General features: G+C 38.4%; 4 protein-coding genes and 2 long non-coding RNA genes across 10 annotated transcripts; 2 read left to right on the top strand and 4 right to left on the bottom strand.

Moving 5' to 3' along the window:
- Window positions 1-2,684: 2,684 nt before the first annotated feature.
- On the top strand, window positions 2,685-16,803 carry SIRT5 (sirtuin 5). 5 transcript variants are annotated; one of them, XM_034429226.3, is made up of 10 exons: window positions 2,823-3,123; window positions 4,259-4,455; window positions 6,229-6,360; window positions 7,683-7,816; window positions 10,076-10,301; window positions 11,610-11,697; window positions 12,350-12,403; window positions 13,493-13,610; window positions 15,580-15,695; window positions 16,070-16,803. In XM_034429226.3, the coding sequence occupies exons 3-10, from the start codon at window positions 6,246-6,248 to the stop codon at window positions 16,143-16,145; spliced, it is 927 nt and encodes a 308-aa protein (XP_034285117.1). In that variant the 5' UTR covers window positions 2,823-3,123; window positions 4,259-4,455; window positions 6,229-6,245; the 3' UTR covers window positions 16,146-16,803. The 5 variants fall into 5 exon arrangements, with proteins under 5 accessions (XP_034285120.1, XP_034285119.1, XP_034285117.1 ...); XM_034429231.3 differs by having other exon boundaries at window positions 2,844-3,123; window positions 6,232-6,360; XM_034429229.3 differs by lacking the exon at window positions 4,259-4,455 and having other exon boundaries at window positions 2,685-3,123; window positions 6,232-6,360.
- A 4,631-nt stretch (window positions 16,804-21,434) lies between these two features.
- Window positions 21,435-28,566, top strand: NOL7 (nucleolar protein 7). Its single transcript, XM_034429224.3, has 8 exons — window positions 21,435-21,649; window positions 22,477-22,537; window positions 23,506-23,561; window positions 24,359-24,384; window positions 25,415-25,490; window positions 26,613-26,734; window positions 26,820-26,897; window positions 28,066-28,566. Exons 1-8 carry the CDS (start codon window positions 21,474-21,476, stop codon window positions 28,131-28,133), a joined length of 663 nt encoding a protein of 220 aa, XP_034285115.1. The 5' UTR covers window positions 21,435-21,473; the 3' UTR covers window positions 28,134-28,566.
- Window positions 24,006-28,892, bottom strand: LOC148114870 (uncharacterized). Its single transcript, XR_015733285.1, has 3 exons — window positions 28,783-28,892; window positions 24,168-24,217; window positions 24,006-24,063 (listed from the first exon to the last, which is right to left on the bottom strand). It is a non-coding gene; the product is annotated as an uncharacterized LOC148114870 (long non-coding RNA).
- A 1,955-nt stretch (window positions 28,893-30,847) lies between these two features.
- Window positions 30,848-72,579, bottom strand: RANBP9 (RAN binding protein 9). Its single transcript, XM_034429223.3, has 14 exons — window positions 71,520-72,579; window positions 65,781-65,892; window positions 49,588-49,640; window positions 46,222-46,389; window positions 42,865-42,887; window positions 41,645-41,829; window positions 39,814-39,926; window positions 38,955-39,063; window positions 37,978-38,168; window positions 37,051-37,198; window positions 36,268-36,389; window positions 34,317-34,468; window positions 32,553-32,664; window positions 30,848-31,812 (listed from the first exon to the last, which is right to left on the bottom strand). Exons 1-14 carry the CDS (start codon window positions 71,965-71,967, stop codon window positions 31,682-31,684), a joined length of 2,067 nt encoding a protein of 688 aa, XP_034285114.1. The 5' UTR covers window positions 71,968-72,579; the 3' UTR covers window positions 30,848-31,681.
- Window positions 72,580-73,635: 1,056 nt separating this feature from the next.
- LOC148114869 (uncharacterized) lies at window positions 73,636-85,118 on the bottom strand. Its single transcript, XR_015733284.1, has 2 exons — window positions 85,052-85,118; window positions 73,636-76,959 (listed from the first exon to the last, which is right to left on the bottom strand). It is a non-coding gene; the product is annotated as an uncharacterized LOC148114869 (long non-coding RNA).
- A 4,578-nt stretch (window positions 85,119-89,696) lies between these two features.
- Window positions 89,697-105,660, bottom strand: MCUR1 (mitochondrial calcium uniporter regulator 1). The gene is made up of 9 exons (XM_034429222.3): window positions 105,052-105,660; window positions 102,088-102,186; window positions 100,872-100,975; window positions 100,146-100,247; window positions 99,474-99,515; window positions 97,749-97,820; window positions 97,125-97,178; window positions 93,913-94,027; window positions 89,697-91,761 (listed from the first exon to the last, which is right to left on the bottom strand). The coding sequence occupies exons 1-9, from the start codon at window positions 105,377-105,379 to the stop codon at window positions 91,706-91,708; spliced, it is 972 nt and encodes a 323-aa protein (XP_034285113.2). The 5' UTR covers window positions 105,380-105,660; the 3' UTR covers window positions 89,697-91,705.
- Window positions 105,661-124,173: the final 18,513 nt, after the last annotated feature.

Here is a 124,173-nt window from a genome sequence, read left to right as displayed (position 1 = left end):
CCAGGGTAGTGGCCAAGGGTCGAGGGCAGGGACCCTGTGGCTCCAATGGCAGACCCAAAGACAGGAGGGACCGATGCGGTGGTGGCAGTGCTGAAAATTATCATGGAGTAGCCAGCACACACATGAGCAGTTTAGTGACTACTGCTCCAAAGGGCAGCATTCTTAAGGTGAACCTAGGGGTGCTGCTCCTCCTACCTGGAATAACCAGGGATTGGCGGCTCAATCACAACCGGCTTCCTCGCGCTGCTTCCTGACCCAGGAGAACCGGGGGCTGGCAGTAAATGCACTAACTAGCACCACTAAGGGCGAGTCCAAGCGCTTCTGATGGGTGTGCCGCAGCAGCGATGAACTTCGCAGCAGCTTAGCTGTCGGTTGCCGATAATGATAGGCAGCCATGATAGGCAGACTGCTGACCCGCTCCATGCCGTTACTAAGAGTAGGCCCGCTTGAATGGTGGTGGGGTCCTAAGATGGCAGAGTTGTCAGCGAGGCTGAACTAGCCAGCACACTCCACAGGCCATTGCGCAAGCAAAGTAAACGTAGGCGTAAATGTAGGCGTTAATGAAACCGAAGTGGAAAAACCTGTGAAAGGATAGTCCAGGAATGAAGTGTAGAGTACAGCCGTCTCCAAAAGAACGTCTCTTGGGCCAACTGAGTTGAAAACTGGGCCTGAGAGAGAGGCAGGAGGGTGTGGCTAAAGAATTATGACTCAATCTCTGGGCAGATCCGACTGTAGCAACCCATTCCTGGACTATCCCGCAGCTACACTGGAGAAACAAGGTTAGCTTTGAAGATTAAACTCTTTATCAGCCAGTTGCTTGAACAGAACCATTTTTGTGACATTTAAAAACAGCTTGTCTTTTCTTTCTATTATTATTTTACTACCTTTCTCCTTGCCTCACCCAGTTATGTACCTTCTCCATTTTCACTGCAGCTACTCCCACTCCTGAACGCATTAAAAGAGGGAGGGAAGTGTGTGTGTGTGTGTGTGTGTGTGTGTGTGTGTGTTTTGACAGAATGGTTGGTATATGCAGGTAGAAGTTTACTTAATTTTATAAATGGGATATATTCCTGTACAGGCAATTTTAATCAGTAGTTATGAATTCTGTTTTATTTAGATGTGGCTTCTACCTAATGCTATATAGCAATAGCACTTTAGACTTATATACTGCTTCACAGTGCTTTTACAGCCCTCTCTTATGTTTATATACATAAACAAACACCATACATACAGACACAAATGCAACACACCAACGCAGTTATTAAGGAGAGAAATCTTGTTTCAACTAGAGGTTTACAACAACTATAAAATGCGATTTAAAAACTATTTTAGTATTCTTAATCTGATACTGATAAACATAATTATGGGTGCCATATACTGTATGCATTTGTGGGAAGGGCATAAAATAAGCTGGAAACTGTTGCCATTTTATGAAGACATTTCTTTGTGGTCACCCATCTAGCCTACTCCATATCCAGAGGAGGACTCTGCCTGATCACTCAATCTACTATAGCAAAACTTATACAAGCTATGAAAACGATAACACTACCATACTGGAGGAACGTTGTCCATGGGTTCGTGATGAGTCAGACACGACTTCGTGACTAACAACAACAACAAACCATATGTCAAAAACATCTCAGAAACAACCAGCAGACTATTACAACCATACACCATCACCCATCACTGTAGGACACAAACCCACTAAAGCTCTCCAAAGCATCTTAATATGTAAACCAAAGATCCCCAACAGCCAAAAAAAGTTGTCTACAACATACAATGTAAGAATTGTTAATAGCTGCTATGTAGGATAGACAGGAAGAAGACTAGCAGAATGCATCCAGGAATTTCAAATAGCAGTCAGGGATGAATGAAAATCTTTAATTTTAGAACATATGGATAGACTCATAGTTTCAACTGGGAAACTCTGAGCATCCTAGACCAAGCTAAATCCAAAAACAGCCCAAGCTTGGCATTCAGACAAATCAGCCATCAATAGATACATAGAGATAAACCACATTTATATACCATTCAAAAAAAATTCCAAAAGCTAAGGAGGAAACAAAAAGACCAGAATATATCCTCTCCAAAGTCAACACTAAGATAACCAGATATTAACACTCCTCAAACAATCAAGCAGAAAACAATACCTCAAGATCTCAAATAAACTCAGTTATTTTATAATCATTCTTTTGGAAGAAAATTGAATTGTAAGACTTCTAGGTGTGGGAGTGATGGCCCAGCAGTTAAAGATACTGGATTTATGAGCTGGAAAACTGACAGCTGGGGTTCAAAACCTGAGCACCATTGGGCCGGGTAAACTCCTATTACTTGTCCCAGCTGCTGCCCACCTGGCAGTTTGAAAGCATGCAAAGTGAGTAGATAAATAGGTACCAAGAAGGTGGCAAGATACCAGCACATGACCACAGAAATGTCTTCGAAAAACACTGGTTCCTTCACAACTGGACAGGTTACCTTTACCTTTAAGTCTTCTAGGATTGGAACCTTTCTCGGGGTGCTTCTGAGCAAACCCTGTTGACTGATTTCTGCATATATTTGCTCCAAACATAGTTCAGCAGTTCCCTTCCACCACCTACATCAAAGGACTCCAAACTTGGCCACTTTAAGACTTGTGGACTTCATCTCCCAGGACTCCCTACCGTGGCTGAGGAATTCTGGGAGTTGAAGTCCACAATGTCTTAAAGTAGCCAAGCTTGGACCCCTCTGATCTAGACCAGTGCTTCTCATATTGGGCAACTTTAAGCTACGCGGACTTCAACTCCCAGAATTCCTAAAAAAAAAAAAAGATCCCATAAAAGCCTGGCGCTAAACCCCGCCTCGCTGGCGACGCCTGTCAGTTCGAAGCGAGAGCGACAGAGTCGTGGCCGCCTGCCCTCTGCCCCCCCTTCCCTCCCTCCCACCGCTGCCATAGCAACCCCAGAAGGGGTAGTTGAGGGACGACCGGCACGCGGGGGACGTGCCAGTTTTCACGCAGGGCTTCCTCGTGCGCGCTGCAGGGGGGAGAGGGAGGGCGCTCAGGCGGCCAGGCCTGCTTGCCACTTCCTGGCGGGCTACGGTCGCGCTGGCTGGACGGGCCCGGGGAAGCGTGAGGTGGGGCTCGGGGTAAGTAACGCGGCCGCTCGGTCGAAACTCGTAGTCTCGGGGAACCGGGAGCGCTGGGTTCCGTCCGTGGGTTTCACCAGTCGGCTCCGCTTTCTGAGGGGGAGGGGGGGGGACAGACCTGACAACCAGGTGCGGCCCGGGGCGGGGAGTTTTGTTGCTGGCTTTTCGGCTGCCTCATTACTGGAGGAGGAAGAACCAATTCCAGCCCCTCTTGGGCGAGTCCAGAAGCGCTGGCTGGCCTGTGTTGCGGGGGGTGGAGGTGGAGGCGGGCCCTGGTCTGCTTAGGCCTGCTTCTTGCCGTTTGTGACAGAAATAATAAAAACAACATATTGGTATTCCACCTTTGTAATGCAGGTAGTCCTCGATTTACGACCATTCATTTAGTGACCGTTCGAAGTTACAACGGCCCTGAAAAAAGTGACCTACGACCCTTTCTCACACTTACGACCATTGCAGCCTACCCCACGGTCACGTGATTGACATTTGGATGCTTGACAACAGACTCACATTTATGACGGTTACAAGGGCCCCGTGTGTGTGTGTGTGTGTGTGTGTGTGTGTGTGTGTGTGAGATGTGATGTGATCTGATCATCTTTTGGGACCTTTTGACAAGCAAAGTCAATGGGGAAGCCAGATTCACTTAACAACCACATTACTAGCTTCAGTGATTCACTTAACAACTGTGGCAAGGAAAGTGGTAAAATGGGGCAAACCCCACTTAACAAATTTTTCGCTTAGCAACCTAAATTCGGGGCTCAATTGTGGTCTTAAGTCGAGGACTACCTTTATGTATGTACGTACGTATTTTACATTGTCTCGAGGTAGCGAATGTGCGATTGTGCTAACTAAAGTTCTGGTGTTTTCCTTCTTTTCCCTCCATTAGTTATATGCAGTAGGCAGAACTGAAAAAGATAGGCCACGTAAATACAGATCTGTTGAATTTAAATAGTCATTTAATCTAGTTTTTTTTAAAAGGTGTCAAGTGTTTTTTCGGCTTCATTGGACATCTGCTGTCCCTACCTCCAGTCCTGTTTTATTGATTAGGAAGCTTTGGGTGGCTCAAATTGGTTTGATCAAAACATATCTCTCCGTATAGTTTTTTTTCTTCTTAAATTTTGTTATTTTTTGCCTTTAGAACTCCAGTTGGAACTGAATGGGATTGCAGTATTATGTTCCACTGGGCATTACCTCCCCCCCTCTCAAAACAACTCTTCCCTCTACTTATTTTGGCAATGGGCTTTCTACCTAATAACATCAGCATTCCTAGTGAATTTTCACAACTAAAAGTGAATGTATGAATGCTTTAATAACCAATACAGTGGGTGACATCTGGTAAGTCTTCTTGTAACGATCTCTGTAACTTGAACAATTTGAGTCACTTATGACAGCGAAGTCCCTTTGAGTCATTTATAATCACAGCAAAGTTGAGTCTCCCAAAGGTGCTTTTTCAAGGGGGAACTGGATTTTCTGGTTTTTTCTTTTAAGACGTTTCACTTCTCATCCAAGACGCTTCTTCAGCTCTGACTAGATGATGGAGAATGGAAGGATTTATACTCCTTGCAGACAGCTTCATAAACCACTTCATAAACACATGGCACAACACAGGAGAACAAGCCCATCAGGACTAGATTCAGCAGTCCATCTGCATTTAAAAGACAAATGCCACTGTTCTGAAGATAGCAAAGTCCACATTTTGGACAGAGAGGACTGCTGGTTTGAAAAAAGGGCCAAAGAGGCCATCTATGTCAAAATTGAACAGCCCTCTCTCAAAAGAGAGGGAGGGATACAAGACGATCTATCTTCAGTCTACAACACAGTCCTTTCAACAGTTCCGAGAAAGCTCCACACCCAGTTGCACCATTCAGGTCACCCTGACGACACAGATAAACTTCCAGGTGGCCTTAACAACTCGCTGTAATAATGCCATGCAAGGAGTATAAATCCTTCCATTCCCCACCATCCAGTCAGCTGAAAAAGTTTCTTGGATGAGAAGTGAAACGTCTTCAAAGAAAAATCAGAAAGTCCAGTTGCCTCTTGAAAAAGCACCCTTGGGACAACCATAACCTGGATGACTGAGAATCTTCATAGGCAAAGTTAAATCTAGCTTTTGATAACAATTTTGCTAAATCTGCTATTGATTTTTAAATCATTTCTACATCATGCTAAGAAAACTGCAAAGATGTGTTCATGTAAATCATCATGTAAGTCAATCCTGACTCAAATACTAGGCATTGGTTTAAGAAAATATGCAGTAGATTTATAGATTTATAGAAAGGTTTTCTAGAACACAGTATGGAGTAAGAAAAATCATGATAAGAAGAATTGTATACCAAAATAAGGGAATATGAGAAATATGGCTGCAAAGCAAAAAGAAGTGGGCCAATCTCTCTCAACCCAGTTCACTTCACGGAGTTGTTCTTGTGGGGGAAAAGGAGGAAGAAGGGGTATTAGATATGTTTGCCACCTTCAGTTATTTATGAAAATAAAGGAGGATTTTTTTTTTTAAATCACAGCTAGCACCATTATACTAATAAGGCAGGAAATGTGAATAATCTTATCTAAGTTGGTAGACAGTATATTGAGATAAATGTTACCATCAGATTTTAAACAACGGTTTTATAAAAACTTAAACTTAATTAGAAGGGTACAATTTAAAAATTAATGCTATAAATTGCATTGAACTGGTCTTTCAGTGAATAAAATTAGACTTTTTTCTCTTCTGTGAGAAAAGATACATTTTGATAAATAATTTCTCAAGCTTCCAGTTTCAGGTGTTCTCTTTACTTGTGTCAGTCTGGTGAATAAGCCTTAAAAAGCTTTAACAACTTGTATTAGCAGGAAGGCTATGGGCAAAATGAAGAAAGAAGGATGCAATCTTTGTGGAAAATTCTATCACAGAAGAGCTAATATAAGAAGCAATGTATTATACTACATTTATGTGCTCTGGACTAGAATGGACTGTAATTCATAATGTAGGCCAATTTATTAGGGTGGTATTTACTATACTATGAAATATATGCAGGATAAATGCAGGCAAATGCATTTTGCTTTTTTTATTTTGTCAAATGGCTACTTTTCCACTTTACTCTTTTCAATCTCACTTAGCAGAATACAGAATCCTAATGAAGCTTTTCAACCTTACCGTGAGGAACGTGGTTTCTCAAGTATATTGCGGGCTTAAATTTGCTCCAGCCAAGAAAGAAAGGGCATACTTTGAAATGGCACGACCCAGTTCAAGTAAGATGGGATTCTTTTATAAATTCAGAAGTTTAAAAATATCATTTCTTGTATAACAAAGGAATTGTGACATCAGACATGCACAGCATGTAGGCATTGAGAACAGTTGGTGATGGAGACTGTACAGATAATGGAATTTAATTTATTTTCTGTTATTAAAGGAATATTTTGGGTACATTTAAGGAACTTTTAAAAATAAAACTGGCAAATGCATTAGCTTGAATTAGCTTGAATTTAACTTTATTAGCTTGAATGAAGAGAGCAAATAAATTGTTTATGACCATCTTATTTAATATGGTCATGTGATTGCTTCTCCTGTGCCACTATATCTTCCTCATAATTTCTCTGTCCATGTCTATTTCCCCCAAAATATCCTTTGGTTTAAAAACAGCAATCTGGTGATTCATCTCCCCAAATTTGCCTGCTTCTTCCCTTCAAATCAAAAAATGAGATTTATTTATAATATAAAATCTGGAAGGGGAGAGGGACACAGATTTCATACTGTATTAAACTATCCATATGAAATCTCCTTGTTTCTTATTCCTTGGTCTATTTTTAAAGCTAATCAAACATTTTTATTGACTCAGGTTTGCAAGTTAACTATAGAAAGTTTCCAGAAACCATCTTTTTCCTTAGACCTTATATTATTGTGGGTGGGAAGCCCTTATATCCCTTGATATGTTAATTGAAATGTTTTTTTGCTTTTGGATGTGCTTAATTCTTTTCCTTATTGTATTGGTTCTATTTTTTAATATTGTATGCAACCTAATGATTTTACAGAGTTGGACCTCCTAAATTTGACAAACAAATAGCAATTAACATTAGCTTCAGAAAGAACATTTTTAAAATAAATTGATTAGATATGCTAGATAATCATAGAACTAAGCTGTTATTTCTTTGACATACTTAGGTAAAAACAAGGAAATATCAATACAAATTGTTGAAAAGTCTGTTTCTAATTTTTAGGACGTATATGCCAAGCTGCATAAGATTCCTTGGATTTTACCGTGTAAAATAGGTTTCATATGTATCTAATTTTGAGTATAAACGATCTATTTTCTTTTTTAAGCTTCAGTTTAAACACTCAAATGACTAATATGCAAGCATAATTTACCTTTGGAACATGTTCGCCTGTCCTCCTCCTTAGAAATGTTAAGATCCATATCTAACATTCAGGCAGAGCTTATTGGATTGAATTCATTTAGGACCACCCAGAAGAGGAACTTTTATAGTTGAAAAATAATTTTCCACACTCTAATCAAAATAACGTGTATTGAAAGCATGTTTGAAAAATGTAATTGTATTTTTCTTATATTTTTAAGATATTGCTGAATTTCGAGATATATTTGCTAAAGCAAAACATATAGCAATTATCACAGGGGCTGGAATCAGTGCAGAGAGTGGCGTTCCAACTTTCCGAGGTGCAGGAGGCTTTTGGAGGAAATGGCATGCACAAGTATGTAGTATTGGTATACTTTCAGGATGCTAAATATTATTTAAAAGCCTTAATACTTTTTAAGAACCTAGTATGACGTGTTAAGCAACAGTTTGCTTTGAGTATGGTTTGATACTGTGGCCTGGCTCACGCTGTGTTCTAAGTCAAAACCAAGTCCTTTGCTTAGAATGTCATCACTCTGTGGTAGATTTAAAATCTTGATATGTAGGCTAGTTAGCTAATCATTCAGTGTATTATTAGATGAAACACAACAGTGTCATATTTCAAAATTGTCTCAGTGTAGATTGGAATGCTTATGTGTAGTAAATGTGAATGTACCGTAATTAAATTCTGTTAGAATTATTAACTTTTGTTAACATAATATAAAATCTTATTTTAATGGATTAGTTGGGGGAGAAACAGGAGAAATTCCCTGACAGTTAGAACAATTAATCAGTGAAACAACTTGCCTCTAGAAGTTGTAAATGCTTCAACACTGGAAGTTCTAAGACGAAATTAGATAACCATTTGTCTGAAGTGGTGTAGGGTTTCCTGCCTAAGCAGGGGGGTGGACTAGAAGACCTCCAAGGTCCCTTCCAACTCTATTCTATTTTATTCTATTCTAAAAGGGTGTTCATTATTTATGAAAGACACTAACCTGGGGGTAATTTGTATAATATGCATAATAATTAAATTTATATGCTATGCAACTCTCAATGATGCCGTTCAATCAATGTTCCACATTATACAAATGATGCAAATGACAAAGTATTAAGGAATGATAATGACACAAATGGTGTTTTCATCAATATATTTGCAAACAACACATTCTAAGAATTAGTCCATTCTAAGTGAAGCTTGTTGTATAAGGTTTGGTACATTGAGATTTCACCGAATTGACAGTATGATTTGATAAGTTATAGTAATACATCCTTTTTTCTTTTTGAGTCACAAATGGACTCTTTTTCTTTTCCCCCCAAGATTTCTTTAAGACTTTCAATGTCATATAGGAAGGAGAGACAATTTTAGTGTAATTGAGATTGCCTTATTTGTGTACTTGTCTCTACAAATTAAATTTTTCTCAATGTATTTGTTTCTGATTTTAAGATTAGTTGATTAAGTTAATGGCTAAAAATAATACTGTTTAAGCTATTTCAAATTTCACCATAACTATAATTTCACCGTATTTATTGAATTTTATTATGTATTTATTGAATAATGAATATTATTTATTGAACCAAACTTATTTTCACACAGCTTCAACATAAGTTAGTGAAGATAGTCCTATCTTTGAACTATATGCCATCAAGTCAGTGTTGACCCTTAGTGATCACATGAATGGATCCTCTGTATACGTGTGATCCGTCCTCTTAAGGATCCCTTAAATTACTCCAATGATGCATCTATTGTGCTGTAATCTAGTCCATTCAACTTACTGCTGATTGTCCTCTTTTCCTTTCCTTCTACCTTTCCAAACATTATAAACTTCTGAAGAGAGCTCCTTTTAATTTGAGGACTACTTGTGTTTAGTCTCATTTTCACTCTGTTCCTTGATTTTCATTACTGGAATGTCATTATTTGCTTTTCCAACTTTCAGAGTAGTATCGTTAGTATAATGCAGTTTTTTCCTCTAGTTTAATACTATGCTCTCCTTCTTTCAATTCAATCTTCTTCAGCCTGTATTTTGCATAGAGGTTAAATGAATGAATCAATAAATAAATAATGAATATAATGGAAAAAGATTAGTACAACTGTGGCCTTTTTTTGTTTTGTTTTGTTTTGCTTTTTGGATCACCTAGTGTCAATCCATTGGTTATGACAGGAATTTACTGACTGGTTGTCACCTGAGCCTGAAATTGTCTTAATTGACTTTTCTAAGTGTAATTAGTAAGATAAGTGTCACAAAAATCTAGCCCTTGAATAGACTTTGAGAAGCTGAAATGGAAGTTACTGCAATGGAGATTTTTTGATGTAAATTCTGCATTTTGTAGCATCCATTATCAATAAGCTTTACAATTCTATATTTTAAGTGATACTATATAAACCTTATATTTATATAAAAACTTGCTTTGATATAATATGTGGTTTTAAACAAACAGGTCAAAGTTATACTAACCTTTCCCCATGATATTCATAAAGCATTTTGAACATAGGAATACACTGTATAAATGCAAGCTGATTTTATATCGTTACAACTTCATATAATGAAGTCAGTCTTCATAGTCAGCTATGAATATTTCTTTCTTTTAGCAAAATAAGAAACATTTTTTCCTCTCACAGGAACTGGCTACCCCGGAGGCTTTTGCAAGGAATCCCTCTCGAGTGTGGGAATTCTATCATTACCGTAGAGAATTAATGATGACCAAACAACCAAACCCTGCACACCTTGCCATAGCAGAGTGTGAGGCTAAGATAAGCAAGCAAGGCAGGAGTGTTGCGATCATCACACAAAACATTGATGAACTCCACAAAAGAGCAGGATCAAAGCATGTTTTAGAAATTCATGGTAAGAATTCACAGAAAGGGCTCATTTAACCATATTTTATATTAATAAATCATTATAAATAATTATTGGTCAGTATAGATTCCACACTAAGATCTTGCGCATGCTATGACTGGGTTCTTTCTTTGTCTTGATTCTCCCTCAGCAGAGTACCAAAATACCTTTTATGCTTATATTGTAAAGATTGAGAGGAAAACTTTTTCTTATATTTTAGCTTGTGAGCAAAAATAATAAAGAAAGGATTTTGATTAAGGAAATAATATGGAAGAATAGGATAATGCAGGTAGTCCTCAACTTACGACCACAGTTGAGCCCAAAATTTCTGATGCTAAGCAAGAAATTTGTTCAGTGAGTTTTGCCTAATTTTATGACTTTTATTGTCACATTTGTTAGATGAATTACTGCAATTGTTAAATTAGTAACAAAGTTGTTAGGAGAATCTGGCTTCCCCATTGACTTTGCTTGTCAGAAGACCACATGACCATGGGATAGTGTAACCGTCATAAATATGAACCAGTGCCAAGCATCTGAATTTTGATCACATGACCATGGAGATGCTGCAACTGTTGTAAGTGTGAAAAACAGTCATAAGTCACTTTTTCAGTGCCATTGTAACTTTGAATGGTCATTAAATGAACTTTTGTAAATGGAGGACTACCTGTATTACTCCTTTTCCCAACACCACTGCTCAAAGAAATAGGCAGTGTTTTGACTCTATTTAGTAAAAAAAGCATTGTTTTCTTTAATATATAAGATGAACTGAAAATGTGGATTATAAATTAACATCTGAAAATAGAGAGTAAGAATTACATATATAAACAAGTTAAGGTTTCAAGGCTTATGTGCACATTTTTATACAGAACAGTTGGGGATCCTTTTTTCTCTCTGAAGCCCATTATTCCTGTCCTACCTCCAGCAGATCTTGAAGGGAGTCATTTGTGCAAGAAAGGGAAATGGGCAATATTGTAGCTCTAGAAATATGCATGAACATTACGTATGGCCAAATTACAAGTATGTAGGAACTTAAAACATCTCTGTAAGGCAAGCATTTTTAATGTCTGGAAATGTAAACCAAAAAAATAATTGGCTGTTTACCATTCCTTTTGTAGTAGTAATTTTATAACTTGTACGTGTTGGCTCTTACATTCCAGTTTTCAAAATATTACAATTAACTTTGATTTTGTTGTATGTTGATGAAAGCTATATTGTTACTTCTCATTTTAATAGGATGTATCATGTTCCTGTAGTTTTACCAGAAATAAAAGTTTAAAAATTAATATTGTAATCTGATATTATTGCTTAATGTTACAGGTAGCTTATTCAAAACCCGATGCACCAGTTGTAGAAATGTGGTGGAGAATTACAACAGTCCAATCTGTCCTGCTTTAGCTGGAAAAGGGTAATTATCTGTTCTATGATAATCACAATTTTTATTAGTGAAGAATGATAGAAATACAGGATACCATTAAATAGGCAGGCAAGCTATATGAATCTAGAGTGGGCAAGCTGCTATCCTGTGTAGGCCCCTACGTCATATATGTAGAATTTTACTGTTGCTGCTATGTAGAATTGTTAGCGGTTTCATTTGTAATTTTGGGGCACTATTCCAAGAACAGTTGAGGGATATAAACTTCTGCTTAAGCATTTACACAGGTGAGCAATTATGAGGACTGTGCAAAGACTGATGTTTTGCTGAATTACTTCCTTAATGTTTAAAATTTCAAGAAAATTATATCTCAAAAAATAAGATATCTAAAGTAGGAAAAAGGAAAGAAAAAGAAAAGGTTTATTACATGGAAATGTGCAAAATACTGTATTCATTTCCCATTAGAGTAAAACTTTTCCTTGTTATTGCCAATTAAGCCTATTTCTTAAAATCATTATTGCTTTTTTCAAACTAGTTTTCAAGAGGAAAAAAATGTGCATGTTGTTGGTTATCTCACTAAAATAAGATCAAAACTAGAGATTTTCTAGTATCAGAAAGAATATGATACTTATGTGGTACTTTATTATAGTAAAATGTTTATTCTTATTATTGTTAACAATTCTAGTGCTCCAGATCCTGAAACGGAAGAAGCTACTATTCCTGTGGGAGATCTCCCTCGGTAAGTTTTGATCTCATGCAATTTTTGATCTCATGTCAGTTTTCTAAAAAAATAAATAAAATAAAAATACTATGTGTGTGTGTGTTTATCCATGATATTATGATTTGCCCTACAAAAAGATCTGTGTTGCAGTTGAATGACCACAAGTTTGCAGCTTTCATATTCATTATTTTAATGTTCAGAGGGGGAACAGAATTATACATGCTGCCTCTGTTATGTAAGAGCATTTGTTGGACAGCATAAAAGAATACACATTATGTACACTCTTGTTCAAACAATCAGAAAACATTTGCATTGACATTAAAACACTTTGTACATGAAAGTATTAGTAGCATCTATCTAGTGCCACGCCCGTGATAAAAATAATCCATCAGTGATAGGGATCTTTTTTTCCAGGATTTTTCCCTTTATTCCCCCTCCCTACTTCTACATTGGCTTGGGAATGGATGCCCAAGCTTCCAGGAGAAGTAGAATTGTCTCAAATCTCCCTCTCAGTTTTGCTGAGGACTGGTATCCATTTGTGGATACCTACTGGGCTACTGACATCTATATTATAAGTTGCATTTCTATGTATATTTATATTTAATTCAATTATCCTTAATTCAAAATGCAGTTTTAGGATTAAAATATAATTAAAATCACAGTGGATTTATGCTATCATAGACCAAGATGATGAGTTTCATATTAATATTATAAAAGTCCAGCCTTTTGTTGTATGACTTACCTAAGCTGGGTAATTTTTTTTGCTCCGATGATTTTTAGCAGCATTATATACATAATTTTCTCTATTTTAACATTCAAAAACTTAGATTTGTTTCATTGGCTGGAATATTTATTTGCATAACAACAATATCAAGATTGGTGAAATATTTTGAATAACTTATTTGGATTAAATATACTGTATAAAGTATGAAGATTTTCCTAATGGGTTTTTCTAGAATTTAAACAATATTCAATAATTTTGCACTGAAGTTGATACATGTGCAACATATTCTAAAGTAAAGTGATCACCTCTTTTATACTGCTTTACTAATCTTTCTGCTTTGCTTAAATTATATATATAATTTCTCCATATTTGGGGGGAGACAGATGTGAACTGTGCAATGGCCTCTTGCGACCTCATGTTGTATGGTTTGGAGAAACTTTGGATTCTAATATCCTTACAGAGGTTGAAAAAGAACTTGAGATATGTGATCTTTGTTTGGTGGTAAGTAGTTTTTAAAACTTATTTGCTTTTCTTATTTCATTAACTTTGTATTCCACTTTTAATTCAGGAGTTAAATATCTGTACATAGTACTCCCTCCTTCTGTTTTCCCTTCCACTAAACTATGAGATAGGCTGGGCCAAAAGAGAACTTAAGGAGTTGTCATGACTAAAAGACAACTAGAATCAGGGTTTCCTTGATCCTAGTCCAACATTTAAACTACTGCACCTGTTTCTTGTACTGCACCTGTGTTAGGACATTTAACTAAGCAAAAATGTATGGTTTTTAGGAGAGATATCTCTCAATAAATATCAAGTGTAGCATGCTTCATTGACAACAATATACATGTAGTCCTCGACTTACAACAGTTCATTGCAGCATCCCTTTAGTCATACGATTAAAATTTTGATGCTGGGCAACTGGTTCATATTTAGGACGGGTGCAGTGTCCTGGAGTCATGTGATCCCATTGTGTGACCTCCTTACAAGCAAAGTCAATGGGGAAGCCAGACTCACTTAACAACCGGATTACTAACTTAACAGCTGCAGTGATTCACTTAACAGCTGTGGGAAGAAAGGTTGTAAAATGGAGCAGAACTCACTTAACAAGTGTTTCACTTAGCAACAGAAATTTTGGGCTCTATTCTTGTCTTAGGTCGAGGGCTACCTGTAGATGATACACTGCTTTCTTCTGGGTTATTTTTCATTTTTCCAACCTAGTAACCAGCTGTGGGCTTTTCTGCTCCAGTCCAGCTTGATTATGTGCCATCAAGTCATTGTCAACTCTTGGCATCCATCCAGTGAGATTTTCTCTAAGGTGATCTGTCCCTATCCTGGGATTTCAGGTTTTCCAATGGTTCATCCATCACCACCTGCTTGCCGGTTTACTTCTCTTTCCTTTCATGTTTCTCAGGATCAGAGCTTTCTCCAGACATCTAGGTCATATATCCAAAGTAGGATATTTGGAACCTGGTCATTTGTTTGATAATCCATTGAATTGTTTTCTTGGCTGTCCACAATATTCTCATGAGCCTTTTCCAACATCAGTGTTCAAAAATGTCAATTTATGAGGTTTTTTCCAAATCAGCCATGGTTGCTTAAGAGCTGACTCAGGAGTGGGCAAAGGTGACATTAAGAGATTGGACAGCCATTTCTCCGTAATAGTATAGGATCTCCTGTCATGGATATGGGGTTGGATTAGAAGATCTCCAAGGTCCCTTCCAACCTATTGTTCTAAGTTCTAAGAAAAATTACTAAATTGAGGCATCCCCAAATTAGCACTGTATAGGTCAATATTGTCAAATTTTATTAATGATAATTAAATTAAAATTATAATTTCTTATTATAATTAATGAGAGCCAGTTTGATGCAGTGGTTTAAAGCATCAGAAGAAAATATTTTGAGTTCTAGTCCCATCTTAGGCACAAAGCCAGCTGGGGGGAAATCTTGGGCCAGTAACTCTTAGGAGAGGAAAGCGGTGGCAAACTACTTCCAAAATCTCACCAAAAAAGCTGTGTGGACTTATCCAGGGAGTTGCCAGAGTCAAAAATTACCTAGACACACATGCACATACATGTGCACGCATAAATTGGTGGGCAAAAATAATTGTATAAACTGATTTGATATTTGTGTTAATTGCTAAATTTTACTGTAATGGGCTGTGAGAGTAACTTTGAGAAACAGAAGGAAGAGCTGCAGCCAAGGCAATGGTCTGATAAGAAACATCTGAGTGCAAAGCAGGAATGGCATTTGAGAAATGGCTTGTAGATCTGTGGCTGAAGGCTAGTATTACCATTTGTTTAATCCTAATGCTGCATTCCTATGGTTGGGGTCAAACTTTCTAGTTAAAAGAAATTGAGAAAGCAAATATTTGCCTCAGGCAAAGTTAGAGGGCAAGCCAGGTGAATGCTTTATTAGTTCAGTCAACCTATTGCTGACTTTGATGCAGCCCTGTTTTGTTTCTCTTTCACAGATTGGAACTTCTTCTATAGTATATCCTGCTGCTATGTTTGCTCCTCAGGTATCTGCCAGGGGAGTGCCAGTTGCAGAATTCAACATGCAAAGCACTCCGGCAACGGATAAGTTCAGGTAACACCTTTTGTTGTTATGGTGAGATCCATTTTTGCAGTAATGTAAGTAGAATTGGAAGGATTTATCAATGCTTGTTAGAAAGACAAGGTCACCTTCTAGTTTACAGTAGTTTGTTATGTCTTCTTAACAACACTGTAGATAAGAAAAAGCTTAGCGGTCTCTCTTTTTATAAACTTCCTGTACTAACATGAGGCATCAGACACTTCTCCAAAGTTTGCCTAGTTTTTTGATTGAAGTTTTGATATAATAGCCAAAATGCATTTATAATAGGTACTGCTGTGGCAACTCCATAAATGGTTTAAATTAATAAAATATATACTGTATGTATAATTTATTGAAAAACAACTTAAATCCCAAATCTTCTTTTTCAGATTCCATTTCTCAGGTCCTTGTGGTACTACGTTGCCTCCAGCCCTTGCCTATGAAGAAACTAAGACCACCTCTTGAATATTTATGAGAAGTAAGAAAGAGAAAAACTATAATTGCCAATTTTAGTAATGGTGCAAATCTAAGAGGAACCGGTTCTCCTGTGGAAAACACCTTGCCTGAAACTGAACTATGGAATGTCAAGATGACGGTGGACAAATAAGTCACGATTCTCAGATGACAAGAATGAGCAGTGGTAAAGGATGATGGACAGAGACATGAAAAGTGGTTATCACTGTTGGGGGGTGCGAAATCATGTGAATTGAAAATATAAATATATAAACTGCTCAAATATGGTGAAAAAGAGATTTGTACTCTTAAGAGTTTCAGATTGTATCTTTGATAAATGTCAAGCAAAGAGAGAATGTTACCATTATTCATATTTCACAGAATTATTTTCTGAAAATGGGTAAAACTGAAAAATTTAAGAATAAGCTAGCTTTTAATAGAGCCTACACTCCAGTACTTTGCAGGAAATCAGTAAACAAAATTATTCTTTGTTGTGAAATGAAGTGCTCAAGATTGTAAGCAATATAAAAAATAGATTAATAGCTTCAATTTACATATGGTTGCCTACTTCTAGTTCACTTCCAGAGCTGAATGAATATATGTATGAACTTAATTACAGTTTTCTTTGCTGTTCTAAGGCACTAAAATAAATCAATGCCCTTTTAATTGATTAATATTGTTTTGTTGATCAAAAATGAAGCTATATTATGTTATCAAGTAGTATACAGTATACTGATTTTATTCTGCCCGTTATTAGAGTAACACTGATAAACACATTGAAGGGGAATGAGCTTGATATACAAACACTCTAAAGCAGATCTTTAGCTATCTTTTATCTGCATGACTTAATAGGCTCCATTTTATAATTTAATATTTAGGCGTAGGATTGATTAAACGGAAAGCAATGCTTATCAGAGGTCTGCTTGTGCTATAGGAAAGAGCGGGGAGAGAATGTTTTGCAGCCCCTGGTTCCTCGTGAAAAGCTTTTGTGGAATGTGGAAAACAAGCAGCAAGGTGGCTTCCTGTCTCTTCCTCCTCTTAGGATGTTCCTCTGGTATCTTCCACAGTGAGCCGTTCTGAATGCCCATAAAGTCATGCATTTTTATAGAGATGCCATTAGCCACGGTTGTTCCCCTCTCCTTTTTAGCAGTCATTTTGGCTGGGTGAACTGGAGAGAAAATATATTTCTCAAATCCTAAAGTTGCAAGGGGCCAATCTTGCTCATGCTTGAAGAATCCAAATTCAAGCATTCCATTTAAATTATCAAGCCTCGGATCACATCCACCATCTCTTTGGATTATTGTAATTTTATAATGCGTGGTCAGTGACCAGTCGTGTGACAAAAAGAAAGCATAAATAATGTTTCATAATTGCAGAATCCCAAACGCAAGACTGAATCCTGAAAGTAAGACAGCATTTTCCTATGGTGACTGTAATAATTGTGCTGGTCTGACAATATAAAGCAAACAAAACCATGCTCAGAACAAGTGCAACGTCTGCTAGCAAGTGCTATTACGAGGGGGGTACAACTTGCTCTAGAAAAAACCAACAAAGGAACAGAGTTTCAAGTTTCTCCAAATGACAAGGACAAAGTTCCCTGTGCAAAAGAGGTATCATTATACAAATATCATGGAAGACCAGATATTATTATTATTATTATTATTATTATTATTATTATTATTATTATTATTTATTTATTTATTTATTTATTTATTTATTTATTAAATTTATATACCACCGTACTCCCGAAGGACTCAGGGCGGACATCTTAAAGTGGGTCAAAGAGAGCACCACAGAGTTGGAACATGTAATATCAAATATGTAATCTTGCTGGTTTAAAGGCTTTTCCGTTTATGTCCTGTCACTCAGTGGTTACTTAGATTGCCCTGGTCCACCTGGATAGACTTATTGAAAACCTGCCAAATTGCAGTTCTAGCTCATAATAACTCGATGGCTAGCAGAGGTTGGTATGAGAAGGAACACTGGCATACCTAATTCTGGATTCTGGTTTTCTGGAAAGTGGAACAAATTGTCAAGAGTCATGGTTAGAGAATCATTGGAAAAATGAACAAGCCAGAAGTAGAGCCAACACATGCAGATTTTTGGCACCAGCAGCAGGATCACCTCAGTTTTAAGTAGATTGCTGCATTTGAAACCTAGCAAGGCACTTAAAATAGGGCTCTTAGTTATCTAGATTGGATGGTATTTTAAGGGCATATATACAGCAATAACTCATATAATGAAACCCAAGTAACATCTGGGAAATGGATCTGACTTTAAAAGGTCTTATGACAGTGAGTATGAACTTACTTTCTCCAGTATAAAAGAAACCTATTGCCTTGACAATATTAGTGACCCTCAATGGCAGGGGTGTCAAACTCACGTCATGGCGGCATCACATGATGTATCAGGATTTTTTCCTCCTTCGCTAAACTGGGCGTGGCCAGTGTGTGATGCATCCGGCCCGCGGGCCAGGAATTTTAACAACCCTGCTCAATGGGTTGTGAAACGTACTGTTAAGATTTTTTCTCCTCCCTAACATTAAAATTAAAATCTGCTTTTCTGTTACTTTATTATTCTGTGTCTTGCACTCTGGAATGAGAGAACAAGTATTTATCTTACATATGGCATCCTTTCAGGTATTTGAAAATTGATACCAGATCCCATTTCAGTCATTTTTCTCAAGGCTTAAACTTAGCTCCTTCCAGCTTGCTTTATTGGATTTACCATCCTTGTTGCTTGGTTGCTTATTAACCAATCATATTTAGAGACCACCGTCTCCCTCTTAGAATGACTCTATGGTCTGGTCTTTTCTAAGCCTGCTCCAATTTCTCTGAATCCTAGTATTTAGAACTGGCACAATACTTGAGATGGAACCTGGCCAATGCAAATTAGAATATGATTTGGAAATATTGCTTTCCCTGATGCATGTGGTTTTTCTCCAGTAAATTAGTTGGCAGTTTTTTCACAACTACACTCAGCAAGATATCTGCCTTATGTTTGTGCAGTTGATTTGTTTCCTAAGGATTTTGGATGCGTGAAATGTAACTTATTTTCAGCTGATTTCTCTAATATCACTTTGAAATTTATTTTTGTCCACAAACAATATCCATTCTAATGTCTCACCCACAAATTGCTAAGTATTCTTCACTTTTCATCCTAGACATTAATAAAAACATTGAAGAGTAGTCAGGCAGTGGGCTGAGCCTGCTGAGCGAAGAGCAAGGGAGACAATGGTGCAGCACAGTAGCTGCAAGGGGCCTTTTCTTTTCCTGACAACAATTTAATCAGTGCAACGACTTGCCTCCAGAAGTTGTGAGTGTTCCCAACACTGGAGGTTTTTAAGAAGAGATTGGACAACCATTTGTCCAAAATGGTATAGGGTTTCCTGCTTGAGCAGAGGGTTGGAATAGAAGACCTCCCAGGTCCCTTCCAACTGTTATTCTGTTATGGACAGGATCCCTGCTCCGTGGGGCTTGAGGATGGGCAATGGCAGTGAGCCCAATGAAGGAGAAGCAAAGAAGATAATGGTCAGTTTGGGAAAGAGAGCAGGCAGCAGCAGGTAGATAGTGGTGGCCCAATACAGTGATGTCTTCATCTTTGCCATTCTGTGCAGGACACCAACAGAACAGAGATGGAGAGGAGATAGGCAAGTGGGACAGTTGAAGCAGAAGCAGTTTGTGCAGGACAGGAAAAATGAGAAATCCTTGCCTTGCTCAATCCTTGTTTAACCACTGCAATACAACTGTTAAGCAGCCTAGGTGATGTTTTAACAATTGCTTTGCTTGGGAAAACAATCCTGGTCCATTAAATGAGGGTAATGGGACTTGCACCCTTTAATTCTTGTCTATGTCTCCTACAATAGAAGAGGAAACTGATCTGAAAGTGGGAGTTTCAGAGCAGTTGTGATTATCTACTACTGTGTTTATCAGGAAATATGAGATGGCAACACAGACCAAAATAAATTAATTTTTATGCAGTGTGTTGGGGTGTTAGTTGCCGCAGGAATACTGAGAGGATCAATTGCTTCCATAACATAGTAGTGAGAAGGGCTCAGAGCAAAGGCTTGGCCATAGATTGTGCAAGTGTTTTTTCCCCCCACACAACATTGAAGCCAGGATGCAGCGCTCAACCCTAGTGAATTGCCCTCTTGCGCCAATCTGCTAGTGGAAAAGCAGCCAGCAATTCTCCATTGTGTTTGGGGAAGGCTGTTATATTTGAACAACCAAAACTCTAGTGGTCATCCGACTTTTTGGTCCAATTACAATAGCCTGGGTTTTGGACTGCATTTCCTACCAACTCCAACTCCCACTACCTTAGTTTGCTGTTCACGATAAAGATAGCCAATTTTTTTAAAAAAAGACGTTCATCCAATGCATAGATACATGGAAGGGGCATGAACCGGACCCCTCTATTCATTTTGGAAAGAGTGGGAAACATAAAACGCTGCAATTGGTATAAGAAACATAATTGACAGAACCTACATTTTGGGTTCTTCTTTCCCGTGATTGTCCCAAAGGTGCTTTTTCAGGAGGCAATTGGACTTTGTTTTTTCTCTTTGAAGACGTTTCGCTTCTCATCTAAGAAGCATCTTCAGCTCTGACAGGATACTTTTTTCTTCAAAGGAAAAACAACAAAATCCAGTTGCCTCCTGAAAAAGCACCTTTGGAACAACCATGACGAATCTCTACAAACTTTTAGCTATACAATTTGGGACGAACACCCTTGGAATGGTGTGGGAGTAGGAATGGATTGCCAGAGGAAAAAAATCATTGACTACAGGAACCAGGAGCACTACTCAGGTGACCCTGAGGACACAGGTAAACCTCCAAGTGGCCTCAACGACTCTCTAAAACGATGCAAATGACCAGCTGTCTGCAAGGAATATAAATCCTTCCAGTCCCCACCATCCAGTCAGACCTGAAGAAGCTTCTTGGCTGAGGAGCGAAACGTCTTCAAAGAGAAAAAACAAGAAAGTCCAGTTGCCTCCTGAAAAAGCACCTTTGGGACAACCCTGACCTGGGTGACTGACAATCTCTACAGACTTTCCCGTGGTCCTTGTAAAAACCCTTTAACGCCCAGTTGTAGGTATTTTACACTGTAAATTGTTTCTGTTGTCTCCACAAACCACCAAAGATGTTTTGTTTTTTTTAAAAAAGTATCTAATAATGAAGGCGAAGATCTCCTTCCGGGTTATCTCAAAACTCTATTTGCCAGCTGCCTTTCCCGGCACACGAAGTACAGTAGGCGGAAACCCCCACCCCCGCCCTGCCTTTTTAGGTTCCGGCGGATTTCTTCCGGTGATAGAGTTCGAGGTTCACCGGAAGTTAGGTTAGCAAGATGGAGGCGCGCAGTGGTGGCGCTAAGGCAATGGAGCAAAGAGAAGCGGCGGTTATGGCCGCCGCTGCCTTTTCCGACGAGGAAGAAAGCGACGAGGCCCCAGAGGAAGTGACTTTCGAGAGGGCGCGGGAAGCCGCTGCGGAGGAGCGCCGGTTGGCGGGGGAGCGGGCCCGCAGGTAACACAAGCCCTACGCCACCCGACGCGGGAACCGGGGCAGCGGGTGAGGAGGGCCTCGGAGCGGCCTGAACCGCCCTGCCCTGCCGATTGCGCCCCCCCCCCCCCGGGAGTGCCGCTCCGGTACAGCAAAGCAGAGAAGCCAAAAGCCAACGGAGGCAGCGGGAGGTTGCATTTAAAGTCATTACAGCGGTAGTTTTCAGGAGTGGCTCTTTGTCCGATATTGTCAACGTTGTTTTTTCTGGCCAAGCTTTCAGTAGGAATTTCCCTTCCGTAATTCCATTCGCCGTTGTCCTTGGCCTCAGTATCCATGTAAGCAATTTGGAAAGCTGCCTCTCGTATCATCTGTAATGGGGGGTTCGGGGGTTCGGCCTATTCTCCAAAGCATCCAGGGCAGGATAGGAAGTAACGGATGGAAACTTATCAAAGAGATCCAACCTAAAACTAAGAAGTTTCCTACCAAAACAGTGAATCGGATGAACGGCTGGCCTCCAGAAGTTGTAGGTGCTCCATCATTTATTGTTTCTAAGAAGAAATTGGACAACTACTTACTTCTCTGAAATGGTATAGGTTCTCCTGCTTGAGAGAATAGGGGGTTGGACTAGAAGACCTCCAAGGTCCCTTCCAACTCTGTTACTGTTTCTGGGTGTTGATTATATGCATTGCAATAATACAGATTTTAACCAGTGACACATCCCATATTTTTAAAAACAGGAAAACCTTTAATTACATCACCTTGTATGGAGGCAGCATTTTGTGAACGCATTCAGCTTTGTGGACCAAATGCATATTTTTGTAATCCATTCATGTCTTATTTTGCTTTCTTAGAGAAAAGGCCACATTGAAAGAAAAGAGACGACATAGAGAAGAACTATTTAAGGAACAAAAGGTAATTTTGTATCTCATGTTTATAATGTTTTATAATGCTTTGTTAAACATAAAAAAGGTTCAGACATGTTTACACCCTATCTCGTGTAGGGTGTAATTATAATGAAAGTTTATTCCATTGTAATTTTTATCATGTTTCACTGTAAATTTAACTACATATACTGCTTCCTGATTTTCTGAGAATTTATAATAGCATGTCGAAATTATTGAACAAGGATTTGTCTTAATGAAAAGCTGCCAAAGTGTTGCTATTGTATTGTAAATGTTCCAGCTACCATTTTAAAGTTTCCTTAATGTGTCCTTTAAGTGAGCTGGACTTGATTGAGGATGATGTGAGTTTTGTTCGGCATATCCAAAGAGAATCAGATTGGACAGATTTAAGCAATGAAAATGACAAGGGAATATGTGCTGAATATAGAAAATAATAGAGAAATAAACTATTCTTAGGGATTTATTTCCCACCATGAAAACTATTTCTAGTTTCAGAACATGTGGCAGTTTGCAAAAGTAAACTCTTTAGTGCTCTTATTACCAACTAAAAATTCTGGGACAATAACAAGCATTATGCAGAGATTTTCTTCTAGCATCACAAGTGATCAGGGATTTTGGGAGTTGTAGGTGGAAAACATCTGGAGCATGTGTGTCAAACTCTAATCACATCATGTGACGTATCATGACATTTTTTCCCTTTGTGGAGCCAGGATGAGCATGGCCTGCGCATGACATATCTGGCCCATGCGTCACCAGTTTGACACCCCTGATCTGGAGGATACTACGTTTCCTACCCATTTCAACGTATGCTTGATTTAGGTATTACATTATTGTTATAATGTTATATTTTCATACTTAGATTTGCTGCCTTGAATTAACTAGATATAGTTTATAACTAATCAAAGTCTCCAAAAAATTATTAGAGGACTAAGTTAATGACTAGAAATAGTATTAATTGGAAAAATTTAATCTTCTCAGAAAAGAAAGCTGCTTCCTGAAAATGTCTTGGAGGAGTTAGCATCCACACAGAACAGGTAAGCAGATACGTTCTGGGCTACATGTAACTATTCCAAGTTATCTTTATCTGTAATCCTGAGAAACAGTCAATTCCATCATTTCTCTCAGGCTTGATTTTCCCTAAATGACAGTACTGTATGTTTATCAAATTGTATTACAGGTAGTACTTGATTTACAATAATCCATTTAGTTCAAAGTTACAACAGCACTGAGAAAATTGAGTTATGACCATTTTTCATATTTATAACAGTTGCAGCATCCCTATGGTCAAGTGTTAAAAATTCAGATGCTTGGCAACTGGTTCATATTTATGGTGGTTAGTGTCCTGGGGTCATGTGATTACCTTTTGCAAGAAGAGTCAGTGGGGAAGCCACTTAACAACTGTGTTATTAAATAACTGCAGTGATTCACTTAATAACCATGGCAAGAAGTTGTAAAATGGGGCAGAACTCACCTAACAACTTTCTCACTTAGCATCAGAAATTTGGGGCTCCATTATGGTTTTATGACAAGGACCACCTGTATGGGGTGTTTGTGAAACGAAAAGTAATTTGTGATGTAAGAAACAGGTTGAAATATTTTGCTGTTAATAAGTCAAGTACTTGACTATTTTTGAAACCTACCTCAAACAAGGCTAAATTATTTCCTCCAGTTCAAAAACTTCTGTCAATTTCTGAAAAGAAAGAATGTGAGGAATTTACATTAAATTCATGTATTTTAATTAGCTTAGTATTGATAGTTTGGCAGAATGTGATTAACTTTTTATTTATAGATTATGAAATCTCTAAATTCTTCTCAACTTTTCTTCCATTAGCACCAATTCGACATCTGAGGAACAAGGTATATATAAAAGTCTACTTTTTATGTTACCTCTACTGTGTGTTATTATATTGTGAATAGTATAAAAATGTGGTTTGAGATCCACATATAATCTAATATGGCTATGAATCTAAGAATCAAATAGAGGTGAATAGGACCATTTGAAAAAAAATATAAAGTAATATTTAATATTACTTTATATTATTTATAATATAAATATAATAAATATAATACTTAATATGAAATAGATGAATATATAAAATTCTCTGTCTCTGATGGTCATTCAGATATTTGTAAGTGGTCTAGAAGAATGATGTGAAAGTCTTAGTCAATAAGACAGTACCCTACATAGAAAAATATTACTATTCCTTAATATTGATCACTAAATACTTCTAGGTATTTTTTTTAAGTTGGCATTTTTGTAATCCCACTCTTTTCAGTTAAAAAACATTCCAATTTGATCGTTAACATGTTTGCCGTGGAAGGAATAGAACATAATGTAAACCTTAAATCTTGGTTAGCAGAGTTGTCTCCATCCATGAGCAAGTACAAGTGGGACTCTGGCTTCATCCTTGTAGAAGGACAAAGTTCTTAACAAAACTAAAATAATATTACTCTTTTGTTACTTCTGGGGGACTAAGCAAAGTTGTGCATCAGTAGGTCATGCTAAAATTAGGTAACCAAGTATAATAACCATATTTGCCAGCAAATACCAAGTAGAATGAATTATATTTTCTAAACAATATATTAATAAAAATGACACAGGGATTTTTCCTAAGCAGTTTATCTAATTTTCCTAATTGATTCCTATCAAAATTCAGGTTTATAGAGGATTTGCATCAGAGCTTCTGGAGATTAAGCAATGCAGCTCAATTCTTGCCTACCATGGTATTATTTATTTTTTCAAAATTCCCATTTAGGCTGGATCCCGAACTCTTTCTGATAATAAGAGTCATCAGTTTTTTTCACACATTTATAAGCAAGTGTTTCTAGAATCCCATTTAAAATTAGTTTAAGGCCTTTAATATTCAGCACATGTATTAATTTATAGATCAGAATGTTGAAGATGAAGTTGAAAATGAAGAAGATTCAGAAAAAGACAGTGAAGAAGAAATGTTGGCAACCAGGTATGGCTTATAGACCAACACTCTGAATTTCTTGGCCAGCATGAGGATAATTCTGGAGATAGAAATCCATACTTAAGAGGGCCCCAGGTTTAGCAAGCCCTGACTTGGTTGTTTTATTTGGTATGATGAACTAAATTATCACAGTAATTTCAAGAAAAGATAACATCTTTGCGAAAACTGATTTCCAATTTATTCTCAAATAAAAGCAACATTCTCATTTAGGCAGTTGTAGAAACACTTGTCTCCTGCAGGTTCAAATCACTGAGATATGCTGTACTTTTATAAGGCTCCAAATTAAATTACGTTTTTTTTCGGACTATAAGACACATCCCCCCCCAAAAAAAGTGGGTGGAAATGTCTGTGTGTCTTATATACCGAATATGGGCCTGTTTTTGGCCTCCCGAATCCTCCGCATGTCCCTTTTTCATCCTCCCCAGCCCCCAGAAGCACTCTGCAAAAACAGGACGCGCGAAGGGTTCAGGAGGCCAAAAATGGGCATTTTTGGCCTGCAAAGAGCTTCTGGGGGCCGGGGAGGGTGAAAACAGGACCCTTGTTTTCCTCCTCTAAATCTAGGTGTGTTTTATAGTCTGAAAAATATGGTACTTTAAGAAGAGAGGCCACAGTTAGGTAAAATGGAAGACACTCTTATAGTAACTTTTAGAAATACTTTGTTTTATCTTCAAAAGCCTGTAGTTATAGCTGTAGCTGTAGAATTGATGTTGGTGCATGGTGAAGAAGCCTATATATTATGGATGATGGGGCTTTGCAGTGATGTGGAGTAATTCTTAAATGTGGTTATAACAAGCACATGAGATTTGCTATTGCACATTCATTTTGTTTTGAGCAGATTTTTGCAATAATTTAAACCTGAGGTACCAGTTGCAGATGAAGGGCAAACTCTGTAAGTGGCACCACTTTATGTAAGCTAAATATTTGAAACAGTAAAACTGTTGATAAGCTTGAGTTCAGTCGTAGTTCACGCTGCAACTAAGAGTTATCTTGTTTGCATGTTATTGTTTTATTTAGTCAATGTGGCAAAAATACAGGGAATGTGGTTTTGCTTCTGTAAAATGAAGTCGAAAACCAAGGCAGTAAATATGTTCACTGTTTCTTTATCATTAGATGCCCTCCAAATTACATGGCTGTACGGTTAGAAGACCAGGAGCTAACCAATCGACAGCAACAGGATGCCAAAGACTTTATACAGAACCATCTTTATGGAGCAAGCGGCAATCGAACTACTGGTAAAGGAGCTTTGTATAATGAACTTAGAAAATACATTGATCATATGACAATTACAATTCAGTTAAATCTCTCTTGTTATTCCAGCAAATCAATATTTTTCTGTTGAAAACAAGAAAAATGCAGTTAAAAAAGCTGCAATCCAGTTTGTGAATAAATCTTGGGGTAAGATGATATTCCTTTGTCTTATAGCAACAATTTAAAAGAGCTTTTGTGGTGATTGTGCCTTTATTGACTTCATTGTTTTAAGTTTAGATTTCACGTTGTGTGCCCCTTTTTCTTTTAACTGAGGAACATGTACTAAAAGTGAAAAATCTGGTCCAAAGCAATTGCTGTAGTTATTTTGAAGGACCTTCCGTCAAAATGGTAATTTCCTACATGATCTCACATATGAAAAATATAAATAGGGTCAAATATAGCAAAAGCACAAGATGTTTGTAACATGAGAGACATTTATACCCTTGGGATATGATTATGAAGTGTGAGTGTGAAATTGGGTGTCCATGTAATTTAAGGTAAGAGTTGTTTACTACTAAGCATATTCAAGATGTCTTACCATTCAAAGCACCTGTGGTCTTGAACAGTCACACATGACAGCGCATGTAGTCAATTTTAGTTCATTTTTAGTTCATTTAAAAAAAGCAAACGGGGTCAGACCTGGTAACAGTCGGATGCAAAACCATCAGGAGATTCCAGGATTGTAGGTTACCACGTAAAGTGAAAGGGGGAAAAACGCAGAAGACCAGATGTCAAACTGCTTCAGTATTTTTGAGAATTGTAATTTTTATATAAGGCTATTTGTGTTTGTGTAGAAAACATGAATGAAAAACTTTTTAGTTTGCAAATCCTGTAAAGGCTTCCCAGGAACAATAGACATTTTTGCATTTATTCCTATAAAATTGGTGAGTGAGTTCTTATATTAGTGGATGTCTGATTCGTCACGTAAATATGAGCTTTGATACCAGGTGAGGAATACAAGAGGCAAGGTACTTTGTCTCACTGGGCCACCAAATTCACGACATTACAGAAAGGTACAGAAAATGATCTCAAATTCCAGAGATGGAAGACTTTTTTTCCTTTCTGTTTGATTACTATAAAATGAGCAGGCTCCATAATGGCAAACCTAACCAAATTGTTCACGAATACTGAATATGCCGTAGACTTATAGTTTTAGTGGTTTTTATATAGATTCTGTTGAGAGTGAATGGAAGATGTTTTCTTAAATGGGAATACTCAAGCAGTGGCAAATCTGAGCTTTTATGGAACCTACAGCAACAACTTTAGCATTCTTGACTTCTTTTTTCAACTAATTGTCTGTTTTCTTGTTCCCTAGGTAAAGTAAAAAAAGAAAAAGCTACTCGGTTTACAAAACATTGGGTATCTTCAAAATTAATTCCCTGAAATATTTTGCTGTTGTTTATGTACAATATCATTGCAAATATCTTGTATTTGAGTTGTATAATGTCCTTGCTATTGTTTTATAGAGTGTTAACATTTTTATGATTTATGTTTTCTTTTAAATCTTTACAGAGAATTAAAAAGTAATTCTCTGGAAAATAATTAGGGTCTTGCAATGGTATGTTCCAACTAAAAGTAATTTTATCTGGGTCTTTTGAATTCAGTTGAATTAAGTTTTGATTGAATGAGAAATCAGTTTCTTAAATATTTTGATACTCTTGTTGCTAAAATGCTGTCACACATCTGTAAATTGACTTATTCATTACATGTTTTTTGGAAGTACATTCCAGCTGTAAAAAGAAGATATATCTTGAAATAATTTATATATATAGGTTTGCAAATATGGGAAATATTAAATAAAACATAAAACACTGAATCTCGTTTGTCTGAAAATTATTCCCATGGAATTTTAGTAAACATTCCAACAAGTAGCTTGTTCCCCTACCTGTTGCCTAGCTGCCTATGGGAACCACAAGCAAGATGTGCATCAGCAGGAATACCTAATTCATTAACTGCCTATCCCTAGCTCACTTACTAGGATAAGAGGCATAGCCAAATGGTCCAGTGCAAGAAGCCAGCAGAGAATACTTACGGCAGACAACGGTATAGTTATAATCCACTGCTGAATTTCTTTAGGAGTCAGCACCAGTAGCAAAGCAGGTCCAAAGAAGAAATCAGGTTGTCTAGAAATTTCATGTTTGGCTCCTTTCCAATAAAAAAAGTTAAACTTGAAAGCTGATCTTCATCTAAATGAATTTTATACTGATCAGAACTAACTGTAAAAATGGAGCTATTCAGGAACAGGTATCCAGTATATCTAAGAAGACCTCTATTCCTAAGATGTTAAGTAGTTGGGCAAGCCTTTTTTTTTCTGTCCTTTGTCTCTTGATGGGGTAATCCCATAATTCTTGTAGTTCAGATCTATGTATCTCGATCAGAATCCTGGTTGGAATTAGATAATGGAAGGTGGCTCCCCTAAGATCTCAGCATTATTCCTTGACGTCACTGAATTATATTAATTTGGTTTTTTACTCAAATTCTGTTGTTCTCCCTATTCCTCCAAGGGAATTAAGAGACACGCTTGATTATATGTCGAATCGTTGCTGACTCTTAACAACCACATAAATTTTATCTGTCTCTAATCTGATCCTTCAGATCTCTTAGTAGTGGTGTATTCACTGCACTGTGTTTGGATCCATCCTTTTTCTTCCACCTTCCCCATATTAGAGTCTTCTCCAGAGAGCTATCTTATGCCCAAAATAGGATCACTGGAGCCTGGTCAATTGGCGCCTCAAGTGAGAAGTCTGAGTTGATTTGTTTGTTTGCTTGTTTTTTGGCTGTCCACAGTATTCTCAAGAGTTTTCTCCAAGAATCAAAGTTCAAAAGCATCAATACTCTTCCTATCCTACTTTTCAAAGACCAAAGATACATACTTGGGAAGCTAATATATTTTAACTCTAGTGGTTATTGTATTCAAGGGTCACCACATAATCCCTTTGAATTTGGAGACTTGGTAGATTGACTTTGCAGAAACTGAAAACATTGTAGCTTTACATCTGTAGCTATAACTAAGGGGTAGGCTGAGTAACAAAATGGGCTATTCAATACTGACAATGATGGCTGACTAAATCTTCACCTTGCAAATTCTGCCTATCGCAGCCTTGGGATTGTTCCACTCTGCTACTTATATTGCACTTTTCATTAGATTTTTTTTTTTAATTTGCTTGGAGACATACGAGACTTAACACTCCTTTTCATTCTATGAATAGACCTGAGATAGTATGTTGTTAAAATTACTGCTAGTGGTATGCCTTCTTTACAAAACAGAGCATAATATAGGTAACACAATCTTGCTCAAGTGGGGCCTTAAGCCATAATTTTCAGCAGGAGTTAATGTTGCCCATGAGCCATGCCAACAAACCTGTCAGGTCAGAAAAGCAAATGGTTAAGAGCATGGAACAGTGACACCAAAAGGCTTTATCAAACAAAAGCATCAACAGTTGTTTATAAAGTTGGACTGTTTTTGCCCAATATAAGTTATTTACTCAATAATTCAGGAATGTTTCCTTGCCACTGCATTAAGAGGCATAGGTAGATTATTGCAGGATCTATTCTGGTGAAAGCATCAAGCTTTCCTAGCTTAATACCTGGAGAAACTATTAACGCTGCTATTTTCATTCCCTTCAGACAAAAAAAATGAAGCAAATGCATGCATTTGGATTCTTTCCCATTACAGGATAAGATCAGATTTTGTATAACATCCAAACTTGCTACCTTTTAATGTCAAATGTGAAGCAAATGTTAGCTTTTATGTAGACCCCCTGCTGCATAAAGTATAGGATAAGTATTGGGCCTGACCTATGAAAATCATGTTTCGGGTATCCATTGTCTGCATTTGTTGACACTTGTTTTTATATCAGCTATATATGCTTATAAAAAGCAAAAGTTAACCATAATAATTCAGGGCAGTTAACTTAGTTGCATCAGCCTTAGATCATAACATGATTTTGGTCCAGGATATGTCGCTTGATGTAGCAATAATATTTTAAAGGTGAAAAATTTATATGATCTGAGGAGAAACCAGAGTATTTAAATATTTAAATTTAAATATTTAAATTTTATCTACTTGAATCCCAAATACAACACAAGCAGAAAAATAAGGTAGCAATCCTACCATATGTAAGTATTTAATGGCTGATTAATTATGGTATCACTACATTTTATTGCAATAGAGTACTCATTTAAGCACTTTTTAAAATGCAGGGTGTACAAAGATTAAATTAAGACTGAAATTGACTAAATATTTGGTTTTTATATAAATAGGCCATAACCACACTGTGTTGACATGTAATACTGTTATAATACAACAGTTAAACAGGTGAGTCTACAACATAAGTTGTTTGCAGTTAAACAGGAAACAGAGCTGAAACGACCATGTTAAAACAAAAACCACTAGGAAACAGGTTGAGATTGTAAGTAGCAACAAACATATTCACTCAGCTCCTGAGTATTTCAAGTTTTACAGTACACATTAAAAATATTTCTTCCCATCAATACTATACAGCCAAACTGTCAGGTACATACGCAGTTTGCAAATTACATTGATTGATCTATGTAATGAGGGTGAAAGTTGGCAAATTATCCTGCTTGAAGTTTACATCACCCACGTACTAACACATCCACAACATTATCTATTTTGCCCTGCCCTCCAAGAAGGAGGCAGAACTTTTTGGTTTGTTTGTAACAATTCAAAGGTTTTTCAATCTGATGTTACTGATGATATTTAACTCTGGTTAAAGATGGAAAATATCTCCTAACAGTAGTTTAGAAAATCATTTGCATCATGCTGTAAACTAGGAAGCAATGTAAAGCAACAGACCTGTCCTTAGTACATAATTAAAAAAAATCCAAACTCCCAATTGGCAGAGTTGGTCTACTTTCATGTTGAATATATGCCACATTATACACCATGGACACCTTCAGATGCATAGCTAGTGTAGATAATCTTCCACTGTGGCAAACGCACAGGATCCAATTCCTGATCGGGCCATCAGACCTAGACACTGTGAAGCCTGTCCCATTGCGAGAGCAAGAGGAGGTTGCTTTGGTAGATTGTGTGTCTCTGAAAAAATTCAACAATGCACTATTTTAACTTGTTTTACTTCTCAAAAAATTATTTCCACTAATATTTTTATCCAACTCAAATAACTTATTTTCAAAATTACTGGAATGGAATGTTAATTCCATACTAAGTAGTTTAATTCACTATGCAGACCATGTCAAATCATAAAATGTTAATGCCTCCAATATTTACTGAATATTAATAAACTCTTGATAGAAAGTTCTGATGATGGTGAAAGAGAAGGCCCATTTGTATCCTCTCAACTAGTAATGTAAATGTGCTCAGCCTGGGTGACACAAGACCTGAAAGTCAAGACTGCTTATGGAATGCTACTAATTATTTTAGGTGTAATCGAGCAATCCTTCGTTTCTAAGCTGAAAGGCCATTATATTTCATATTTCCCTATGTCCAGAGGAGTGAAAAAGAAGTAAGAATGGGGGAGAGTAGGGGAGTATATGGGGTGGGGGGAGTGAAATGGCTCTCCTCCTATTCTGGCTGCTAACAAGCCTCTGGATAGAACTGCTCATTTGTATAACACATTATGAGTTTGATAATAAATGGCAGACCCAATGGAATACTAACATTTAGTGGCTTACAGTACAAGAATTATTTCTTTATAGTCATACCTCTAAAAAAGTAACAGAAATTCCAGAATTCCTTCAATAATCAAGTAATCTGTTTCCTCTGTGTTTAATGTACCTTAACAAATTTGTATAAAGAAGGAAACTTAACAGGCTTACCTAGTATTGCGCTGTTGAGAACTGAACATACAGGCTCTCTCTGAATGGGATCCAGCTGATTTCCAACTGGACTATTCCATGGATCAGAATATGCAAGTAAACTGAATGCATCCTGTTGAGGAAACAGATCTTAGAAATTAGTGGCTGGATAGCCATTTATTCTAGATGCTTCAACTTCAAGACTACTGCATAAAGCAGGAGAATAGACTTCATGACTTAAATGAGCTCTTCTAAGTCTATGATTCTATGAATTGTGTCATTATGACATTTACATTGTTCTTCCTACTGAAATAAACTAAAGCTATTTTCAGTATTAGTTTTTACCGTACTCAGATCAATTTTAAATCTCTCATTGGAGGCATCATAACATTTCTCAAAATGTACATTTGAAGTATTTGTACCTCCTCCCTTTAATATCCTCAACAGGTATCACTTTTGTATAATAATAAAATAATAGTTTCTAGTATTAAACCTCAATAAAGACTGAAAATGGGCTAGTTAAGAGTAAAGGAGAACTGCCTAAAAAAGAAGGCAATTTTTTAATTTAATTTCCTACAACCGATTCTAATAGGACAAATTCTACTGCATTCCCCTCAATACAATTCAATCTTCCAATCACTTATGCAAAAGGAAAAGTCAGCACAATTTCATGCTATCTATATTTTCAGTACAAGAGAAGAGAATTTATGTAGTTCAGAGTTGAACTGGGGAGTCTTTGGTGCTCTGAGCTTAGTTGTTTGATTGCAGACATTTCGTTACCCAAGAAGGTAGAATCATTAGTTTGAGTAAGCGTGGGGTTTGCTACCTGTTTATAGCTTGCCTTGCCAGTTTTAGTGGGGGTATGGTTTTCTCCTTGGAAGGAGTGGCGCAGTGGCCTAGAGGTGGAGCGCTTGCCTCACAATCAGGAGGCTGAGAGTTTGATTCTAGGTAGAGGCAAATATTTATCTCTTTGGGCACAGTGAGAATATATCTGCTGAACATAACTCTGCATTGGCGACAGGAAGGGCATCCGGCCAGTAAACACTCTGCTAGCTCCATTCAATTGCCCAGACTCCTCCCCGCAAAGGATTATGGGGTTGTTAAAAGGAGATGATGATGATGGTTTTCTCCTTGGTAGTTCCTTGATTATTGTATTGTTTTTTGCTTGATTATTTCCCTTAATTAATCCTTCCTTATCTGGATGTTGGCTGCTGGAGAGGATATGTTCTGGTCTTTTTGTTTTCTTCCTAATGTTTTTATTGTGTCTTTTGAATAGCATGTAAATGTGGTTTATTTCTATGGGTCTACTGATGGCTAATTTGTCTGAATACCAAGCTTCCAGATATCCATAACATTTCTCGTTTTAGTTTTGTCTAGGATTCAAAAGAGACAGTAAAAAAGCTAAGGAGGAAACAAAAAGACCAGAATACATTCTTCTTTAGCAGCCAAACAACCAGATAAACAGGGATAAACATCAGTCAAACAATCAGGCAAAATATGGTATTCTAATCTAGGAACTACTGAGAAGAAAGCCACATCCCCATCAAAACTGGCAGGAAAAGCTACTATATATAAGTAGGGAGCAAACCACATACTTACTTGCATTGACGATGTTACCTAGCTAGCTAATGAAATACCTGAAAGCAAACTACAATTTTCCTCTACATTGTATAAATGGAGTAGAATCTAAACCTACCATATTATTATTTATTTACTGAATTTCTATACCGCCCTTAGCGCCCTTATAGAAATTAGCAATTTCTATATAAAGGTGACATGACTTACTTTGAGCATTTTCTTGTTTTGTGAGTTTTTGCCACACTCCCTTCTTAGTTGTTCACTCATAGCTTGTAATTCTCTGCCAAAGTGAATCATTCTTTCAATAGCTGCTTGGCTACCACCACATAGTTGGCGTCTTAACTGACTGGAATCCACCTCTTTAAGAATAACAAGGTAGTAATTAGATAATGATGAAAGCAATGCAGGTATGGGACATGTTCAAATTTAAACCAGTATTTATATATGTAGCATATACAGTATTTATATAATTGCTGTATATTATGATAACATAATGATTACTGCTTATTTTTTTCTCTCTCTCTAGCAAGCCATCTCAGACAGTTAAAGAGTTATATGAGAACTTCCCACTAACTGTATTCTTACAATGTAAATTGGTCTGGGGAACTAGTCTAAAAACATTCAGAGAGTTTGAATGTCAGTTGGGGATTCAAAAGAGACTGTGTCTCCCTAGTCTAAATCCAACACCTTCACCACTATGCTATACTACCTTCACAGGAAACTTTGTATGACACATCAATTGAAAAAAATTCAAGGACGCAAATGCCCAGGAAAAAAAAGGTTTTACTGCTTTTCTGAAATCACCAAGGAATACAAACACTAACCAATACTTTGAAAAAGAGTTCTATGAAGCTGAGACCAAAGCCAAAACCTGTGGCAATCTGAAGATCCTCTGCTTCTTTGGAATATACCTGCCTGAAATTTTTTTTTGTGGCTTGGAGAAAGGGGAAGAGGTTAAGGAATAAAATAGCTTCCTTGAACCTGAGCAACAAAGGCTTATGATATTATTCTATCCCTTTATAAAATAAAGAGAAGCAAGGCAATTTGGAAAATCCTTCGAACAAAACTGTTGTTTTAAGCCTCTTATTAGGCCCATTTCAGTCCTTGTGTGAAAAATGCACATGACCTTTTTGCAAGTTGCAAATGTTGCTCAACAACAGGGGTGTTAAACTCGTGGCCCGCAGGCTGGATGCATCATGTGCTGGCTCTGCTCCTGCCCGGTTTAGTGAAGGGGAAAAAAGTCCCGATATGTCACGTGACGCTGCCGTGACGCTGTAAGTTTGACACCCCTGCTCTACAATATAGCCTCTGAGTATCTTAATGTTTGTATCTATTCACAGCTTTTTACTATATCCCAACTCTGACCTCTGAAAATTCAACTGATCAGTCACAGCATTATTTTCTGATATTTCTACAAAGTATCAAATCTGTATCTCAAATAGTAAGACAAAGCATACAAAGAAATTAGGCAGTCACCAAAACTACTAAAACCCTACCTCACATCCTGTTCTGTGGACTGTAATCGTTCTTTTTCTAGAACATTTGTAAAGGCGGTACTGTAGCTTCATTCAGTCTGTGTCTTTTCATTTCACATCAGCTGTTTGCCAAGAAAATTATGTGGCTGATGCTAAGACATGCTATTCAACCCGAAAGAATCAAATGATGGTGTGAAGAAGCATACCAACTAGCATCAAACTACTAAGCACATCCGAGACTCCATTTTGTGCACTTGCCTAATCAAACACAACACAAATGGAGCTTATCCCCATTTTAATAGTCTGATTCCATCAGTACTCTGCAGCTTAGCTGAGCCATGGAACTGACACAGGTAAGGTATCCAACAAAAAATAATGCTCTAATTCAAATATTTGAGATACTTAGTATATATCTACTCAGGGAAAGATGGCCTGTAACCTCCAGGTATTTTGGACCTATTCTCATCAGTATGAACATGGACAAAACACCTGGGGACAAAATATCTGGGGGATACCATGCTGTATGTATGAGGTATACTTTGCATAAAATATTTTCATGATAACGTTAAATATATAAACTGACACAAGAGTTAAGTATCCTTATCATTTGGAAATCATTTCAAATAACAGTAATAAAAAACAATCTTTGCAAAGATAGATAGGTAAAAAAAATCATTGCAGACCCATTTCTGTGTCACATTCTTCCATTTCATGATCATGTTTAGAACTACCATTTAAGAAACCATTAGATGATGTCTCTGCAACTCCATTAGAGTAGTGATCTGTTTCCATGTCTACATCATTGCTGTGAAGAAAGTTATGGGTAATTTTTAGAATTAGATCTTATTTATAAATATTCACATTGTAATCTACAGCCTCGATGCAGCAGGAGACCACCATTATTTTACTATATATCCACAATATAGTTAAATTCTGTTTTGAGCAAACGATGTAGCCCATGGATGGGGAATCCACTGCCTCCAGGTTTTACTGAGCTATAGCTCCCAGCATCCTGCAGTTCTTGACTCTTTCAATAGAGCCTACGTTAGGGTAAGACAGCTCTTTTCTTCCCCTGGAAAATCTTGCAATTCAACATGGTGTTAAAGGCATTCTAGAAAAATCCTAAAAAATGATAAAATATACAAAATAGCCCTAGCTCTAAATCAAATGAAGCCATGGGCTTTCTTGCTGCACTCCTTTGCAATCTGGAAATTGGCAGTCTACCCATGCATGATGGGGATGGAGTTCTTTTCATGATACTTAACCTATTAACATTGTCATATGTTGTCCTTGACATACATACATGAGGATTGATACCAAGCTACTATCAACCCAATTCTCAGTAGCAGCCCACTTCCATCTCACCAGAGTGATACAGGAATACTGGGGTGTGGGTGAGGAGAACAAGGAAAGAGTGGAATAGAGTACAATAAAGAATAGAACTAGACAGAATTACATTTATGTACCTGGAATAGTTGTTGATCTGTTGCGATCTTGTTACATTTATATTGTTGAGTTCTGGTACATTTAAACTGGTAGATTGATGTTTACTGTGACAATATGACTGATGAATTTTGTTTGATATCACTCCATTACTGCAACTATTTTCAAAACCTAAAAAAAGGGCGAAGGAATTAAATAATGTTTTTAATTAATAGAATGTGTTCTTACATTACAGTATACGTAACTCATGTAGCTTGTATGCATTAACTAATATAAGCTACCTGTTCATACCTATGCTATAATCTCATAAGAATATATCTTATGCATCAAGTAATATAGAGAGTAAGTTATTTTAAAATAAATCCTGGTTCTTGCCTCAAAATACCTAAAAACCAGTCCTGCTGAAAGGATAGTTCTTTCCCAGAACATAGTATCATAAACAGTCTGTGTGGACAAACATGGTATAAGAGTTCAGAGGAAACTTCCCTTCTTCTAGATACACATGTCATGACATGAATTTCTGAGGGATCTTTATTCTCACAATGAAGGCAATGGTAATACCTATAGCGCTTTGTTGAGTATATCTTCTTTCTCTTTTTCCTCCTGCCCCATTTCTAATTTTTTTTCTCAAATTTTCAGAATATCAATTAATTTTTATTAAATCAAATATTATTGAAAACAAATCACACAAAGCAAGAACTCCTCTAGTTTAAACTAGAGATAGATCATATTATGGAAACTATTCATAGAAGTGCAAACTGCAGTGGGGACAGAGTATTATAAAATAGCTGGTAACCCCTGAAGTAGATACTGGGAAATAAGGGTCAGTTTCTCCTATTCGACATTCCAGGCCAGGATGCACAACACAAACTATTCCACATACTAAGTAACAAATGAGTCTAAACTCTGAAGAAGATAAGGAAGCGGCATGTCTTCTTCTTCAAACTCACCAGAACAGTGCGTGCTACTTCCTTTGCCCGTTGATAGACTATGGATATTTATTCCATGGCTGGGGCTCATACTAGGACTACTAAATGATCGTGGACTAACAGGATAGCTATCTTGAGATTTTGGACTGTGACCTCCTAGACACCGTACTTCGCTGTCTGTACCATTGACCATTTCTATAAACTGACGTACCCTGGAAAACATGAAGAGAAGTTATTTATGAAGATTAAACAATAATTTTAAAAACCAAGCTTGTAGTATTAGCACTAAAAATTTGTAGAATGGGGGCTTACTGCTATGTTATACAAATGATAGCCAATTATGCATCTATTTAATTAGGTAACTCTAAATTGGTGTATTAAAATAATGAAATAATAAAGGAAGAAATCTTCCTTTATTTAAGCAATGACAACATGCATATCCAGAAATATGTTCCATTCAATCAAATCAGTTTTGCTTCTTGGGGGAGTAACTATTAGAAGGAGATTCTAGGCTTATCCTTTCACTTCTGAGGATTAAAAAAAAAACATTTTGACAACAAAAAAGCCTTGAAATGGTAGGACACAACTCTGTAGGCAAAACAAGCACTGACATTATCTATGGGCAATACATGTAGAAATCAAGACTCAAATAAATGAATGATTACTGACACACTTCACAAATACTGGGTGTAAGGAGATTCTATCTTTATCTAATGATCTATTGTAGAATCAACATAATCAGAAATGTTTTGTTTAAATTGTAACCTAGTTTTTAAATTGTTTTAATCTTATTTTTAATTCTAATTTTTAATTTTGAGATTAAAAAATAAGGCAAAGTTTGGAGCTGTTATTTTGTTATTCATTCAGTGAACATAACTACATAAATTACCAGATGCTCAGTAATTTGCTGCGATAGGAGCTTGAAAACCATAAAATGGACACACAGAGACTCCCCCAGACTATTTATTTACAAATATCTGCATTACATAAAGACTCACTTCAAAGCAAATAAAAGGTTAGGATTTCTTTCTAATAGACTTGGATACAACTGCTGTGTTGTTTCAATGGCCTCCCCCATTCTTCCTGCTAGGACCAGTTTCTGAATTCCTATTAGCAGAAACAAAAGTACAAGTTTAAAAATGTATATTTCAGAACCAGTTTAAACAACAATTGAATACTTCTGGATCTCTCCTCTCCAGTCTTGGTAAGAGTCTGTCTTTCTTTATTATGACACTATTGATATATTCCTTGGGTCCTACAAATCTCTTTCTAATCATGTTTTACTAAAGTTGATGAATTACATTTAACTTCGATCAAATGACTAGGATCTAAAGTTAATAATTAAATTAAAAGGATTCAGATAATGATTTATTTTTAATTTGCTTTAGTTCTAATACAGTGTTTCAAAAATATATACCTTTGATCATAATTATAAGCTATATATCTGTTAGTGTCTTGACAATGTATATAGACTGTTTTAAACTGCAAATTGATATTAACTAATAATAAAGCATGTAAGTATGACTTCATTGGAAGTGTACTAAAGAAATTTCTCTATATTAGGTTTTTTATCAGTTTGTTTAATCAGCTGCTTTTATAAACACGTAATATAAATGTGAAAAAATGAAATTAAGCAAATAACCATTATTTTTATTAGGTAACAATCCTGTCTATTTTTTTGTGCATAATCGATTTCTGACAAAACAAAATCATGCTTCTATTTATTATTCAGATATTTAAAACAGTAATCAATTAAATATAATATCTGAAATCCAAAGGCCACTTAAGAAGAAGCATTTCTATATCTGAATATTTAAATTCTTTTAGACTTAACATCACAGCACTATTCAAGCTTACTTTGTCTATTTTTAATGGAAGCTAATTCTTCTAGTACAGTCTGGTCAGTAGATCTAGCAAATGCCTCTGCTGTTGCACAGTATCCATGATGTACCAAATAAGATGAAACCATCCTGTAAAAGAAAGTTAATACAAAATATAGCATGGAGGCAGCTTTACCATTTAATCCCGCTGATTAGTCAATTTATTTACAAGTATTTCTTTTCTTTGAAGATTCACTTCAATACAAACTTTTTTTCAGTAGGTTACGTAAATTTACGTAAATTTGCTACATTTATTCTAATATACACTGTTAAAAAGAAAATATAAAATATAATGACATAAATAAGAATATAATGATATGTATTTACAAGTTATATGTATTTAACTTTTCTCAATTTAAAATTGGATACATATGTATATTTAAATACATATGTACATTCAGTTCATTACCAGTTGGAACCTAATAGTTTAAACAGAACATTCAAGAGTGCCAAAGATAACAAAGACTACAAAATGGAATTACACACAATGGAGAAATCGTTCAGCATGGTGAAAGATGTGGTAGAAGCAGTAACATAGTGATGTGTAACACACGTAATAATGTACATGCAAAGAGTATTCTTTTTCCTAGACAAAGTAGTTTTGGATATTAAAGAGGAAAGTATTCTCTATCCATCAAATTTATCCAAGTGTGTCCACATGACTCTTGATTCAAAAACATACTATTAGTTACAAATGGCTTTGAATGAAAAGCAGCAACAGTAGGTAAATGGCATGTGTTAATTTAGCTTTCACTGAAAACATATACACAATTTTCCATCCTCAATCAAGCAGAATCAAACCTGCAAATACACTGTTCATAAAATAATTAAGAGAAAATAATTCTACTCATCTTCCCATCAAATTACTAGAACAGTATCTTAATCCACTTCAGTGCTAACAATTCACAATAAGATGGAATACCTTATATGATTGTGAAGAATCCATAACGAAAGGATTGCCAAACAGGACTCTGCTTAATTTGCATGGTATGGTATGAATTAAGGCATGTACAGTTGGAATTAGTGATTAGTCCTAACTCAAGAATATCTAATTATGCTCTCCTGGTACATGCTGCATACTCTGTTGAAAATATCAATATGAAGCATGCAAAGCTTAAAAGAGCAGCCCTTAAATTAAAACGATTTTGCCAACTACATTTGCATTTATAGATCACTTTTAAACTTGAAATTAGCGCACATACAATAATTCTAACATTTCCAAGCACAAAAATGATTCAAGATATTCTCATAAAATAGACCTTTTAAATTAGATGGACTAGAACAAATTTGGATCAGAAATCAATGCAGCCACCACCAAGTTACAGTAATCAGATAATGAGAGTTGTGCAATGCTTCAGATATGAAGATGGGAAAAGTGCTTTGCAAGCAGTATGTGCATATGCACACGTGTGTGTTTGTGAGATGTACCATCTGTTTAAAACTCTTTAAAAGAACAATGTCTTTTTCCAGGATCACATGGCTGTCCTCACAACAGCCCTTAAAAATATTTAAGAAACTCCGTAGTACCCTTTTCCCTTCAAATCCAAAGTACTGCACAGCCCTACCACATACAAAAAATGAGTAACATTTATTCAAAAGAGTTAAATGCATGGTTTTACATGGAGATAACTACATCAGATAAAATTACCCTCTCAGGAATAAAAATCATATTTGCATGTCTTATTTCACTGCACAAATGTACAAGAAATATAGAACAAGATTTGCAGGACCGAAACAGACCACTTTTAAAATCTCCCAAATTTGAATAGGAATTTAAACAGACACTCATTATAATCTTCAAATCATACTTTTGGATCATCGTCTGCCATTCTCCTTCCCGATCTCCTATAGGGAATCTGTCAATCTGAGCCTGAGTTTTGGTTCTCCATTCACGCATATAATCTTCAATGTCAAATACAAATGGATGTTGTCCAAAATTAGCATCTACTACTTCTCCGGGTGTTTGAAGTCCAACTGTGGGATATAGATTTGGCTGCAAGAGATAATTACAATATAAAATTTAATCGTACAAAATGCAAATAATTTGAAGTTAGCATTAAAACCATATAATTAAGTTAATAACTTCTGCATGCTCCACCAACAGAAAAATTAAGTAGTTAATGTTTGAGTTTCAAGGCTATTTAAGAAATCCTCAGGAGGAAAAATTTCACTCAGTGAAACTTGCAGAGTTCTTGCCAATCAGGATAGGCAATAGAGACTTGATAATCTTATGAACTGAATGAAGCAGCATATAGGTTTCAAGAAGTCTGAAGCAGGCCTGTGTCTCCAAGAATAAAAAATTATAAAAATAAAAAATATTTTTTGTAATGAACAGGTTGATAAAATAAAACATTCTAAAATAACATACTGCTTTTTTGGGTGGTGGGGTGGGAGGTAACAAATCTGCCAGAACAAAAAACCTAAAATCAATACATTCTCATAACATGATGTAGATGTTATAGCACCATTTCTCAACTTGGATGTCCTCTAAAAATGTAGATTTTGCATAATGAACAGTAGTATTAGTGCTAAGAATTCTGGAAGCAGAAGTCCATCCATCTTGAGGGAACTCAGATTGGGGAAGGCCAGAATTGGTATTAAGCTAGTGCAGTACTCTTATCTTATTACTGTGCATAAAAACTAGCTATTGTTGCCTAGAGATTTCAGCACAAAATTTTCCTCTTGTCAGTACTTCTTTTTATATGTATGAAGATGCCAAAAACCTAATCAGAGACCTTCTATATGCAAAGGATGTGCTCTACTGCTAAACTTAAAATTCTATATTTGCAAATCCTCCAGATAAAACATCAAAAGTTAGAAATACATAACTCCAAATGGTAATCATAATTCCTTAGAATCTTCTGCTATTATTATAAACAAATGCTTATTAAGTAATTTTGATATTTTTAAAATGCACTTTGCCCTTATGATTTTAAAAAAATAGAAGTAACTGAAAAATGCATATTATGCAAGCAAGGAAAATGCTCTTTGGGCACAGATATTTTATACTTTAATACAATGATCTTACCGGCAAGTCTGTAAAAGCAATACCTGTAATCAAGAAATATTTAATTAAAATCTGAGCTGTCACAGTCAACACAGGTCATGCTTCAATTGTCTTGTAGTTTTAAAATATGTCTCCATATGAGAGAAAATATTAACAGCTATTCACTTCTTTTTGCTAGAAAATAAATTTATACAGGCAAGACATCCAATAGCAACCGCATTCCACTATTTATATAATTAAATTTGTAATGAACAAGGCCAGAAAGTACAGGATTATCAAAGTATTTATCAAGAACCAATTTACCAAGTGAAATTCATATTTTCAGCTTCAAGAAAAGCTATCTGAAAAGCTACTTTTTAGTTAACTCTTATGAATCATACTTCTACTACTGTGTACCAAACTGCAAAGGGTACCATTCTGTCCTTGCTTGTTTATCAAATGTGTATGGCCACCACTTTCTCATGGAAAGTGACACTGAGCAGCATACAATAGTACAATAAAACAGATATAAAACAATTGTTAACCTAAAGCAATTAAAAATAATTATTAAGGAATATTAAAAACTATAACAGTTCTTAATAAAAACAGAACTAAAGAAGAAAAGTAATAGACAGTGGAGCAATAGTGGAGCAACCTTTGAGTTCACCCATCTCCTGCTATATCCAGACCTGCTGATATAACCAGGTCTTAACTATTCCACTTGTGATACCAAATATATTATTCAAATTTTCAAAGTAATTGCAATAAACCTAACCTAGGACGTTTCTCCAATGCTTACTTTGTCCAAGTTTAAACAAATACAGTATTATTTAAATGTTACATGATATTATGACTAATAAATGCTTTGTTACCAAATTCAGTGGTAAAATAACCGCTGTCTCTTATGTAGCATTCCAGCTAACGTTTTCTGCTACTGCAGAAATGTAATTCTCATATGGCAAGATATTTTGGTGTTCTCATAAAGACTGGACCTTATCAAGTCAGATATGAAGGACAAATACATATAGGCAACTCTTTTCTCTTCCTAATACAGTGGTGCTTAAATGTTTTGAATCTTTTTGGATTTTCAATATTTCTGAATAAATATGACATAAAATGTGACTTCTTCTCCACAGAAGTCTTAGAACTGGACAAAATGAATCCAATTAAACATGAGTCAAAAATATTATTCTTGTTCATTTTTATTGAGGAAATGATCCAAAGCCACATAATTGTATATACGCCTCTAGGATAATCAGGTTCATTTGAAGGGAAAATTAAAGTCAGGTCTTTCAATCAATGGGATGATAATCAGGTGTTTGTGTGTGTGTGTGGGGGGGGGTGTCCTGCCTAAGGAACAGTGTTCTGGGTATTCAAAATCTGATCATCACAACACAGGTATGTAGAAATGGCTCAAATAAAGGACATTTCTGAGGACCTCCGAAAAACAGTTGTTAATGCTCACCAGGCTGGAAATGTTGTAAAACTATTTCCAAAGAAAGCAGATTGTTTATATATGGAAGTCATTCTTCAGTTTGTTAATAACTTAACAAACTAAAGGACTGTCTTGCATTGCCGAATGTCAGTGTTCATGAGATCACCATCAGGAAAACACTGAACAATAGTATGCATGGCAGGATTGCAAGGGGAAAGCCACTACTTTTCATCAACATGGAAGCAAAAATCTTAGCCAAATTGTGTATTGAAATCTCTTTCTCTTTTCTCTATTGATCCTAGTTCTAGAGAGTTAAGATTGAACTCCTCAAAGTCATTCTCAACAGTCAGATCTGAATACCACAACCAATTACCTGTGGTGGTTTTTTTAGTTGAAAAAACGTTATACCTGCAAGCTACTCATTCTACTTTATTTGCCAGCATGTTACCACTAATAATGCCTTTACTTTGGCTCATTTCAATACTTTACCTTCAACAATATTAGATGGATGTTATAACAGAATCCCATTCACCAACAAAAGCCAGAAGGAAACTGAGACCCTAATTGTATATTTTTTGTTGTCTCTCCCACAGTAACGTACATGCAAGAATATTTTCACTTTCTCTCAACAAAAAATTAAATGTGTTATGAGGGAGAAGAAATTTTTCCTGCTAAAGGGTCACAATCCTGCCGTCAATAGCATAGTTGTCAAGTTTTTATCTGCAGTGATTTCCATAAGAAGGGGTAAAGTGTCTTAATTATGAGGAGGGGCTTTTGTTTTTGTTTTGTTTTGAACTTGTAATTTCAAAGGTTTTACATAACTGTTTTATTACTTCTGTTTAATTTGCTCACTATTTCAGTGTTTCATATTGCTTGACCATAATTATATTTAATTAATACAAATCCAACTCATGTTTGCTGTCTAGATTTCAAAACTCTGGGCAACATATTATCTAAGATATCAACAATTCATATGAAAGTCTAATTGTTCTACTAAATGCTATGTATTTTACCTGACATTCTCAAATCAAATACAATATTTTACCTTAAGAAACTGCCCTAAAAATTAGGTCTATTGGTTTTTCATTTTTGTTGAAGATGAAAATTAAAATTGTAATGCATTCATTGTACAATATTTACTACAATTACACATGAAACCAAGGGAAACCAAACTGGGAAACTATCACATAGTTCATTTCATGTTTTTTCACTGAATGTATAATTCCACATCCTTATTTGTTTAATTAAGCTGTACTGAAAAATATTTAACTTACTCAAACATTAATTCTTGAGATAACCAGAGTAACTGGAAAGCAATCATATTAAAAAGCTATATTTACAATAAAATAAATTATTTAAATTTCAAAGCTATTATCAAATTCCCATTGCCACAGATACTGACAGATCATAGTATCAACAAGTAACAGCATTTGGCTGTTGATGGTATTTCATTTTTTTATGTATTGTTTTTTTATTGTTTTATTTGCTCCCCTGAGTCACTGGTTTGAAATGGATGGCTATACAAATAAATGAATGAATGAATGAATGAATGAACGAATGAAGTTTTCTGAACTTTCATTGATAAAGATCAGAAACACTTTCAGAATTCATTTAGTGTTTCAGGAATGCCATTCCCACAGAACAGAAGCATTTCAAGCATGCTACTAAACTGTATTTTCATTTCAAACTAATAATGTTTTATTCTTTTAAAATGGACAACCATGGATATTACATTTCTCCAAAACAGATCATAGTCATCAGAGAGGTTCTAACAAGGACCTTGCTTGAGAAACTAAGACCTGTTTGAGCCAAACTTTAACCATTATATTTTTTGGCGTTTTTATTTTTTGGTCAGAGTTAAGCTCTGAATCAAAATTACATATATGTAAAATTTGGAAAGATTGGTCAAATTTGCTATCATACAGTATTTGATATTTTCACAAAATAGAATCTTTTTTTCATACCCAAACTATGCCCATTCTTTGTGTAGAAGCAGGTATTGTTGATAAGGTTTACACAACAACCAATGACATCACCAGTTGTAAATGTTGGACCATAGGGCTGTCCAGTTCCCGAGGAACAAAATGAGTGCCCATCATCTCCATGGTAACCATATGAATGTTTATCCCAACCTAGAAACAAGACAAAAATAAGTATTTACTATATCATAAAATGCCCAGAAATAGATTGAGAGCTGCATCTAAATTTAATTATTCTTTCAATAGATTCAAATACTATATCAAATCCTACTGGTTTGTTTAAGGCTGGATGCAAACTAAATGTCTGGACTATGTCAGCCTCAACATACAAGATTTTTAAAAAAATGTTTTATAAAGACAGGAAGACAAACATTGTGCTTCTGAGCTCAAGAAACAGAAGGTACCATGGATATATGTTAGCTTTGTGTGTTTGCAGCACTATGAACTATTAGATAGGAAGAATGTTTATTTATTTATTTGCTGCTTTAATCTAAACAAAAGTATAATTAAGCTATAGAATAAGATAAATAAGAAAGAATATTAAAATAACACAGTAGTAAAATCCAAATCAAAACAAAACAACAGCACTCCAAGGAGTAGCATAAGGTTTCCAAACCTTAGCAGGAAAGTCTCCATCACCACAAAGTTATTCCCAAAGTTTAATAGATTTTATTTGATTTAATTTAATGGCTTAATGGATTTCCAAATAGGAAAATAGGTTAGAGCCACACTGACCTCATAAAGAATGCTGTTCCAGAGAAGGAGGCTACAACTAAAATGGCTTATCACTATGACTCCTGGATATGACATTTCCTAAGGGCCCAGAGATACTCTCCTTTTTTAGTGAGTCAAAGCCACTAGAAGATGATCTCATAAATATCAGTACCTAAGCCATACAGAGCTTTAAGGTAACAACCAGCACTTAAGTTACATCCAGAAGAAACCTGGTAGTCAGTGAAGCTCTTGCATTAGAGATGTTAAATAGGAAAAGTTAAAGGCTCCCATCATTTTAAAAGTGCTGCATTTTCAACCGGTTGAAGCTTTGGGGTAATTTTCGGTGACAGCCCCATGAAAAGCATATTGCAATAGTCCAAATTAAAGGTGACCAGGCATGAGTGACTATGAGCAAGTTCTTCAGGAAAGGCCTTAATTGGTGCACAAGATGGAGTTACACAAAGGTTCCCTTAATTATAGTTGCCACCCATTCATCAAATAATTTGTCCCCTGATTCAGCACAGGCCATAGGTTATAAGGTTTGGCATGTAAAAACTGACTGTGAAGTTCTTGTTCAATGCAAGATTTGAAAGCAGCAGAAGAGGTACTGAAAAATTCTCTTTGTACCTAGGAAGCAATATTCTCCCCTTCTTCTCTTCCAAGTCATCTTCTCTAGTGTCAATTTTATCACGATTGTTATTGGCCTGTTCACAATGCTGTTAGGCTGAAATTTTCTCACACATTCCTATATTATTTAGTTGTAAGCCATATACAAATAAATTAACAGAGTTTAGAAATCTTCAGTAAACTGACTTTGAAAATGAACCTGGTTCTGGCATTACAACATGAAACTGTGTGCTGCATCTGAGGCTAGACAAGCATAAAAAACAGATGATGTATGGAAAGTTATATATGACTCTTGTCATTCTGCATTCGCATCAATAGTCTGCCGAATTTTGTATGAGAACAAATGATTAAAATCTGGTTCAAAGTAATGAAATTAATTAATGAAATTAATTCTTCCCTTCTCATTTTCCTTCCCAGTATAATTTTTAGAAATGTAAATAAATGCATATAAAGAAGTTTATAAATATAATAATTTATTCAAGAAGAATTCTCCTGGTTTCAAGGAGACATACTCCGAAATATGTATATATAGTTGTTAAACCTTTCAGACCAGGAATATTTTCTGCATTTCCTCTCCATTGCTTAAGGACAGTTAAGAATACACAGTGCTGGGGATAAAATCACAACCCATCTTAGAATATATCAGTTATGTAATTATTACTTAAAATGCATTTTAAGATAATTTTTCCTAGTTTGAAACTAAATCTAGGATTTATGCTACTGTTACAAAAATAACTGTACTTGAGACTGACCAGCAGTGAAAAATGACTGGCTATAAAAACTAGTCTAGATTTTTAGACTATGGTTTGAGAAATTTTTAAAAATGTCATATAGTATCATGTTAATTAATTCTCACTAAAAATCCAAATTAGACAAGATGTCTCTTCAATGTTTACATTAGCTATTTTCAGCCACTGAATGATATGGTACTATTCTATAGTTCCACCTTCTATTCTCCTCATTCTACACATATTCAATTGGAGGAGAACATAAGCATGTTTGCTTGAACTGGCATAGAGAGTTTCATGTGATTCAATATCCTAATAAAACAGTTCCAAAATATATCAGTAATACTACTAAACGGATGAATAAACCCTGTCTTCAGTTTTCAGGAAGAATGCATAGAAATCAGGAGGAGATAAGAGGCTAAGGCCAGTATGTACATCCTCTTGTCTGCTCAGTTTGAAGCCCTTCACTCATTCAGCCATACATAAATTAACCTAACAACTAGCTATATTTCAATTAAGAAAAAAAGGATTAATTTTTTTTTTTTGGGAGAGGGTGGTAATTTAAAACACTATGCATACACAAAATGAAAAACACAATGCAATTTGGGCAATTACCAACACAGAAGCCTTTAAGCATTTTATAATTAGCAATCAATTCCTCCAAAGCATTTACAATTTCCAAGCAGAGTTTCAAATAACTACTAAGAAAAACATCTATGTTACTGTTAACTTTTTTTGGTCCAATTGTTTAGGAAGCGTTCCTCAAATATATGGCACTTAAAATAAAATCAGCATCAGATAGTGTAAAAACTATCTTTTCGAATTCTGTGTTAGCATCACAATTCCTTTTCTTGGTCAAAATATTACATTTTGAGACTTCCTAAGCAGAGCTAAGATATTCACATAACTATGGCATGTTGAATATCCCTTTTTTTTGGACAGAAACATCCATCTATATGAGTAACCTATTCCAAATGAAATTTATACTGAGTTACAGAGTTTCAGTACTGTTATGCTAAATGGTGTTTAACTAATGTTTGCATGGAAGGCAAGCATTATCTTCCTGCAAATCACTCTTGAAATGTTGAAGCAAGTTTTGATAGGCTATGACAAGGTATAGCTTGAATAAAAACCAACAAAAACCAATCTACGATTTCTAAATCCTAGATTACATTAAAAACTTATTAAAGTTTTTTTCTCATCTCGAAGAAAGAAAAGTTGAATGGATTAATATATCAAAGCAATAAAGGTTTTTTTAAAAAATAATTATTCTTCATCATACCTGGTAGTCTGTTCATGTTTACTCCTTGAGCTGAGAGCCCAATTCCCATATAACTGAAAAATAGAAATTAAACAGGTCATCTTTCTCTGCTTTATATATACTCATTTCAAAACAGTAATGAAACAAAAAAGCAATTTTTCAATTTAGTTTACCATATTTTTCGGAGTATAAGATGCACCGGAGTATAAGATGCATCTACCTTTTTTGGTGTGGAAAAGAAGAAAAAGAAATCTGCCTCTGACTCTGAGCAATTTTGCCTTTACTTTCATTTTCGTTTTCAGCATAGCTTGATTAGCACAAGGAAAAGAAAAATCTGCTCCAGCAATTTACCTCTTTGCAGCAAGCAGCAGAGCCCTGTGCAAAACAGCTGATAGCAAATCAGCTGAGAGTCGGGAGGCCGATCCAACCAAATTGTGCTAATTAGGCTGTGCTGAAGCTGAAAGGAGCTGTTTTTTCTTGCTGTTTGTTTGCAAAGAGGTAACTGCTGTGAGGCAGAGGCCAAAGGGTGGGGGCCAGTGGGTGGGCGGGGCTACATTCGATGTATAAGTCGCACCTAAATTTTCACCCCCTTTTAGGGGGGAAAAAAGGTGTGTCTTATATTCCAAAAAATGTGGTATATATTTTACTCCAGCTTTTCAAAGATAATACCATTTTTTTTATTTTTTACTCAAAATATTTGTTTGATTTTTATTATTTTTCTTTTCTGAGACTATTAAAGACTGATAAAACACTTTCCCAATATTCAAATATTAACAAATTATTGAGCATTTCTTCTTCATTGGTATGTTTGATTTTTAATGCAATTCAGGAAAATATCTACTTTTCGAAGGGAAATCCTCCCCCATATTTCTATTATGAGATATAAAGGTGCTCATCCTCTAAAAACATTAATGAAGAAAAAGAAAAGACATTTTTGCAGAGATATTTAACATTAATAATAGCTTTTCTTTTCCTCTACTAAGCATCTGAGAAAGCGTCATGCCAATATCCAGGACTCTGATAGGGAAATTCAAATTCAACATTTAAATTGAATCTTTAAAGATTTCTATAGGATGAGTGTGTATGGATAAGCCCATATAATCTATTTCAAATTAAATTGATAAAGAATAAACTGCAGATTGTTAATACTCAGCATCACAAAACTTACCCACTTATTACCTCTTGAAGCTCAATCATAATCTCCTATCACACAACAATTTAGCAATGTATTTTTATGTAAGAGAACAATACAAATTTATCAAGTTATAAATTATAATGGCTAAAATAAATTATGCATTTTATAATTAATGCTGTAAGCTTTACTAGAATTTAAGAAACTATAAGTGCTAGAATTCAGATGGATTACCACTCATGCCCTACTTTATGCTCAATAATGGATTCAAATTCTAAAATTAGTATTGATGACTACCAACAGAACTGTATAGGCATTCTCCATGAATCTCTCATCTGGACTTAGGAAGGTACTGTCCATACACTGTAAAATGTCTCTGTACACAATGCCAGCTACTCAGTTGTGCCTTTCAATATATGCTGTTCCTGGCTGAAATTTATATCTTGTCATTATGCGTTGGACTGTCTCTGAGGTCTCCTCTGCACAGTTTGCAACTTGGGTCCTAGCTAGTACAGCAAACCCCTGCTTCTATAGATCTGATGCTTACTTCCTGTTCTTGTGTTGCTGTGACTAATGTTCTCTTTCAGTCCAGCTCTTTCCAGTCACTGGCAGGATTTCCCAATGTTCAACCACCTCAGCTATCTCTTGATGGTACATCCCTTGTAGGTGTTGTCCTGCAATGGCACTTCCTCTGCTTGATCTTCCTTCTTTATCCATTGCTGCCTCAGACATTCTGTCAGCAGCTCATGTTTGGGTGTTATCTTACTGATGTACTCCCAGATGCTATGGGTTTCATCCAGGACATTGATTTAGATATTGTTTCCAACAGTGGTGAAATGTAAAATTTGTTGCTACCGGTTCTGTGAGCGTGGCTTGGTGGTGGTGGTGGGGGTAGGGTCATGTGACTGGGTGGGCGTGGCCAACTTTTAAAAAAAAACTTTTTAAAAGCATTTTTTACTACCGGTTCGGGCAAATAGGTAGTAAAAAAATGCTTTAAAAAAGTAAAAAGGTTATGACGATTACAGCTGTGCCGCGCGATCATCGGAACTCTTTTTTTAACTTTTTTAAAGCATTTTTTGTACTACCTTTTAAAAGTATTTTTTACTACTGGTTCGCCCGAACCGGTAGTTTTTATCACTACCGGTTTGCCCAAACCAGAGCGAACCGGTAACATTTCAACCCTGGTTTCCAACTGGTGTACTATATCTGGGTATTGGACATTGGGTGGAAACCTTTACAGATTGTGAGGAGATCTTCTGGATCTTCACATCATTATCTTCCACGTCCTCCTTTGGCCAGCTCACTATATTGGCAGGGTATCTAATGACCAGCAGGGCATACACATTCATGGCATGGAACTTGCTCTTCAGGATCTGTCTTATCTTTGGTGTTGGCATCTTCCTTGCCTCCTCCTCATGGTTCCTATGTGACTCTTGGATACTAAGGTACTTGTGGCTGGTCACCATGGCTGTTATGTGGCTTGCTGGTAGTTCCATCCGTCAACTACCTTCCCTCTTTTTATTCACATTTGGCTACACTTCTCGAGTCCAAATGACATCCGACATCCCAATCTCCTCACTGTAGATTCATGGATGGATGCATGGATCAGCAAGTCAATTCACTCTTAGCACACAATTTGATGTCTTCTATGTAGAGGAAGTGGCTGTTGGTAGTTCCATTCTTGAACTTATATCCGTAACTCTATGTGATTATCTGCCTATGCAGAACAGAGCAGGGACAGTGCTTTACTTTGGTATATGCTGCACTTTATGGCTACTTAAGGGATGCGGTGGCTCAGTGGCTAAGACGCTGAGCTTGTTGATCGAAAGGTCGGCAGTTCAGCGATTCAAATCCCTAGTGCCACATAACGGGATGAGCTCCCGTTACTTGTCCCAGCTTCTGCCAACCTAGCAGTTTGAAAGGACGTAAAAAATGCAAGTAGAAAAACAGGGACCACCTTTGGTGGGAAGATAACAGTGTTCTGTGCATGTTTGGCGTTTAGTCATGCTGGCCACATGAGCATGGAGACGTCTTTGACCAGCGCTGGCACTTCGGCTTTGAAACAGAGATGAGCACTGCCCCCTAGAGTCGGGAACGACTGGCACATATGTACGAGGGGAACCTTTACCTTTATGGCTATTCAGATAAATCCATCTAGACCTTGAATTTTGGGTGACTGTTCTATTTAGGAATAATTGGTGCTGTTCCCAAAGTCCTTTTGAGCTGTGCTCATATACTGGCCCATAAGCAATTAATAGACACTAAGCAAAACCACAGCTATCCTATATGTTTAGAAACATGAATTAGGCTGGGCTTCTTATGAAGTATAACATAAATTTGAGTTGTGTGCCAAGTAGGCTGGCTATATAAATCAATTAAACAAACAAACAAATAAACAAACAAGCCACAATTTCAAGTAGTGCTTAATTTAAGCCATATGTTGTGGGAACAGTTTCAGGGGTTAACACATGTACTTGTTTATTATTACTGTATCCATAAAAATACAACAATAATTTAAACAAATATCTAGGCCATTAACTTTTGTATACATCTCTAAATTAAAACACCCTCACCAGATGGCTCTGCATGGAACCAGCAAAAAGAATCCAATCTCCCAATATAATAGGTTTCATTTTCTTATTAGGTTTTTTTTTTAATAATCAGAAAATGTTTTCCTCTAATTTATGACTGTTATTCCATATCTTGCATCTTCAGGTATAATAACCAAATACATTTAATTATTTATTAATAGCGTCCAGTTTTAATATCAAATTCTCACATTTAAAAGAAGCCATTATGTAACTGCAATCTAACTGCTCCTATTTGGTTCTTATCAAAGGCATCTCTACTGAGGCCTTATTTAGTTTCATATTCATATTGAAATCCCTGTTACTTGCCTAACAAAAAAGGCGGTTTCAGATTCCAATTAGAAAAACAACAAACCAAGAAAAGCACAGAAAGAAATAACCTTGTTTATTTAGTCCTTAGTTAAGCAACTTGGTGACACCTCACAAATTCAGAACTACAACTTCCATATTGACAGATTTGGCTTCTTTTGCTGGCAGGAATCAAATGGTGAAAGATTGTGCAGCATAAACCAACTAGTTATTAACAATGAGCCAGATTTCTTAAAGTTTCTGACTGATCATTATATGCAAAGTGCTTTATAAACTTAAATGTCAATCAACCAGTTTCTCAGGCTAAAACTGCTTCATACAACCAAAGAGTGTTACACAGTATAAAAGTATCCAAAATTAAATGTATTTATAGCATTCAAAGGAAAGGATTCAGTGTTATGTGAGAAAAGCTGAATATAAACAACAGACCAGAAACTATATGCTGAACAATTCCCTTTCTGCCTTCATAATTCCCAAATTTTGAGATTACAATTCCAACCCAGACATTAAGATTAAGAACAATTGTCATTTCTTATGCTGTACAATTTTATATTAATCTATTGGGGTATGCTTACTTTATTAAAATCACAAATACAAGAGCACCTGGATGACCTCACCCAGAGGGTTTATGTAGATATTAAACAAAAGATGAGAAAGCAACAAGCTCTGCAACAACCCTACACAATTGGAACCATATGCTGGACCTCTTTTCCCCTATCAACAGCAAACCAGGCCTGGAGGAAGGAAGATAATGTGCACAATTCAGTGCTACCCACACAGCCAGTCCAGAAGGATACCATGATCAATATTATTGAAAACTTCTGAGAGGTCAAAAAGAGCAAGGACAGCATGCTATCCCCCTCCCACTCTTGCCAGAAATCATCCAAGGGTGCAATCAATGCCATCTCAGATTTGAATAATGACTGAAAGGGATTCAGATAATCTACTTCCTCCAGAGATGTTTGAAGCTGCTGCACAATCTTCTCCACAACCTTCCCCCCAAATGGATGGTTGAAAACTGGCCAAAAATTTCCCCGTACCACTGGATCCAGTCTCTCTTGAGGAGGGGGACAGACCACTGCCTCCTTCAGAGACAGTGGAAACACCTTCCCTTAAATAGGAATTAATCACAGCTATGGCCAAATTACATGACACCTCCCAGTAGGCCTTAGCCCATCAGGAGGAACAGGGATCTAAAACAGAGATGATGGAGCTAACAGTTTTTAAAAGCTTACCCACTTCATCAGGCCTAATAGCATCAAACTCTTCCCAGATAACTTTGTCCACGTCATCTCTGTAGAGATACCTTAGCATTAAGCTTTCAAAATTTTCTCTGGGTACTTTTATTTTGGGTCTTCTTTTTTTTCTATCCTTTTTTTCCTTCATTACAGTTTATTATTTATTATTTATTTATTATTTAAATTTGTATACCGCCCTTCTCCCGAAGGACTCAGGGTGGTGAACAGCCAAAATTAAAATACATACAATATACAATTTAAAATAATTTAAAAAACAGAATTAAATCGAATTGGCTCCCAAAAATTAAAACCCATTACCTTTAAAATAACCCATTAAAATTTTAAGCCAGCCCAGCTTGCTGAAATAGGAAGGTCTTCAAAGCTCGACGGAAGGTCCGGAGGTCCGGGATTAGTCGTATTCCTGGGGGTAGCTCATTCCAGAGGGCGGGTGCCCCCACAGAGAAGGTTCTCCCCCTGGGGGTCGTCAGTCGACATTGCTTGAACGAGAGCACCCTAAGGAGGCCCTCTTTGTGGGACCGAGTTGGCCGGTGGGAGGTAATCGGTGGCAGAAGGTGGTCTCGTAAATAACCAGGCTCTAAGCCATGGAGTGCTTTAAAGGTGAGAACCAATACCTTGAAGCGCATCCGGAAGACCACCGGAAGCCAGTGCAGCTCGCGCAGGCAAGGTGTCACATGGGAGCGCCATGTCGCCCCATAATTACCCGCGCGGACCAGCTGGAGCTTCCGAGTGCTCCTCAAGGGGAGCCCCATGTAGAGAGCATTGCAGTAGTCCAGGCGAGAGGTGACGAGGGCATGAGTGACGGTGCATAGGGAGTCCCGATCCAGAAAGGGACGCAACTGGCGTATCAGGCGAACCTGATAGAAAGCCCCCCTGGCCACGGCCGTCATATGCTCTTCTAAAGACAGCCGTGCATCCAGGAGGACACCCAAGTTGTGAGCCCTCTCTGTGGGGGCCAATGACTAGCCCCCAATAGCCAGAGATGGCACCAGCTGGCTATATCGGGACGCCGGCATCCAGAACCACTCAGTCTTGGATGGGTTGAGTCTGAGTCTGTTCCTCCCCATCCAGACCCGCACGGCCTCCAGGCACCGGGACATCACTTCAAGGGCATGTTGGGATGGTCTGGGGTGGAGATGTACAGCTGAGTATCATCAGCGTACAGATGGCATCGCACCCCAAATCCACGGATGATCTCGCCCAGCGGCTTCACATAAATGCTGAACAGGAGAGGCGAGAGAACCGACCCTTGCGGCACCCCACAAACAAGGTGCCTTGAGGTCGACCTCTGCCCCCCAGCCAACACGGACTGCGACTGGTCGGAGAGATAAGAGGAGAACCATCGTAAAACGGTGCCTCCCACTCCCAACCCCTCCAGCCGGCACAGCATGATACCATGGTTGATGGTATCAAAAGCCACTGAGAGATCTAATAGGACCAGAACAGAGGAACATCCCCTGTCCCGAGCCCTCCAGAGATCATCGACCAACGCGACCAATGCCGTTTCCGTGCTGTACCCAGGCCTGAAGCCGGACTGGAACGGATCCAGATAGACAGCTTCATCCAGGTACTGTGAGGGCTGTCGCGCAACCACACTCTCGACAACCTTCGCCATGAAGCGAAGATTGGAGACAGGACGGTAGTTTGCTAAAACAGCCGGATCCAGAGAGGGCTTCTTGAGGAGGGGCCTCACCACCGCCTCTTTCAAGGCGGGAGGTAAGACACCCTCACTCAGAGAAGCGTTAATAATCCTCTGGAGCCAGCCTCGTGTAACCTCCCGGGTAGCCAGCACCAGCCAGGAGGGACACAGGTCCAATAAACATGTGGTTGCATTCAATCTCCCCAGCATCCTGTCCACGTCCTCAAGAGTCACAGGATCGAACTCCTCCCAGATGACATTCTCAAGACCCGCCTCAGACACATCTCCTGAACCCACCCAGTCAGAGTCCAAGCCGTCCCGAATCTGAGCGATTTTATCGTGCAGATAATACGCAAAATCCTCAGCACACCCTTGCAAGGGGTCTTCCCGCGCTCCCAGATGGAGAAGGGAGCGGGTCACCCTAAACAAGGCAGCTGGGCGATTATCTGCCAACACGATAAGAGCGGAGAAGTAGTTACACTTCGCCGCTTTTATCGCCACTAAGTAGGTCTTGATATAAGACCTCACTAGTGCTCGGTCAGATCCAGAACGACTAGCCCTCCAACTACTCTCTAGGCGTCTTTTCCGGCGCTTCATCTCCCTCAGCTCCTCGGAGAACCAAGGAGCTGGGCCGATTCAACGCCGGGTCAGAGGCCGCAAAGGCACGACCCGATCTAAAGCACCAGTGGCCACCCTATCCCAGGCGGCCACCAGGTCTTCTGTCGAGTCGTGAGCCAGAGTCTCAGGAAATGGCCCAAGCTCCATTTGGAACCTATCAGGATCCATCAGGCGCCTGGGGCGGAACCATCTAGTTGGTTCCGCCTCCCTGCGGCAGGGCGTGGCGGTCAGAAAGTCAAGTCTAAGGAGAGAATGGTCTGACCATGACAGGGGTTCAGTGACTATATCCCTTATATCTAGACCATTTGACCACTGACCAGAGATAAAAACCAAGTCCAGAGTGTGTCCTCCTATATGAGTAGGGCCATGAATTAACTGGGTCAGGTCCATGGCTGTCATGGAAGCCATGAACTCCCGAGCCACCTCAGACGTCTCACCGATGGACGGCAGGTTGAAGTCCCCCATGACCATAAGCCTGGGGGTCTCAACCGCCACCCCGGCTATGACGCTGAGGAGCTCGGGCAGGGCCGCTGTCACGCAGCAGGGAGCCAGGTACGCAATCAGCAAGCCCACCTGCATCCCATGGCCCCACTTCACAAGGAGAGACTCACATCCGGCAATCTGAGGTACAGTGGCCTCCCTAGGATCGAGACCTTCCTTTACAATAACCGCCACTCCTCCACCCCTACCCTGAGCCCTCGGCTGATGAAATGCACGGCAACCCGGTGGGCACATCTCAACGAGGGGGACTCCCCCCTCCTGGCCCAACCAGGTCTCTGTAATACCCGCCAGGTCCGCTCCCCCCTCCTGAATTAGCTCGCAAATGAGGGGGGCTTTGTTAACCACAGACCTGGCGTTGCACAACATCAGCCTGAGACCAGGGTTCTGAGACTCTGGACCACCCAGGGAACGAGATGAGCATTGGGGACCAGAGCACGTCACCGCTTGAAGACAGCGAGCACGTGCCCACACAACACGATGTGGCCCCCTGCTCCCACCATATCTGCCCCTCCCACCGACAGTCCTGATGGAAATCAGTAATTAACCTTAGTATTTCATTGGTTGTCTTACTGTTTGCCCTTTCTATTTTTTCACTGTGTTTATTTTAATTTTTTTTAAATCTTGTTATAAATATGATAAAATGAGCCTTTGCTTTGGAATCAAGGGGTAAAAGATAAAAACATAAGTCACTCAGGAAAAGGAATCTGTCACTCTCTGAACAATTTGTTTAACTGCCAAATTGTTCATATTGTTTTGTAAAAATGTATAATAGTCAGTCGATTTGACTTTCTATAACTGCAATCTATAATTTTATATTATTTGTCACACCAGATGAAGCAATGAAAAAGTACTCCAGGTCACATTGCCATCTGTTCATCAAGCAGGAACTGTAAGTTAAAGAGGAGTCCAAACAGAAGAACGAGTTCCATGCGTCAGAGCAAAAACTAAAGATGGTATGTCTCTGGAATCAGTTACCATATCTTCCAAATACAAAGATATATTATAGATCTTTGTATTTGCTATGGTTAAACTTTAATATATTTCTCCTCGTCAAGACATCACTCAGACATCCAGACAGTACTTCCTCACCTATTTGGTCTGGAATTCAGATATACAACTGAATATTATCAGCATACTGATGACCCCTGACCATGTGTTAAATGAGTTTATTCAGTGACTTAATGTAGACATTTCAATACATACATTACCATAGTAAAAAAGGACAGTGGTGCTCAAGATGGGATTCACCATCGCAAGATAAACTACTTATTCTTATGATTCAGAAATCATCAACTATTTTGTTGATATAGTCTTTTTTGATCTGCAAGGTATTCATTGATAAGCCAATATCTAATTTTCATAACTTCTTCAGCAAATAGATTTCAAAAGGTATATAATTTAGAATAAAATCACATTATTTTCCCCAAAACCTTATTAACAATATTATGGCTATCAAACAAAACCGGGACAATAGTGAAGGAGCCATATCGGTAGTTACTGTTACATAATTTTTCATTTTTAAACAATAAAATTTGCAGCCAGCATTTGGACATTCTCTGATGTCCAATAAATAGTAATCTTTTGTTGAATCATTTCAAAATTAGAAGAAACATAATACTCTTTAAGACTCTTTGTCATGATTTGTTCATACTGATTACTGCAACTCTTTGTTCCAAAATTATATCTAATATTACCCATCTTCATATTACTCTTCAATTTTAGCTAAATAATTCCACAGGTTTTCCTAGCTCAAATTGTGTTTACAATAACTCAAAGGATTTTAAAAATTGATGCAAGCTTTATACGCACGGTCACTCATGCCCTCGTCACCTCCCGCCTGGACTATTGTAATGCTCTCTACATGGGGCTCCCCTTGAGGAGCACCCGGAGGCTCCAACTGGCGCAGAGTGCGGCCGCGCGGGTGGTAATGGGAGCGACGTGGCGCTCCCATGTGACACCTCTCCTGCGCGAGCTGCACTGGCTCCCGGTGGTCTTCGGGTGCGCTTCAAGGTTTTGGTTACCACCTTTAAAGCGCTCCATGGCTTAGGACCTGGTTATCTACGGGACCGCCTACTACCACCAATAGCCTCCCACCGGCCAGTACGCTCTCATAGAGAGGGACTCCTCCGGGTGCCGTCAGCCAAACAATGTCGGCTGGCGACCCCTAGGGGGAGAGCCTTCTCTGTGGGGGCACCTACCGTCTGGAATGAGCTCCCCCTGGAGATACGGAGGATCCCGGATCTGCGCACCTTCCGCCGCGCTGTGAAGACCTTTTTATTCCAGCAGGCGGGCTTGGCCTAATCTCTTCCCTTTTAAATATGTAAATTTTAATCTGTTTTTAAATTATTGGGGTGTTTTAATCTGTCTGGGCCAAAATAATTTAATTTGATTTTATTTGGTTTTTAAATTTTTTATGTCTATGTTATTTTATTGTTTGGCTGTTCACCGCCCTGAGTCCTTCGGGAGTAGGGCGGTATACAAATCAAATAAATAATAAATAATAAAAATAATATATTTTATAAAACATAGTATAACTGGATCCATAATAAAATTACATTAAACTATTTGTATAACACTGTGATATTTCTTTAATGGCTATTAAAAAAACAAACAAACCACTGATTCGCCCCACAAATGAAAAAGCCAAAGCATCTAGAGCCTATTTTCATTTCTATATTAGAGACGGAATAATGAAATCCCTTCTGAAATTCTGTCACTCAGATGTTCTAGTTTAATTTTCTAATAATGCAGAACTCAAATTTCCATTGCAAGTAAACTAATAAAATAAACCAATGAATATAATTGAGACGTGGAGTTAAAAAGTATCAGACCTTCATTCTAAATATCTACTAAGATATTAAGATACTAAGCTGAAAATATACTATTTCAATCAGAGAAAACTATAAGGAATGGACTTTCTGAAATTAATTTATTATATCCACAATTTGTACTACTGGCTGCTCAGATATATCTTATCACATATTACTATTGGTATTAGTGATGGTTTAATATAGCAAAAGACAAGCATTGTAAAGTGCATTTGCTGGTTTCACTAAACAATGTTGTGACAGAGTTTAGCATGGTTGCACAAAGAACTCTCTGATAAACTAAAAGACAAAAAGAATAAGTATAAAAAATGGAAAGAGGGACACATAACTAAGGCAGAATACCAGCATATAGCCTAAATTTGCAAAGATTAAGTCAGGAAAGCTAAGGCTCAGAATGATCTAAAACTTGCAACAAATGTCAAAAATAACTTTAAAAGTTTCTTTCAACATATAAAAAAACAAGAAAAAAGTCAAAGAAACAATTGGCCCACTAATGGGAGAAGATTGAAAGGAAGTGACCGTCAGCAGGGAGAAAGCAGAGCTGCTTTATTTTTTCTTTGCATCTGTCTTCACACAAAAAGAAAAAATAGCCCAACCTACCAAAAACAAAACAGTAAAAGACAGCCAAGGAATTCAAATTGAAATAGGCAAGAAAATGGTAAGAGAATGCCTGTCCATTCTAGATGAATTCAAATCACTGGGACTGATGGATTAGATCCCAGAAGGAGCTGACAGACGTGATCTTGGATCCATCGAATCATATCTTTCAAAGATCCTGGAGCACCAGGGAATTACCAGATGTGATTCCCATCTTCAAAAAAGGGAAAAAAATAGATCCAGGAAACTATAGACCAATCAGCCTGACATCAATACCTGGGAAGATCCTGGCAAAGATAATCAAGCAACCGATTTGTGAACAACTAGAAGCATGCAGTTATAACCAGAAGCCAACATGGGTTTGTCAGAAACAGATCATGCCAAACAAATCTTATTTCATTCTTTGACAAAGTGACTAAATTAGTGGACCAGTGAAATGTTGTGGATATAGTATATTTGGATTTCTGTAAGGCATTTGACAAAATAGAGCACAACCTACTTCTTGGTAAACTAGAAAAAATGTGGGATAGATAGCATCACCGCCAGATGTATTTGTAATTGGCTGACAAACCACACTCAGTGTTTAGCCCTTAATGGAACTACATCTACATGGAAGGAAGGAAGCAGAGGGTTAAAGTAAGGTTCTGTTTGGGCCCAGTACTCTTCAATATCTTCAGCTGGTCTTGGGGTCTCTGCCATGCATGTGGGGTCACGTGTGGGGATATGCGCGCATGCACAGGGAGGTGTATGCGGGCACATGTGCCTGCAGGGGCATGTGGGGGCCTGCATGTGCATGCGGGGGGGCACACCCGCATTGCATTTTGGGGGTTCGGGCAAGCATGAGCGCTTTGGGCACTCAGTCCAGAAAAGGTTAGCTATCACTAGTATAGGGTCTCCTGCTTGAGCAGGGGGTTGGACTAGAAGGCCTCCAAGGCAGGGGTGAAATCCAGCAGGTTCTGACAGGTTCTAGAGAACCAGTAGCGGAAATTTTGAGTAGTTCGAAGAACCGGCAAATACCACCTCTGGCTGGCCCCCGAGTGGGGTGGGAATGGAGATTTTGCAATATCCTTCCCCCAGGAGTGGGGAAGGAATGGGGATTTTGCAGTATCCTTCCCCTGGAGTGGGATGGGATTGGAGATTTTGCAGTATCCTTCCCCTGCCATGCCCACCAAGCCACGCCCACAGAACCGATAGTAAAAAAAAATTGGATTTCACCACTGCTCCTAGGTCCCTTCCAACTCTGTTATTTTGTACTGCTCTGTTCTGCATGATCTCTAAACAGGGACAATTAATAGAGACAGGTTAAAACACAGAATTTTGGTTACACTCTGAGACCATGGCTCATTTGAAGTTAACTTCTGTAAAATGTGATTCTGGCTGTTATTGAAATCCAAATGGGAGGATGACCAATGTTTAACTTTCTTTTTTAGATGTAACTGAGATCCAGTTTGGGGTAGTGGTAGTAGTAAGGTACCAGGTAAGAAACTGGGGAAATTTGAGTTTTAATCCTACCTTAGGCACAAAGGTGGCTGGTGATCTTGAGCTACTCATTCTCTCTCAGACCTAGAAAGAAGGCAATGGCAAGCCACTTCTATATTCTTGCCAAAAAAAAATTAGGATTCAACATTCACTCCAAGATGCACACACATACACAGAATATAGAGCTGGATTTTACCATTATTACTATATAGTCATTTTATAACTAAGTTCAAAGAATTCTTGACAAGAAATGTTATTATGGAGGGCGAACAGGCCATTTAAAAATGTGATAAATAAATAAAAATTATTTCACCTATATGTATCAAACATCTACAGAGATAGTAAATAATAATTTAAAGCTTCCTGTGTATTTTAATCCCACCTGCTCCCGTTCTATTTTTTTTTAAAAACCCAGTACATACCATCCAGTGTATACATTTTTAAGAATTGCATTAAAAATTCAACTGTTAAGAATATTTATAACCTGACTATATTTACTCTATCAATATCACAAATATAAACTCTCATATTATCACATTCCTCAAAAGGAATGAAAGTCCAGTTGCCTTTTGGACAAGCATCTTTGGGACAATCATGACATGGATGATTGAGGATCTCCATAGACACTCAAAAGTAGGGGGAATTATTTCTTATTTCTTTATATTTCATATTTCTAAATCACTCATCTCATTCAAAAAGGGTCTCTCGGTGGTGTACAATATAATTGATACATAAAAAAACATATAAAAAGTAACGTTAAAATTAAATTAGGGTTAAAAACTTTGAAATTATAGAATGACAAACATCAAAAGGGAAAAAAATCCTAAAATGGTCATTTAACATTGGATTATTACAAGTGGAGGGGCTCTAAAGGCACTAACCAGTCCCATGGTTGCCTCCATGCAAGGATGCAGAGCCAAATTTTGCTCCCTTTGCAGAAGACTAAGAGACTGAGGACTTTCTTCACCTCTGGTAGCAGGATGTTCCACAAAGTGAGGCTCTTTTCCTGGACCCCACCAGTCGAAATTCTTTGCTACAGACAGGTCTGTAGCATACCTTCCCTGTCTTTTTGAGTGAGACAGACTGATGAGATTGGATGGAGTCAATTCTGGATGTAACCTGATCCTATGCCATGTAGGGTTTTATAGGTGATGATCAATACCTTAAATTGGACCCAGAAGCAAACTGGTATCCAGTGCAGTTTGCGGAGTAAGGGTGTTGTATGAGCCCTTCGTCGGGCACCCAGTATGGCTCACGTACCTGCATCTGCACCAGTTGAAGCTTCTGGATTCTTTTCAGAGGTAGCCCCTACATTATTGTAGTGTGTATTGCAATAATCCAATCAGGAGATGACCAGGGGAGGTGTGATTGAGAGTAGAAGCTCTGTCCAGAAAAGGGTGTAATTGGAGCACAACATGGAGTTGGGCAAAGGTCCTCCTGGCTACAGCCACCACCAGCTTTTTGAGCAGAAGCCATGAGTTCAAAAGGTTCAAGTTATGCACTGAGTCTGTCTGGGTCAGAGCAACCCTATTCAAAGATGATAAACTCCTGAGTACAGAGGGGCCCACCTCAGTCGTTCTGTCTTACTGGGAATCAGTTGAAGTCTGTAGTTAATTAAATGAAGTCCAGATTGCCAACCACGGAATGAGGAAGTATTTATCTCCTCCAACATGCTAACATGATTTACACAATTTTATCATATTATTAATTAGTTATATAGCATATTAGTCTTTATTCATCATTACAATCACATTAAGATAGAGCTAATGTTATTCCAAAAATTTATCTATTATTTAACTATAGTTTACTAAACTAATCCAATTGCATGGTTTACACAACATACTTAGCCACAAACGAGTCAACATTTAACTGTAGTATACTGTCCAAATCTGGACTGTATATTCATATATGAATAGAAAATTACAGACTTGCAGTTTCAGAAATTGTATAGAAAGATGTTGCGGATGTTTATCTTAAATGTGCTTTTACCAAAAGGCATGATAACCATGACCAGGATGATTGAGAATCTCCATAGACATTTGCAGATCTTTACAAAAACTAATTTGACTCTTTAAAACTCCTATTCTATAAAAAAGGCCCTAGACCAGGGGTCTGAAAACTGGATTTCTTCAAGGGCCAGATCAGCATTGTAGTTCTCCTCCATGAGCAGGTGGGGGCATTTTTGCCACCCGTTTTCACCTTGGACAGGCTCCTGCAGCACTTTGCTGGCCAAAATGGGGTGCAGGGGGCCCTGCGCACCCTGTTTTCGGCCTGGCCTCCTGAAGCACTTTGCCTGCCAAAACGGGGCATGGGCGGCTCGCACATGGCCCCTGCGTAGCCCATTTTGCCCGGCAAAGTACTTCAGGAGGCCGTCCAGCAGTGGTGGTATTCAGCCGGTTTTATCTGGTTCGGGTGAACTGGCAGCGGTGGCTGTGGATGGCTCTGCCCACCCGCCGGCCATATTCACATCCCATTTATCCACGTTTCTGATGCTCTGCGCATGCGCAGAGGTGACGCAGCAAACTGGCAGAGAAGGTAAGTGAATACCAGCCCTGCCATCCAGGCCAAAAACGGGCCGCATGGGTGCCACGTGCAGCTCCCCTGTGCCCTGTTTTGGCTGCCAGAGGCACGACGGACTGGTCCCTTGCTATTTCCAGGCCGGCCCCAGGGGCCAGATTTAAGCACTGCCTTGAGTTTGACACCCCTGCCCTAGACTTATTCACTTTTGGAGCATGATTATCATCATGTTTTGCAAAGCCTGCTTTGGTTTTTCAGGTAGTTGGAACTGTCTACTCTTCTATAGACCAAGATAAACTGAATCAAAGAAATCAGGATTTTGAAATTGTAGCTGCATTAGGTTATTTCACATGAGCCACAAAGTTATCAAATTTGAATTTACTAGACCACTATCAGAAAGCAGAAATGAAAATTTCTATTTTAATCTAGGAAGTGGTCTGGTAGTATGCATACTATTAATTTAACAGTGTTCTATATTAAATTACCAATGGAAACAAAAGGAATTTGTTTGTAATGTAAGTAGGCTAAGTATTTGATTTCTCTGGACTATACAGAAATTGATGATTGAAATAAATGAACAATGTCAGCCTATAACAATTCTTCAGTTGAATAAACTAAACAATATCTTTAAATTTAAGGAGAAAATTAGAAACTGCAATTGCATGCACTTCACTAATTTTTTATTAAAATGTCAGCCTGTACAAACCAAAATGTATTCGCAACAATATGAAAATCTTATGAAAATCTTACCCATCTCTTCCTTTACTGACAATTTTTACTTCAAAATAATATATTCCACAAGCAGCAGGTATGGGGTGAGTGGCGCGAACAGAAGCAGCATCTTTTGGAGTTTTCCCATGGCCTGTGAAAAATATATTAAATTATATTCTAGAAATTGAAGACAATGTATTCATTAATAAAACAGCTACAGAATCAAGTATATGTGAGAGGCTAAACATTTTGGAACCCTAGAAACATGCATTCAGTTTAGTGGTGGCCTGTCTTCTGCAATGAGGTCCCCCTGAAATTGGGATGGTCCTCCATTTTACTTTTGAAGATCTTGTAGACATGTGTCTATGTCCAGGCATTTGGCAAGGTCCCCCTTAGGATTCAATAGTTTTATTGTTCTCTTTTGTTTCGGATCAATTTCTGTCATACATCTTTCTTTTACTTTTGCCTACTGTATTTTTTTCTTGTTTTTAATATTTTTACTTGTGAATTGCCCTGATTAGTTGGAAGTTGGGTGTTATACAAAATTAATAAATCATCATCATTTTCATCATCATTTTGACTAGAAAACAAAATATCCATTTGTAAAACACTTGTATTAAAACAATGGTTAATTTACAAGCATTCCCTTCTACCTAAAGAAATTTACAAGGAGTTTAACATTAGTTTCATTAAAGCGAAGACTGGATATTTTACTACTTCTCTGTAATGAAATATTATTTTTTCTTTTATTCTCCAGAAAGACATCTGTTCTTAGTATTTACTAAAAAAAAAAAAAAAAACTCTCAAACCAGTAAATAAGATTAATTATGGCTAAATAGTTTTACAGATATAAGATTATTTAGACACCTGCATAAGATTTGAAACCAGTGATTACATTTGACATGATTCTATGTATGTGTTAAAAATACAGTGGTACCTTGGTACTTATCGTTAACTGGTTCTGGGAGGCACAATGAGTACCAAAAACAATGAGTACCAAACAATTTTTTCCCCATAAGGAATAATGTAGAGTTAAAAGGCAGCCAACACTGACAAGTTCTAGCTTGTGAGTTGAGTACCAGGACAAAATTTTCATGTCAAAATGTGTTGAGTACCAAATTCGACAAGTTTCAAAATAATTTAGAGTACCAATGTACACTGTATGTGTATTTCCATATGTATCTTCTCTTGAATCGCCCGATTGGTACTTTTTGAAGTGTTTATCAGGCCCTACATAAGGTCCTTATAAAGGGATTGCTAGTCTTTTAATTGCTCAGAAGGTTGAGTTAAAAGGCTGGGGAAAAAGAATGATTTCTACCTACTAATTGTATGTTGCTGTCACCATTGTATGCATTGCAGGTTTTCCATTGCTTCTGCCAATAAAAGGTTCATGAAGCTGTACTTTTATGATGCTGATGGTGGGGAAATGCTATATTGCTAAAGCATTCTGGCTCTATGGCTACTTCGGGATATCTGCATACCAACACTGATAGTCCCTTGCAGGACTCAGGATGAACATTTTGCTTGCTATTGATTGTCCCTCCTGCTTCATCCTATGTTCTTTTTCTATTAGTGTGGTGTAATTTATCAGGATTAATTTTAGATATAGGTTTACGGTTTTTTCATAAAAGTGCTAGATCTGTATTCAGAAGTAATCTGTCTAACAGGCTCCAATGCCATGACACCTTAGACTTGTTAGTTGCATAATCGGACAAAAAACTAAACTACTCAAGCACTTGTCTAAACTTGTTCAATCTCATTCAAACCATTTTCTCCAAATCAGGGAAAGTGAATGATATTTTTCCCCATTGGCAGGTAACGTTAAGTGGAAGGAGAAAGTAATCTATGGGAATCCACCAATCACTTTCTTTACTTTGTCCTGCATTTAAACAATAGGTATAGAACCAACTATCAAAATAGGGCTTAGCAATTGAAATACAAATTTTATACCACATTATTTTATGCTGGCATAGGTTGTATATGTCCTATGGTAAATTATAAATGTACATTCTTTTCTCACAGTAGAATAATAGTTTTTAAAAAGTTAAAACAAAACAAATGTTAATGCAGAGTTAAACTCTTATACAAATAATCATATCTGATGCTAGAAAACCAAAATATAGCAAACAGCCCACTAAAATATAGGATTGAATGAGCAATATTCAGTTCACATTTTAAGTGGTATATTTATGCAAGAGAAGGAACAGGGGGAAAATGACATTGCTATCCATTCAAATCCATATGCAGTCTGGGTTAAGCAATAACAAATATTTTAAATTTGTAATTAAGCTATGAAAAGATAATAAGCAACATGGCTATAATATAGTTCAATATACGTTAATGTTCAGCTGGGATGGTTTTAATCAAGAGCAGTTGCATTTCAGCTATCTGAAAATTAGTAGAGACATTTATAGAAAAACAGTTTGTGTGGTTCCCACATAATCTTATTACTGTAGAATCACTTTGAAAAATCTACTTATAGTTTAGTGGAACATTTATTATAGTTTTAAAATGCTAAGTTTATGTAACTAATAACAAAACAGCTAAATTTATTATTGAACTTATTCAAAATGTTATTATATATAAAAATACAATGCCTTCCTCTTCTAAATAAGTTAATCCTTCATTTTCTAGTTTTTAGTTGTTACACAAGTTTTCTAAATATCTTTTTCCATTACCTTTTAATATATGGTGTTTCACACTACTATAGAATAGAATAGAATAGAATAGAATAGAATAGAATAGAATAGAATAGAATAGAATAGAATAGATTTTTTTTATTGGCCAAGAGTGATTGGACATACAAGGAATTTGTCTTGGTGCATAATGTAGTTTATACAGCAAAACTGTCTGCATGAAGAATTATTCTTTATATTTGAGAATTTTACCTAAGACTGGAAAAGATGACCTCGCCAATTGTCTCTTTGGGACTTAATACCTGTTTGAACTGAAATGATTTTTCATTTTATCTCTCCAAGTATACTTTTTCTAAGAAAAAATTCAAAAGGTATCTATATAGTCAAATCTTCAATATTCTTCTCTATATAGATCCTCAAGTCATTAAATCTATGTTTGAATTACAGTAATTATTAATGATTCATAGTTATGAATAATGAATTATGTAGTTTTATTTCTATTTCTCTATAGGTGAAATCAGCTCAATCTAAATTTTCTGAACTGAAACTATTTTTGAGCATTGCAGAAAAAGAAATAAACCACTATTATACTTTTATATTAAGCCAAACTACATACTATATTAATAAAATATTACACAAAAAGCATTATACAAAATAAAATAAAGAATATGGAATAGCTGCAAATTATTCTCAAAGTATATTTCCTGATTAACAATGCAAATCATAATGAGCATATTAACTCAATGCTCAAATCCATAGGAAGTTAAGCACTTTTCAGACTTAACAGTACATAAATCATGGTTAACCCAACAATTTTAGCCTCTATCTTCCCCCTTACTATCAACTCATTGTTCAGCAAGGGTGCAAGGAACTCAAAACCATCCGTTACTATTTTAGTTTATCTGCAGTTTAGCATCTCTCCCAAATCCTATAGTATGATTATGGTAAGTGAGGATAGATTCACAACTCTCTCAAATTCTGAATATTTCTGGTCATAACTAAGATAGACACAAGTTGATTTGGCCTTTGATGATATAAAAAGTTGCAATTAATATAAATGGAGGCAATGACTTATAGTCTTTCTCACAGGGATAAAGAAATATGTAAGCTCGAACATCATTCTCATTTAGGTTAGTGATAGTTTAGTACTTTATCTTTGAATCATTAAATTGTTACATATTTCAAATATGCACTATAGTACTACCATACAACATACAAAAGAGTCATCCAAAGAAAAACTTGGCTTGGAAAACTCCAAACTCCTATCTAAATATTTATGCTTGAACTTAAAAATATTATTTCACGATGTAGGAATTCAGCATCAAAACAAAGAAACTTCTTCAAGTGCTTAAAGGGACTGTCAGCATATCAGGACACTGTACCACTTTTTGTGAAAGATGCATGCTGATATCTAAATATTGAGAATTTCATATTTTCTGTGTACTAAGCTATAAATCAGAAGCTATACATAATAGATCCTTATTTGTTTTCATTTTTCTGCATTCTAGGCAAAATGCTCCTGTTTCGGTGTGTGTGTGTGTGTGTGTGTACACACACACACACACACATATATACATACATACATACACACAAGCATAATTTTTTCCAAAGCCTGTGCTTCATAAGTTCAGAAGTTAAGAATAGATGAGTCTTTTCCTACAATAATCAGTTGTCTTCTTTTTTATCTTGCTTCATTTAAGTCTATCTTGCTTTCCTATTCCATTTTAGATGAATGAATGTATGTGTGGAGTGTGTGTACATGTATAAATCTAAAATGCAGAAGGAAACATGAACTGTCCCAAATGATTTCAGCACAACAGAAAATATAGCTTCTGTTGTACATCAGTTTTTGCCTCTTTACTTCCTGATATTAACATCAGAAGAAGGAAGATAAATTCAACATGTATTAGAAACAAATTTGAAGCAATTAATTTTTCATTAGCCAATATTGCAGCTAATGTTTACCATCATGCAGGATGAATGTACAAAACAAAGGTTTTCTTTCTTCATTTTTACCTGTTTAAAAGTTTTACATTTATTCTTCCAACTTCTGCTGACCTTTACTCTATTGCTAAACAAACATATTTCTTGCCCTAACCGGTTATTTTTAATTGGACACGTCACACTGACTGACTTGCTTTCTCCTCCCCTGACCCCAAGTTGTTATTCAACAAGAGAAATAATCACTTCTGAAGAAAATGACACTTTATATATTCCTTCTCCCCACATCACCCACAATCAGAAAATAAAGGCTCATCCAAGCATCCCAATATTTGGAAGATGAAGAAAAAAAAAACCGAAGCTGAGAGGGAGTCCACTTAGCTTCCTAACTTTTTCTCAAGAGGACCCAATGAGATTTGTTTCCTGTTGTTCTATTTTTTAACATTTCTCCTCCCCCCCCCCCATCGATTGCTTCTAAAACGTTTCCTCCCAGGTTAAGAAAAGAAAACCAGGGATGGGTTTGTTTTTTTAGAGATGGAGTATCAGGTTTAAAAAGAAGCTAATCCCAGGCCTAGTTCCCTTAAAAGAACAGGCCCGATTGCTCTTAATCCGGTGGAGAGGAACGAAGTTACGGAAGGTGAAGATAGATGGGGCAGAAAGGAAATCAAGGGAGAGCGCAGAACAAAAAAAATAATAAACACACAAAAAAACCACCAAAACAAAACAAAAGGCGTCAAAAACAGGGTTGATTGTCAGAAGGGAGAAAGAAGATGCCATTCGGTCTTTTTGGGAAGTGGGCAACGGAGAGACACTGTGTGGTGGCGTCAGTATTGTCTGCTGAAGGTGGAAACAAAAAATGATGCACGAAGAAGCGGGGTGTCGTCCATCGACAGCGGCGGGTGCCAAGGGGGGTTGGGAGGTATGTGGGGGGGGGCTTTGCTGGCCGAACCGGGGTGGATGTTTTAGGGGCGGGGGTCGACCTGGAAATACTCGGGTCGGGGTTTCGTTCTCTAGACAGTGGAAGAGGTCGACAACCTCCGGCCTCCGGCACTCCTGTCGACCATCCTGTCACACAATCTGCTCGGCTGCCTGCCTTGGGCGTCTCTCTCTCTCCCCCTCTCTGCCGGAGGGAAGGCCGGAGAGCGAAGCGGGCTGGCCTCGGCCTTGTCCGTCGCCCCCTCACCTTCCCCCACCCCCTCACCTTTGTAGTGGACACGCAGGTTGTTCTGTGAGAGGCCGATGTAGCTGAATTTGTCTTTCGGGCTCCAAGAGCGAGGGAGCGGCGTTTCCTGCTCGTCCACGGCCGGATAGAGCCGCTTAAGGCGCCGCTTGAGCTCTTTCTCTTGCTCGTTGAGGGCTGGATCGCCGCAGTGAGGGAAAGGGGCCGGGGCGCTACTGCCGCTCCCGGCAGACATGGGCCCAGCTGAGGAGACAGGCGAGACTGTTGTTGCCGCCGTCGTCGTCGTCGTCGTGGCCGCCGCCGCTACGGCGGGCGGAGGAGGAGGCGGCGGCGGGGCCGAAGTGGCCGGCGGTGGCGGCGGCGGCGGCGGCGGGTGAAGGAGAAGCGCGGCCGAGGCCGGCGAGGGACTCGGGTTGCTCGGCGCCAGAGGAGCCGTCGCCGGCAGTTGTTGCGGCTGTTGTCCGGACATGCCGGCCTTGGTCTCTCTGTCTCTTTCTCTCTCGAAGGAAGCGAAGGTCTTTTAGAACGGGGGTTTATGCGAACAACCTCTCACCGGAGTGACAGTCCGAGATGCGGAGAGCACGGGAGCCACACAACCGGAGGGGAGGGGGGGGGAGGCGACGGCGGAGGAGGCGGAGGCGACTCGGCTGTGGAAGCTCGCGCGACTACGAGAAAGGGATTGGAAACGACGAAGGTGATGACGAGCGGGGGTGCGCGGGCGCGCGCTGAGGTGTGTGTGTCTGTATATGTGTATATGTTGTGCGTGCAGGCGCGCGCGGGGAGGCGGGCGAGTCGGGCGGCCTAAAGTTCGGGAGCCTGCGCGCGCCGGTACGCGCGCGCCCGCGCGTGTGACGCGAAAGGGAACGGGAGACGGGAACTCTGGCTTTGTCGCTTACTGCGCCGCGAGCCTTCGGGCGGCGGCGGCTGCTCCTGCTGCTGCCGCCGCCGCCGCTGCCGGAGTGCTCCTGTACTCCTAAACTCAGCAGTGGCAGCAGTTGCCGCCGCCGCCGCTTCCGAACGTGCTCCTCAATCAGCTGAGCGGCGTGGCAAAGCTGAGAGGAAGCTCTTGCCTGCCAGTGACACGGAGTGCGTGAGGGGACGACGGCGAGGGTCCGTGCCGGTTGCCCCGCTAGCGACGGGGGGGCGGGCGAAAGGAACGAGGGAGGAAGTGGGCTGGCGGGCCTGGAGTTGCAGATGGGCCAGGCGGCAACCAGCAGAGCTGACCGGCTTCCTCGCCCCGCGATGTCGCAAAACAGGAGAGGGAGGCTGCGACGTAACTCATTCACACACACACACAATCTCACTTTCATTTTGTCTCTCTCACACACACAGTCTCTGTCACTATATCATTCTCTCTCTCTCACACACACACACTGTCACTCTCAATCACAACAGGAACGAATGAGGGATTTCGATCTCTCCTTGCTGCCGTATAGCGGCCATCTGGATTTTGGCAGGTCAAATCGGGTAGCCCCTTATAGGCATGCCAAGACATTTAATGCCTGTTTGAATTACTCCGTTACAGTTGCCGTTGTGTCCAGCAATAGGCACAAGGCGCCAAGGGATAGTGGCAATCAGTTGTTGGATTTTTGTGGAAGTGCGATTGGAATAAATAGGCGCTATTTTGAGCAAAATTAAATATGCTGATTAGTGTCACTGCCAGATAGAAATCAGTTCATCTTGGCCTGCTGTGTTCAGTAGGTCTTCTCCCAAATGGCTAGGATGGTAGTGAGCATGCATAGAATTAAAAACAAAAGGAAAAAAAAATGCTGGTTTGGACTGCAGGCCTTTCTAGTATAAATTTTCACAGTAGCTGACTAGGTAACTTTGAAAAAGCCCAGAAAAAATTGGAACTAACACTTGGCCACTGGATGCACCCCCGTTTTGTGAAGGAAACCAAACTGAAACATTCACAAGAGATGGCTTTCCAACTTCTGCCTGAAAACATTTAATGAAGAAAAGCCTTCCTCAATAATTGATTCATATCAAATTTATATTACTGTTAAGTAAAATTAAGTGTAATATAAATACATGTCCACGTTGATATATTGTGCAAAGTATTTTTATGAGAAAAAGTACATGTATCTTAAAGCTGCCTTAAAATAATTACAATACAATAACAACATAAGAGAAAGCGTCGTCTATCACATACATTTATTTAATGAAAGATGGTACTTGGATAATAATTCAGGAAAGTCAGATAACTATATTTATCTTTAACACAATGGGTTATAAACAAAATGCACATGACACTGGATAATCTGGATTTAAATCTGACTGGATACATGGAAGTCCTTTATATCATTATTTTGAATTTGGCAGAATAAAAACAGTACATATAGAATGAATAGTGATACCATCAAACATTTGCATTTAAACCTTCATAAAACAGAGAAAAAGAAATGGAGTCATATTAACAGTTGGTTTTGTCAATTAACAAGTATTTTACCATATTTTCGTAATATAATAAAGCATTTTGCCTATGGTTCAGGGATGCATCATATGCAAATATACCTGAGCCACAGAAGGCTGACTTTCATGTGAATAATTTCTGATAGTTTTTCAGCAAATCAGTATTCTTGACTACTATTTGTATATCAGGTTTCAGCCTGTTCTAGCTGTTGCTTAGTCCACATTAAATTACTTGATTTAATCTCGTTAGCAAAAGATCCTCAGGACTATTATTGAGGTAATTTATTTAAAGTTTGGGAGAAACATGATTTAGTTAATTATCTAGAGTTTAGTACAAAGCACTAATCTTTTTTGGTGGCTTTGTTTATAAATGCAGTAGATGGGTGGGTTAATTCTATAATTTTAAAAACAAATGCAATCCCTTATTTACAAGTAATGGAGAAACATGTTCTCTAGGTACTGCAAAATGATCCTGCTTTCTGCAGTTAAAAAACATAATCTACGGTACTTAAAGTACTTAAATTCTAGTTTTTTATTAAAAGGAAAGGAATAAAAAGTCTTGATCCATGCAGACTGGCTTTTAAATCATAGTATGTACATATTCTATCTCACAGTTGCTGTATATAGAATTATTACTTTGCAGAAATTTGCCCTATATTAGTAAACTTTTGCATAGCCATCTGACTTTCTGAAAAGCCATTTGTAGCTGAGTCCATATCTGAAGACTGAATACCTTTCAGATATATTTTTCTGTAGAATATCAGAATTACCATATTTTTAATGTTGATTTGCCAGTTGCATGGCAAATATAGAAGTCTTATATCTTCTGTTATTTCATACTGATTTGAAAACTTACAGATCAAAGGTATGAAAAATCTAGAATCGTGGAATGTTTAAGACATCTAAGTTTAAATACCGGTACTTTTTTGAACCAAGAACTGTATGTGGCTTTGAATGGCATGCAAACAGTAAGATAAAATGCAATTTGTTTTAAATTAAGTAAATACAATTCTATCTAACATATTTAATAATTTGCCTCTTTTATAAAATTAAAATTTTCAATATGGTAGCAAGCTTTGAACACTGTGTATTGTACATCCTTATTTAAGAATTAAAAGTAGATTATAATCATCATTTCCCCTTATCAGTACCTGACACTGCTGCCAGGACCGATAGACTGTGTGGATGAGGAATTCTAAATAGATTTTTTTTTGGCATTGTGAGAATGTTTCTTAACAATACATGTTGTATAATGCTTGGTTTTAATTTAATTTAACATGCCTGGATTTGTGTTCAGGACTTAAAAAGTTATAAATATTGTCTGCTTGTAGAAATGGGCTTTACCTATTAAAAATCCATAGAATGGGCAAGTTATGTAAAAATAGAGAAGAGAATACTACACTTTAAAAGTAACATTCTCATTCTATATTTTTATCTTTGAAGTTTATAAATTAAATAGTTTTCTAGCATTCCTAATCTTGATGACCACCCAGATATATAGAACTCCAATTCCTTCCACATTCTTCTGAACATTTTTGGATAGCATCATACTGGAGAAAATAATGGAGAATCTGCTTTAGTAGAATGATGTAATTTAACACACAGGAACCATTATTATCCTTCCACTGCACAAGTACAGTGCCAACTTTATAGCACATAAGGCAACAACATTGTTTATTTTCGTTATTTTCTTTTGCCATTCCATTCATATTTTCAATAAATTGGGAGTTTGACTATCTTGTGAATAGACTGGAACCTCACAGTTACAAGTTGAAGCTTGTAATTATTTGTGCTACATCACTATGCTCTGATTTGATGACAGGCTATTTGAAAGCTTGGCTTTCACAATTTAGTCCTGGACAAGTAGAAATTACATGGGAAAACTAGAAAACTACTATCTTCAGTTTAGAATTCTTTCTCAGATAATAATGGACAGTCTTGCTTATCATACTAAACCATGATTAACCACAACATACAAAATAAACCAAAGTCAAGTGCTATTGTAAACTGTGGATTGCAATCCAAATGGCTGGGTTCAAACAACATGTTGAAATGGGGACTTGGGGAATGCATGAACTTAATATTGCAGCATTTTCCCTTACTACTATAAACAGGAAAACTCTTATCTTTAACAAAAGCTTAATAGAGAGACATGTTTACTGAATTAATGAGGCATATTTATGTTACCCCAATCCAAGACACTGAACATCTTATATTTTCTTGTTATAAAAGAGGTTAAAAATAAAAGTTGCAGTTGAAATTACAAAAAGTTTGGCACACAAGGAGCAAACAGATTAGAAACTCAGGATGGGGGGATTATAGTTCCTAACAGTTCCACCCAAAGGATTGTCTTGAAAAGCCAGGATATAGTGGCTTTCCTAAAACATAACAAGGTGGGTGCTAATTTGATTTTGGAAAAGGGGCTGCCATTGAGAAGCCTTCACTTTGGGCTTTTGACATTCCTTAAAGAAGAGACCTGCAGAGAGTCTCCTCTATCTAATATTATTGGTTATGCAGAAATCACTGAAAAATGTGACTTCATATACCGCTCTTGAGCCATGTAGAGCTTTAAAGGTGACAACTGGTGCCTTCTTACTACAGCTGAAAGCAAATTAATAATCAGTGTAAACTAATAACCGTGCAATGAAGCAGACTGTAACTGTACATGGGGTAGAATTTATATTTAGTTTGTTGCGAAAGTGACTGCCTGCATAGGCACCTAGATTGGGACTGAAAGGTGAAAGTGGAGACAGTATGCTCTGTCTTATATTTGGGTAGACTAGGTTGTCCTGATAGACCGGTCTCACCGGAAAAACACTGTACATGGGGTAGCTTCCATACTCCATCACTATTGGAGCCAGATGCATTCAGGACCACTTGGAAGTTTAAAGTTGTCTCCAAGGGCAAAACCTCTTTAGTGAATTATACTAATCCAAACAGAGATGTCGAAGACATGAGTGATTGCTACAAGGTCAGGGATGTTCCAGGAATGGTTGTGACTGGCACAAGATAACTGCAAAAACCTCCTTATCAGCAGCTGCCACTTGTTCTGTGAATCAAGAGGTCTAGATTACAAACCATTTCTGCAAGAAAGAGTGCAGCCCCATAGAGAAGCCCCATGCAGAACCATAGGTTGAATATCCGTGAAATCAGAACATTTCTGTATCCACAGCTTCTTTGTCTTGCTCAGATTAAGGCTGAGTTTGTTCTTCCCCATCTACATCCCAACAGTCAGTAGGCACCGGGATATGACCTCTCTCATATCTCCTGTTCAGCCTGGGTCAAGATATATAACTAGGTTTCATCTGCAAACCAATAATGTCTGACCCCATGTTAACAGATGTCGTATCCCTTGTGAAGTACTTACACCAAATACAAAGGAACGAAGGAAAGAATGCCATCTTGAATTCCAGAGGGACAAAAGCAGGGGAACATCAGATAAATAATGAAACTGTTAATATTCCACATTAAACATTTCTTTAAAACAAAGCATTGGTTTTGTCTCATTTAAATAAACCGTAATAGTTCTTGCACTGAAGTCCCCAGAAAGACTGTATGTAAGAAAGCAAGTATTGTGAGGAGAGTTGTTTTCAGCATTCCATATAATCAGCAGCACTTAGTCTTTCATTGCCCTAATTTGTTCAAGCAGCCTCTTATATTAGACTGTTGGCAATTACAACTTGGGATCAAAGGAAGAAACCATTTCAAAATTGTTTTCTTATGGGTCTACTTCTGTAGATACCAATGAAACTAATTTATCTTTACATGTGGGTCTATATATGCCAGGTAACAGTATGACAAGGAGCCAAGGTGCTGTCAACAGGATAAAGCAAATGCCATTAAAAACTACACTGATGCATCTACAGACAAGATTAACTATTTTTCTAGATACATTTTGTTACGGGTCAGTGCTGTTCTAAAATTGTATAGGCAATGGTACCCTTCTGTCTGAATGGAAAAGAGTATCTTGTCAAGCAAGAGTATTAAGGAGAGTATTCCTGTAATGCAGAACAACAAAAAAAAAAACAACCACCCAATCTTCTCAGTTATTTTTAGATTGACTTGGATCCCCTTTAAGAACATTGCAAACATTTTCATTCATAGCCTCTAATGAAGAGAGATTTTTCCCCCACCTTATAAATTTGATGGACAGCAATGAAAGGATTACTTAATGCAATGCTATTCTCTTAGGAAATTGTTTATGTCCACAAGAGACAGCAATAAAAGGATATGTGCAGACAGAGATCAGACTCATAACTAAAAAAGGGAAACTTTAATTCTACAGACACTATTCTGAGATATGTTGTTTTGAAATGTCTTGCACTAGTAACATACTTTCCTCTTTTTATTTTTGCATTTTTAAACATTGGGCTTCCCGCCACACAATTTTTGATAGTTGTCCAGAGCAGTTTATTGAAATAAGGGATTTGTCCAAGTCCTAATTATCTCAATAAGCCTAGTTTAAATCTGAATCTGGATCTTGTCCACAACTCAGGAATTACGTAATAAAAGTGGAGTATTTTTTCTTCCCCATTGTGTAATGTTCAACTAGCACTGCTGTTAAAGATTTATATTTCTGTAAATACTGTATCCCTCTAAGTAACTAGTATGCAAGTAGTTTGTTTATGTATCTCCTGTACCATCACTACAGGATCATTCCCACTTAAACAAAAAGAAGAGTTTTAGGACTTTCTAGCTGCCACACTTTTAAAACAAAATAGAAGATGGGAAGTGCTGATAATATGACTGCTTGATGGGCTGCTGACATCTAAGGATAATCTTATTTTTAGATTTCAAAACACAGTGAAAATAATGGTCTCACTGTCATGTACAGGTAGTCCTCGACTTAAAACCATTTGTTTAGTGACCATTTGAAATTACAAGGGTACTGAAAAGAAGTGACTTATGACCGTTTTCCACACTTATGATTGTCCCAGGGTCTTGTGTTAACAATTTCCAGCCAGCTTCCAACAAGCCAAGTAAATGGGGGAAGCCATATTTGCTAAATGACTGCATGATTCACTTAACAACTGCAGTGATTTACTTAATAACTGTGGCAAAAAATATTGTAAACTAGGACAAAACTCACTTAATAATTGTCATGCTTAGCAATAGAAATTTTGGGCTGAGTTGTGGCCATAAATCGAGGACTACCTGTAGTACAACGAGTTATGTAAAGCAATAATTTCTATTTGCTTTCCTATGCATGTAAAGAATGGTTATTTTGCTGCAGTTCAAGCTGGGACCATATAACTGAACTTAATAAGCCCATACATGCTTAATAGTTACCACTCTTGGATCTGACTAAATCTGTTTTTGCTTTCCCATCCAATTGGATAATAAATTTGCATTTAAAACTCAGCTAACAATTTTGCCTTGAACAATAAATGTGTTCTTGAGCCAAGTGACCTAATTCTTCCATGTCATCCCAAAGATTTCAGGGCTGGAAAATAAACCAGTGAGGCCATGGAAAGAGAAAAATGATGCCAAGTAACTTAATAAAAAACATATTGTTCTATGTTATTTGTGTTATTTGTTCTTTCTTTCTTTGTTTTTTTTTTTAAAGTCGACCTCTTAATCAGTTTAACAGGGAAATGTTTTATTTCCAAGATTAATTTTTTGGAGAAGAGCTTACATTGCAAATTTTTAAAATATATAGTGGTTTTAAATTGTGTTAAGTATGTCCTGTTCTCATATATTGTTCTATTTATTCAGCATTTTATCTCACATCATCTATCTGCTATCTAATCGTAGCCCACTATGTTTAGACAATCATTCATTAAAAAGTATACTGTAAACAAGCTATTTTGAACATAAGGGTTTATTTTTATTTAGATCTAGTATAGTGTGACAACTTTCCTGAAATCTGGTTATCCTTGTCCAAAAACAAATGCTTCTCCTTTAGCCTCTAAATAATATGGGGCATGTGAATATGATATGAAATAATTTTATAATTTAGCTTCTGCTGCCTGAGATCAGCAGGCCAGATTCAGTGAACCGGACACACCGCTGCCACTCAGAGAGAGGAGGCGCTGCAAGAGAGCCCATTTCTGATGTTCTTTTCCTCCCGGGTGGCGGCAGCACATTCAGCTTCCCAAATCTGGCGAGTGGGAGTGGCAGGTGGGGTGGCGGAGAAGCGAGATGCATGGAGCAAGACGGGGCTCCCCTTGCCGTCTCTTCTTCCTTCTCTTACGGCCAGCCCCCTGCGGACCAAGCTCAGCCATGGGCAGGGAGCGCTGGCTGTAGCCGGGCCAGCTGAGCTGCATCTGTCAGGGCTGCCCTCGGCTCGGCTGCCCGGTGTCTCACTGCCAGGCGCCTGTGAAGAGTAAGTGGGGCCTGCAGGAAGAAGGGAGGACGGGCAAGAGTCCCGTGAGAGAAAGATTTCTGCTGCTTCTGCTGCTGGCTGCACACAAGGAAAGCAGCAGAAGTCGTTCAGTCTCTCCCCCAAACTCCGTCTCTGCGGCTTCCAAACTTTGGCTGGAAGCCGCTGGAAGTGGAGAGGATGCCGGTTGGGCCAGCTGCCTGTTGCTGAGTCTTCTGGCTGGTTGGCCTAAAACATCGCAGGGCCCCTCTAGCCGGGCACCCTTCTCCACTTTGCAGGCAACCGGGGCAGAGGCGGCGACGGGCAAAGGGAGCTGCAGCCCCGCATGGAGAGTCCGCCCACGTTGATGTGGTGAGGCCTGGGAGGCATTTGCGTGGCTTGGCGCCTTCGGGCCACTTGAGTTCCACACACCACAGGTGGGGAAGGGCTTGATGGCAGCACACAGAGGGAGCCTCTCTCTGCTGGACTCCCAGCTGTGAGTGTGCAGGCCGCCCAGGGCCTCCTGCTCCCCGAAAATAATAAGACCCCTCAAAAATAAGGCCAAGCCCTTATTTTGGGGTTCAAAAAAATATAAGACAGGGTCTTATTTTCGAGGAAACACGGTAGGAGACTACTACCTAAGAACAAGAATGCAGTCCTTTGTACATTTACCACAGAATAAGTCTCATGAATGAGAAACAGTTTGGTGTAATGGTGAAAGAATCGGGCATGAAACTGGGTGACCATGAGTTCTAGTTCTGTCTTAGGCACAAAGCCAGTGAAATGACCTTAAGCTAGTCACTTTCTTGCAGCCCTAGAAAGGAGGCAATAATAGCAATACCAATAGCACTTAAAACTTAAATACTGCTTCAGTGCTTTACAGCCCTCTCTAAGCAGTGTACAAATGTCAGCATATTGTCCCCAACAATCAGGGTCCTCATTTTACCCACCTCAAAAGGATGGAAGGCTGAGTCAACCTTGAGCCGGTCAGAATCAAATTTCTGGCAGTGAGCAGTGAGTTAGCCTGCAATACTGCACTCTAACCACTGTGCCAACATGGCTCTTTCAATAAACCACTTCTGCCCAGAAAACTGCAGTCTCTGAGAATCAGATGCAATTGAACAGAAGAAGAAAAAAGTCTCATGAAGAGTACAAGTATGCTTACATGTATACTGCATAATTTAGTACTAATCAACTTCAGACATGTAGGCTTGGTTTGCATCTAACACTACTGATATTGCCATTTTTCTGCTTTTGGCTTATAGTAAGTTGCATGCCAAATCTATATCTGTGAACCTGATCACCATGATTTATTCAACAAACTATTATTTGTTTGGGGTATAACTTGTCAAAGGAGAAATGGCGCAATATATTTAGACTTCAGCTATGAAGTTCATGGTTTTACGTTGGTCTCAGCTTTTTCCATCCAACAGAATTTGCCAGATAAAAAAGTACAATATAACCCCACAGAAAATTTAAGAAGTTAACTGGAAAAAGATATTTCAATAATATTATGGAAGTGATTTAAAACTTTAGGTGGCCAATAAGGCAAATGCAGTAAATACTGATTTTGCAAACCTGAAACCATCACCTGTGTATACTGAATTTAGATTTACTAGCATCTAAACAGAAACTAGGATTGAATTTTGTTGAACTTCTTGTTATTTCCTGCAAGGGGTTAGGTGTTGTGTTTCAAATTAAGCTCTGGGCTTGAGCGATAGTAGACCACAGATCTCAGACTTGGCATTTCCTGGTAGAAGAGTAAAGGTCATCCCATTGACATGATAAAATGCAGCAATCTAAGGAATATTTATATAATTGTGTAGATGGTATACAAATGTAAGCAGGAAACCTTCTACAGTGAAGCAGAGGCACCAGTGTTCCCAGGTTGAACTCCATCTCCCTATTTTATCTGAACATGTACCTTCATCTATCATGTTATTAATGATTTACAACATCTGGATAATCTGTATCATTTCCTCATCTATATAACTCTTTGTTCTTGGAATACTTGGGACTCTTGGTATTTTTTTGGCTGGGAACCCACAGATTGCTCTCTTTGCATACCAGTAAAGAAAAATTCTTGGGCCTGATGACAAAGAGAACCCTTTCCTCCCCCCCCCACCCCCAATACTTAGTCTTTGTATTCTGTTGATTATGCCAGGCTGTTGTGATAAAAAATAGATCACTTTTATATTATACTGTGTGGGGAAGGTGGTATGAATGGATGTATGATAAAATGAAAGAAAGAGAAAAAGGTGTGTTAAATAAAAGCAAAAATAATTTGAAATGTCACCAGAAATATATTTTGTATATAGTTAAAATCACTGCACATCTGATATTAATGGAAATGTTAATATATTTATGTTTTTTTTTATAAACTCAATAAAGTTTTTTCAAAAAAATAAATAAAAAATAATAAAAAAAATAGATCACTTTTTAAGTAACCAAAGCGGAGTAGAGATGTATGACAAAGTTTCTTTACTGGCATTCAGAGAGTTATTTCTTCCATATATTTTAGGTCTTAATTGTTTCCCTCACTAATGCTTTTTCCCCCTATAGCAGTGTATTTTTATCCAGGTCAGGATCTAATGTTTTTAAAATCTCTTCCTATTACCACTTGATCATAAATGCACTCGAATGTATTGGAGACATTGACAGAACATAATAAGAGAATCTAAATTAGGTCCATAAATATTAAGCAAAGCTATTACAGTTCCTGCTTCCTTACATCAATAATAATTTGTTGCACATCAATTGGTAATCCTTTTTGAAACAAAATAGCCACATATTTAGCTGTCATTGAAGTATTTGTAAGTAAATTTGTACCACACAACATTTCTAGATTAATATTTATATTCATTCTATACTTCATTAATAAAGGTTTATCCTATTCCACTAAATGAGTCTCCTGTAGATAAAAAGTATCTGTCCTTAACATATTTTAAATATGCTAAAATTAAATTTTGTTTTTTGGTTCTCGAACCTCTTTTTATATTAACTTCATCCATTAATTATCATTGTTTTCCCAATAGCAATTCATTGTATACTCTGCATCATTTCATAAATATCTAGTAATGAACTTCACAGTATTTAAATATTTATCATATTTTCTAATACTATTTACAGATGTGGAACCTTCATAGGAACTCAAATCAATATTCAAATAGCAATATATTGCATATGCAGAGAATCTATACTTAACAGAAAAAAATGTGATTATAAGAAATTAAAATAACAAAGAATATTATTTTAATTTTATTATTAAATATATAATATTAAAAGTCTTGTTTCTAGAACAAGTTATGGGAGCAGCATGGCGCTCCCATGTGGCTCCCCTCCTGCGCGAGCTGCACTGGCTCCCTGTGGTCTTCCGGGTGCGCTTCAAGGTCTTAGTTACCACCTTTAGAGCGCTCCATGGCTTAGGACCGGGGTACTTACGAGACCGCCTTCTGCCACCAATAGCCTCTCACCGCCCAGTACGCTCCCATAGAGAGGGGCTTCTCAGGGTGCCGTCAGCCAAACAGTGTCGACTGGCGGCCCCCAGGGGGAGAGCCTTTTCTGTGAGGGCACCCACCATCTGGAACGAGCTCCCCCCAGAGATACAGAAGATTCCGGATCTGCGCACTTTCCGCTGTGCCCTCAAAACATTCCTGTTTCAGCAGGCCGGCCTGGCCTAACTTTCCCTTTATATTGCTTTTGATTTTATTTTAAACTGGGATGTCTTGAATTATCTAGGACCAGAGTGTTTAGTATATTTTAATTGGTTTTTTTATTAACGTTTGTATTACATGTATTTTTATCATTCGCTGTTCACCGCCCTGAGTCCCTCAGGAATAGGGTGGTATATAAATTTAATAAATAAATAAATAAATAAATAAACATTTAAATGGACAAAATGGTGCAACAATTTTTGAATCAAAGTACCTCAAATGGGCTAACTTACAAAATATGTCTAAAATCAGAAACTCATGACTCCTGAGGGAATGAAATGTGAAAAAATCGTGGCTGCTTCAGTACTGCTGCTGCTTCAGCTCTGCTGGGCTGCTGTGGCAGTCATTTTATGCTCATTTTGAATGTTTCATGACAGTTTCCCAGCCATTCCATTACATCTTGCTCCTTTCCTCACCCAGCACCAGCCACTTACCTGTATGCTGGAAAGGGAAGGAAGAGGGAGGAAGAAATCCCACACACATTCCCAGCCTAAACCACTCCCCCCCCCAGGTGCTTTTCCCCAACCTCTGTCATCCCTGACATATATGGGATTTCTTGTGTACCTGTTACCTGCCTGTTAGCCTTGGACTTGCAACTTCCAAGCTTCCCCACTGATTCTCTTATGACAAAATACCCACAAAGAAAGTAAGGGGAAGGGAGAGAAGGAAGGAGGAGGGCAGGAGGGAGAAAAGAACAGTGGGGAAGGAAGGGAGAATGTTGCTTCCATCTACTATTCCCTGCCAGCTTCCTATAAGAAAATTCAATGGGAATGCCAGCAGGAAGTTGAAAGTCATTCCCACTCAATGCTTGTTTGCCCAGCTGTAGTCATTCTATGTCTGTGTTTAGGTAAAAAAAAATATCTCTGAAACAATAACCCAATGGCAGACAGGTTGTTTAGTTCTTATAAAACTGAAAAGAACCTTACTTCTCCCCCCAAGAAATAAAGAATTGCATGACTTCTCGGTGAGATAGTATTGTAGTTCATCTCTCTTATTACAAGTAAATATATGAACAATTTCAAACCAAGCATTTAAACTCAAAGATGAAGACTTAAATTGGCAATATGCCCAGACTCATTATCATAAAGTTGCTAAGAGTACAGAGACAAGAAAAAAAAATCAAGTACCTTTACAGTGAGGCTTTTCTTTCCCTCACCTCTGGCAGATTCACACTTCTTCCTTAACAACTGCTATGAAATGAAACACAATCAAACTTATCCATCAACCGATTTCAACAAACAAAGATCTCTGCATTCATGTGGTTATCAAATCTGTGATATCTGATCTTGATGATTGTTGGAGGTAATTGCTGGAAAGCACATAAAACATTGTAGTTGTACTCATCCAGTGATACACTGGAGTACAGTGTACAGAGTACAGTGAGTTCAGGTTCTTATAAATTTTATTTTTATTTATTTATTTTATTAAAATTTATATGCCGCCCTTCTCCCGAAGGACTCGGGGCGGCTCACAAGTATAAAATGACAATAAAAACAATATCACTAAATAGCATTAAAAGTCCAATTTAAAATCCCAGAGTTAACTAAAAAAACCCAACCAGAACAGGTGATTTGAGTAAAAAGCCAGGTCTTAAGATCTTTGTGGAAGGAACGGAGGTCAGGGGCTGTCCGGAGCTCGGTGGGTAATTCATTCCAGAGGGTCGGTGCGGCCACCGAGAACACCCTCAATCTGGGGGCCACCAGCCGACATTGTCTGGCCGATGGCACCTGGAGGAGGGCAGACCTATGCGACCGCACTGGGTGATGGGAGGCTGGTAGGAGGTGGTCCCGCAAGTACCCCGGGCCCGTGCCATGTAAGGCTTTATAGGCGAGAGCCAGCACCTTGAAGCGGATCCGAAAGGCCACCGGCAGCCAGTGTAGCTCGCGCAGGAGAGGTGTTACACGGGAGTTACGAGAAGCTCCCGTAACAACCCGTACAGCCGCATTCTGGACCAGCTGGAGCCTCCGAATGCACCCCCAGGGCAGCCCCATGTAGAAGGCATTACAGTAATCCAAACAAGAGATAATGAGAGCTTGAGTGACTGTACGGAGGGCATTCATGTCTAGGAAAGGGCGCAACTGGTGCACCAGGCGAACCTGTGCAAAAGCCCCCCTTGTCACGGCCGTCAGCTGATCTACCAAGGACAGCTGGGAATCAAGGAGGACGCCAAGATTGAGAACCCTTTCAGAGGGAGTCAGCAACTCCCCTCCCATCTGCAGAGATGGGGATACTAGATCAGGAGATGCTGGCATCCACAGCCACTCAGTCTTGGAGGGGTTGAGTCTGAGCCTGTTCCGACCCATCCAGACCCGTACCACCTCCAGGAACTGGAACATCATGGAAAGGGCATCCCTGGATTGGTTCGGGGTGGAGATGTAAAGCTGAGTATCATCAGCGTACTGATGATATCCCACCCCGAAACTCCGAATGATCTCACCCAGCGGCTTCATATAGATGTTAAAGAGCAAGGGGGAGAGAACCGACCCCTGCAGCACCCCACAAGTGAGGGACCTCGGGGAGGATCTCTGCCCCCGCGCCCAAACAAACTGCGTACGGCCCGAGAGGTAGGAGGACAACCACTGTAACACAGTGCCTCCCACCCCCAACCCCTGAAGCTGATGCAGTAGGATACCATGGTCGATGGTATCAAAAGCCGCGGAGAGGTCAAGTAGCACCAGGATGGAGGAATAACCAACATCCCGGGCCCGCCAGAGATCATTCACCAGGGCGACCAATGCCGTTTCCATGCTGTGTCCACGCCTGAAACCTGACTGGTACGGGTCCAGGCAATCCGCTTCCTCCAGGAATTGTGGAAGTTGATAGGCCACCACAGACTCAACAACCTTCGCTATAAAGCGAAGGTTGGAGATGGGACAAAAGTTGTTCAGGGAGGCTGGATCCAGGACAGGCTTCTTGACGAGAGGACGAACCACCGCCTCCTTAAGTACGGCAGGGAAGGCCCCATCCCTCAAAGAAGCGTTGATAATCGCCTGGATCCAGTCTCCAGTCACCTCCCTGGTTGCCGCAACAAGCCAGGAGGGACATGGGTCCAATAAACATGTGGAGGCCCCCAATCTACCCCCAATCCTGTCCACTTCAACTATGGAAACAGGGTCAAAGTCAACCCAGATATTACCTTCAAGACTAGCTCCCATTTCCTCGTCGGATCCTGCCCAGTCAGAGTCCAAACCCGTCCGGATCTAAGCGACTTTGTCCTGCAGAAACTGTGCAAAATTCTCAGCACTGCCTTGAAAGGGGTCCTCCCTCGCCCCGATTGAGGAGGGAGCGGGTCACTTGGAACAAGGCTGCTGGCCGGTTTTCTGCAGACACAATGAGAGCAGCGAAATAGTCACATTTCGCCGCTGCCAATGCCACAAGATAAGACCTAATGTAGGTTCTTAACTGTGCTCGGTCAGATTCGGAACGGGTCGATCTCTAACAGCCCTCTAGGCGTCTCTTCCGACGCTTCATCTCCTGCAGCTCCATGGAAAACCATGGAGCTACCCGGGATCCCTGTCGGCGGAGAGGCCGCAAAGGGGCGATTCGATCCAGTGCCCCGGTGGCAGCCCGTTCCCAGGCGTCTACCAGGGCCTCTGGTGAATCGCGGGATAGGTCAGTGGGAAATGTTCCAAGCTCTGTCAGGAACCTATCAGGGTCCATCAGGCGCCTGGGGCAGAATCAACGAATCGGTTTCACCTCCCAGCAGTGGGGGTTGACGGATGGGAAGTCTAGCCTAAGGAGGGAATGGTCGGTCCATGACAGGGGTTGGATGGAAAGTTCACCCCTACCCCAAGCATTTATCCACTGCCCAGAGACAAAAATCAGGTCGAGTGTATGTCCACCGCTGTGAGTTGGCCCTGTACAACTTGAGACAGGTCCATGGCCGCCATGGAGGCCATGAACTCCCGAACTAACTCGGATGTCTCACCGGCTGACGGGAGATTAAAATCTCCCACAACCATAAGGTTGGGGAGCTCAACCGTCAGTTCGGCTAAGACCTCGAGCAGTGCGGGCAGGACTGAAGACACGCAGCTGGGAGACAGGTACGTAATCAACAGAGTCAACTGCACTCCTAAACTTATTTTATCTTCGGACTTCTGTGAAACTAGGATAGATTGATATTTTAGTATGGCTAGAACTCAATAAGGATTTCACCAATTCCTGGTGAAATATACATGATGTCATGGTTGACTTGCTACACCGCCCTGCTTGCAACCAGACAACAGTAATGGGAGAGGGGAGGGAAGGCATTGGAAGGGAAGGGAGGTTTGGAAGGGAACTCTGGAAAGCAAGTGTGCCCCCTGGAAGCATGAGACAGACCTAAACCCCAAGGTCATTGACTGGGAAATGAAAACGTCAGAACTGGCTTCTCTACTTCTGTACCCATATGGCTTTTCAGCGAAGTTATATTATTGAAGAAAAAAATGTCCCAGGAGATTCTTTTCCTGTTTAATGCAATGGGACGGTTGACACATAGAATCTCATCTCTTGTGGTAATATGTGTTGTGGCCCGGCAGCTGGCAGCTTTGCTGGCAGCAGACTCGGACAATGAGAAGGTTGGGGAGGAACTTGGGCCAGTCCTGGAGTACAATAAAGTCATTGGGACTAGCTCCAATTTTTGTGCCTCATTATAGAAATTTTAAACACATGTTCAAACTTGGAAAGTCCATTGCTAAAATGGGGAGCTTTCTGGAAAAAATCTTCCATAAATGCGGCCAGGTTTATAGCACAGTAATCAAATACATATTTATTTTGTTCTTATCCTGAAGTTGCCTGAGAGAAATTTCAGTTATGCCAAGAGCCACTAGTACAATTAATGAAAGACCCCCAATCTCATCTCCTATCTATCTAACTGTAAATTAAATCATTTTATATTAAATATGCATTTTCCCACCTGATGGTCTCTAAAAATGAGAGCTTTCAGAATTTTCTAACATAAATAGCTTTGTCCTGAATTTAATCTATACACAGGATTGGACTGGATTGAAAAGAGAAGTATAAATTTAATAAATAGAATGCATTCCTGCATAAAAAATTGTTAGCTTCCAATTTCATATATATTGATCCTAGAATGAAAAAAAAATCATATAAAGAATACCTGTTTTAAAATGTATTGCTAACTGAGACTATATTTTGCCCAAAGAAAAGAAAACAGCAGCAGTAAAGTTTTCTCATAGTAGTACATAATTTCAGGGGCAATAAAGTTATCCTGAATAGTTTATTAGTTAAATCACTTATTCCACATATAATTATTCTGACATTTAATAGCTCAATAAATTTTATGCCATGATAGAAAACCTGATAGTTTTAATTCCCATTATTTTCTTGGGTCTTTACTGATTAAGATTTATTTATTTATTTTATTTATTTATTGCGATTTATATGCCGCCTTTCTCCCTGGGGACTCAAGGCGGCTTACAAAATGTCAAATTCCAATACAAGATCATATTTAGTTTCCACTAAAATTATTCAAATAGGAAATTTCAAGAAGGCAATCCTAGAATCAATCTACCCATCCATCCATCCACATTTATTTATAAAGACAAAAACATTTATTTAGAAAGAAAAACCACTAATAAGATGCAATTTAGCAAAAAACAAAATTTAGAAGTATTGATGGCATTTTAAAAATACAATTATTATGTTTTACAGTTAAAAGTTAGTCCCAAAATATAATTGCCTGGACTAAAAAGCAGTAATAATCACACACACACACAGACACACAACTGGCTCACCAATCTCAGGCCTGGCAATGACAACTACTTCAGAGTATTTTATTATTTTATTATTTTATTTAGTGTAATCTAAGGTATCTATTTATTTGTAAATTAATTTCTTTATAAAACATCATTTGCCACTAATTTGTGACAGTTTATATGTAAAGAGACTTTGGAATTGGTATTACAAAGAAGTAATTACACATGTAGCATAATAAAAAAAGATCAAATGTTGTGGTAAACTATGCTGAAACGATATTTCATAGTTTGTATTACTCAGTAAATCTTATTCAATATATTTCTCCTGAGTATTTTATATTTATAAAATTGATAAAAATAGTGCAACCACTCGTCACCTTTATTTTAAGAAGAAATTATTCAAGTCTAATCTTTCTTAAGAGGTTAATTATATGGATCATAATCAATGGCAATTTTGCTTGTCATTGACAATTAAAAGTCACAAAAGAAGAGGAAATAATTATATAAGTATGAACAACTAAAAGGATTTTGCTGTGGGATTATTTTGGCATTGAACTGAAAAAACCCAGGCATTTTTCTCTTCTTTGGTAATAATAAAGTTACTATCAATTTATTGTTTCATCATAAAAGTGATAACTCCTTTTATGTTGCCAAATTTAACAATTAATCAATTGCTTATGTAAAACAAGCATTCTCCTCCACATTTCCATAGAAGAAATGTGCCTATGGATATATGTGCTTGGTTTAAATTTTGGCGCAGCTTGTACACAAAATTTTCCAGTCTGCAAAATGACTATTCTTTTTATTTCATTAGAATTTATTTCCAGGTATGTATTTGTGGTATTTGGTATCTTCTAGCTACAATTGCTGATACTATTTTCTACTTAGGAAAGTTTTCTCTTTAAGAAATTCTTATAGTGCTTAACATTGGTCAAATTTGGTCACTGATTTATAGTTACTGTTATTCTGGAAATTTCGAAAAAATCTCACCTTGTAATTGCTTGGTGAGAGTAAACCCAATTAACCTGTCTAAAAAAAATTAGGTTTATGATTGTGTTGGTAGTCTTTTATTATTTTATTAAGAAAAAATGCCTTATTTCTCTAGTTGTTTCCCTAATATAAAAATATTGGAAGTAAAACTTTAAAAATTAAACTTTTGTAAAAGTTTTTGCTTCCATTATTTTTATATTAAGGAAACAGTTAAGATTTTGTCTACTGTTCTTTTGACATTTTGTTATCAGCACAATCTTTTCACAACCGTTGCTTATAAAACATTTTTAGTTGGACGGAGATTTATTAACAACAGATGACAATGGAAACATCCATTAAATACAGCAACAAGAAATTTTTAAAATCCTGTTTATCGATACAAAGGAAGTAAACCACGACATAATTCAAGAATTTCTAGCTCTGAAGGAACATGATAAATAAAGATAATTGAATTATTTTATCCCCTCTCACTTAGCATTAATGTCTGTTGTTATACCACTAATCTTCTAACTTAAAACTTGCATTTGATATAGGTAGTAGGCAGGGATGAAATGCTACTGGTTTGGACCTGTTCAGCTGAACCAGTAGTGATGGCGGCGGGTGGTTCAGAGAACCAGTAGCGACGGCAACGCAAGGCTCCACCCACCCGCCCAGTCGTCGTTTTAACCAGGAAGTAACCTGTTTTTTACCCTCTGTGCATGCGCAGAAGGGTTTGCGCATGCGCAGAGGGTCCACACGCACAGGGTGCGTGCACTTCCAAACCGTTAGGGAAGGTAAGTAGTTTTCACCCCTGGTAGTATGTATTTTAAAAGCTATCTTTTTAGGATCATAATATCCTGGAGACATATAAACATTCAGTTCTGAGTGGATATATTCTGTGCAAAATATGAATGCCCATAACACAGGCAAGGTTTCTCTCTATATTTTGATACCCATACATTTTTCAGGCACCCCTATGTAATTCTTTGATTATATTCTTCAGTGCAACAAATAAATAAAATGGTACACTCTCTGAAAAAAATCATTATTTCAGATGGAAATAACATGTTATTTCTTATGGCAAGCTAATACAAGATCATTGAAAATAATGTTTCATTATATCCATAAACGGTAAAATCCGAGTGCTACTGTAAGGCATGTAAATACTGAACCTAGATGAAGAAACGGAGAAAAAAATATACATAAGGATTTCTGGGTATAAAAATAAGTTTAAATATGTTTGTTTTAGTCCTTTTAAAAATACAATTCTATCAACATAAAAATGTTCTAACACATCACTAGAATCTTGCATGCAACTGTATATTATTAGACAACATGGAAACTAATGTTTTGCTAGGCTGTGTAGATCATAGCCTATTATGATCTGTATTTCAGAGAATGACGAAAATTGAAAAAAGGACTAATAATCAAATAAAGGGAAGAAATACAAAGTAGTAAGCAGAACTAGAGTAAAAATATTGTTTAAATTATCCTTTCAAGTTATTTATCACAATTTTAAAAACAGTTTATGGTACTCAAATTTTATACACTAAGTTACATATATTAAAATAAATTTATGCTAATCTGACCTGTTTTATAGATCCTATCTTTTTTAGCAATTAAGCATCAAAAGTGAAAGCTATACTGTGTAACTAGTAGGAAAAATGTATTTGCGGCATCAAACACATAGCCAATGTAGGCAAGAGATTATGCCAACAAAATATACCAATAGAGGTAATAACAAAGGGTTATATGTTCTAAACTGGGAGTCGGCAACGTGCAGCTCCGGAGACGCATGCGGCTCTTTGGGCCCCCTGTTATGGCTCCCTGCCACTCTGTCATGTCAGTTGCATGGTCAGAGCCTTAGTGTGGGAGCGAAGCAGCCCTGCACTTGCCTTTGCGTGGCAACAGCATTCCGCCTTTGTCACGGTAAATTTGCTGTTGCTGCCAGCAAAGAGGGCTGGGAGAGAACAATGGGGGCATATGTTGCGGCGTGGGGGCCATCCCCCAAGCCTGGCCTTCCTCCTCCTTGGTCAGCAGGCCAAGAAAAAGAAGGGGGTGGCGTGGGGAAGCACTCCCCTCCCCCAAGCGCCGAGCTCAACAGCCCAAGGGGGGAGATGGCCCGGCAGAAGCGCCCCCATTGGTGAGTTGGACGGCAGAGAGGCGTGGCCCGGCTCTCCTTTGAAACACATTGCCCATCTTCCCCAATCTCTGATCTTTCGCCCAAGCCCAAGCTATATTTCTGCTTGCTTTCTTTTTCTGTGCCTTTGCTGGGCAGCAATGGCTGGGGCCGTTGGGTGGGGGCAGCAGAGGCATCAGGGCTCCCCCCCCCTCAGCAAGCCAGGCCAGGAGGAGCATGGAGAGTTGCGGGCAAATGCCGGAGGGTCAGAAGACGCGCTCTGATGTTGCCCCAACACGTGTTTCCAGTGTGCGCTCCTCTGTCCTGAAGTAGGATTGAGTGGGGGGGAAGGAGGAAAGGTAGGAGGGAAGGGGAAGCCCTGGCTGGCTTTCCTTTGGCGTGGGGCGTGGGGAAGACCCAACACCCTCTCCATGGCCTGCCTGCTGCTCTCGCAGCACAGCAAAAGCGCACTTCACAATGGGGGAGACAGGAGCCCCACCTCCTCCTGGAGCCCATTCTCTGCCCCACTCGCCCTGGCAGCTCTCTCCTCTCTCTCTCTCTGTGTCTTTGTGTGTGTGTGTATCTCTCGTTCCCCATCTCGTTCTGTCCCTTCTCACTCTCTCGGAAAGCCCTGCGTGCTCTCCTTGGGGCTTTTTATTACCCATTTTTCTTTCTTCCTTTTGGAAATCCGGGCTGACTGAGGAACGAACAAATCCGCAGTGGAGGCTTCCTCCTCCTCCCCTCCTTCTCCTCTCGCGACCCCCTGGCCAGCTGTGGCAGGGCTGAGAGGGTGCGCAGGAAGGAGGGAGATGAAAGAGGGAGAAAGAGAAAGAGAGAAGGAGGGAAAGAGAGAGGGAAATACCTATTTCCCATAGAAAACATGGGGAGCCACAAAACCTGGGTAGGCGTGGCTGGGTGGGGGGGTAATGTGACTGGGTGGGAGTGAGTGACATCGAGTTGGCCATGCACACCCAGGTTTTGTGGCTCCCAGTGGTTTGTTTTCTGCGGGAAACGGGCCCAAGTGGCTCTTTGAGTGTTTAAGGCTGCAGACCCCTGTTCTAAATGAATATACTAAACTAAACAGTCAAATTTTGGTATCAACTAGAAACTATCATTTTTGACATAAATATTAAACATAAGCATAAACTGAGCAGGCAAATAAGGAAATTGACCAAGCATACATGTAGACAAAGGATTAACTTACCAGCTAAATATTTGATATTGTCAAGTTTGTGTGATTCAAGCATTGTTTTCAGACCTGCAACTTCAGTATCTATTTTTCTATAAGTCTGTGTTAAAGCTCGATCTTGCTGGGCATGCTTAAAGTAGAGAAAACACTTTAAAACAAATCTGTTAACATTAATATAGTTTTAAGCATTTTATTAAAACATTAGGCAAACATATCCCAAAAATAATACTGTACATTTTTATATAACAGATTCTCTTTTTATATATATATATATACGGTAGGGAAGGAAAAATCTGCTTTTGTTCTTAAATAATACAGCATATGTGTTTATTACTACATAGTGCTAATTGCTTGTGAACAGTATTACAATCACGTTGAAATGCTACATTCTTTTTTCCCAGTCTGACAATTAAGAATTCACTTCTAATAAAACTTACTTATAATCTTTATAGTCAAAGATTATTTCTACACTAGTCAGGCTGTTTAGATAGCAACTCTATTATAGCACAGCTTCATCTTGTGTATCTGTTGCACTCATTTCTGGGTCATTAAGCCCTACTTAATGTCAACCATGCTCTGGACACTTTCAGATTGGACTACTGCAATGCGTTCTACATGGGGCTGACCTTGAAGACTTTCTGGAAACTAGACCTAGTACAAAATGCAGCAGCATAGGCAGTTATGTGCACTTCTAGAGCAGCACATATTATACTTCTCTTCCGTGAGCTGTATTGGCTGCCAATTTGCTTGCAGATCCAATTCAAGATCTGGTTTTAACTTTTAACACCCTTCATAGCATAGAATGAAGGGTGTTAAGGCTCGGGACAGGGGTTGCTCCTCTGTTCTGGTCCTGTTAGACCTCTCAGCGGCTTTTGATACCATCGACCATGGTATCATGCTGCACCGGCTGGAAGAGTTGGAGGTGGGAGGCACCGTGTTGCGGTGGTTCTCCTCCTTTCTCTCCGACCGATCGCAGTTTCTGTTGGCAGGGGGGCAGAGGTCGACTTCGAGGCCTCTCATCTGTGGAGTGCCGCAGGGATCGGTCCTCTCGCCCCTTCTGTTCAACATTTATGTGAAGCCGCTGGGCGAGATCATCCGTGGCTTCGGGGTGAGATACCACCAGTACGCTGATGACACTCAGCTGTACATCTCCACCCCAGGCCACCCCAACAATGCCCTTGAAGTGATGTCCCAGTGCCTGGAGGCTGTGCGGATCTGGATGGAGAGGAACAGGCTCAAGCTCAACCCTTCCAAGACTGAGTGGCTGTGGCTCCCGGCATCCTGATATAGTCAGTTGACTCCATCACTGACTATTGGGGGCGAGTCTTTGGCCCCCACAGAGAGGGCTCGCAATCTGGGAGTCCTCCTGGATATGCAGCTGTCCTTGGAGGAACATCTGATGGCTGTAACCAGGGGGACCTTTTGTCAGGTTCGCCTGATTCGCCAGTTGCGGCCCTTTCTTGATCGGGATTCCCTGTGCAGTCACTCATGCCCTCGTCACCTCTCGCCTTGACTACTGCAACGCTCTCTACATGGGGGTCCCCTTGAAGAGCACCCGGAGGCTCCAACTGGTCCAGAACGCAGCAGCGCGGGTAGTGACGGGAGCAGCATGGCGCTCCCATGTAACACGGCTCCTGCGTGAGCTGCACTGGCTCCCGGTGGTCTTCCGGGTGCGCTTCAAGGTGTTGGTCATCACCTTTAAAGCGCTCCATGGCATAGGGCCTAGCTATCTTCGAGACCGCCTGCTGCTACCGACGACCTCCCATCGACCCGTGCGCTCCCACAGAGAGGGCCTCCTCGGGGTGCCATCAGCCAAACAGTGTAGGCTGGTGACCCCCAGGGGGAGGGCCTTCTCTGTGGGGGCACCTACCCTCTGGAATCAGTTGCCCCCAGAGATAAGGAGAATCCAAGACCTTAGTGCCTTCCGCCGTGCCCTTAAAACCCATTTTTTCCAGCAAGCTGGGCTGGCTTAAGAAGAAATTTTTAAATGTTTTAATTGGTAGTGATTTTTAATTTTTGGGCCAAATTTATAGATATTTTAATTATTTTTTAATATTTGTATTGCATGTTTTTAATTCTGGCTGTACACGGCCCTGAGTCCTCAGGGAAAAGGGCGGTATAGAAATTGGAAATAAAATAAAATAAAATAAAATAAAAAGAATAGATTATCTGAGGGACTGCCTCTCCCAGATATATTAACCCTCCATCTAGATTGGGCAGAGCAGGCATGTTGTGGGTCCCATCAGCTAGGGGCCTTCAACTGATGAGTTCCAGGATAGGCGTCTTCTCTGCAACAGTACCTACCTTATGGAACATTCTTTCCCCCAACATTAGATTACCATAGCTCCATCCCTTTTGATATTATGAAAAGCCCACAAATCTTACTTATGCTGTCAGACATGAGGCTCTCAAGACAACTGCTCAGATGGCTCTATTGTTGAGATGGCCATTTTTATTTTTCCCCCTTCTGTGGTTTGTATCTTTTGCTTTTATATTTATTATTAAAAAAGATGTTTGTAGTGTATATTTTTGTTTTTATTTATGGTTCTTATCCAGTGGTGAAATCTGAACCGGTTTATTACTGGATCGCTCGTTGCGCATGCATGCCGCGTGCCAAATGAGAGCTGTGCACACGCATGTGCAGCACGCACCAAATGTGAAGTGCATGCACGCACAGTGCACACCAAAAGGAGGCATGGGGTAAGTAGAACAGCGTGCCGGGGGGGGGGGGATCAGCTGTGGTGCGCAACTTTCAGAGCCTTTTTTTTTTTACTTTTAAAAGCATATTTTTACAACCTATTCAAGGAATAGGTTGTAAAAAATGCTTTTAAAAGTAAAAAAAAAAAAAGGCTCTGACGATCGCACGGCACAGCTGTGATTGTCGCAGCCTTTTTTCTTCTTTTTTTCTTTTTTTTCCTTTTTAAAAGCATTTTTAACTACCGGTTCCAGATTGTTCAGCTGATCATCGGAACTTTTTTTAATATATTTTTTGCTACCAGTTCAGTGAACCAGTAGCCTTTTTTACTACCGGTTCAGGCGAACTGGACCGACACGGTGGGATTTCACCTCTGTTCTTATCTGATTATAGTTTGCTGCTCAAAGTTGTCTTCTGTGGGAGGGGTGAGCTATATTCATTTGATTAATTAAATAATGATGTCTAAGTAAGTTTGGAAACAGATATGAAAAGGACTTTTACTGTGATTAATAATTATATTTGTAATTCTTACCAATTCCACTATTTCTGTTCTCATTTTCAATACTTTTCTATCATTCAGTGAATACTGAAAAAGAAGAGAGTAGTTAATTATCTTCTGCTTCTAAAAAAAAAAGATCACCTTCCATTTGTCATTAATCATCTTAAAATATCACTGCAGCTAGAGTTTCTGCCCCTTCCACATTCTATTCTACCTTCTTTACTAGCAGTTATATGAATGAAATGCTATCTAAATACCATCAGATAAAGTTCCAAATGAAATACTTTCAAATCTACATTGGCCCAGGAAAACCATAAATATCTTCCAAAATTTATTTTTAGCTATGGTTCTTGAACTCATTAAGCACTCAGGAGAATCTAAACTGTGCAGCCAGTGAGCCTAAAATAATTTATTTCAAGTTCTGTAAAAAAAAAAAAAGGGTTATCTAAAACTAATGTTTAATCCATTAGTTTAATTCATTTTAATTCATTTAATCTAATGGATTAAAACATTAGACAGGTGTCATCCTCACAATACTATTAGATCAAATAGTAACATAATAATTATGAGAACCAGTTTAACAGTTAACACAGAATTACATGACACAGTATGACAATATTTCTGAGTAATCTTTATATAAAAGAAAAACATACATACCAATTCTTTTACTCTGCTTTTTTCTAGATTGAAATCTAACTTGCTATCTGTTCGCACTTTGGAAGTTTCATCCTAGAAAAAAAAATTGCATAGTACTAAACTGAATGCCTGTATTCAGATTCCTTAATCAAAAAAAGCAATACTATATTTAATGAAATTTTCCATGGTCAACAGCCCTAAATTATTCCAGAAATATGTAATTTCTTTTATTCTACCAAACTATCCTCCTGCTAAATTGTTCCAGGTTTTTTAGAGACCCAAAGCAGAAGGAGAAAACTAAATAAAAGCATGAAAATGTGTATTTTACTCAAATGAATACTGCTCTCTATATTACTTGGTATCCGGTCAAGAAACCTCAATATAATTTATAAAAGATGCCTTAAGTTAGCTGAATTCTGAATGTCTGCCCCACACCGTTTCTGTTGCTATGATACATCTATTGAACTCTATCACAGAAACACCCATCAATGATTTACTTTTTCAACAGCAATATGTTTCACCACATAATCCAGTGCAAGAAATGCTTCTAATTTAGAATGTAGGGAAAGACATTATTAGACATATTCAAAAGCAGTACAGGTAGTCCTCAACTTGCAACAATAATTGAGCCCAAAATTTCTGTTGCTAAGCACAGAAATTGCTGTTAGACAGGTGAGTTTTGCTCCATTTTATGACTTTCTTGCCGCAATTCTTAAATGAATCACTGCAATTGTTAAGTGATCACTGTGGTTGTTGAGTGAATCTGGGTTCCCCATTGACTTTGCTTGTCAGAGGGGCACAAAAGGTGATCACTTGACCCTGGGACACTCTTAACCATCATGAATCAGCTGCCAAACTTCTGAAATTTGATCATGTGACCATGGTGATGCAGCAATGGGTTGTAAGTGTGAAAAATGGTCTGTAGTCATTTTTTCAGTAATTTCAAATGGTTGCTAACAAACTGCTATAAGTTGAGGACTACCTTTATTTGAGAGTATACAAGCAGTCCTCTATCAACTACCTATAAGAAAATTTCTTTATTTTTTTGCTGAAGATATTTTAGCTATGGTAATTTTACTAGAATATTTTTATTACCAAGATTCTTTTGGCACTGATTTCTATGGATTAGTTTATTATAGATGAAAAGCAAATTAAGTGGTTTCACTTTATGTAGACAACTTATTTTGATAACAGAAGTCCCAGCCTTCTTCTTAAATTTGGGGCTTGGTAAATTTTCCCCACAGTTTCTAGGTGCTGCCAGGGCACAGATCAAAAAATACAAGATAGAGCCTTACATCAGTATTTCTAAAGTTCCATGTACAGATTGTTAATATAAATGCATGTGATATGTATATCGTGCATTACTACTTTGTCATCATATAATTTCATTATCATTCTGAATTACAAGCGTAAAAGCAACAAACCCTTTCTAGACTAATGCAGAATGTTTGTATTCAGCAGTGTTTAAACTATCTCTATTTATAGAAATTCATACATAATCCTTCCTGATGGGTTAAGCAGATATGCTGGATTTTGACAATGCTGCTGATGTGTTGGTTCTCATCAAGTGCTTGTAATTTTACAATATAATCCTATACATATTCATTCAGAAGTAAGGGTAGTAGAGCCCAATGGCATTTGCTCCCATATAAGTGGATACAGGGTGAAATTATAAAATAACTTCTTACAGAAAGTAGATATTCATTTTATATTCTGAAGTTGCATTTTGAAAATAATGTAACTTACCGTTACTTGCTTTTTTAGCTGCTGAAGTTCAAGTTTTATTTTCTTTGCATAAAAAAAAGAATAAGCTTAGTTAAAATGCCAGCCAAAAAAATAGTGAAGCATGTAGCAAATACATATTTTAGGTTACAATCAACTCTGTTTGATAGTAAGGAGGTAGAAAAGAAGAAGGGAACTTGGAATTCTCATTTAACTACATTTACTATATATGAGTATATATGGATATATTCAAAAAGCATCTACTGTATATGCCTGTACAAAGCTGAACTGAATGTAGCAAGCATATTGATCTTATTAAAGCACTCACAAATACGAACATGGAGGTGAAAAGGGGAAGTCAAAAATCAAGATTTCCAGTCTCAGAGAAACTATATTGTTTTATATTTTTGTTGGTTTTTGTTGGACTCCAAATCACCATGAAATGAAATAGGCATGAGCATAGCACATTCTTTTATCTACTGCTCTCAATGTGGTTAAATACAAAACCCCTTTCAATAGTTTGGTGTCAGTAATTTCATTTAGAACAAGGTTTCTACCTTAAAACTGAAAACAGAAGCCTTTCCTTAATTTCAGATGGTAGCTGATATTAAATGGATTCAACATATTTTTGAGCTACTACTAAAATTTCATCCATATATGTTCAAAAAATAGCCATTACATTTAAAAAAAAATTACCTCATTTTCTGCTCGGAGTGCTGAAAATTCACTCTTTTCCAAAATAATCATATCCTTTTTTACAACACCAATGTGAGACATTATCTGCTGAACAGCAATTTCCTTTGGAGAAAAAAGGAAAAAGGGTTTCTTCAGGCCATCAGTACAGCCAGTGTTGAGATATCATCCTCAATGTTCATTCTAGCTATAATGTTTATGCAATATTATGTAGAACTGATGGGGACTTTATTTAGTTGAATGTAGGAAGGAATATAGAAATAATAATTTAAGCAGTTTTGGCACCTGCTGAGGTGCTCACATGACCTCTCTGTTACTACTTAAAATAGTTCTGTCTTTTCCTGGGAATGGCAGGTGCTTTCTGCAGTTGTAGTGTGATCCCCAAAAATGTTTATTTGATTTGAAGAGTTGTAAGACAGATGCCATATGCATGGCCCCACACTCACCTTGGACTCATGAAGAAGTACTAACTTTGAAGGTAAATATAAGAATCCATGCAAAATAAGGCAATATCAGCAAAAAGGAATGCTTTTGCATGGTTTATGAATAGATGGAGATCAGAGTATTCTATTGTTTAGCACAGACATATATTATATATTTACTTTGCAACACATTTTATGTTAGTAGCACTATCAAAATCAGTTATTATAATTAAATGTCTATAATTTAGATGGTTTTAATCTGAGTCCACCCTAGTAAATATAATTATATATTAAATACATTCTCAACCTGTTGCATTTTGGTGACCATGTCTTTGTGTATCATATCCATATTGTTTTTCATAATGTTCATTATAGCAGACACAATGATCTCAGACTGCTGAGTGGTGAATCCTAAAACAATATAAAACATTATTATTTGCTATATACACATTGATTCAACAAGCATAATCATAAAAACAAGAGCTTTCAATAATAATTTGGTGAGCAGAAAAAAATTCATCCCTTCCCATATAATTATCATTAGAGAACAGGTGTAACCCTAAATAACGAGGCAGAATTTTTCAATTTTTTAGGGCCTCTGAAGATTTAATATGCTCCACAAATCTACATCTCTTGCAGTGCACTCTTACACGTTTTATATTTTACCTTCCCTCTATGCCCTGCCTTCCCTTAGCCACTACCAAATTATGGCCTTTGCATCTGTTCTTATTGTAATGTTTTCAGGTGTTCCCAGATGGCATGTTGTGGTTTGGATATGGAACGTCTAAAACTAATTGATATATATGTAGAATATTTGGGGGGAAAAAGCCCAATACATAAGTTTTACATTATTACAAGAGGCAACCATTGAAAAGATAGCATCTTAAATAAAATTGATCAACAATGAAATACTTGTATGACTTATGCATATCAATGTTTAACAGCATTAATTTCAAAGTACAGAAATGGACAGGAAATGAAATCTAGTTCTAATTTGTAACTAGTATGCAATTGTGTAAAATCATTAATACTACCTTTCCCCCAAAACTTATGCTTACTATTACAGTAACATAAATACACAACTACCGTATTTTTCAGACTATAAGACGCACCGGAGTATAAGACACACCTTAGTTTTTGGGGAAGAAAATAAGAAAAAAGGTGATTGCAGGTGGATTGGCCTTCCGAAATACCCCCAATCAACTGTTCCCAGAGGTGAACTTTAGCAACAGGTTCATTGGTTGTGAGCTCTGTGCCTTGCTTTTTCAGCCTCTGAAACCTCAGTTTCAGAGGCTGGGCGGGGCTACATTCGGTGTATAAGACGTACCCAAATTTTCACCCTCTTTTAGGGGCGAAAAAGGTGCATCTTATACTCAGAAAAATATGGTACATACAAATGCCAGCTAACTTATTCCAGAAAAATGCATGCAAAATAGTATTTATGTAGGTGGTTATTTCTAAAGAGATAAAGTGATAACAAAACTATTATTATTATTCAAATTGTAGAGCAATATATTCATTACCATTTTCTTCCAAGAGGCACACAAAGGCATGGGTATCAAAATAAAGTGTTCTACTTCCCAATGGTGAACATCTACTTTTGTTGTTTTCAAACTGCAGAGCTGATGTAAAAAAAATCAAACTTTAATATAAACAAGTTACCATTTTCTCTTTTACAGTAAAACAGGGTATTTCAACTTTAAATAGCTGGGATATGTTCTCTGTAACTACAGCTTCCACCAATTAAAACATTTATGGCTATTTTTAACCAAAACGTGGAGTGGAATTTTTATAATTCCCATTCCTTCTTCCTTAAACAGTTAACTGCAAACATGCAATGCTGGAGAGTAAGTATAAAGATGTTTATGATTATACACACAGACACATTCACACACAATCATTTAATGAAAAGTGTTTTAACATCAACTTCAGCCCATTAAACTTTTTGAACAGTTTAACCCATTTCACATGGATTAAAATGAAGTAGATTCCTAAATGTACTTTGTACATTCCTAAATGTACTTTGTTTTAATCCATGTGATCTGAAAGGATTTAGCTTTGGTTAGATACTGTTTTCCACAGGCAGCTTCTTAAGGATGGGGGGAAGGTGACCTTTCAACAGAGCTCACTGCAGTTGTCTTTCTTCAAACTGCAAGTCATTATACTAATTATACAGCGTTGGTCTCTGGTCTACTTTACTATCTACCAAGATTATCTTGTATTGTGACTCTGGCTAGACTTGGTCTGATGTGCCTGTCTTCTGCCTTCCCTCTCCTTCCTTCTATGGCCCAGGGATTCCATCTAAATTCTCACGGACAATTTATGATTTCTAAAATAAACTACCTATTCTTATGGAAGTTGAAACATTAACAGTTCATTCTACTTCTTTTGCTATTGCTTTATTATTCATTTGATCTTTTTAAAAATTTTAAATTGTATTTTTTAATTAATGCACATTTTAAATTAATCATTTAAGCCACTTAAAAATTGCACTGTTGCAATTTTAATTATTTTAAGCCACTGCTTTGAGGTTTAATACGAAACAGAATACAAATCTTTTAATCAAATTATAGTGTAAATTGTTGTGGGATGCAATCCATTTAATCAAATCCTTAAATAATTAACCTGAATAATAGACTAATAGTGTAATTTAGACATCTACTAAATCTGGTCAGCTTGGCTCACCTAGTATGACATAGGTAGATGTTCTATGCAGGCAGCCTTTCCGAACACCCAGAGTCAGTAAGATATTTTTTTGTCCAAGTCCTTTTACCATCTAAATATATATTCTAAAGAAAATTCTGCTAGCAGAGGGAATTTGTTTCCTTTATAATTTAAACTTTGAGGCCATGTGCATATATGGGAGGGGAAGCACACATTATAGAATTTGTGGTAGAGGAACTAAACCTTTGTTTTTTTTAAAAAGATATTTACTGCTTTTCATTTTTAAATCTTTTTTTTTTTAAAAAATCATGTGGTAATAATGATGGATGGCTGAAGAGCCTCCCAACAATTTGTGGTATTTTTGTTTGTACTTGCTCAAGTTTATTTTTTGTTCCACAATAGGTTCCCATACACTAAATCAAACAAAGCAAATGTAGAGCTTCTAGATTTGTGTGGATCAGACTATCATTAACTTTCCACTTTGTACTTTTGATTATGACATTACTTACTGCTTAAAATTACTCTGCCTATTATAATCTGCTACCAGTTCTGCAGAGTTGGATACTAATCAAGTCTAGTAGATGCTTATTTAACACAGCATACAATCGTCAAATCGTGATTGGTTATTTACACTGAAGTAGTCAATCTATAAAATTATACATCACATCAATATTACGGTAATATATTATAGAACATGTAGTTAATGTATTAAATTCCATAAATAATATATCATCCTTTGCCACTGCACCCAGATCTTTATCATTTATTACCTAAATCATGTGATCTATGCCATTTACAATCAAACTGTTATCTGTTAAAATGTTATTTAATTTTAGGTTCTATTTAATTGGGCCAAACTATGTTATAATAATAATTTTAATTAGCAATTTTATGATGTTTGTGTATCTATATTTTTCTTGACTGTACACCGCCTTGAGTCCTACGGGAGAAAGGCGGTATAGAAATATAATAAATAAATAAAAATAAATAAATAAATAAATAAACTGACACCCAAAGGTGCTTTTTTCAAGAGGCACCTGGAATTTCTGGTTTTTCTTTGAAGACGTTTCGTTTCTCATCCAAGAAGAGCTGAAGAAGCTTCTGGGATGAGAAGCGAAATGTCTTCAAAGAAAAACCAGAAATTCCAGGTGCCTCTTGAAAAAAAGCACCTTTGGGACAACCAGGGGTGAAATCCAACAGGTTCTGACAGGTTCTGGAAAACCGGTAGTGGAAATTTTGAGTAGTTCAGAGAACAGAGTGGGGTGGGAATGGGGATTTTGCAATATCCTTCCCCTGGAGTGGGGTGGGAATGGAGATTTTGCAGTATCCTTCCCCTGGAGTGGGGTGGGAATGGAGATTTTGCAGTATCCTTCCCCCAGGAGTGGGGTGGGAATGGGGATTTTGCAGTATCCTTCCCTTGGAGTGGGGAGGGAATGGGGATTTTGCAGTATCCTTCCCCTGCCACGCCCACCAAGCCACGCCCACAGAACCGGTAGTAAAAAATTTGGATTTAAACCAAATTAAACCATGAACTCTGATCACTAATTGCTTAAAAGCATTGTAAGCCGCCCTGAGTCTCCGGAGAAGGGCGGCATATAAATCAAACTAATAAAATAAAATTATAAAATATAAATTATAAATAATGGGAGCGAGTGGGAAGTGAAATCGAAAACCTGGGAAGCGTATCGGGTTAATTACTCGGGAGTAGAACAGCGTTAACTGTAGCTGCCTTTTGCTACTGCCCAAGTACACTTAGAGAAACCCTCCACAGAAACTACGTACAGGCGTCTGTCCAGCCCTCCAACCTGCCCTGCCCGCCTCACCTCGTCCTTCCACCGCTCGGCAGCGACTCCCGCTCAGGCTGAGGAAGCGGATCCCCAACGCAGGCGAAGGGAATCCTTCGGCACGCGACAAGGAGGGGGCGCGCGCCTCAGAGCACGGCCGCCCGCCCGGGCTGACTCCCGCCGCCGGCCGCGCGCGCGCTCCGAAAGCCCTCCTCGCGGGGCCGCTCGCCCGCTTCCGATCTCCTAGGCAACCGCCGGGGAAAGCGGAGCGCGCGACGCCGAGAAGGACGGCGGGTTCTCCCTGAACGAGGAGAAAGCCTTTTTGCCCGTTCCCCACAATGGCGGCAGCGGCCAAGCTTCTGACCATCCCTGCTTTTCGCTTTGCACGACGCCACGGAGCCGTTGCTTTTTGCTCCCTTCGCGGCCGGAGGTCGACGCGAAGGTGCCTCTCCCTAGATAAAGCGCTCAATTAAGCCAAGTTTGCTCAATTCCGGCATGTACGGGTCCCGGCTCGGTGCGCACGACGCATGCGCCTCCGCAAGAGGCGGGTGGTTTCGAATGACGTTTGGGAGATAACACCCGCCCGCCTGCATGTCACTAGTCGTTGTTTTTTCCTCCCTCCCTTCTCCGGCTGAGGAGCGTGCACACTTGGAAATAAAACGAACACACGCAGATATAGCACATGGGAAGAGCCCAAGCACTCTCAGAGAGGCGGATTCCGTATGCACACGCGCCTATAGTAATTACACGCTGGGGAGAATGTACACAAACGCGCAGATGTACGTGTGAGAGAATCCTGCAAAGGGAAAGATGCTTTTTTTTTTTCCAGGCGGCTTTCTTGTTTTTTCTTTTGAAGACGTTTCGCTTCTCATCCAAGAAGCTTCTTCAGCTCTGACAGGATAATAGGGGAATGGAAGGATTTATATTCCTTGCTGACAGCTGGTCATTTGCATCCTTTTTAGAAGGTTGTTGAAGCATTTGGAGGTTTATCTGTGTTCTCAAGGTCACCTGAGTAGTGCTCCTGGTTGTACCTTTGGGACAACCATGACCTGGATGACTGAGAATCTCTACAGACTTTTAGCTATACAATTTAGGACGAACACCCTTGGAATGGTGTGGGAGTAGGAATGGATTGCCAGAGGAAAAAAATTGTTGACTACAGGAACCAGGAGCACTACTCAGGTGACCCTGCGGACACAGGTAAACCTCCAAGTGGCCTCAATGACTCTCTGAAAGGATGCAAATGACCAGCTGTCTGCAAGGAGTATAAATCCTTCCATTCTCCACCATCTAGTCAGAGCTGAAGAAGCTTCTTGGATGAGAAGTGAAATGTCTTCAAAGAGAAAAAACAAGAAAGCCCAGTTGCCCCCTGAAAAAGCACCTTTGGAACAACCATGACCTGGATGACTGAGAATCTCTACAGACTTCCTGCAAAGGAAAGCTTGTGTTCCAAAATGGGCTGGTTCTGAGTTGGAGCTGTGGAAAAAAACAACAACAAATGTCATCAAAGCTGCCCTGGGTGAGGCAGTTGGGCATAGCATAGAAAGTTGCTGAATGTGCCATTTTAAGCCCCTTTTCTCCTAGCTAGGTGATTAATGTGGAATGTCAGCAGCTTATTCTGTGCTTCTCCAAACTCATAAACAGATCCAACACGAGAGAGAAGAAAAACAGAAGAAAATACAGAGGCCTCCCATGGTTATTGCTGGTTAAAGGGTCGGAAAAGTATTCTATATGTCATTCTCTGCATGCTTTTCCAACTTTGTTTTATGCCAACATGACTCACATGAGAAAATTCACAACTTAGTGTTTGCTCATTCCAAACAAGTCAGTGAAAACTAATAGCACAGATTATTTTCCTACTTCAAAATATGCTTTGTTGTTAGTTGTGAAGTCATGTCCGACCCATCACGATCCTATGGACAACATTCCTCCAGGAATGTCCTCTACCATCCTCTGGAGTCCATTTAAGCTCACGCCTACTGCTTCATTGACTCCATCCAGCCACCTTGTTCTCTGCCATCCCCTTCTTCTTTTGCCCTCAATCTTTCCCAGCATTAGGCTCTTCTCCAGTGAGTCCTTCCTTCTCATTAGGTGGCCAAAGTATTTGAGTTTCATCTTCAGGATCTGGCCTTCTAAAGAGCAGTCAGGGTTGATCTCTAGGACTGATCGGTTTGATCACCTTGCAGTCCAAGGGACTTGCAGGAGTCTTCTCCAGCACCAAAGGCCTCAATTCTTTGGCGCTCAGCCTTTCTTATGGTCCAACTTTCACAGTCATACATTGCAACTGGGAAAACCATAGCCTTGACTATATGCACTTTTGTTGGTAGGGTGATGTCTCTGCTTTTTAGTATGCTGTCTAGATTTGCCATAGCTTTTCTCCCCAGGAGCTAGCGTCTTTTAATTTCTGACTGCTAGTATGAGTTGGATTGCACTTCTTAAAGACTGGTAAAAATGTCAAACTTTAACTGGATCCTGTGAGGATTGGAAATGAAAACCCTAAAATGTTACATAAAGACTTGTGTTGAAATGGGTGTATGCTGTAATGGTGCCTATTAAACTAGTGAGTGGAAAAACAGGTAGAACCTTAACTCATAAAAGTTCATGGTCTTTGTTCTGTATATAGTACTATACAATGTTTAAAGTATGGGAAATAGAGGAGTTTGAATTCTTTGTACAGGAATACAAATAGGATTTTATAGCCCCCTGGAGCATTCTGCTCTGGCAGATTTAATTTTGACCACTTTAGTCTCCTGCTAGTTAATGTGCATCTCCCTCTATTTGTACTAAATCATAAAACAATCATAGGTGGCACTGTCTAATAAACACATGATGGAAAAGTTTATATCACTAATCTAAGTGCATATACAGTACGATGATGGTGATTTCTACGACAGTGTGAGGCCAAATGAGGTGGCCCTGTCCTCCAAATTCCATTAACAATACCCCAATTTAGAGCATATCCTCCTCAGTAGAATATCTCTCCAATAATCTGACTCAGATACAGTTAGTGTCCCAGATTTATGTATCTTTAATTAGGTCATAACAGGAGGTTATTCTGTAAAATATACACATTGGTTAGGCACCACTATGAATACCTTAAATTATGTAACTATCTCCTATAGCTCACTGCAATATTTAGATGGTTTCGAGATTGACTTTTGTTTAATAGTGATAATTTTACATGAGTTTTATAGCTCCATTCAATGGATCAAGGTATACCTAAGGGAGACGAATTGCAAAGTGAAAAGAAAACATTACAGCCTCATTCCTGCATGGAGGTACAGATGGATTGGGTGAATTACATGGTCATTAAGCAAGTGAAGCATCTCCAATGCATTTCACAATAAGCCATAGAAACCACAGTGACCCATTTTTATTTTTCTGAACAATGTTCCTAACTCTAAGTCTTATCCATTTAATCCCCATTTTCCTGGAATTTTCTGCCAATTTTGGCCACGTCCCACCGAAAGTTCCTGCAACAGCCCTCTTGTATCTTATGAATATGCTCTTCATAAGATATGGTGTAGCCCCAGCCTCTTTGAAAATTCTTTAAAATCCCACTACAATTCCAGCCATGCTGAACATTCTCATGAAAAATTCCCAAGCTTGCTTTTGAATTTTCCAACTACAACTTCCTATTCTTTTCAAAGTCATTGCTTCAGCTTTCCTGAAAGGATATTCTTCAGTATGGTAATATATTCTTTTAAAACATCTCACCCAGAGGTGGGATTCAGCCAGTTCAGACTGGTTCGGGAAAACCGGTAGTGGCAACTTGTGGGTGGGCCAGCCCAACCATCCGGGCGCAATCCCATCCTATATCGCTGTGTTTGTGACACCGCACTTGTGTGGATGGCGCATGAGACCAAATTGCCATGTTGTTTGACGTCGCATCAGAGGTGGGTTTCAGCAGGTTCTGACCAGTTCTGGAGAACTGGTAGTGGAAATTTTGAGTAGTTCAGAGAACCGGTAGTAAAAATTATGACTGGCCCCACCCCATCTATTCTCTGCCTCCTGAGTCCCAGCTGATCAGGAAGAAATGGGGATTTTGCAGTAACTTTCCCCTGGAGTGGGGAGGAAATGGAGATTTTACACTATCCTTCCCCTGCCCGCCAAGCCACGCTCACCAAGCCATGCCATGCCACGCCCACCAAGCCACGCCCACAGAACCAGTAGTAAAAAAAATTGAAACCCACCACTGCGTCGCATGCATGTGTGGATGACATGCACAATCTAATTGCCGTGTTTTGTGGTGCCGCACGCTCACATTTCTGGTGCTGGGCGAACTGGTAGCTACAGTATGGGAAGCCCACCTCTGATCTCATCATATCTTGACATAGATAAGTCTTTCTGTATACTTTGCCACATCTTTGTAGTAAAAAATAACCAGTGATCTACTACCAGTGAACTTCTAGAACAGGGGTGTCAAACTCAAGGCCCGCCCCCCGGCCGCCCCCCGTCCCTCTTAAGGTCAAACACAACCTTGACGGGGACCTCAATGAAATCAAGTTTGACACCCCTGTTCTAGAAGTAGTTAGTGCCACTGTGGTAATGTGGAAACACAGGGGACAGAAATAAACTAGGAATGATACCAACCATTCAAATATCGGTGGATCAAATAAAGATTTGTATTATAAGATACATCATTTTAGATTAAATTCATGAGTCTGAAAGACTATAAGAAAACATTTATTTCCATTAAAACATTATCTCTTAGGCATGATTATTCTAAAAATATATCTCCCATGTTCTGACCTATTTGTTGATAAGAGAGGAAAGAGAGGGGTGTAAAATTTTAAAAAGTGAACAACATGATACGGATTTTCAAATTATCCCCAGCTGGCTACTAATCACATAATTTTTTAAAGAACTATTTCAAAAAGCGTTTGAAGGCAAAATCTCTCTGGCAACTAAAACTCACAGTTGGATCAAATGAGCTAGAAAACACACAACTGACTTAATTGCCATGAGGACTGTTTGTAGAAATCTACTGATGTATTTATTATGTACGTAATATGTAGCAGCTAGCTTAAGAGTTATTCTGTTTCTTTGGTGAGCCTGTGAACAGTAGGCCAGTATAAAGGATAGAGTCTGTTTAATATAAAACTGTCAGATATTCATGTAGTCTTCGAATTACGATCACAATTGAGTCCAAGATTTCTGTTGCTAAGTGAGACAGTTGTTATGTGAATTTTGCCCAATTTTTCAACCTTTCTCGCCACAGTTGTTAAATGAATCACTGCAATTGTTAAGTTAGTAACATGGTTGTTAAGCGAATCTGTCTTCCCCATTGACATTGCTTGTCAAAAGGTCACAAAAGATGATCACGTGATCCCAGGACACTGTAACTGTTGTAAATACGAACCAGTTGCCAAGCATCCAAATTTTGATAACGTGATCAGGGAGATGTTGCAACTGTTTTAAATGTGAAAAATGATCATAACTCACTTTTTTCAATTTCTTTGTAATTTTAAATGGTCACTAAATGAATGGTTGTAAGCCAAGGACGACCTGTAATACAATATACAACACAAAAGCTTCCTCAAATCAACACTCTTAACTGTTGAGGGGAAATTAGGTTACCACTTTCAGAAGCGGGTTCCCATTGCTAATACAGCTGTTGATTCATCCATGTGTTAGGCAAGCATGAGAAAGATTCCTACTCAAGTACCAATGCTCCATTCACATGAGGATTTTGGACGAATCAAAATTCTCCCACTTTGCCACTTTTTGCTTTGCAGTTAAACATTTATTTTCATAAAGATGAACGGGCAAAAAAATTGTTCCATGGGAAGGCAACAGATAAGATAACCTTTATTGTCTTTTTTTTTTTTTTTACTGTGACCACATTGGCCCATATTAAAAATGAAATTCTGTTGCTCTCAAAAGAAAGTATATATCTACCCGTACCGATACACAGTACATATATACATGTATAATTTGCAATACAACAGATTGTATGGATTGCATAATTCAGTTAAAACTAAGATAACATCTTTTGATACACTCTCTTCAGAATGGGCAGAATCGCATGGTCCGTTCAATTAATTAAATCCTTCAATTACGTAATATAGTTTTAAAAGGACTGCAAAAACAAAGAGGAACAATTAGAAATGTGAGTGAATCTGAAGACGTTGTAATGCCAAATTTGGAGCAACATTTGATTGCCAGTAGATGAATGGTTGATTATTCTGGTTGATCAATAAAACAATTTGGCCTCAAACTAATGTTCTGTTGAGAAATTTTAAAAATGCAGTTAGCACACTTTTGGCTTGGTGTGTGCCGTTGCCTTCAGGAAATGAGATTTCCCCCCCCAATTTTGTTCAAGGTACAGGACAGATCTGGCCACCCAAGTTTTTCCATCTGGCCACCCTGTTTTACCTAATTCATAAATTGCAATTGCCAATAACAGCAGGGACCTGTCCAGAACACTTCGCAATAGGTACAGATATTCCTTGACTTACAATCATTTGTTTAGTGGCCATATGAACTTACAGCGGAACTGAAAAAAGTGACTCACAACCAGTTCTCGCACTTAAAATTGCCACAGCATCCCCATGGTCACATAATCAAAATTCAGATGCTTGAGAGCCGGCATGTATTTATGATGGCTACCGTGTCCTGGAGGTTATGTGATTGCCATTTGTGATCGTCACAGCCTGCTCTCAACCAGCGAAGTCAGTCAGGGAAGTCAGATGACTGCATAATTTACTTAACCATTGGAATGATTTGCTCAACAACCGTGGCAAAAATGATTGCAAAATTGGGTGCCTTTCACTTAAGCACAACTGCCTTGCTTAGCAATGGATACCCTGGTCCCAATTGTGGTCGTAAATGGAGGATTATTTAGTGGTATGTTAAATTGCTTCAGTTGGACAGACAAACCTCCAGAATCACTTACGGAATATATTCCCAAAGCTCAAAGAGGCTGCTGTGAAAGTATCTTCATCTGGTAATCAAGAAGGTTGTGAGTCTTTAGATTAGGAGTCTCCAACCTTGGCAACTTTAGATGGAGACAAAGCAGGAAAATAATTGGGACGGTTTCTTTAGGCAAGCATTTTCATTAGAACTTGGCTCCTGTTGTAATTACACAAACATCCTCTAAAGCAAAAAAAAAAAAAAAAAAAAAAAGCCAGCTTCTATAATGATTATTAGCAGGTTTGTGGCTGAAGCAGGAAAGTTCACAGGTTGCCTTTTGTTAATGACGTTTCTTGTTTTTTCCATCAAATGTATTTTTCAAGGAGGAGAAAAGCTATGCAATAAAGGGATTCTGGTTCTGCAAAGGGAACCTAGGGCAGTCATTGAAATGTGTTACATGCAAAATTCCAATATTATGCCTGCAAGGAATAAGACTCCCCACCCCCCCCAGTTGTTGAAAAAGAATATGAAAAACAGGGAAGAGAAGGGACGAGGGAGGGAGGGAGGGAGGGAGGGAGGAAGGAAGGAAGGAAGGAAATTTCTAGCAGTTCAACTAGTTTGGTCAATAATGAGAGATGCTTTGAGTGGTCATTCTGATGTCCTCATCCTAGGTATTACTTTTAGGATAATCCAACTCTATCTGACCTGCGTCTATATAGGCAATTCTTGTATTGAGACTTAAGCAGTGGTGAAATGTAAAATTTGTTACTACCAGTTCTGTGGGCATGGCTTGGTGGGGGGGGGGCGGTTATTGTGTCTGGGTGGGCTTGGCCAACTTTTTTTTTTACTTTTAAAAGCATTTTTTTCAGCCGAAGAGATTTTAGAAAAATGCTTTTAAAAGTAAAAAAAAAAAAGCCTGATGATCGCGCGGCTCAGCTGGGCATGAGGGGGGGAGGGATTTTTGCTACTGGTTCTCCAAACCATGCGCCGCCATCGCTATCGTCCGAACCGGGAGCATTTCACCCCTGGACCTAAATACAGGTAGTCTTTGTTTAGAGACCTCCGATGGGACTGGCAACTTGATCATTAAGTGAAATGGGTGCTAAGTGAAACCGGGACTGTGTCTGCATTCATATTTCAGCTTTCTTTTGCTTTACAGACCTGCAAAAGCCATTAAAGACATGGACTGGTCACAAAATTACTGTACTTTTTCATCACCGTCATACAAGAACTGCAAATGGTTGCTGAACAAGACACTCGCTAAGTGAGGACTACCTGTATTGGTATTGTACTGTACTTTCCAAAATACCAGCTCTGCTACAGACTGTCAGATTGGGCTACGTTGGTGTAACTTTTTAAAAATTAGTCATAACATGAAGTCTCTTTGAAATGAAGGCAAGGCCTAAATGACTGAACCAATCTATCTGTGCAAAGCTCTGTGTCATGATCCAAAGGATAAAGTTTTCTGAATATGGTAATTAAGCTTCCAACCATGTGTTTTATCTATACATTGCTGACTTTTTTTGTTCAAAACTGCAGGTAGTCCTTGACTTCACTTAGTGACCATTCAAAGTTACAACGGCACTGAAAAAAAGTGACTTATGATCACTTTTTACAGTTGTGACCATTGAAGGATGCCCATGGTCATGTGATTTACGTTTGGATGCTTGACAACTGACTCGCATTTATGACAGTTGCCATGTCCCAGGGTCAAGTGATCCCCTTTTGCAACCTTCTGACAAGCAAAGTCAATCGGAAAACCAGATTTGAAAGTTTGAAAGTTTGAAAGTTTATTAGATTTCTATACCGCCCTTCTCCCAGGGGACTCAGGGAGGTGTACAGCCATATTAAAACACATAAATTATAAAATTTAAAAACAATTAAAATCAAATATATAAAATTTGGCCCTCGAATTAAAACACACATACGCCCATTTAAAATTCATATTAGGGCAGTCCGGCTTGCTGAAACAGGAGGGTCTTAAGGGCGTGGCGAAAAGTACGCAGGTCGGGGCTAAGACGAAGCTCTAGGGGCAGCTCATTCCAAAGGGCTGGTGCCCCCACAGAGAAGGCTCTCCCCCTGGGTGTCGCCAGTCGGCACTGTTTGGCCGACGGCACCCTGAGGAGCCCCTCTCTGTGGGAGCGTATTGGCCGGTGGGAGGTTGTTGATGGAAGAAGGCGGTCTCGTATATACCCCGGTCCTAAGCCATGGAGTGCTTTAAAGGTTGTGACCAACACCTTGAATCGCACTCGGAAGACCAACGGGAGCCAGTGCAGCTCGCACAGTTGCTTAACAACTGTGTTACTAATTTAACAACTGCAGTGGTTCACTTAAGAAATGTGGCAGGAAAGGTTATAAAATGGAGCAAAACTCACTTAACAAATGTCTCACTTGGCAACATAAATTTTGGGTTCAATTGTGGATGTAAAATTGAGGACTACCTGTATAATCCAAAAACACTTCAGGAGGTCATGAGGATAAAACAGGCGAGATGTAATTTTGACTTGGCTTGAGAAAAGGATGTCCACATTTAGAAAGGGAAGATTTACAATAATATTTTCAGAACCCTTGCTTTTAAACTGAGCTGTTGACAGGGCCTATGATTTAAATATTTAAGTCTTAATTCTAGCCCTTTTTCCTCTCTACTCTCACCAACTGTGGCCTCATTTTGGCCATATAAATAGAAACAGTAAGGGGCATGTGACAATTGCAATACAGTAGCAGGAGTGAAAGACTCAAATCAATCAAATCCGCTGATTTGTTTAATTGCTTGGAAAAATGTTACGGGAGGTGGACAGACTGCTATTCTATTGCAGGCTACAAGGCTTTGGTTTAAACCTTTTAAGAGTTCAAAAGCAATTCACTTCTTTTTAACAAAAGGCTCTTCTGACAGTTTAAAAATTAACATTTTTCCCCCCCTGGCATAGGTTTTTGTGTTTAATCAAATGCTTCTAGCAGCTGGAACATTTCCAGATTGGCTCTGTTTCTCTGATAGTATGCTATTGTTTGGCAACTGAGCTGATTTACACTTTTGGCTTATCTGCAGGAAAGAGGGGAATCTATGAAGCCAGTTTTCAGTTGAAAATGCTGAAGCTGTGTGGATCTTGAAACTGAGATGTTTACTAACTCTTCACTCTTGAATTCACTTTCCGACTCCTGAGCTTTTATTATCTCAACAGGTCTGGTGAAAGGAATGCTGGCTTGAAAATGTCACAGTTCATATTTGGTACTTCAGATGACATGAAGTTAACAGTGTCCATCTTTTCCTTTTTTTATGGGGTAGAATGGAAGGATTTTTTATTGCTCCAAGAGCAGATTTATATACTGCATTTCATTAGTAATACAAGGCAAAGTACATTGTGTTTCTTCCACCCATTTCCCCCACAACTGGGGAAGTAGATTGGATTAAGAAAGGGACTGGGACCTATAAAATGATGATGTGAAAGTTGTCCTATCCTGAGATAAAAGTATGACCACAACTCTAGTTGAATAATTGTACAAGTGGGGGGATTGTAAAAAGTTAGAGCAGAAGATGATAAATACAGGGGAGACACTCAGTGGTTCTATAAGACAGTGGTTTTTCTCACTCCCTAATACTAAAAGATAATTTTGTGTGTCACCCCACAATACTTAATTTTCCTATAAACCAACTAGGGCTTGCTCCAAGTATGGTACTCTAGCAACAATTTTCTAAACCACAGGTGTCAAACCTGCCACGTCATGTTGCTGTCATGTGACATTTTGCGATGTTTTTCCCATTCGAGAAGCTGGAGTGGGCGTGGCCTACACGTGATGCATCTGGCCTTCAGGCCGCCAGTTTGACACCCTTGTTCCAAGCAAACAAACAAACAAAGAAGCAAACAATCTTCTATGATCTCTGCTTCCCAACTTCACATCTAGGATCTTACAACCAACTATATATCATCTAGCAAGGACATATTAAAGTACACCAATACAATAGCTTTGGTTTTCTTATTAAAGGATAATAATATCATTTCCAGAACTTGATCAGAAATTGTAATTATTTCCAACCAAGTTTTAAAAGTCTAAATGAGAACATGTGCTATATGGAATTGAGAAAAAAGCATGTTCTTGGTTAGGTAAGTTACCTAAAATAATTTGCAAAACAAATGGGTAAAATGTCTGGCTTGTCTCTAATTGGACTAGAAAAATATATTCAAACCACTGGACTATCTCCAATATTAACAACTACCAAAACGATATAATTAATGATAATAACTATTCAAAAGTTCTTGCTCAGCTGTAACATTTAAATTGCTTGACAGTTGATTAAACAAACAAAGAAACAAATTTGAAGCTTCCTTAATTAGTATTGCCATTTGAATTTCCATATCTATGAATCTGATCCACAAATTCCTAGCCAATAGATTGTTTTTCCTCTGGGAAGTTTATGAATAAAATCCCCAACAAAACATAGGTTGCACTAATATCAGTTCACTAAAAAATCTTTTGGTTCTTGGATATACTATAAAACCTTCAATATTTCATGGGGGGAAATGTCATTATATATAAAAAAAGTTCACATTATTTTAGGAACTTGAAAAAAATCTCCATATCTGGCTGGCCAAAATATAGATGACCACTAAAAATCAGCAAAGAGGTACAAAAGACTATCTTACTGCATAGTGTTCATTCAGATTTTGGCTGCCCAGATCTGATAAATCTTTTATTTTGTCTCATATCTTTCTCCCTAATCAGCAGATCCTTTTCTCTTGCCTTATACTGAATAGTGTTAATATATCTTGTTGTATTATGACAGTCAGATGCATGGCCTGAAGCTTGTTTTTGTAAAAGAGCAAGCTGTTTTCTCCTTTAGTAAGATGTGCCCCAACCTTTCTCAGTTTTCTAAATTTCTTTTACTGGTGCATGAGTCTGAATCTCAGAAAACAGTACAGCTAAGTAAAGAGATGTTCTTTGCAAGGATACGATAAGAGAATTAATCATCTGACAGGAATCTTATTATTTTTTCATGAGCTGTAAACACTGATGTCTTGATAGTCTACTGATCTTGATATGTCAGGTACGTTGGAATCAACAGTTTAGAACACATGCTGATTAACTAATATTTCTACATAGATATATGCATAGATATATTCCCTGGACTGTGGAAATCTACATCTATTTTTAGTCTGGAACTGTGCAGCAATCTGGCCATACAAATATTTGCAATTGTGGCTTATCTGCATGTCCGATTTTCTAATTGTTCTTTGATAGTTGTCGGGTAAACATGTTAGCATACAAGGTAGAGGATGTATAAATGTTTAGAAATCCAGGGTTTGATTGAATATTGGTTTGAACAATGTTCTGAGCCTGTTCAAATAAAATTTGGATACCAGTTTTCATTTATTTTCTCTTACATATGCTACTTACTGTATATCATTTCCCCCCCTTTTCCTCTATTTAATTCTGCTCAGGTACCATCTCTTTCTTCTCCTAATGTCCCCAAATTCTGTTAAATTTTTGATTGCCTTCTTTATAAGAAATGCTCAGTTCACTTTCTGATCATGTTTTATTGATTTAACTATCTACTATTTTTTATCCCAAGGCATACCCACACAGAAGTCTTTGTGTCAATTTGGAATCAGCGCTAGACTGTTATGATCATACTAGATTGGTTGGTTGATTGATTATTGTTAGCCTTCCCAGGTAGATCAGACAGGAAACAGACCAGATGAACTAGTTCCAATTTATCGGCTATATTAACAGAATCTGGGACGTCTGAAAGTACAAATATGCTACTGTCTCTTTTACAGTCTGATAAAAAATTCTGAGTTTCTTTCTCTGCTTTTATACAGCTGTGGGCTCTCCAGCTGTTATCTGATTGTTACTTAGGAAGCATCTCCTCTCCCCCCACGCCCCCAATTTCCCAAGGTCATTTTCACATACCGTAACAGTTATTTATTATCTTCAGACTGTTTTGAGGGATTGAGTTGAAATGGTGCTGGTGTCAAAGGACTCTTTGTAACATGCAAGCAGTAATTAAATGTAAGCACTGTTACTACTGTAGTTAGATAGATGCCTGTGCCTGAAGAGAACTTCCTTTTTCTTACATCTGGTTGATAACTGAATACTGTATTATGCACTAGGTAAGATGTGGGTGTGTGGCTTCCAAGATATTTGTACTGTCGTAATGGACCAATCTGGACTGGCAGCAATTCTACACAGGGTGTGTTTGGAAGGAGCTTCATCTTTTAAACCCCAGCCTCTTTGTTAAGCAAAATTGTGAAAATTGCAGTGCAATATTTCTGGATGGCACAGGTGAGGGCAAACTGGCAAAAGCAAAAATGTTTCTAAAACATTTTGAATAATGTTAGAGGTATGCATAAATGCATCTCTATAAATATATTTGGAAGATTTGCTGCTCCTGGGAGACAAAAATGGACTGGTCAAGGCTCCTTCTATACATAGAAAAATAAACATCTGATGGGAGATGATTATGCTAAAAAAATGCTGTGCACTGCAGGCCCAGTATATCTTTGCATATTTAATGTAATCACCAACCAGCAGTTCTTTTCAGAACAGGAAGAAAAAGTAGGTATCTGTCTATAATTATTTTGGATCTGCTTTATTAGAAACATATATAAAAAATCTCTGGAAGGGTGCACAATCCAGTCTAGTGCAACAACTAAGTGAAGAATTTTTCAGAGACTTTCTCCAATCTTGCAGCTTTCAGTTGTTTTAAAACTGCATTTTCCAAAATTCCCTATCAGACTTGCTGAAGTTTTAGAATCTGGGCAATAGTAATTCCAACATAGCTAGGGGATGCCAAATTGATGTGTTGCGATCCTCCAGATTTAGTTCTACTGTGAGCTTCCATGATCCATTTATCTCCTGTGTGCTAGGATTGAGATTATTGCTACCTTCCGGATCAGCTTGGAGAGGCTTTTGGCTGCTGCCTTCAGGAGTCTTCTTTACCTGTCTTCTATTGTCATAGCCAGCCCACAAAACCCTGGACAACTTGTAGACTGCATAGCTGCTGTTTGTGCATTCTCCACAACAGTGACATATTGCCTTCCCAAAGGAAATCAAGTGCCAGGTTACGTGGAGAAGCACAATCCAAACACTGACAGTGGATTTTAGTGATTCCAAATTAGACTTCTAACTTCATTAGAAAAAAACATTTAAATCCTGCAGTTATTTTTTTTCCTGGATAAGTCATCCAATAAGTTCTGTGGCTATGTGCAGATTGTCCAGCACCTTAACTATTCTATCAAACCAGCTATGAGTCAATGTTGATTTCCCCCCCAAAACTTTTTTTTTTAAAATAGAGAAATACCTTTTAATGGAGAGTTTGTTGTTAGCTAAGTATAACAGAATAGCATAGTTGGAAGGGACCTTGGAACCCCTTCTCAAGCAGGAGATCCTATACCATTCTGGCTAAATAACTGTCCAATCAACCTTCGATGATGGAGCGCTCACAACTTCTGGAGGCAAGCCGTTCCACTGATTAACTGATCCACTGATTGTTCTAATGGTCAGGAAGTTTCTCCTGTTTTCTAGATAGATCATCTCCTATATTAGTATCCATCCTTTGCTTCTTGTTGCGTTTTCTAGTGCTCTGGAGAATAGATTGACCCCCTCTTCTTTGTGGCAGCCCCTTAGATATGGAACATTGCTATCATGTCAGAGCAGTGTTCTGGAGAGAAAATGCAGCTACTGTTTCGTCACGACATCTTTCCTATGAATGTGTAACTGTAAGTGAGAAATGGGGCAAAGAGATGCAGCCTAGGGAACAATCAGATAAGAGCTGTACAAGTGGTAGAGAAAGAGGCTCAGAAGAGACCCTCCTTAACTTCTCAGACTGAAAAATAAATGGCAGGAGAGTTGTACTTTCTCACTTGCAATATTCTATTAAAGTAGTCTTACAATAAAGTAGAAGTAGCTCATCTGGTCTGTTTCCTATCTGGTCTACAGGGAAGACTGACATCAATCTTGCAAGTCTAATACTCTCTTCCAAAAAGATAACTTCCTGGAATGGCTTCTGATCCTCAGGGAATGCCGTTATTCGCTGAGCATCTGGCAGCAACATTGTTAAAATACTAGCAGCAAGTTGAGATACAAATAGCCAGTTTGCAGAATGCCATGATACAACTAACCAACAACAGGAGCAGAATTTCCTTCAACCAGTGGCAGCACAATACATGGGACTCAGCCAAAGCTCTTGTAAAACTGGGGGTTAGCTATGATTTTACCACTACAAAAAGCTACTGTGTTTCCCCGAAAATAAGATCCTGTCTTATATTTTTTTGAACCCTGAAATAAGCTCTTGGCCTTATTGCCATGTGCTCAAAAGCCTGATTGGGCTTATTATCAGGGGATGTCTTATTTTGGGGGAAACAGGGTAGTAGGAATATAGCAGGTTATATTATTAAATTGTACTTATTTTATGCTTTGACATCTTTTGAGGATCCTAATAGGAGTATACAAATGCCATAAATTAATAAGACAGAATAAATCTTTTAAAATTAATAACAAAGGCTCCACAGTTAGCTGCTTAAACCCATTTTATTGTTTATTGGTGAAACAATAGGAGCACTTAACCACTAGGTGGAGACAGTCTCATATTCAGTGAGGAATAAAAGTGGTTGATCTGGTGTCTGAGAACATTTTTTTTCATATTCTATTTTAAAAAAAAATATTTGTTGGTCAGTGGAATTTATCTTTTTGAATAGGGGAATGAGTAGAAAGGAACATCTATTTCTCAAGAATTGTAGTTTATATTGGTCTATATTTAACATCATTTGAGTAGACTTCTCTACAGACTGGAGTTTGTCTTGTTTTCTTACATTCTGCAGCTCTTGTGTTGTCTCCATAACTGATCAGGAAATCTGGATGGAAACCTAGAAGGAGAATCCAGGGCATCATTGCTCTGCTAGCAGTTGGACCTCACTGTACAACTGCAAACAGAATTTACAGCAGTAGAAAATCCTGGAAGGAAAAAAAAAGCTATTATACATACTAGCAAATCAAATATTTCCTCTGCATTCAAAGGAGAAATAATCCTATTATGCGGTTATACATCCACTTTATCAGAAAATCTTGTGGAGAGGTTAATGACAGCTCTTCCTTGTTCATTTTTGCATCAAGCAAAAACTGTCCGTCAAGCAAATAATGTTTCATTCCAGTCCATAAATCATTATTTGGTTACCACTGTTTCTACTTTAATCTGGAACTGATGTGGGATGTTGCATGTATAAGAACATGAGGAGGAGGAGGATCCTGCTGTCAGACCAAAAGACAAAATTGCTGTGTGTGTGTGTGTGTTTCATTCATTCCATGGTAAAATGGATTATATAACCATCATAATAAAACCCTAGTCACAAATCAGTCAATCAAGAAGTCATCTATCACTTTCGAGTTTCTGGAATAACACTGTTTTCAACCTAACTTCTTGTGGGAGCTTATCGATTCCTACATGGTGTTCTTCTATATACCTACAGGTTTGTTGCTGAAACAGAGCTTAGATGACTTTCAACTAGATCGGATAAGTGACTCCTTTAAAAACAATATTGGATGGTGTGCAAATGCTGATGGTGGCATTATATCGGTGAGGACTCATCACGCCTGAAAAAGGGATTTCTTTCAGTTGCCACTGTAGGATAAGCATGCTTGTATAAACAATGCTGAAAGGCACAAAAGGCCTTTGATAATAAAGACACTGAACAGATGAGAGGACGAGAAGACTTCAAAGATGTTTTCCAGTTCTAGCACCAGTAATTTATATCTCAATCCACAGAAATGTTTTATTCCCCTGGAGCAGTGGTAGGATTCAAGTAATTTAACAACCGGTTCTCTGCCCTAATGATTTTTTCCAACAGCCAGTTTGCCAAACTGCTCAGAAAGTTAACAATCAGTTCTCCCGAAGTGGTGCGAACTGGCTGAATCCCACCACTGCCCTGGAGGATAAAGGTGGAGGCATGATAGCTTTTGTCTCATCTAGATCAGGGGTCTCCAAGCTTGGCAACTTTAAGCCTGGAGGACTTCAACTCTCAATTCAATTTTGGGAGTTGAAGTCCGCCAGGCTTAAATTTGCCAAGGTTGGAGACCCTTGATCTAGACTGCATACATTGCTAGAGAAAAGTATATTTGCCTGCATGTAAGAAAATGTAGGGTATGGAGCTAGCTTTACTGTAGGTATTATTTAAACTCTTACATTGTGGTGAAAGTGGCAATGAACAGACTTTAGGAGGCATTTTAAGAATCCTATCTCTGTAAGCTAATTGTTCTCTTTGTTATGACTGCCATTTAAAACAAATCAAGGAAAACTCCCTAAAGACTCATTAAGCAGTTTACCAAGCCAACACATCAGTGTATTGTGCTAAATATATTTGTTGGAACTGATGTCAACAGTAGCTAACGTTTATGAAAAGCTTATGCAATACAATATTAGAAGAGGTTTGAAATATTTATTTTTCCTTTTAGGAAAATCAGATGGCCCCTACTATTTGCCTTACTCCAAAATTCAAAATCAACACATCGCACATCCGAACTGTATCATATTAGCATAATATTAGCATGAAAGTCTTAAAACTTAAATGGCCGACTTTGACTTTTTTATTAGGGAAATGATGCGTAAATGAACGGTAGCTTAAACATTTCAACACTTCTTAGCGAGTTACTCATTACTCCTCCATACCCACTTGAAAGATCATATAAGAAACGAAGACTAATATGTAAAGTAGGGCTTGAATATACCGGTAGTACAAAACTATTTAACTGGCTCAATCTGTGTACTGCATTATGACTATAGATAGTTTTTGGGTTATAATAGCAATTGGGATGCAAATTTCTGTTGCTAAATGATGTGGTCATAAAATGTGACATCATGTGACATTGCTTAATGAAGGCAATTCCAGCAGTCTCAGCTGCCATCTTTGAGCAAGGATAACGCAGGTCATTAAGCGAGTAATTCACATCAGCGTAACTTCCGACTAGCTTCCCCATTATCTTTGTTTGGAGGATGTCGGTAGGGAACATCAGAATCCACATTCTGCAATCGTGGGAATGCTTTGATGGTTAGAACTGTGATGGATCCAGAAGGAGCATTTGTTCAGTGCTGTCGTGACTTTGAATGGTTACTGAACGAATGGTCATAACTCAAGGAATATCCGTAATTTGTTCAAATGCCCTGTTTTGTTCCCCAAAGTGGTGTCCACTGATATCTCCCTTAAACTCCATCATGTTCTTTATTTGTACTGATTTTTCTATATTGAGGAAATTAGAATGCTGCAAAGTGAAACACCATCTGGATTTTCAAAATGAGTCTCATATAGATTCTAAACTAGTGAATGGATGCGATCTCCTAGTGCTTGGTATGGGTTGTTAAGTGAATTGCTGCAGTTGTTAAATTAGTAACACAGTTGTTAAATGAATCTGGCTTCCCCATTGACTTTGCTTGTCAGAAGGTCACAAGAGGCGATCATGTGATCCCCCTGGGACACTGCCTATGTCATAAATATGGATTAGTTGCCAAGTGTCTGAATTTTTGATCATGTGACCATGGGGATGGTTGCAATGGTTGTAAGTATGAAAAATGCCATTGTAACTTCAAACGGTAATGCATACAAAATAGCCCAGGATCTGTTTTGCAAAGTGGATCCCATGCTACTCTCTGCAAAAATACACAAAGTCATCAAGGGGCTTGTACCCAGCAAATGTCTCTACTGTAAATCACCTGATAGCAGTATTCTGACAGCATCACTTATAAAAGTTAATTTCAGACCAAATCTGTTTATAAATACAGTATACATTTTACAGTAAAATACAGGTAGTCTTACGACTTATGATCACTTGAACTCAAAATTTCTGTTGTTAAATGTTAACACATGTTAAGTGAGTTTTTGCCCATTTTATGATCCTTTCTTGCCACCGTTGTTAAGTGAATCATGGCAGTAGGTAAATTAGTAATCTGGTTGTTAAGTGAATCTGGCTTCCCCATTAACTTTGATTGCAGAAGATCGCAAAAGAGGATCATATGACCTTGGGACACAGTAACGGTCATAAGTATGAACCAGTTGCCAAGCATCTGAATTTTGATCACATGATCATGGGGATGCTGCAAAGGTCGTAACTGTGAAAAACGGTCATAAGTCACTTTTTTCAGTGCCGTTGTAACTTTGAACGGTCACTAAATGAACTGTTGTAAGTCGAGGACTATCTGTATATCCGTATAAAGCCACAACATGGAATCAATTTCATTTTCATTAAAAGAAAGAGTAATTTGGAAGGTAATTGTCACATGTAGCATATAAGCAAATAATGCATGAAATCCTGAACAGGGAAAGT

This window comes from Pantherophis guttatus, chromosome 3, assembly GCF_059756535.1.
Source record: "Pantherophis guttatus breed Tessera chromosome 3, ASM5975653v1, whole genome shotgun sequence".
NCBI lineage: Eukaryota > Metazoa > Chordata > Lepidosauria > Squamata > Colubridae > Pantherophis > Pantherophis guttatus.
The sequence above is the reverse complement of the archived record's forward strand: the minus strand, read 5'-3'. Positions and strand labels throughout refer to the sequence as shown.

Excerpts from the sequence above, each read along its gene's own strand:
- RANBP9 (XM_034429223.3), bottom strand. The coding sequence starts at position 71,967 with ATGTCCGGACAACAGCCGCAACAACTGCCGGCGACGGCTCCTCTGGCG. Across the intron at positions 42,888-46,221 it reads AAAGAATGGGCATAGTTTGG|GTATTGCTTTTACAGACTTG; the intron begins GTATGAAAAAAA and ends TCTTGATTACAG. Across the intron at positions 36,390-37,050 it reads CAGATCAACAACTATTCCAG|CAATGATGTAGACATGGAAA; the intron begins GTACATAAATGT and ends CTTTCTTCACAG.
- NOL7 (XM_034429224.3), top strand. The coding sequence starts at position 21,474 with ATGGAGGCGCGCAGTGGTGGCGCTAAGGCAATGGAGCAAAGAGAAGCG. Across the intron at positions 25,491-26,612 it reads GAAGAAATGTTGGCAACCAG|ATGCCCTCCAAATTACATGG; the intron begins GTATGGCTTATA and ends CTTTATCATTAG. Across the intron at positions 26,898-28,065 it reads GTTTGTGAATAAATCTTGGG|GTAAAGTAAAAAAAGAAAAA; the intron begins GTAAGATGATAT and ends CTTGTTCCCTAG.
- MCUR1 (XM_034429222.3), bottom strand. The coding sequence starts at position 105,379 with ATGGTCAGAAGCTTGGCCGCTGCCGCCATTGTGGGGAACGGGCAAAAA. Across the intron at positions 102,187-105,051 it reads CCGAGCGGTGGAAGGACGAG|CTCTGCAGTTTGAAAACAAC; the intron begins GTGAGGCGGGCA and ends TTTTTACATCAG. Across the intron at positions 94,028-97,124 it reads GAACAGAAATAGTGGAATTG|CATGCCCAGCAAGATCGAGC; the intron begins GTAAGAATTACA and ends CTCTACTTTAAG.
- SIRT5 (XM_034429229.3), top strand. The coding sequence starts at position 6,246 with ATGAAGCTTTTCAACCTTACCGTGAGGAACGTGGTTTCTCAAGTATAT. Across the intron at positions 7,817-10,075 it reads GGAGGAAATGGCATGCACAA|GAACTGGCTACCCCGGAGGC; the intron begins GTATGTAGTATT and ends TTCCTCTCACAG. Across the intron at positions 12,404-13,492 it reads CCTGTGGGAGATCTCCCTCG|ATGTGAACTGTGCAATGGCC; the intron begins GTAAGTTTTGAT and ends GGGGGGAGACAG.